At 34.3% G+C, this 144,179-nt stretch overlaps 2 pseudogenes; both read right to left on the bottom strand.

The window, feature by feature from the left end:
* Positions 1–28,164: 28,164 nt before the first annotated feature.
* Positions 28,165–79,931, bottom strand: LOC141561974 (14-3-3 protein epsilon pseudogene; annotated as a pseudogene).
* Positions 79,932–86,111: 6,180 nt separating this feature from the next.
* LOC141559423 (creatine kinase B-type pseudogene) lies at positions 86,112–87,467 on the bottom strand (annotated as a pseudogene).
* Between the last annotated feature and the right edge of the window lie 56,712 nt (positions 87,468–144,179).

Genomic DNA, 144,179 nt, shown 5'->3' with positions numbered 1-144,179 from the left:
TGGGCTCCCTGAAAACCATGATGAGAAAAGAGCTTAGACAGTATTTTTCAGGAAATCATCAAAGAGAACTGTACAGATATCATAGAATCAGAAGGTAAAATAGTCATTGAAAGAATATCAAACACCTCCTGAGACCCCAAATTTAAAACTCCAAGAAATATTGTGGCTAAATTTTAGAACTATCAGACCGAGGAAGAAATATTACAAGCAGCCAGGAAAAACAATTCAAATACTGAAGAGTCACAATAAGATTCCTCAGGATCTAGCAGCTTCTACATTAAAGGATCAAAGGGTCTGGAATCTGGTATTCCAAAAAGCAAAGGAACTTGGAATTCAGCTAAGAACAAACTATCCTGCTAAACTGAGCATTTTCTTCCAGGGAAAAAGATGGACATTCAATGAAATAGGTGAATTCCATTTATTTCTGTTGAAAAAACCAGAGTTAAACAAAAAATTTGACCTCCAAATATGAAACTCTAAAGAAGCATAAAAAAAGGTAAAAACAATTCTTGAGAACTGTATTTCTGTTATAGGTATACATTCAGAGTGCATGTATAATTTGATTTGACTGTTATAATATAAAAAAAGGAACTAGAGGTGGAAAGGGGATTGTACCAGAAAAAGGGAAAAGTGGAGGTAAAGAGGAAAATTACACCTCATGAAGAGGCAAAGGAAACCTATTGTCTTTGTGGCAAAGAAGGGAGGGGAATATACATTGTGTGAATTTTATCCTCAGCAGATTTGGCTCAAAGAGAAAATATTAGAAATATTTAGTTTACAGAGGAACTTCTCTCACCTTATTGAAAAATGGGAAGGGAAAAGCAAAAAGGGAAGAGGTAGTCTAAATAGAAGGGAATACACAAATTGTAGGGAAAAGGTATAAGAAAGAAGGAGGGATTCTATAGGAGAGGACTGCTTGAGGCAAGTGGTGCCCATAAGTTAAATAAGGAGGGGGATTAGGGGACAAGGAAAGAGAAAAGTATAATCTGGGGGATAATAAGATGAGAGGAAATACAAAATTAGTAGTTATAACTATAAATGTGAATAGGGTGAATTCTCCCATAAAGCAGAGGCAGATAGCAGGCTGATTAAAAGCCAGAATCCTACTATAAGCTGTTTACAGGAAGCATATTTAAAGCAGGATGAAACATAGAGAGTAAAGGCAAAAGCCTGGAGCAGATTCTATTATCCTCCAGGTAAAGTTAAAAACAAACAAACACACAAAAAAACCAAACAGTGGTAGCCATCCTGATCTCAGATCAAGCAAAAGCAAAAATTGATCTAATTAAAAGAGATCAGAAAGGTCACTGTATTGTTAGGATTTTTACAAGGAGCTAAGTCACTGGAATGGATAGAGACAATAATTATCTAATTTAGCATGTTCAGTATGATTGATCTGATCCTACAAGGGGATGTTATGGGCCAGAACTTGAAACAAAGTACTGAGTGGAATTGAGGAGACAATGGTTAAATCTAATTTAGCATTGATTTAATCCTACAACAAATAATGGTTTCCAAGTGATGTAATGATTGGTGTGTGCTCAGTGTGCAGCATATAAGCAAGAAGCTTTCAGGGCCAAAGAGGACTTCAGGAGATTCAGAGTCAGGATTCAGCCAAGGAAATTCACAAGTTGGGCAGAACGAAGGAAGACAGAGAAGTGGTGACAGGCTATCCTGTGGAGAACACTGAAACCAAGATTCAGAAGGCCTCCAGAAAACTAGCAGAGCCCTAAGTGAAGGAGATAAGATTTGGAAGAGAGACAGTAAAGGATTTGGACTCCTGGCAGCATTTGGGATTATTGAACTGAACTGAAACTAAGGCTACCTCCAGAAGTTCCCCAAGAAATCTGCTCCTAGAGAATGATTATAATTTAGAGAAGAGAACATTACACTATATCTTGCTAAAGGGTAACATAGATAATGAATCAATATCGATACTAAACATATAAGCACCAATTGGTATAGTATCTAACTTCCTAAAGGAGAAGTTAAGAGAGTTGCAAGAAGAAACAGATAGCAAAACTATAATAGTGGGAGATCTCAACCTTGCACTCTCAGAACTAGATAAGTCAAACCACAAAATAAATAAGAAAGACGTTAAAGAGATAAATGGAATACTAGAAAAGTTAGGTATGATAGATTTTGGAGAAAATTGAATGGAGACAGGAGTACATTTTTTTCTCGGGAGCTCATGGAACTAAAATAAACTAAAATTGACTATATATTTATCAAGGAGGACATAATATTAACAATAATTTTAATTTATTAAGCCATTTAAATCTTGAAGGAGGAATGATTCAATAACTTTTAAGGGAAAATTATTTATTTATCATATATTCTTTTTTCACACCAATCACTACTCAGCAACTCTTCAGCACAAAATTTGTAGGTGGCCTGTAACAGATTTTTATAGTTAAAAAAAAAAAAACAACAGCAAATTATTATCTCAGTAAAGGAATAGGCTAAACAAATTGTAGTATATGAGTATAACAAAATATTGTTTTGTCAGATGAAATGAAAAATATGATAGATTCAGAGAAATATAGCAAGATTTTTAGGAATAGGTATAGTATAGGTGTAAAGAAGTGAAAAATTTAAATAGAGAAAACAATAATAATGAACACTCCAGAATTCTGATATGAGCAATACTGACTTCTATAGGTTGCTAATGAAACATATCTCACATTTCTTGACAGTGGTATGATAGTTAGGAGAAGCAGAATGAGATCTGTAGTATCAGATGTTAACTTGCTTTGACAGTGGCTTATTTAAAATATATTTCCATTTAGCAAAATCTTATAGGAAAATATTTTGGAAAAAAGCCCAACTAAAGTGTTATAATATAAAAAATTATCCTATCTATATAGAAAATAATATCCCCTGACTATTCTGATTTAAAGTTTATAATACTTTGCAAATGAAGTAGAGAGTACAAGAGGCCAGACACAGTGCTAAAATGATTATAATAATAAAGTCATCTTTGTGTTAATTCTTGGCAAGAACTGAGTAAAGTATAGGTTTCAGTTTCATCTAACTACCAATATCTAAAAAGAGATTTCCAGAAAAGCATGGAAAACTTAAGAATCAGCAATCTGTCCAATGCACCTCAGCAAGAGATGTGTTCTTTGCTACTCATGATCATCTTCATTATTAATACGTTTGCTGCATTATGACTATGTACATGTGGGATTGTTTGTGTCTTAAAGATTACTATAGTTAAAACAGATCCAATACTCCAAGAACTGGAAAAAAATAGATGAATCAAGTCAAAAGTTATAGTTTCACAACTGTGTTCCAAGTCAAAAGATACATGCACATAATAATAACCATTTAAATGAATTCTAATTGATCTCCCAGCTTCAAATCTTAGCTATTCCATCAGGACCCCAAAATAATATTTTTTGAAATAATACCTTTTATTTTCAAAATATATTCAAAGATAGTTTTCAGCATTCTAAATTTTTTCTCCCTCCCTTCCATCCATCTCCTAGATGATAAAAAATCTAACTAAATTAAACATGTGCCTTTCTTCTATACATATTTCTAAATATATCATGTTGCATACAAAAAAATCAGATGAAAAAGAAAAAAAAAGAGAAACAAAGTAAAAAATAAGCAAACAACAATGAAAAAGGTGGGGAAAACTACATTGTGATGCACATTCTGTTCCCACAGTTCTCTTTTTGGATGCATATGGTTCTCTCCATCAAGTCTGTTGGAATTTTCCTAAATTACTGTATCATTGAAAAAAAACCATGTTGATCAGAGCTGATTGACACATAATCTTATTGTAGCATACAATGTTCTCTTTGCTCTATTCACTTCACTTAACATCAGTTCATGAAATTCTCTCTAGGCCTTTCTGAAATCACCTTACTGATTGTTTGTTATGGAACAATAATATTCCATGATATTCGTAATTTATTCATCCATTCCCCAACTGATAGGCATCCAGTTAATTGCCACTACCAAAAAGGGCTGCTACAAATAGTTTTTCACATGCAGATCCTTTTTGCTTTATTATGACTCCTTTGGGATACAGACCCAGTAGAAACACTGCTGGATAAAAGGACATGCTGAATAGTCCTTTGGGCATAGTTACAAATTGCTCTCCAGAATGGTTGGATCAGTTTATAACTCCACTAACAATGTATTAGTGTCCCAGTTTCCCCACATTCCTTCCAAAAGAATAACCTTATTAAGATATAAATCCAATAAAATCCACTTCTCAAAGTGATTCCCTAATTCCTTTTTACTTACAAACTTCTTAGCTTGATAATTAAGGCCTTTCACTGTATGGGTATATCTTATTTTTCCCAATTTATATTATATAAATGTTTTTTATAAATTCTAGGACCAGTGAAACTAGGATTTCTGTCTAGTCTCCAAAACTTGATTCACCAGTTTATATTGACATTATTGTATTCATTATACTTACTCACATCTGTAATAGATTTCTCATTCAACCTCCTAGAAATGTTTTTTCCCCTCTATGATTCAATTCAGTAATTATCTTCTTTTTATTTCTTCAAATTTTAACTGTTCTCTTCCTTCTCAAATAATCCTAGAGCATTTTACCTGAATTTCACCTCTTCTTTTGCTGTTCTCAACCTTGTGTATATTCTTTCACTTAACTCTGTCTTGAGGAATAGAGCCCCTTCTATTGGAAAAGGAGAATTATTTTTATCACTGTATCCCAAGTAAGAAACACATGTATAATATATACAGAATTATTGTTTGCTAAGTAAAATTATTTAATAAAATTATCCACAGAAGTCTTCATTCAATGATTTTTTTCAGTCAAAACAATTCTTACATATTATTTAATATAAAGGTATGTTAATGTAAAGCATAACCATATCACTGAAAGCTGATTCCTGAAATTCCTGAAATAGAATGTTCAAGGAGAAGAGTCCAGGTGGTGAACTAAAGCCAGGAAGCTACTCAAGCTCTTCTGGTTTCCCTTGAAAACCAATGAAACCAAGTCTCTGAACAGAATCTGATGGAATGAAGCCAATCTTCAGATCAAGGTGCATTGGAAGAGTTTTAAGAAAAGTCAGCTTCGCTGTAGTGAAAGGGGTGTTTAACCCAGCTCAAACAGAATATGGGAAAGCCACTGAGAGTGTCTTAAACAAAGCAGATTAGCAAATGAACCCCTCAGTCCTTGCTCAATAGCACAGCAGACTAGTGGGACAGACTCCAGTCCCAGATGAGTAAGCAAATTCTGGGAAACCAAGCAGTTTCCTGGAAAGAGCAGGTAAAGTTTCCCCCTTCTTGTAAGCAAAACATCAAACATAAGGGGTCCCTGTGATCAAAGCCAAAGCTCATAGCTGCATAGGAATCTTTTAGCAGCACCAGCTTTACCCCAGGAGCTGATTTAAATGTTACAAAAGAGAAAATACAAAAAGAAAAGGAAACAAAATGAGCAAAAAACAGAAAAGACCATAGAAAGCTATTATGGTGACAAAAAAGATCAAAACATCAACTCACATGAAGACCAAAAGTCCACAGAGGAAATCTCAAGGAATAATTGAATCGAATTCAAGACCAAAGAGGTTTTTTGGGAGTATTCATAAAATATTTTAAGAGGCAAATAAGAGAGGTAGGAAAAAAATGAGAAAAGAAACGAAAGGTATGCAAGGGTATATACATATATATATATATATATATATATATATATGTAAATACACACATTTATATATATATTTAGTGTGTGTATTTTTAAAATGTTGGAAATACAAAATAAATACTTTTTCTCCACTTGAAAGTACTTGGGAAGCATAACTATTCATTGTTGTACTAAGTGGGAAAAAGTAGACAGCAAAAATAAAGAGGAAATGCAAATGTATTCAGTGTTTCAATAATTATAAAGTATATCTTTGGAAGAAAACATCCATTGTTCAATGGCTAATAGCATTAAGCAATAGCACAGTTTCGGAATAAAATTGATATTGTAATTGAATAGATCATATACGAGGGCTAAGTAAACAGACGACAAGTCTTTAGGCTGTTAAACCAATACATTTTATACAATCAAATTCATTTAAATATCACCATGGATATGTGTGCATTCTCTGTCCAAATAATTAAAAGTGCAAGTTCTAAAATAAGCAAATCTCAGTGGGTTTATTTGTGCAGATGGGCGTGACAGAACTGCCAAGATGACTAAATTCCAAATGATATCAGAATTCATGAAGCACTTCTTCCATCCAACACAGAGGTGTTTTTTCTGCAGATGCAAATTAAATTCTGCCATTTTCCCTAGTTGATTTGTTTGTTGAAATTTAAATATGAATAAAATTCTGGTTAAAGCCATTTCTTTCTTTAGAGTAAATGTATTTTTTAAAAAATTAGCTGTCTCCCATAGTAATAATATTAATAAAGTGGACTCCATTCTTTGATTTTTGTCACCTTTTTATGTTATTAATGAATATGAGTTATGTAGATTTCACATAGGGACTTTTACAAATATGATTGGATCAAATTGAGTATGCAATTTTGTGTTATAATTTAATATGCATTGAATTTTAGAATTTTAAGGCAAGTGGTACATCTAAAACTGAATTCTTAGGAAATTCTTAACATTTGCACTAGTTAGAACCAAAAATGTTAAGGTTCTTTACCCCCCAGTGTTCAAAAATATTAGGAAAGATGTTGTATACATAAAGAACACTTCAAAACATAGAATTGCAACTGCAATTCTTAATGCAATTCTATCCAGAAAAACAATTTCCCTTGGGAGCCTTTTCATTGCCTTAACACCAATCTGTGACCAAAAAAGAACTTTTTAGGTTCTTATTCCTTTTAAGAAACTTTTGGTGAGGTTTGTATTGATTTGAATTAATGCTTCTGATCGCATTGCAATAAATTTTTTTCCACTTAGTACTGATCAATATGGGTTTCTTTCTCCCAACCATTTTGCAGAAAAATGACCTGTATTGCTTCTGCTATAGTTATATGGATTATATGTTATATAGTTATATGGATCACTTAATTTATCTGTTTCCAGTTCATGAAGTGGGGAAAATGATTGATAGAATATTTTGAAATTTTGTTGACCTCAAAAAAATACTTGTTTTAAGTATTTGTAAACTGTGTTTCTACCTTAATAATAGTTTGTACCTGTCAAATAACACTCATAAGATGATAAAATTAAGCATTAGAAGTCTTAGAAATCAAGTAATACCCCAATTTCTTCCCTGTCCTGTCTCTCTACACAAGACCATGTTTTAAAAATAACCAAACAAAACTCCAACTTTCCAACAGGGAGTTGCCGAAGTTCATACCATTTAGTGGAAAGACACACACAGATTCTCTGACACTTTATTCAGGAGGCTTTCCTCTGACTTACTCTAGTTTGGCTTCAAATTCAAAATATAACAGTGAATGTTATCATTTTTCTGATTTTAATGTCTAAATAGAGTAAGAATAAATAACTTAATATGTTGATAATATTTTAATTCTATCATGAGATTATCTTTAAAATTAATCATTACATTAACTATATAACTACATATCATAAATATCAATATTTAATATCACCCCAAGTTTGTAATGTTTAATTGAGTTAAATACATATGCTTAATATGCATATTACATATTATTATATACATATCATACATAATTGTTATCAGATGAAATTATCAATTATGCTATCAAGAATATAGCTGGAAGAAACCTTAGAGGTCTAGTAGTCTAACTTTCAAATTGTATAATAAAAGGTAGTGAAATAAAATAAATGTATCCCTCTTCAAATAATTCTTCATTATTAATATTTTAGTATATATTTGGTAATATAAATAAATGATCATAGATTTATATCTAGAAGGAGTCAGAAAAATCTTCTAGTCAAACATTCTTATTTTACAAATGAAAACTGAAGCCCAGAAAATCAAATTACTTGCCAGCAGCCCCACACACAATAACAGAAATAGCATTTGAACCAAACTTCCCTGAATACAAATTTGATACTCTTTCTCCCTTATCATGAAACTGGTAAATTTGTGTTGAACTTTATACACATACACACACATGTATATATATATATATATATATATATATATATATATATATATATATACACACACATCACCTTATTCATCTTTATATCCCTAATGCCTTATGGACAGTAACAGAGGGCTAATGATCCTAGTATTCTAATTCTAAAACAACAAAAATATACATTTTGCTCAAGCATGCATCTTCTTCAATCAATCAACATTTATTGTTTACTGCACATAAGGCATTTCATTAGGCACTAGGAATATAAAGTTAAATAACACACAGTTCTTATCATTAAGTAAATGTCAATGGATTGTGGGGTAAGATACCTATACAAGCAATGTGAGAAAAAGTTGTTATAAAAATGATACAAGTGCCACAAAATAACCATAGAATTATTATCAGCAATAGGAAGAGAACATTACAATAATGGAAATTATATAAGTAGATGGCTGTGTAAAAGGTGGGATAAGTGGGGCACTTAATAAATGTTAATTGATTGATCAATTGCTAAGTTCACTGAAGAGTTTGGCAAGAACATTGGGTATATGATCAATACTATAAAATATCAATAATATGAAATAAAGTCAATATGATACGTTCATCCAGATAATGGAGTCATTTGAGTATAGACTAAGGAATTTAGACATTATGTTTTAGGCATAAAGTCAATGTAAGTTAGTGAACAGAAGAGTAATGATCTGATAAGTAATAGTTTCAGAATTGTGTATTAGATTCATTCTTTGATAAAGCTATATAAATTGACTTGAAGCATGGCAGAATAAGGACAAAAAGATAATCTAATAGCACAGGGAATATCCATAATGTGAATGGGGTGAAAGTTCTTTTCATCTTTGATGGTGTGTAGATTACAGAATCTATGACATATGCAAAGAGAGATGGAACATTAATTAATAATGAATCTTTATCTTTACTGATAAACAAGTTGGTGAGAGAAAATGTTTTTATCATACAGTTTACATGATTGCTGGCTCCAGTGTTTCTCAGCAGATTGTATTTAATATTTAGGGATCATAGGTGAGTGATGAATATTCATGCCTCTCTACCATGTGATATAACAGTGAATAAGGGGACTTCTTCCTTCACAGAGCCATTGTGTTCTCAGAACCTTAAAGTCATGTATCTCATCTCCCATTCTTCCAGGTACTTTACTAAAAATTACTGTGTGAAATAATGCAGCAAATCAGAAATTCTGATTGTACTCTGCTTTTAGTGGTATATTTTTCACTGATAGTACCCAAAACCAAGGGTCAGTTATGTATATTATAGGATTTATTTCTTTACCTCTGATACTCTGATTCAAATATGTCACATAAACAACATATTGTTAGATTCTGGTTTCTAATCCGTTCTGCTCATTCTGTGAGCACAAACAATGGAAGTTTCTTTATCCTTCACCAGAGGATTACAGGAAAGTAAGCAGAAAGAAATGGGCATTATTTTTATTGAAGCAGATTTTTGGGGAAAATTATTGAAAGAGTTAATGTAGTCAGCCCATCCATATTGTAAAGTGAAATCTAAACAAGGCATTTCATTATGCCATAGATTTTTGAATAAATTAACTAACCAATGACAATATCAAACCTAATTAAATGAATTTTATTTGACTGAGGCCTCAAGGGAGAAAAGGATGAGAATAAGAATTTGTATTCATTGCAAATTTTCAATATCTAAGCTATATTTAACACCAAGATGTCTTAGAATCCCCGAGGAGCCAAAGAGAGATTTAGTTTACTAAAACTCATCAAAAGAAATATTTAACCTCCATATTTCAATCACATGCTTATTCTTCCATTTAATATGTGTTAAATAACTTTCAAGTCTGTAAGTTCTTTAGAATGTATCTAAATAAAAGCCCCATTGAAAAAAAATTGATGTCTTTTATATATAAACTTGCCTAAATATTGCCAGGGCCAAATCCAAGTCTCCATAATTCTGAAATAACTGACATAGGCAAATAAATACATGAAACATTTTATGATTTTATTTAATTATTGACACATTATGTTAATATTTAGGGGGAACAGATAAAAGCAAGAAGAGGGAATAGAAATAGTGACCTAATTGAATTCTTCCAATATTCCCCTACAATTTTTCTCCCTCTTTTTTTATTAAAAATTTTTATTTACAAAATATATGTATGAGTAATTTATCAACATTGAATCTTATAAAACTTTCCATTCAAAATTTTTACTTCTTTCCCCTCACCCCCTCCTCTAGATGGCAGATAGCTAAACACATGTTAAATATATTAAAATATATGTTAAATACAATATATGTATACATATTTATACAGTTATCTTTCTGCACAAAAGAAAATGGATCTAGATAGAAAAAAAAACTGAGAATAACAAAATGCAAGCAAACATCAACAGAAAGGAAGACAATGTTATGTTGTGGTCCACACTAAATAGATCACAATTAGAAATGGTTTGAATCATCTGATTGTTGAATAGAACCACGTCCATTAGAATTGATCTTTATATAGTCTTGTTGTTGCCAGGTATAATGATCTCCTGGTTCTCCTTATTTCACAGCATCAGTTCATGTAAGTCTCTCCAGGCTTTTCTGAAATCATCTTGCTGGTCGTTTCTTACAGAACAATATTCCATAATATTCATATACCATAAATTATTCAGCTCTTCTCCAATCGATGGGCATCCATTCACTTTACAGTTTCTTTCCAGGACAAAAAGGGATGCCACAAACATTTTTGCACATATAGGTCCATTTCCTTCTTTTAAAATCTCTTTGAAATATAATTCCAGTAGAGACATAGATGGGTATGCACAATTTGATAAGTTATTGAGCAGAATTCTAAATTCCTCTCCAGAATGGTTGGATCCATTAACAGCTCCAACAACAATGTATCGGTGTCCTACTTTTTCCCACATCCCCTTCAATATTCAACATTATGCTTTCCTGTCACCTTAGCCAATTTGAAGGGGTGTAGTGGTATCTTAATATTGTTTTAATTTGCATTTTTCGGATCAATAGTGATTTGGAGCACCTTTTCATATGACTAAATTACTTTCCATTTCTTCATCTGAAAATTGCCTGTTCATATCCTTGACCATTTATCAATTGTGAAATGGCTTGAATTCTTATAAATTCTACTCATTTCACTCAGTATCAGTTCATGTAACTCTCTCAAGGCCTTTCTGAAATCATCCTGCTGGTCATTTCTTACAGAATAATAATATTCCATAACATTCATATACCCCAATTTATTCAGCAATTCTACAATTGATGGGCACCCACTCAGTTTCCAGTTTCTGGCCACTACAAAGAGGGCTGCCACAAACATTCTTGCACATACAGGTCCCTTTCCCTTCTTTAAGATTTCTTTGGGCTATAGGCCCAGTAAGAACAATGCTGGATCAAAGAGTATGTACAGTTTGATAACTTTTTGAGCATAGTTCCAAATTGTTCTCCACAATGGTTAGATGTATGCACAATACCACCAACAATACATCAGTGTCCCAGTTTTCCTACATCCCCTTCAATATTCAGCATTATCTTTCCCTGTCGTTCTAGCCAACCTGAGAAGTGCATAACAATATCTCAGAGTTGTTTAAATTTTCATTTCTCTCATCAATAATGACTTGGAGCAGTTTTTAATATGGCTAGAAATACTTCATAGTGTTTCTTATAAATTAGAGTCAATTCTCTATATATTTTGGAAATTAGGCCTTTGTCAGGACCTTTGACTATAAAACTTTTTTCCTGCTTAATTACTTCCTTTCTAATCTTATCTGCATTGTTTGTTTTTAAATTGATATAATCCAAATTTTTTTATTTTGTGATCAATAACTCTAGTTATTCTTTGGTCATAAATTCCTTCCTCCTCCAGAGATCTGAGAGACAAACTATCCTATGTTCTTCTAATTTATTTATAATCTCATTCTTTAGGGCTAGTTCATGAACCAATTTTGACCTTATCTTGATGTATGGTATTAAGTGTGGGTCAATGCCTAGTTTCTGCTATACTAATTTCGAATTTTCCCAGAAGTTTTTGTCAAACAGTGAATTCTTATCCCAAAAGCTGGGGTCTTTGGGTTTGTCAAACACTAGGTTATTAAAGTTATTGAGTATTTTGTCCTGTGAACCTAACCTATTCCACTGATCAACTAGTCTATTTCTTAGACATTACCAAATGGTTTTGGTGACCACTGCTTTATAAAATAGTTTTAGATCTTATACAGCTAGGCCACCTTCATTTCCTTTTTTTTTTTTTTTCATTAGTTCTCTTGAAAGTTCTGTTCTTCCAGATAAATTTTGTTATTTTTTCTGGGTCATTAAAAATATTTTTTTCTGGGAGTCTCATTGGTATAGTGCTAAATAAATAGATTAATTTAGGTATCATTGTCATCTTTGCTCTATATTTGTTTGGCCTATCCAAGAGCACTAAATAGTTTACCAATTGTTTAAATCTGACTTTATTTGTGTGGAAAGTGTTTTGTAGTTTTGCTCATATATTTCCTGACTTTCTCTTAGCAGATACATTCCCAAATATTTTATACTATCGGCAGTTACTTTAAATGGAATTTCTCTTTGTAACTTTAACTGTTGGATTTTGTTACTGACATATAAGAATGCTGATGATTTATGTGGTTTTATTTTGTATCCTGCAACTTTACTAAAGGTATAAATTACTTCTAATAGCTTTTTAGTAGAATCTCTGGGGTTCTCTAAGTATACCATCATACCATCAGCAAAGAGTGATAATTTGGTTTCCTCATTATCTACTCTAATTACTTTAATCTCTTTCTCAACTCTTATTGCCAAAGCTAGCATTTCTAATACAATATTGAATAGTAATGGTGATAGTGGGCAACGTTGTTTCACTCCTGATCGTATTGAGAATGGTTCCAGTTTATGCCCATTACATATGATGTTTACTGGTAGTTTTAAAGAGATGCTGCTGATTATTTTAAGGAAAAGTCCATTTATTCCAATACTCTCGAGTGTTTTTAGTAGGAATGCATGTTGGATTTTGTCAAATACTTTTTTCTGCATCTATTGAGATCATATGGTTTTTGTTAATTTGTTTATTAATATGATGAATTATACTAAAATTTTTCCTAATATTAAACAAGCCTTGCATTGCTGGTATAAATCCTACTTGGTCATACTGTATTATCTTGGGGATGATTTTCTGTAGTCTTTTTGCTAATATCTTATTTAAGATTTTATCATCAATATTCATTAAGGAGATTGGTCTATAGTTTTCTTTCTCAGTTTTAAACCTACCTGGTTTAGGTATAAGTACCATATTTGTATCATAAAAGGAATTTGGTAGGACTCCTTCATTCCCTATTTTTTCAAATAGTTTATATAACATGGCGGTTAATTATTCTTTAAATGTTTGGTAGAATTCACCTGTGAATCCATCTGGTCCTGGAGATTTTTTCTTAGGGAGTTAATAGCTTGTTCCATTTCTTTTTCTGAAATGGGACTATCTAAGCAATTTACTTCCTCATCTGTTAATCTAGGAAGCCTTTAATTTTGGAGGTAGTCATCCATTTCACTTAGGTTATCAAATTTATTGGCATAAAGTTGGCAAAGTAACTCCTTATTATTGCTCTAATTTCTTCTTCATTGGTGGAAAGTTCCCCCTTTTCATTTTTATGACTAACAATTTGATTTTCCTCTTTCCTTTTTTCTGATCAGATTTACTGAAGGTTTATCTTTTTTATTGGTTTTTTTTTTCATAAAACCAACTCTTAGTTTCATTCATTAATTCAATAGTTTTTTTTTACTTTCATTATTATTAATTTCTCCTATTAATTTTAGAATTTCAAGTTTAGTATTTTATTGTGAGTTTTTAATTTGGTCTTTTTTCTAGCTTTTTAAGTTGCATGCCCAAGTCATTGATATTCTCTTTCTCTATTTTATTCAAGTAAGCCTCTAAAGATATAAAATTTCCCCTTATGACTGCTTTATTTGCATCCCACAAATTTTGGTATGATGTCTTCTTGTTTTCATTATCTTAAGTGAAATTATTAATTGTATCTATAACTTGCTATTTCACCCAATCATTCTTTAAGATGAGATTATTTAGTTTCCAATTATTTTTTGGTCTATTTACCCCTAACTTTTTGTTGAATGTAGTTTTTATTGCATCATGATCTGAACCCCTTCTCCAGTATTAAACTTATGGGCCACCCTTGTGTCATGCATCCCTCCCTCTTTAGTATCCCTCTCTTCTCTCTTTAAATCCCTTCCCCTTTCTTGTACCCTTCCCTTATTATTCTTTTCCTTTCCCTTTTTCCTCTCCCACTTTTTAATGAGGTGAGAAGGAATTCTGTGCAAAAAATATATGTAAATTATTTTCTCTTTGAGTCAACCCTGATGAGAGTAAGATTCACACAATGTTCCTCCCCATTTGCCTCTTCTTGGGGTATAGTTTCCCTCTTTTTATATCCCATTTTCCCTTTTTCTGACACTGTCCCCTTTCCATTTCTACTTCCCTTTTTATGTTATAGCAGTAAAATCAAATTATATGTGTGATCTTTATGTATATTCACAAATACAGTTCTCAAGAGTTCTTTTTTCTTGAGTCTCATGGTTGGAGATCAATTTTTTTTCTTTAGATCTGGTTTCTTCCTTGAAACAAATGGAATTAATCTCTTTCATTAAATATCTATCTTCTTCCATGGAAGAAAATGCTCAGCTTAGCTGGGTGATTTATTCTTGAGTGCATTCCAAGTTCATTTGCCTTTTGGAATATCAGATTCCAGGCGCTTTGATCCTTTAATGTGGAAGCAACTACAACTTGAGTGATCCTTATAGTGACTCCTCAGTATTTGAATTGTTTTTTCCTGACTGCTTGTAATATTTTTTCTTTAGTCTGATAGTTCTGAAATTTGGCCACAATATTCCGTGGAGTTTTTTTTTTTTTTAAAGGGTGTTTCTCAGAAGGTTTTGGATGAATTCTTTCAATGCCTATTTTACCTGCTGGTTCTATTACCTCTGGACAGTTCTCTTTGATCATTTCCTGTATGTAGGCTCTTTTTTTCATCATAATTTTTGGGAAGTCCAATAATCCTCAGATTATCTCTTCTAGATCTATTTTCCAGGTCTGTTGTTTTTCCAAGTAGATATTTAATGTTTCTTTCTATATTTTCATTTTTTCATTTTTTCTTTTCTTTTTTTTTTTTTTTGCTTGACTGATTTTTGGTGTCTCAATGAATCATTTGTTTCTATTTGTTCAATTTTGATTTTCAATGAGTTATTTTCTTCATTAGCTTTTTTAACTTCTTTTTGTATATGTCCAATTGACTTTTTAAATGAGTTGTTTTGCTCCATGGATTTTTTTTTTTTTTCCATTTCACTAATTTTTTTTTTTTTTTTTTGTGAGTTATTTTCTTTTTCTAATTCACAAATCTTACTTTCCTGGGAAAGTACTTTCCTTACTTTCTTTACCTTTTCCAATTCACAAATTCTGCTTCCCTGCACTTCCTAGGAGATTTTTACCTTTTCCAATTCAAATTTCAGGAATTGTTACTTTTTTGCATAGCTTTTCTTTCTTTCTCCATTTTTCTTCCTGCTCTCTTTTAAGGTTTTTAATAGTCTCTTCTAGGAGTGCCTTTTGTGTTGGGGCCCAACAATTGTCTGGAGACTATCTGCTATTAATCTTCTCAGGGTTGAAAACCTGCTTTCTTTCCACATAGAAACTATGGATCTCCCTTTTGATTTTTTAAATCATTTTTTAAAGCCTGTAGGGTCTACCTTCAGGGCCAGGAGGTTACCAACTTTCTCTGCAGAACAAGGATAAGTGTATGGACAGCCTTCCAACTGGCTACAAAGAGTGACCAGTTATCTGAGTTCTCTAGGAAATAGTTCCTCCATGGAGGTGACTCAGGCCTGCACAGGGGAGTGGCTGAGGTGCCCAGTGAATAACCCCACATTTTGGGGATTAATGACTGCCCTGAGGCAAAAGGCTGAGAAGTGAAAGTGTCACTATCCCAAGCCAAAGACTGCTGTGGGGCTGTGGATATTAGCAGTTGCCTAGTCAATAGTTCCACAAGACACCAGAAGTGGCCCTGCCCAGGGAAGCAGAGTCGTTCTAGGGAAGTTCTATTGCCCCAGACCAAGCCCCACACTGTGCAGATTAGAGGCTGTCCCAGGCTGCACAGCTCTGCCTTGTAGATTTGCAACTGCCTTGGCCATGCTGTAGAATGCACAGTTGTGTTGGTCTATGCTGAGTCACTTCTGGTTTGGGGTGGGTACAGCCAGATCCTGTTAGGTTCTGGTGTTTTTAGAGTACCCTGTACCTCTTGCTCTAATCTCTCTGCTTGTCCACTGCTTTACAATCAAGGCAAAGCAGTCAGCCGATGGTAGAGTCGTTTCCACTACTTTTCTAGTCACAGAGGCTACCCCTGTACCTGGTCCACTCAGGATGCCAGTCTTTCCTATCTCCTTGCCTGTGCCAGTCTGTTCCCGACCCTCAGGACCCTCCCTGCTCTGGCAGTCCTCCAGATTATTTTTGGCTGGTAAGTCTTTGTATCTTTCATCTTCATGAATTTCATCAGTAAAATGCTATTTTTGAGGCAGTGAATTCAAAGATTGGTCGTGAGGGCATGAGAGGAGCTTAGAAAGTTGTGTGTGCCTTCTTTGCCATCTTGGCTTCACCCCCTTTCTATTATAATTTATTTATTAATTCCACAGTCAGTGGATATAAATATATTTTTAATTCTCTGCTAAAAGAAAACAGACAGAAAAAATTATTTAGTCCTTGCTACATGCATCTTTCCAAATTAATTTTCAGGACATTGCTGCCAATATTTTACAACTCCAACAGTAATTAATTGATTTAATTATCTTTTCAGAATCCTTTTAATATTAACCATTCCTATATTTTGTTATATTTGTCAGTTTGTCAGAGGTGTTTTCATATACTTCATCTTTATTGTTTCTGATTAGAATTATTTAATACTATTTGATAATACTGAAAAAATACTTGTCTGTTATAAATTTGGGGAGTTATATATTTATCTTAGTTGCACTGCATAAACATCAAATTTTTATCAGGAATATTTGATACAAGATATTTTCCACCAACGACTAGACTTCTTATCCTAGAAGAGCTGTGCAAAGACTGGAATCAAAACAATTCATTTATCTTTTATAATTTCCTCTTTTTTCTTTTGGCTTAAAAATATTCAGAGCTGGGTAGAGCCAAGATGTTGAAATAGAGACAACAACCCTGTTAAACTCTATTAACATTCATCTCCAAACATTCAAATACATGAAATCAAACTCAGGGGTAGAATAGTTTAAGACAACTTATTAAGTTAGAAGAAATGGAGTAGAATTTTTAAAATGCATCTTATAAGTTTATAAGTGGAAATTTTGTATTTCTGGAGGCTTATTAGCATGAAATAAAGAGAAGATCAATGAATTGGGCTTGCAACTAAAAAAGGTAGAAAAAGTACAAATTAAAAGAACTTGAAAATTTAAAAATAAAAGAACAGATTAATAAAATTAAAAGTAAAAAAACTATTGAATTAATAAATAAAACTAAGAGTTGGTTTTACGAAAAAAAATAGATAAATGTTTAGCTAATTTGATTAGGAATGGAAAGATGAAAATAAACTTGTTAGCCTCAAAAATGAAAAGGGAGAACTTTCTATGAATGAAGAGGAAATTGGAGCAATAATTAGGAGTAATTTTGCCCAACTATACAACAATAAATTTAATAATCTAAGTGACATGGAGGAATAACTAAAAATAGAGATTGCCCAGATTAACAGAAGAGGACATAAATTATGTAAATAGTCCCATATTAGAAAAAATGAAATAGAACAAGCTATTAATCAACTCCCTAAGAAAAATTCTACAGGTCCAGATGGATTTACATGTGAATTCTACCAAACATTGAAAGAACAGTTAATTCCAATACTATATAAACTATTTGAAAAATAGGAAAAGAAGGACTCCTAGCAAATTTCTTTTATGACATAGACATAGTGCTGATACCTAAACCAGATAGGATGAAAAGGGTAAAAGAAAATTTTCCTAGTGAACATTCATATAAAAATCTCAAATAAAATATTAGTAAAGAGATTACAGAAAGTCATTCCCAGGATAATACATTATGACCAAATAAGATTTATACCAAGAATGCAGGACTGGTTCAATATTAGGAAAACTATTACTATAACTGACTATATCAATAACTAAATTAACAAAAATCATATGATTATCTCCATAGATGCAGCAAAAGCATATTATGGAATATTATTGTTCTGTACGAAATGACCAACAGGATGATTTCAAAAAGGCCTGGAGATACTTACATGAACTGATGCTGAATGAAATGAGTAGGACCAAGCAATCATTATATACTTCAACAACAATACTATATTATGATCAATTCTGATGGACAAGGCCCTCTCCAAGAATGAGATGAACCAAATCAGTTCCAACAGAGCAGTAATGAACTGAACCAGCTACACCCAGCGAAAGAATTCTGGGAGTTGACTATGAACCACACCCATTCCTATTAAAAACACTAGAGAGTATAGGAATAAGTGGACTTTTCCTTAAAATAATCAGTAGCATCTATTTTAAAACCATCAGTAACAATCATATGTAATGGTTATAATAAATTGGAACAATTGTTCCAATTGGAACAAATTACAAAACACTTTCCACACAAATAAAGTCAGATTTAAATATTTGGGGAAATATTAAGTGCTCTTGGATACACTGAGTGAATATAATAAAGATGACAATACTCCCTAAACTAATCTATTTATTTAGTGCTGTACCAATCAGACTCCCAAAAAACTATTTTAATGACCTAGAAAAAATAACAACAAAATTCATATGGAAGAACAAAAGGTTGAGAATTTCAAGGGAACTAAAAGGAAAAAAAATCGAATGAAGGTGGCTAGCTGTACCTGATCTAAAACCATATTATAAAGCAACAGTCACCAAAACCATTTCATATTGGCTAATAAATAGATTAGTTGTTCAGTGAAATAGGTTAGGTTCACAAGATAAAATAGTCAACAATACCAACATAATGTTTGACAAACCCAAGAATTCATTACTAGACAAAAACTGTTGGGAAAACTGGAAATTAGTATGGCAGATATTAGGCATAGACCCACACTTAACATCATATACCAAGATAAGATCAAAATGGGTTCACGATTTAGGCATAAAAATGAGATCATAAATAAATTAGAGGAACATAGGACAGATTTGTGGAGGAGAAAGGAATTCATGACCAAAGGAGAACTAGAGATCATTATTGATCACAAAATAGAAAATTTTGATCACATCAAATTAAAAGGCCTTTGTCCAAAAAAAACTAATGGAAACAAGATTAGAAGGAAAGCAACAAATTGGGAAAATATTTTTATAATTAAAGGTTCTGATAAAGGCCTCATTTCCAAAATATATAAAGAACTGACTATAATTTATAAGAAATCAAGCCATTCTCCAATTGATAAATGGTCAAAGGATATGAACAGAAAATTTTCAGATGATGAAATTGAAACTATTTCCACTCATATGAAAGAGTATTCCAAATCACTATTAATAAGAGAAATGCAAATTAAGACAACTCTGAGATACCATTACACACTTGTCAGATTGGCTAAGATGACAGGAAAAAATAATGATGAATGTTAGAGGGGATATAGGAAAACTGGGACACTGATGCATTGTTGGTTAAGTTGTGAACAAATCCAACCATTCTGAAGAGTAATCTGGAATTATGCCCAAAAAGTTATCAAACTGTACATACCCTTTGATCCAGCAGTGCTACTACTGGACTTATAGCCCTTAGAAATACTAAAGAAGAAAAAAGGACCTGTATGTGCTAAAATATTTGTAGCAGCCCTTTTTGTAGTGGCTAGAAACTGGAAAATGAATGGATGCCCATCAATTGGAGAATAGTTGGGTAAATTGCGGTATATGAATGTTATAGAATATTATTGTTCTGTAAGAAATGACCAGCAGGATGAATACAGAGAAGCTTGGAGAGACTTACATGAACTGATGCTCAGTGAAATGAGCAGAACCAGGAGATCATTATGCACTTCAACAGCAATACTGCATGAGGATATATTCTGATGGAAATGGATATCTTCGACAAAGAGAAGATCTAATTCAGCTCCAATTGATCAATGATGGACAGAATCAGCTATACACGGAGAAGGAACACTGGCAAATAAGTGTAAACTGTTTGCATTTTTGTTTTTCTTCCCAGGTTATTTTTACTTTCTGAATCCAATTCTTCCTGTGTAACAAGAAATTCAGTTCTGCACACATGTATTGTATCTAGGATATACTATAACAAGTTTAACATGTATAAGACTGCTTGACAACTAGAGGAAGGGGTGGAGGGAAGGAAGGGAAAATTGGAACAGAAGTGAGTGCAAGAGATAATGTTGTAAAATATTACCCATGCATATATATATATATATATATGTATTGTATCTAGGATATACTATAACATATATTTTTTTTCTCCAGTGGTAGAGTATGAACTAGAGAATTAGGATGAGCCTCCTAAAGCATACAGCACATAAACTAAATTTTCAGTGGCACCAGAGATTCCTAAAGGAGTAAATGAATAGAAACAAATTTTCCAAATATTGAAGTTAGCAGTTTGAATGATACAGCATTGTCAAATTTTAGAAATAAGATACAATCAAGAGCTCATTTTGACTAGAATGAACTGTATTGAAGAGAGTAGTGTTGGAAAGGTTATATACAGCCAAATTGTGAAAACTTTAAAATTCATAAAAATTAATAATTTATCCAAATTACAAAGATTCAATTAAACTTCTTGATAAAAGAAGTAACAGATTTTTGCATTAGAAATATCAGTTTGGATTATGGAGTATAGACTAGTGGTGGGAGAGGTAACATGTTAGTAACAATTGAAATATTTCAAGTAAAAAATGAGAGTAAGAAAAGAAAAAGTTGAGGATGATGAGCATGAGATTGTAGAATAAAGAATTTTACTGCTTGGTTGATGGTACAAATAAGTTGGAGGATAAAGATAATCAGTTGTTAGATATATTGAATTTGAGTTGCCTATAAAGACATTCATTTAGAAATGTCCAATAGTCAGCTGTGATATGCGACTAGAATTTAGGAGAGTGTCTAAGATTGTATATATAGATTTCTAAGTTGCCTGCACCAAGATGACAGCTGAACTAATGAGAGCTGATAAAATTACAGGACAGAAAGCATAGAAATAGGAGAGAAGACTGCCCCCAAAACCTCGGGTTACATCCATGCATAGAGAGTTGAGGCATATAGGTGGTCTAGTGAAAAAGACTAATAGCAGTCAGACATATCAAAGAACCAAAAGTGGAGTCATGTTGCAAAAGTCCACAGAAAAGAGGGTATCCAAGAGGAAAGCAAAATTATTGATACTAAATATACTGAAAGGTAAAGTAGAATAAAACTGGGAGAGAAAAAAACCATCACATTTGCTAATTAAGAAGTTACTGATAACTATGGAAGCAGGAGTTCCAGATGAGTAATAAGGATGGAAATCCTATTATAAAGGCTTGACCAGAGTGAGAGGTAAGTGGAGGCACCAAGCATAGACAGATTTTTTTTTAGTTTAAAAGGAAAGAATTCATAATCTATTAACTACACTTTGCACACTAGGTTTTGTGCAGAGCAGATCACAAATATTAAAGGTTGATTCTCTTTACAAGCCTATGATGTAAATGTTATTATTAGTTCAAGTTTATACATAGGAAATGATTAAGTAGAGTTTAAGTAGCTTACTTCGAGTCACATAGAGATTGTATTACCTTCCTGACTCTAGCAATGCAGTAGACCTTGAAGATATACTAGAGTCAAATAAAGGATACTTTAAAGGGAGTATGCATAATTCAATAAGCATAATCTTTGCCCCCATTCATGTGGTGAAAATATGCACATTTTGCCTTCCCCTTGGTTATTTATTTTTATTTTATTCCTCAGGAGCTGAGGTATCTGAAATCAAACCTTTAAGATCTTCTGCTAATTTTCAAAATTCAGAGAGTAACCTCCAAGTTGCATAATGCTTTTGCGTGAATTGACAGAATTACCTTATACATCCTTGTAAATTTTGGCATGTCTAGATAAGTTTCTGGGTTTCTTTACTGCTTTGGAAGAAAAAGTGAATTATAGCTTACATATGCTAACAAACTATTAATTTCTCTACGAGGTATTGAATATATTTCCTTCATTGCTTAATATAAATGCAATTATATATTTATATATATATATATATATATATACATATATATGCATATATATGTATGTATGTATATGTATGTGTGTGTGTTGCATATTACTTTATGGATTAATATATTGAGGAAAAAAATCCAAGCAAAATAAAAAATCCATGGGATAGGAAAAAAAAAAAAACAGAAAAAATAAGTGAAAATAGCATGTGTTGATCTACATTCAGTTTCCTTCCTTCTTTTTCTGAATTCAGATGGGATTGGCTTGAACCACTCAAAAGAATCAAGTCTTTTATTGTTGATCATTGCATATTCTTGCTGTTATTGTGTACAATGTATTCCTGGTTCTGCTGGTTTCACTCAGCATCAGGTCAGGTCATGTAAATCTTTCCAGGCCTTTCTAAAATGAGCTTGTTCATCATTTTTATAGAACAATATTATTTAATTACCTTCTTGTACCACAACTTGTTCAGCCATTCCTCTATTAATGGGCATCTACTCATTTTCCAGTTTTTTAATACCACAAAGAGTTGTTACAAATGTTTTTGCACACGTGGGTCCTTTTACCTCCATTGTGATTTCCTTGGGATATAGAACCAGTAATAGTTCAAAGGATATATAAAGTTTTACAGTTTGGGGTATAGTTTCAAATTGCTCTCCAGAAAGATTGGATCTTTTCACAAATCTACCAACAATGCATTAGTGGCCAAGTTTTCCCATATCCCATTCAAATTTATCATTATCTTTTCCTCTCATCTTTGCTAATCTGAGAGGTATGACCTTATTTAGTTCGAGGTGTGAGATGTACTCTGACCTATTATTTTCCAGTTTTCCCAGCACTTTATGTCCAGAAACTGGAATTTAGGGGTTTATCAAATAGTAGATTGCCTAGACTATGATCATTATGTCATGTGTATCTAATGTATTCCACTGATCCAAAGTTATTTCTTAGCCAATAGCAAATGGTTTTGATAATTGCTGCTTTATAATATAGTTTTAGATTTGCTACTGCTAAACCATCATCCTTTGTATTTTTAAAATTAATTTCCATCATATTCTTTACCTTTTGTTCTTCCAGATGAATTTTGCTATTATTTTTTTCTAGTTTCATAAATTATTGTTTTGGCAGTTTGATTTGTATGGCACTGAATAAAGTAGACCAATTTAAGCAGAAATGTCATTTTTATTATGTTAGCTCAGCCTATCCATGTCCAATTGATATTTTCCCAATTGTTGAGATCTGACTATATTTGCATGAGAAATATTTTGTTATGCTGTTCATATAGTTCCTGGATTTGTCTTGGCAGATAGACCTCAAGTAATTTATTTTGTCTACAGTAATTTTAAATGGAATATCTTTTTCTATTATTTGCTGCTGGGCCTTTTCAGTATTATATAGAAATGCTGATGATTTGTGTAGTTAATTTTATTTTATCCTTCCAAATTTGCTAAAGTTGTAAATTGTTTCCAGTAGGTTTTGGATGATTTTCTAGGATTCTTTAATTGCATCATCATATTATCTGCAAAGAGTGACTGTTTTATTTCTTCATTGCCTACTCTAATTCCTTTAATTTTCTTATTGCTAAAGCTAGCATTTTTAATACAATGTTGAATAATAGTGGTCATAATAGGCATCCTTGCTTCATCCCTAATATTATTGAGAATGCATTCAGCTTCTCTCCATTACAATACTGCCTCCCATAGGTTTTAGATAGATACTGCTTATTGTTTTAAGAAAAGCTCTCTATATCCCTATACACTCTAGTGTTTTGTTGTTTTTTTTAAATATGAATGGGTGCTTTATTTTGTCAAAAACTTTTCTGCATCTATTGAGATTATCATATGATTTCTGTTGATTTTGTTTTTGATATATGGTCAATTGTGGTAATTTCCTGATAATGAAATAACTCTGTATTCCTGGTATAAATCCGACTTGGTCATAGTGTATTATCCTGTTGATAAGTTGCTGTAATCTCTTTGCTAATATTTTATTTAAATTTTTTCAATAATATTCACTAAAGAGATCGGTCTGTAATTTTAATTCTGTTTTGGCTCTTCCTGGTTTAGGTATAAGTACCATATTTGTGTCATAGAGGGAATTTGATAGTAGTCCTTCTTTACCTATTTTTCCAAATAATTTATATGTTAATAATTGTTCTTTGAATGTTTGTGAATTCATCTGGACCGGGAGATTTTTTCTTATGGAGTTCAAAACTGGCTTGTTCAATTTCTTTTCCTAAAATGGGACTATTAAGTAACTTATTTCCTCTTACCTTATCTTGGACAATTTATATTTTTGTAAATATTCATCCATTTCAATTAGATTGTCAGACTTGTTCCCATACAGTTGGGCAAAATAGCTCCAAATTATTGCTTTAATTTTTTTTTCATTGGTGATAAGTTTACTCTTTTCATTTTTGATGCTGGTGATTTGGTTTCCTTCTTTCCTTTTCTGATCAAATTAACCAAAGGTTTGTCTATTTTGTTGGTTTATCTGGGACCAGCTCAAGGGCCTCATCAAGAAGAAAATATAATATGGGTTAAGTGAGAACTTCATCAATGAAGTCCTTTTATGAATATGAGAAGCAGTGTTTCTATAGTCTTTAATCTGAAGTAGCAACAGCACCAGATGTCTCTATATTAATTAGTTTACATACCATGGTTACATTCTAGCTAGGCATTAACATTAAGCAAAAACTAACAGTACCCATCTATTAATGGCAATACAATTATAAAATTGTTTAGTTTGTGCTGAAAGACGCAAAGCCTTTGTTAACCCCTGCATAGCTTTTTAGGGGATCTGTTTTTTGCTTGCCCTCTACATCTCCCTTTTTTCTTATAACTCAAGGTATCAAAGGTCTGTGGCTATCCCTGAGAAACTTTTAAAGACAATTTTAAATGGAGCAACCACATGCACACATTAGCATCAAGAGAAAGAAAAAAGGCAAAATGTTAAATCATACTTTTCATATTACTAAAATGATTTATCTGTTTCAAAAATTTTGACATAAGCCATTTTCATCAAATATAATTTTTTTCTATTTTCAATATCCAATGTAACATTTTTAACCAATCCAAATCTCTCTCCAAGGTAGAGTTAGTCCATATACCAAGAAACATTCCTTATTTTAATCCACTTCTGTTTTGTGTAATTAAAATTATAGGTGTCATATATATATGTATATGCATTTATGTGTAAAGTGATAGTCATAGTGTAATTGAGATCTTATTTCTAATAAATCTAATTCATCCCCAGTAGCAATTACTGCAGATTGCAAAGCACCTAATTTGTTTTAAAATCAAGATTTACAAGCCATTGTGTCATTAAATCCTTAGACACATTTCTTGGCAAATTTTGCAATTTGTACAAAATTTCTCACAGAATGCACTGATTCTGTAGAATCCATTATAGAAGCTAAAAAAGATACCAGAGATATAATTCCCAGATATAATGCAACTAATATGTCTTTTTCTATGCATCCTCCCTTTTTGTATTCATATGTATATATAAAGTCTTGAAGGACTTTATCTGCTGGGGATGATAGCACCCTCCTATAATCTTAACAGGATACAAGGCATACTTAAATTGCTCAGTAATCAGGACAGCTATGTCTGTCCTGTTTCACTGAAGCTGTTCCATTAAAACACCATAGAATGGTAACATTATAGATATCACCTAATTTGGCAGTATTTACTTGAGCTATATTACGTTTCATAAATACATGGTATTTATCAAGACATGCAGTAATAATGGTTTCATTGTAATGTGTATGATCGCATAGTTCTAACCCATGGTGGGTTAGGGATGAATGCCCATAACTTAGAGTCCATGCCTTTTTCATTTTCTGGTTTTCTACCAGCTCTCCCCTCATTGTCAGGGCTGTCACCGAAGAAGCCAATCTTTGTTGGATGGTGTCTACAATTCTATTGCTGTTTCTTTTGGGGCCTCTTTTCCTGATTCAGGTCCATGTCTCTCACTTGTTTTTGTTTGTTTCTTTGTTTGTTTGCACAGATCCTTGTACCACATGGATGTTCCTCTCTGGGAGCCAATTCAGTTCCTTCTTCTCAGCCCTCCTGGAAGTATACACGCAACCCATGTTAACAACCTATGTGGCCCATTCCATTGTTCAGTTTTGTGATCCTTCCACACAACTCTTACTAAAGAGTCCCTGTTAAAACACATTATCTTGTGTTCATCAAAGAAATGTCCCGCTGGGAAGAGGCCTTGATCATTAAGTATCCAAAAATTAAGAGTATATATAACTTTGGCCAGCCTCATATCCTCTCCATATCCCTCTTCTTTTTGTTTTTACAGGAATGTTTTAATTTCACATTTTTTGTTCAACAATTGCCAGCAGGCCAAGCTTATGTTCAATATTATAATACAGACAAAATTGTTTAAATTTAGATGATGAATAAGTAGGACCATTATCTGTTTTGGGTTTTTTTTTTGTTTTTTGTTTTTGAATTAGGTACACATATATAAGCAAAAACAGAAAGCATTTGTTCAATAGCATGAGTTGCAGAGTCTCCTATCTGGAGAGTAGCCACTGTAAAACTACAAGTATGTGTATAAAGGATAAATATCCACAAGATAGATAATAAGTGACATCCATTTGCCATAATTCCAAGGGATGAAGATGTTTTGTATGGGGGGATTACTGACTTGATGAACTATCAGACATCATTTGAATTTGAAGCAAATATTATCCCAATACTTTAAATGAAACTACAGTTCCTCTTCTACCTCTAGTACCCACTGTGCCTGTTGATTTCTATGCTTTCCTGTTGCCCCTCTTACCTCTTGTTGATCCAGAGTCTCAAATGATTAAAATGATTTCTCCTCACTGCTTCTCTGCATCAATGTTTATGTGTATGTTAATGTCTCCATTCAGGGTCTACTTGAGACTAGATCAAGGGCCTCATCAAGAAGAAAGTATGATATGGGACAAGTGAGAACTTCATCAATGAAATCCATTTATTGATCTGAGAAGAAGGGTTTACATACTCTTTTTTGGGGCATTTTTAATTTAGGTTTGTTTTATTTAAGTTTATTGTTAATTCCATGCTGTGTTTCAGTAAGAACAACACAGATTCTAGATTCTGTATCTGTGGCTCCTGTCAGATATCCAGTAGTACAAATTAGCTTCAAGTTACACATACTGAATGAAAGAGGTTGAGTAAACGAAGGAGGGCAGGGAGTAAACGGGGAGAAGGGAAAGAGGGAAGGGGAAAAAACAAAGAACTGAAATGCATGCAGGCTTTTCAATACCACCTTCAATGCTAACCTGCTGTGAGGGAAAGTCAAAGTCAGCAAGAATGAGCAGCCACGAATTGTTGGGCTATTACCAACACCATTTTAGCACAGTTTGGAAACACTTTTTTTTTTTTTTACAGCAAAACCAGTACAATAAACATTCCAATGCAACCTGCAACTTCAAGCTAAACACCCAATTAATTTTAAACATTGGTATAAAATTCAGTTTAAACAATTATAAAAAGGAAAAATGCTACCACATGTGCCCTACAGTGCAATAAACACCTCTCCTGGACTCTCGCTTCACCTAGAAGTCTAATGGTATTCCAATGTAATATCCATTTCTAATGGTTATCTTGCCACATCTGGCACAGAGATAATACAGCAATGCTGAAAAAGCCTCTATGCACTCCTATTAGTGTCTTAAAGAACCTAAAAGCTGGGACCAGTAAAATCCACAGAAATTCACTCTTGCCTTTAAGAACTTTGAAAACTGTTTAAAAACAAACAAACAAACAAAAACAAAACAAAACAAAACAAACAAACAAAAAAATAGGGTAGGAACCTAAATTCTGAGACCAAATGTAAAAGTCAGATTTGGTGGTTCTCAGTGACAATGGGGAATTTTCGGGTGGAAGGATGGGGAGGAGTAGAGTGGTCAGAGATGGATTCTCATGTTGGCTTTTCATTTTCCACATCCTGCAGCGCTTTTTTATTCTGTTCTTCACCATCACCCTGCATATCTGAAGTCCATAGTGTCAGGTTATCAAGTAACAACTGAATGATAAGTGTCGAGTCCTTATAGCTTTCTTCACTCAGCATATCCAGTTCTGCAATTGCATCATCAAAAGCTGCTTTTGCCAACCTGCAGGCACAGTCAGAGGAATTGAAAATTTCGAGTAGAATACAGAAAAGTTGAGAGCAACACCTAAGCAGATAGGATACCTTGGCGGAAGTTCTGTCATTGCAATATCACTAGCAGCTTTATAAGCCACCAGGTTATTCTCTGCAGCCTCCTTCCTGTCATTTCCTGTGGCAAATTCAGCCAGATACTTGTAGTCCCCTTTCATTTTATAATAGAAAACCTTGGACTGACCAGTGTTTGCTGCTGGAATGAGGTTTTGTCCAGTACGTCCAGGATGTTACAACAGATTAATTTTAGTTTAGTCTCAACCACTTGCCGATATTTCCGAATCATTTTTACCTTTTCTTTCCCTCCCTTGTTTTCTTCTTTCTGTTCAATGCTGCTGATTATCCGCCAGGATGCTCTTCTGGCTCCAATCACATTTTTATATGCAACTGACAGTAGGTTTCTTTCTTCAGCTGTCAACTCCACATCCATTCTTGCTACTTTCTCCATTGATTCCATCATTTCAGAAATCAAGTGGAGGAGAGAAGATGCTGTAAAGGAATTCAATCTAAAAAAACAAAAACAAAAACAAAAAAACAAGTTTTATCGACAGCTTAAAAGTCAAATACAAACTGTAGAAAGAGCTGTAATTTTTTTTCTAGGTTAGAGACTAAGCAAAGTTAAATTTACTTATTAATTGAAATGGTAACATGAAGACATGGTAACAAGACAATGGTAACATGAAGGGATTTACAAAATCTTTTCTAACCACTCAAAATCCAAAATGCAGCCTTTTTTAAATATACAAGATGAATCCATTTCTTATTTCTTTGTTCAAGCTAAAAAAACTTATCAATACTTTATTCAAAGCTCTTCCCTAAATACTATAGGAAAGTTAGAAGTGGCTTTGATATATTAAAAAAGGAGAGCTTCCAGTTAAGTGAAAAAATAATCCCTGGGGCGATAATTTTCTGCAAAAGATACTTAGGCCCAAGAGAACTACTTCAAATCCTACCCCTAGATAAAGAATAATATAATATATATAATTATAAAGAATTAAATATATCTAAGCAAAGGAGGGAAAAAGAAAAACAAGGAAACAATAATTAATCCTTCAGTCCAAATGCCAAAGGACTGGACCTTCGAGGCGCTTACTACATTTTTTCCACTTAAATCGAAAGTCCAACAAATGTTTCCAATGTCCAAGAAAAGTGAAAAGGTAAATGAAAACTTAGAAAGTGGGGTTTGCTTGGGGTTTCTTTAAATCCCTTAAGCAGAAAATCTTATTGGCTTAATAGCCTACTATTAAGGGTTTCAAAAAATATTTTTTTCTTTTAAATGTCTTCTGGCCTGTTTTTGAAGTTAGAGAATACATGAAACCATCAATCTAAAATATATTTCCTTGCAATTTGTCTCCTTAACGAAGAATGGATCCAAAGAATGATCTCTTTTACTACCACAGCTACCTACCATGTAAACCTTTGAATATTGACTTACTCAAGCCAGTGGTAGGATATTTGATTTAACCTTCAGGGAGAACAGGCAGGAAGTGGTGCTAGTCTGCTTCCTATCTGCAGTCAAAAATTGCCCTGTTTCCCAGCAGGAGTTAGTTCTATTTTATCTCTAATCTGAAGAAGAAACAGCCAAAAATAAAGAAAGAAAGAATAAGTAGGCATTTGAATTTCAACAAAGAAATTCAAATACATTGGCAGGGACACTGCAGAGAAGGGAGAGTAAGGAGTAAATGGTGAGGACCACCAGATCTAAGTCTTCAAATGGCCAGATGGAAGAACTAGGTTCATCCCATTCATCCCAAGTATAGAGAAGGAAAATTTTATTTGTTTAGCAATCAAGAGCCTTGGCATCCATCCATTCTGTTAGGAGACATACATATCCTCAATTAAAATTGTCTTTCCCCTCTACTTCTCAGAATAGCTGTTTTATTGAACCTGGAACAAATACAAATGATAAAAACAAAACATATATATTTGGGAGCACACTGATCCACAAAGGTCAAAACCTCCTCACCCTTTTATGGTTGTTCTTCCTCCTTACCCATTTTGGATGTGCTGGGTACAGCACTCCAATAATGTGACTGACAACAAGTAGTCTTACTTTTAAAAAAAAAAAAAAAAAGAAAAAAAAAAAGGCTTACACAGGTAACTGCAAGATCCTATTTGCAAGATCCTATTTTGCCCATTCTGACCTTGAATTGGATTTTTAAAATTCCTATAACTAAAAAGGGGCGTGGAAGCAAGTTTCCCTTTCCCCGAGATGAGCTTATTTAAGCGTATCAATTAGTAATTTCCTTTTCTTCAAAAAAGAAGGAATAGAGTGAGAATTTATGTGAGATATAAAAATGATTAAGTGTGGGAGGATCAGCAGCAATCTAGCACTTAGCACAGCCTGGGCACATAACAGGCACTTAATTAATGTTCAACAACTGACTATGCCTTCCTTTTCGTGGTCTTAATTGATGCCATGTGTTCCAGCGGTACGATCTCCCACCCCTCCCCCCAAAAAAAGTTTTAAAATAGGGAATTGGGGGGCTTTCTGGCACAGACTTTACGAGTTTCTAGAATGGAGCCTGCTGCCCAGGGCAGTCTTTCTCATGTCTCCAAACCCTAACCCAGACACAAAATGTGTCCTCGGGGCCAAACTTTCTTTTGTGGAACCGAGGAATCTGCTGAACCATTTCCAATTCAAAGAGGCAGCAGAGAAATGACCAAGGTGAGAAGAAATCCTTCAGGTTCCAGCCCCTACTCCCCAGAAAAGGCGGTTTATATACTTTTTAAGCTAAGCTAGCAATAATGCTAGATGTCTCTAAATTAATTACTTTACATTCCATGATTACATTCTAGCTAGGCATTAAAATTAAACAAAACTAATAGCATCAGTCCATTAGTGGCATTATAATAATAAAGTTATCTAATTTGTGATGTATGATTCCTGATATAGACATGCCTTGTTGATGCCATCCTATGTTTATATTAGACATGCCTTCTTGATGCTTACATGTTCACTTAGAAAACTCCCAAATTGATTGCACACTTGTACCAGCAGCTCTTCTTGATAAATATCAGGTCAGCTCACTCCATTCTCAATTTTTGTCATGAAGGAATGATGAGTATACTGCAAATAAATCCACAGCTACACCGAGAGTTTGTTAACCCTTATATAACTTTTTTTAAGAGATCTGCTTTTTGCTGGCCCTCTACAGTTTTCATAAAATCAACTCTTAGTTTTATCTATTTACTCCATAATTTTCTTAGGTTTATTCTATTAATCTCTCCTTTGAGTTTCAGCATCTTTAATTTTATATTTAATTAGGGATTTATTTAAATTTGTTCTTTTTTTCTAACATTTTAGTTACATGCCTAATTCATTGGGGTTTTCTGTAACGAGCTGTTGTCTCCAGAAGCTGCTGGATCGCTCTCTGGGAAGAGATCTGCTGTGTCTACTCAAATCTCTCAGACAGATTCTTCTTCCTGTAACGAACCGTTGTCTCCAGGCAGTTGCTGTTAACTCTTGTCCAAAGAAGTGACTTCCCTTCCTGCAGAGAGCCCCGTCAAGCCTGATGCAATTCAGAGTCTTCTTCTTTCTCTGAGAGTCCTCTCTTTTATTCTCCCAGAGAATGGGCGTGGGATAATGCAAGGGCTTCTGGGAAGAACCACCCCAGCCAATGAGCTTGCCCCCTCTATCAAGTCAACCTGAGTTCTCGCCTTGTAATTGTCCAGAAAACCTGAATTCTCACCTTGTCACCATCCAGACAACCCCAGTCCTCACCCAGCAATCCCAACATCTCCCCCTTTCTTTTGATTTAGAACATAGGACAGTCATGACCTTGAAACATAAATCCATCAATATGGGAAGTATTACAGATAATTACATAAATTACATAAGCACATAGTAACATAGTAACATAACACATGCTAGAAGTATATAACATAATCATAATCATAAATTGAAAATTTATAAATGTCCATAAGTCCATTGTCCATTAGTCTCATCTTGTGTGAGGAAGTCCAATGATTCCTGCTGGTTTTTAAAGTTCTTTAACAGTCTTCTTATTATCCATGCTCTTTCAGTGTCAGATGTTTCTTAGATCTTCTCCTTTATTTTGAGGTCTTTCTCTTTTTCTGTCTCTCTCTGATGGACAAGGCGAATATGACTCGTTGGCACCCATCTGATTCCTTCTCTTGCTGAAGAAATACAAGCAAACCCTCTCTCCCAGGCAGTTAACCTATCTAATTACCTTCTATTTACCACTTTCTAAATCTCTTCTCATCATCTGGCAATTGCATTGGAATTGTTTGCACTGGACACAGCCCTGTTGGTTTAAAAGGCCTGTATTCTCCCCAAGTGTAATCCATTTTTGCAATCTGATTGCCTTTTGGCTCACTTATTAGGTAATCCCTTTCTGCCATGTGATTGCTTTTCTGCTGGTTGATCAAATCAGAGTCCTGGCCTTCTAAAGGTTCTTTGGGTGTAACATCAGCTGCCATCATGCCCCAAGTCTTTTTTGCCTGGGGCCCTGAACCTGGGCCCCTCATCCCATTTCCCTGAATTATTCTACACTCTGATGCCCAATGGAGTCCTCTGTTGCATTTTGGACATGGGGTTTTAGGTCTTCTCTCACCCTGTCTTTTCACTGTATCTCCAAATCTACACTGAGCTCTTAGATGTCCAATTTTTCCACATTGAAAACATCGCCAAGTTTCTCTAGAAGTCCCTTGCCAGGAAGGACCCTGTCTTTCCACATTCATCATTGTCCGGGTGTAAAAAGCATTTGTTCCCACTGTAGCACAGCGTCTTATGATCTCCTCTAAAGGAGCATCTTTGTCTAATCCCCATATAATTCTTTTGCAAATCTCATTGGCATTTTCCTTAGCCAGATGTCTGGTCATTATTTCTGTAGCTGAATTTTCTCCAATAGTTCTTTTGACAGCAGTTTGCAAACGTCCCACAAAATCTGCAAAAGGTTCATTGGGACCTTGCTGTATTTTAGTGAAAGCCTCTCCACGATCTTTCTGTCCAGGAAGGACACCCCAAGCTTTTATTGCAGCCTTAGCAATTTGTTCATATATTGTCATGGTATAATCAGTCTGTTCTGAATTCTCTCCATACCGACCTTCACCAGCCAAGTGCTCAAAAGTGAATTGTGTGTTAACTCCTATTTCCAAATTGCATCTGACTTGAATTTTACATAATTCATGAAATTCCGAAAGCCATAATAAATTTTCTCCAGGTTCCAGGCATATCCTTGCTATGGATTTCCAATCATTCGGGGTTAGGACTTCATAAGACAAACCATCTAGTAACATTTTGACATAAGCTGATGTAGTCCCATAAAGGGTACAACCTTTTTTCAAATCCTTAATTTTATTCAAATCTAAAGGTGCATATCTTCTCATTTTATGACCTACAGAATCAATATTTTCAATCACAGGATATGCATGTATAAAATCACTTATATCCTGTCCTTCTCTCTTAGCTTTAACCAATGCTTTTTCTAATCTTGTCATAGGCTTAGGCTGCTTCACAGGCAATTCTGTTTGTGTTTCTGCCTCTTCCTCTCCTCCTTCTTGCTCCACCCATGAAGGGTTAATTGAGGGAGGAGATGGGAGGTGCTCCTGTTGCTCAGAATTGTACTTAACTTCATTGTTATCTGATTCATCCTTTTCACCTAGTTTAGTTGACACTTCCCCATTTTGCTCCTTCATCTCTTCCTTTAGAATAACATTGTTTAAAGCCAATTGGATTACATTGTATATATGAATTGTATCTTTGGAAATTGAGTTTGGCCTGGAATTGTAGTGTTCACCTAATTGCTTTCCTACTAATTCCCATTCATCTGGATCCAATTCTTCTTCCAGAGAAAAAGAAGGACATATAACCTTCACAGTTCTTAAAAGTTCAGTAATCTCCTCTAAAATTATAATCAATCCTTGGCTTTTCATAACCTTGATGATGCTCTCTAAACATTTTCCTTGAACAGAAGGTGTTTGCCCCATTTCACTATAAGAGATTACTGGTATAGCCCTTAACAAGTTCCTTATTTATCTATTAGCACGCTCACTTAATCTTTAACAAAGTTTCCTCGTTACTCACGGTTCTGGGTCAGAGAGACTGAGATCTGGATGGGAGGCTTTTCCACTGGAATCAGGACCGTGTCTGTCCCTGTTCGGGCGCCAAATTGCGAAGGTCTGGTCTAGCTCCTCTTGTCAGGATAAGCAAAAGTCCTTGCCCCACGTGTGGACGCCAAATGTAGCGAGCTGTCGTCTCTAGAAGCTGCCGGATCGCTCTCTGGGAAGAGATATGCTGTGTCTACTCAAATCTCTCAGACAGATTCTTCTTCCTGTAACGAACCGTTGTCTCCAGGCAGTTGCTGTTAACTCTTGTCCAAAGAAGTGACTTCCCTTCCTGCAGAGAGCCCCGTCAGGCCTGATGTAATGCAGAGAGTCTTCTTCTTTCTCTGAGAGTCCTCTCTTTTATTCTCCCAGAGAATGGGCGTGGGATAATGCAAGGGCTTCTGGGAAGAACCACCCCAGCCAATGAGCTTGCCCCCTCTATCAAGTCAACCTGAGTTCTCGCCTTGTAATTGTCCAGAAAACCTGAATTCTCACCTTGTCACCATCCAGACAACCCCAGTCCTCACCCAGCAATCCCAACAGTTTTCTTTCTCTATTTTATTCATATAGCTAGTTAGAGATGTAAAATTTCTCCTGAGGACTGCTTTGGCTGCATCCTATAGTTTTATTATGTTGTCTCATTATTGTTATTCTCTTGAATGAAATTATGGATTTTTCTGTGATTTGTTGTTTGATCTACTCATTAGTTAGAATTGGATTATTTAATTGACAATTGGTTTTAGTCTATCCCTAGCACTTTATTTAATTTAATTTTTATTGCATAGCTGTAAGGGTCTGAAGAAGAAGCTTATACAGTGCAATCAGGGAGTATAAAGACCTTGAAGCTTGAGATCCCCTGATGTGGTTTTCAATGAAAAGTGGGGGGGGGGAGGCAGAGCCAATATGGCAGAGAAGATACACTCAAATTCATAAGCTCACTTCTTCCCTCATTGCCAATTAGTTAAATCAGCCTCACAAATAACACTGGACTGATAGAAACCACAAGGATTAGAAGCACAACATACCAGCTGAAGAGAATCTGCAGTCTCTACAGAAAAGGTCAGTTCCAAGGGGAGGAAGAAGAAAGGCCAGCACAAATGGTTAGGTGCTAGCACACTGTGCGGATCAGGCTGGGGAGAACTCTGGGATCAGAGAAAACACTGAGATAGAGGAATCTGGCACAGGCTATTAGCTCTTCTCTGCTTATAAAACAGCAGTTGAGAAGAGAAATCAAGCCACTTTAAAATATAAAGCTAGATCCTAGAACCACCCCAATCCGGAAGTGATCTAACAGATCTTGGCATGGCTATGAAGCCGCTTTCTGCTATTTGGGGCTTCACCTTGGGGTAGTTAAGAGCTTGAACAGCGGGGACACAGCCCGAGGCAACATCTAATCCATATAGGGCCAGGCTTGGCCTGAGGCCTTGGAACTCTAGCAGCCACAAAATTCCCAGAGAAGCAGAACTCCCAGAGAAGTGGAACCTTTGAAGTAGGGACCGCGGTTTCTGGGCAGACACGTCCAGTTTGAGCATAGGGGCTTTTCATGTCAGCTGCTGATATCTATGCCCCACTGGACTCATTGGCCGGGCTTTGTGTCACTTTTACTGTTCAGTCTTAAAACTCAGGGAAGTTGCTAGAACACACAGCAGGGTCCTTCGCTGGGCAACCCTCACAGTGCAATCATATCACCTCTGAGGCATTTCTAGCGAAGGGGGAGAGGAACTCTCTCCCAGAGCTCTCTCCTAGCTCAGGAGCCGCTGCATCCATCTGGTCTGGGAGGAAGCTGGTAAAGAAATAAATAACTTCTTACCCCAAGGGCAGACCCCAAAAGATTTTTAACAATGAGTAAAAAGCTGAAGAGAACCATTGATTCCTTCTACACAGAGAAAGAGCAGGTATCCCAACCCCAAGGAAGTTAACAGCAGAGAGTCAGCAGATAACACTCTAAAGGGGAACGATACATGTCTCCTATCACATAACTCTCTCCTAGAAGAGACTATTAAAAAGTTAAGAGATTTTGAAGAAAAATGGGAAAAGGTAAGAGAAGCAATGATAGAGATTAACAATGTCCTGAAATTTGAGTTTGAAAAAATAAAGAATTCACAGGAGATGAAGGGAAACAAAATTTGTGAATTTATGAATTAGAAAAGGTTAAAAAATCACAGGAATGTAGGATTTCTGAATTGGAAAAGATAAAAAACTCTCAAGAAAGTAAGAATTCTGAATTGGAAAAAAATAACTCTAAAAAAATTAGGGAAATGGAAAAAAAATTCAATAGAGCAAAATAATTCATTTAAAAACTCAATTGGGCATATACAAAAAGAACTAAAAAATGTGAATGAAGAAAATGACTCATTAAAAATCAGGAAGGAACAAATAGAAATGAATGATTCATTGAGAAACCAAGAATCAGTCAAACAAAACAAAAAAAAAAAATGAAAAGTTGGAGAATAACATCAAATACTTACTGGGAAAATCTATAGACCTGGAAAATAGATCTAGGAGAGATAATCTGAGGATCATTGGACTTCCCAAAACTATGACCAGAAAAAGAGCCTGGATTCTATTTTACAGGAAATCATCAAAGACTACTATCCAGAGATAATAGAAAAAGAAGGGAAAATAAGTGTGAAAGAATTCATCGAACACCTTCTGAAAAAGACCCTAAAAAAAAAAAGAACTCCACTGAACATTGTGGCTAAGCTGCAGAACTACCAAACAAAGGAAAAATTTTGCAAGCACCTAGGAAAAAGCAATTCAAATATCAAGGTGCCACAATAAGGGTCACTCAAGATCTGGCAGCCTCCACATTAAAGGATTGAAGGGCCTGGAAGCTGATATTCCTGAAAGGCAAAAGAACTAGTACTGCAACCAGGAATAAACTACCCAGCTAAGTTTAGCATTTTCTTCCATGGAAGAAGATGGTCATTTAATGAAACAGAGGAATTCCATTTGTTTCTAAGAAACAAACCAGACTTAAATAAAACAATGGATCTACATCCACAAGACTGAAGAGAAACAGAAAAAGGTAAAAAGAACTCTTGAGAAATGTATGTCTGTTGTGGATATATAGAAAGTCTGCATGGATAATTTGATTTTACAGATACAAAAAAGGGGGAGTACTACTAGTAAAGGGAAGGGTGTAGTATCAGAAAAAGGGGAAGGAGTGATAAAAAGGGGGAAACTACATCCCAGGAAGAGGCATAGAAAATATAACACATCTGAGGGAATTTAGAGAGGGGGAGAAACATTGTGTGAATATTACTCTCATCAGAATAGGCCCAAAGAGTAAATAATTGACATATTTGTTTTAGAGAGAATTCTCTCTCACCTCATTAAAAGCAGGAAGAGGAAAAGGGAAAAGGAAAAGGGGAATAAGGGAAGGGACTTGCAAGGAGGGGGGAGGGATACTAAAAAGGGAGGACTGCGCATCACAAGTGGGGTCTATAAATTAATTATTGAGGAAGGGGTTCAGGGGGGTCAAGGGAAAAAAACATAATCTGGGGATAATATGATGGCAGGAAATACAAAATTAGTAATTTTAACTGTAAATGTGAATGGGATGAACTCTCCCAACAAACGGAGATGGACAACAGCCTGGATCAAAAGTCAGAACCCTACAATATGTTGTTTAGAGGAAATACACTTAAAGCAGGGAGATACAAAAAGAGTAAAGGTAAAAGGTTGGAGCAGAATCAATTATGCTTCAGGTAAAGCCAAAAAAGCAGGGGTAGTCATCCTTATCTCAGATCAAGCAAAAGTAGAAATTGATCGAATTAAAAGACATAAGGAAGGAAACTATATCCTGCTAAAAGGTAGCATAAGCCAAGAAGCCATATCAATACTAAACATATATGCACCAAATGGTATAGCATCTAACTTTCTAAAGGAAAAGTTAAGAGAGTTGCAAGAAGAAATAGACAGTAAAACTATAATAGTGGGAGATCTCAAACTTGCACTCTCAGATTTAGACAAATCAAACCACAAAACAAATAAGAAAGAAATTTAAAAAGTAAATAGAACATTAGAAAAACTTGGTATGATAGACCTTTGGAGAAAACTGAATGGTGATAGAAAGAAATATACTTTCTTCTTGGCAGTTCATGAAACCTATACAAAAATAGACCATATATTAGGACATAAAGATCTCAAAATTAAATGCAGGAAGGCAGAAATAATAAATACCTTTTTCTCAGAACACAATGCAATAAAAACTACATTCAGTAAGAAGTTAGGGGTAAATAGACCAAAAAGTAATTGGAAACTAAATAATATCATTTTAAAGAATGACTGGGTGAAACAGCAAATTATAGAAACAATTAATAATTTCATCCAAGATAATGACAATGATGAGACATCATACCAAAATCTGTGGGATGCAGCTAAAGCAGTAATAAGGGGAAATTTTATATCTTTAGAGGCTTATAAGAATAAAATAGAGAAAGAGAAGATTAATGAATTGGGCCTACAACTTAAAAATCTAGAAAAAGACAAATTAAAAACCCTCAACTAAAAATCAAACTTGAAATACTAAAACTAAAAGGAGAAATCAATAATATTGAAAGTAAAAAAAAAAGCTATTGAATTAATAAATAATACCAAGAGTTGTTTTTATGAAAAAGCCAATAAAATAGATAAACCTTTGGTAAATCTGATCAGAAAAAGGAAAGAGGAAAATCAATTTGTTCATCTTACAAATGAAAAGGGTGATCATTCCACCAAAGAAGAGGAAATTAGAGAAATAATAAGGAATAATATTGCCCAACTTTATGCCAATAAATTTGATAACTTAAGAGAAATGGATGACTTCCTCCAAAAATATAGGCTTCCTAGATTAACAGAGGAAGAGATAAATTGCTTAAATAGTCCCATTTCAGAAAAGAAATAGAGCAAGCTATTAATCAACTCCTCAGGAAAAAATCCCCAGGACCAAATGGATTTATATGTGAATTCTGCCAAACATTTAAAGAACAACTAGCCCCAATGTCATATAAACTATTTGAAAAACTAAGGGATGAAGGAGTCCTGCCAAACTCCTTTTATGATACAGACATGGTACTGACACCTAAATGAGGTAGATTGAAAGCTGAGAAAGAAAACTATAAACCAATTTCCTTAATGAATATTGATGCTAAAATCTTAAATAAGGTATTAGCAAAAAGACTTCAGAAAATCATCCCCAGGATAATACACTATGATCAAGTAGGATTTATACCAGCAGTGCAGTGCTGGTTTAATATTAGGAAAACTATTAGTATAATTGACCATATTGATAATCAAATTAATAAAAAACATACGATCATCTCAATAGATGCAGAAAAAGCATTGAATAAAATCCAACATCCATTCCTACTAAAAACTCTTGAGAGTATAGGAATAAATAGACTATTCCTTAGAATAATCAGGAGCATATATTTACAACTGTCAGAAAGCATAATATGCAACAGAAATAAACTGCAACCTTTCCCAGTAAGATCAGGAGTGAAACAAGGTAGCCCACCATTACTATTCAATATTTCATTAGAAATGTTAGTCTTGGCAATAAGAGTCGAGAATGAGATTAAAGGAAATGAGGAAAACAAACTGTCACTCTTTGCAGATGATATGATGGTATACTCAGAGAACCCCAGAGATTCTAATTAAAAAGTTATTAGAAATAATTCACAACTTTAGCAAAGTTGCAGGATACAAAATAAATTCACATAAATCCTCAGCATTTTTATACATCACCCACAAAATGCAACAGCAAGAGATACAAAGAGAAATTCCATTCCATATAAATGTTGAGAGTATAAAATATTTGGGAATCTATCTACTAAAGAAAAGTCAGGAATTATATGAGCAAAATTATGAAACACTTGCCACAAAATGAAGTCAGATTTAAATAATTGGAAAGACATCCAGTGCTCATGGATAGGCCGAACGAATATAATAAAGATGATAATATTCCCCAAACTAATCTATTTATTTAGTGCTATACAAATCAGACTCCCAAAAAACTATTATAGTGACCTAGAAAAAATAACAACAAAGTTCAAATGAAAGAATAAAAGGTCGAGAATTTCAAGGGAATTAATGGAAAAAAAAAAAGAAAGATGAAGGTGGTCTAGGTATACATGATCTAAAACTATATTATATAGCAGCAGTCACTAAAACCATTTAGTATTTGCTAAGAAATAGGCCAGTCGATCAGTGGAGCAGATTAGGTACAAAGGACAAAAAAGGGTACAACTATAGCAATCTAGTGTTTGATAAACCCAAAGATACCAACATTAGGGATAAAAATTCATTAATTGAAAAAAAAAAACTGTTGGGAAAACTGGAAATTAGTATGCCAGAAATTAGATATGGACAAACTTAACACCTTATACCAAGATAAGATCAAAATGAGTCCATGATTTAGGCATAAAAAATGAGATCATAAATAGATTAGAGGAAGAGAGGATAGTCTACCTCTCAGACCTGTGGAGGAGGAAGGAATTTATTACTAGAGAAGACCTAGAGATCATGATTGATCACAAAATAGAACATTTTGATTACACCAAATTAAAAAGTTTCTGTACAAACAATACTAATTCAAACAAGATTAGAAGGGAAGTAACAAATTGGGAAAATATTTTCATAATTAAAGATTCTGATAAAGGTCTCATTTCCAAAATATATAGATAATTGATCCTAATTTATAAGAAATCAAACCATTCTCTGATTGATAAATGGTCAAAGAATATGAACAGACAATTCTCAGATAATGAAATTGAAACTATTTCCACTCATATGAAAGAGTGTTCCAAATCACTACTGATCAGAGAAATGCAAATTAAGACAACTCTGAGATATCACTACACACCTGTCAGATTGTCTAAGATGACAGGAACAAATAATGATGAATATTGGAGGGGATGTGGGACAACTGGGACACTAATACATCGTTGGTGGAGTTGTGATAGAATCAAGCCATTTTGGAGAGCAATCTGGAACTATGCCCAAAAAGTTATGCCCTTTGATGCAGCAGTGCTACTACTGGGCAGTGCTACTACTGGGCTTACATTCCAAAGAAATACTAAAGAGGGGAAAGGGACCTGTATGTGCCAAAATGTTTGTAGCAGCTCTTTTTGTAGTGTCTAGAAACTGGAAAATGAATGGATGTCCATCAATTGGAGAATGGTTGGGTAAATTATGGTATATGAAGGCTTTGGAATATTATTGCTCTGTAAGAAATGATCAGCAGGATGAATTCAGAAAAGCTTGGAGAGACTTGCATGAACTTATGCTGAGTGAAATGAGCAGAACCAGAAGATCACTATACACTTCAACAACAATACTGTATGAAGATGTATTCTGATGGAAGTGGATATCTTCAACATAAAGAAGATCCAACTCACTTCCAGCTGATCAATGATGGACAGAAACAACTACACCCCAAGAAGGAACACTGGGAAGTGAATGTAAAATATTAGCACTACTGTCTATCTACCCAGGTTACTTATATCTTCGGAATCCAATACTTAATGTCCAACAAGAAAATTGGATTTACACACATATATTATATCTAGGTTATACTGTAACACATGTAAAATGTATGAGATTGCCTATCATCTAGGGGAGGGAGTAGAGGGAAGGAGGGGAAAATCTGGAAAAATGAATACAAAAATTACTTATGCATATATACTGTCAAAAATGTATAATTATAAAATTAATTTACAAAAAACAAAACCAGTGTGGACCACTTTGTGAATGGAAGTTCTGCTTTCATTGAGATTGCATCATCAATGGGAGATGCCCCCTTCTCTAACTGGCTGTACATATGACCTCATAGACCTTATATAAGCAGTGCTGACCAGGAAGTAGGTAGCGTTCATTAATAGTTCTGTCCATTAGATTTTGTCCTCATATGATCTTGGTACTATGTCATTTAATATCACTTCATGTGATTATCTCCAGGCCTCTCTGAAATCATCTGCTGATAATGTCATAAAAAATAATAATATTTTGGGGCAGAGCCAATATGGAAGAGAAGATACACCTGAATTTCTAAGCTCTTTTCTTCCCTCAATACCAACTAGGTAAATCAACCTCAAAAATAATGCTGGGCTGATAAAAAACACAAGGATTAGAAGCACAACTTTCCAGCTGAAAAGATTCTGGAATTTCGACAGAAAATGTCAGTTCTGAGGGGAGGAAAAAAACGATCAGAACAGACAGTGTTGGATTGGGGCTAGCACACTGTGCCAAATGGGCTGGGGAGAACTCTGGGATCAGAGAAGCCACTGAGATAGAAGAATCTGGCATACACTGATAGCTCTACTCTGCTTATAAAATAGCAGATCAGAAGAGAAATCAAAGCCACCTTAAAGCAATAGCCAGATAATATAATCACCCCAAACCGGAAGCGACCTAGCAGATCTTGGCATGGCTGTGCAGGCACTTACTGCTGTCCAGGGCTTTTCCTTGGGGCAGTTAAGAACCTGAACAGAGGGGGACAGCTGGGGCAGCCTCTAATCCCCATAGTGTGGGGCTCATCCTGAGGCAGTGGAATTCTCCCTGTAGCAAAACTCTCTCAGCATCAGAACTCCCAGAACAGTGGAAACTTCACAGCAGTGACTGTGCTTTCTGGGCAGACACTTCCAGTTTGAGCGCAGGGGCTTTTTGCATCAGCTGCTAATATCCGCGGCCACACAGGAGGCTTTGGCTGGGGTTTATGAGGCTTTTACTGTTCAGCCTCTAGTCTCAGGGCAGTCACTAGGCCACACAGCAGGGTTCCTCACTGGGCACTCCTTGCAACGCAGCCGTGCTAACCATCTCTAAGTCACTTCCCAAGGAGGAGGAGAACTCTCTCCCAGAGCTCTCTCTTAGTCCAGACACAGGATAGCAGCAACCTATCCCTGTCTGGGAGGAAGCTGATAAATTTCCTACCCAAAGGGCAGACCCCACACAGAGAGTTAATTAACAATGAGTAAGAAGCTGAAGAGAAAGATTGACACATTCTATACAGAGAAAGAGCGGGTATCCAACCCCAAGGAGGCTAACAGAAGAGAGTCTCCAGATAACACCCTAAAGGGAAAATATACCTGCCCCCCAACACATAATTCTTTCCTAGAAGAGATTATTAAAAATTTAAGAGAGTTTGAAGAAAAATTGGGAAGGAAAGAGAAGCTATGATACAGAATAACAACATCCTGAAATTTGAGTTGGAAAAAACAACGAATTCACAGGAGGTGCATGGAAACAAAATTTGTGAATTAGAAAAGATTAAAAAATCACAGGAAAGTAGGATTTCTGAATTGAAAAAGATAAAAAAATTCTCAAGAAAGTAGGATTTCTGAACTGGAGAAAGAAAATAACTCACTAAAAAACAAAAATTAGTGAAATGGAAAAAATTCAACAGAGCAAAATAATTCATTTAAAAACTCAATTGGGCATATACAAAAAGAAATAAAAAATGTGAATGAAGAAAATAACTCCTTAGAAAATCAGGAAGGAATAAATAGAAATGAATGATTCATTGAGAAACCAAGAATCAGTCAAACAAAACAAAAAATATGAAAAGCTGGAGAATAATGTCAAATACTTACTGGGAAAATCTATAGACCTAGAAAATAGATCTAGGAGAGATAATCTGAGGATCATTGGACTTCCCAAAAATTATTATGAAAAAAAGAACCTAGATTATATTTTACAGGAAATCTTCAAAGAGAACTGTCCAGAGATAATAGAAACAGAAGGGAAAATAGGTGTTAAAAGAATTCATCAAATACCTTCTGAAAAAGACCCTAAAAAAAGAACTCCACAGAATCTTGTGGCTAAGCTGCGGAACTGTCAAACAAAGTAAAAATATTGCAAGCAGCTAGGAAAAAGCAATTCAAATATCAAGGTGCCACAATAAGGGTCACTCAAGATCTGGCTGCCTCTACATTAAGGATCAAAAGGCCTGGAACCTGATATTCCTGAAAGGCAAAAGAACTAGGACTGCAACCAGGAATAAACTACCCAGCCAAGTTTAGCATTTTCTTCCATGGAAGAAGATGGACATTTAATGAAACAGAGGAATTCCATTTGTTTCTAAGAAAAAAAACAGACTTAAACAAAAGATTTGATCTACATCCACAAAACACAAGAGAAGCAGAAAAAGGTAAAAAGAAGTCTTGAGAATTGTATCTCTGTTGTGGATATACAGAAAGTCCACATGGATAATTTGATTTTTCTGATATAACTTAAAAAAGGGGGGAAGTAGTAAAGGGAAGGGGATAGTATCAGAAAAAGGGAAAGGAGAGATAAAAAGGGGAAACTATATCCCAGGAAGAGGCATAGAAAATTTACCAGATCAGAGGGAATTTAGAGAGGGGGAGAAACATTGTGTGAATCTTACTCTCTTCAGAGTAGGTTCAAAGAGGAAATAATTGACATATTTCTTTTTCAGAGAATTCTCTCTCACCTCAGTAAAAGTGGAGAGAGGAAAAAGGAAAAGGAAAAGAGGAATAAGGGAAGGGTACAAGAAAGGTGAATGGTTTTCTTCACAAAAAAAAACTGAATGGAGTATACTTTTTTTAAAAACTAGGTATGATAGATCTTTGAATAAAACTGAATGGTTTTCTTCAAAAAAAAAAAAACTGAACAGATTATACTTTTTTCTCAGCAGTCCATGGAACCTATACAAAAATTGATCATATATTTTGGAACATAAAGATCTCAAAATTAAATGCAGGAAGGCAGAAATAGGAAATGCCTTCTTCTCATATCACAATGCAATAAAAACTACATTTAACAAGAAGCTATGGATAAATAAAGCAAAAAGTAATTGGAAATTAAATCATTTCATCTTAAAGAATGACTGGGTGAAACAGCAAATTATAGAAACAATTAAGAGTTTCGCCCAAGATAATGACAACAATGAGACATCATACCAAATTTTGTGGGATGCAGCTAAAGCAGTAATTGGGAGAAATTTTATATCTTTAGAGGCTTAATTGAATAAAATAGAGAAAGAGAAAAATCAATGAATTGGGCCTGCAACTTAAAAAGCTAGAAAAAGACCAAATTAAACCCCCCCAACCAAAAACTAAACTTGAAATTCTAAACTTAAAAGGAGAAATCAATAATATTAAAAGTGAAAAAAAAACTATTGAATTAATAAATAATACCAAGAGTTGGTTTTATGAAAAAGCCAATAAAATAGATAAACCTTTGGTAAATCTGATCAGAAAAAGGAAAAAGGAAAATCAAATTGTTAATCTTAAAAATGAAAAGAGGTATCTTTCCATCAATGAAGAGGAAATTAGAGAAATAATGAGTTACTTTGCCCAAATTTATGCCAAGAAATTTGATAACTTAAGTGAAATGGATAACTACCTTCAAAAATATAGGCTTCCTAAATTAACACAGGAGGAGGTAAACTGCTTAAATAGTCCCATTTCAGAAAAAGAAATAGAACAAACTATTAATCAACTCCCCAGGAAAAAATCCCCAGTACCAAATGGATTTACATGTGAATTCTATGAAACATTTAAAGAACAATTTGCCCCAATGTTATATAAACTATTTGAAAAAATAGGGGATGAAGGAGTCCTACCAAACTCCTTTTATGACAGGACATGGGACTGATACCTAAACCAGGTAAGTTGAAAACTGAGAAAGAAAACTATAGACCAATCTCCTTAATGAATATTGATGCTAAAATCTTAAATAAGATATTAGCAAAAAGACTTCAGAAAATCATCCCCAGGATAATACACTATGATCAAGTAGGATTTATATCAGGAATGGAAGGCTGGTTTAATGTTAGAAAAACTATTAGTATAATTGACCATATTAATAATCAAATTAAAAAAAACATATGATCATCTAAATAGATGCAGTAAAAAGCATTTGATAAAATAAAACATCCATTCCTACCAAAAACAATTGAGAGTATAGGAATAAGTGGACTATTCCTTAAAATAATGAGGAGAATATATTTAAGACCGTCAGTAAGTATAATATGTTATGGCCATAAACTGTAATCTTTTCCAGTAAGATCAGGAGTGAAACAAGGTTGCCCACTATCACCATTACTATTCAATACTGTATTAGAAATGTTAGCCTTGGCAATAAGAGTCAAGAAAGAGATTAAAGGAATAAGAGTAGGTAATGAGGAAATCAAACTGTCACTCTTTGCAGATGATATGATGGTATACTTGGAGAACCCCAGAGATTCTAATAAAAAGTTGTTAGAAATAATTCACAACTTTAGCAAAGTTGCTGGATACAAAATAAACCCATATAAATGCTCAATATTTTTATACATCACCAACAAAATGCAACAGCAAGAGATACAAAGAGAAATCCCATTCAAAACAAATGTCGAGAGTATAAAATATTTGGGAATATATCTACCAAAGAAAAGTCAGGAATTATATAAACAAAATTCCAAAACACTTGCCACAAAAATAACTCAGATTGAAATAATTGGAAAGACATTAATTGCTCTTGGATAGGCTGAGTGAATATCATAAAGATGACAATACTCCCCAAACTAATCTATTTATTTAGTGCTATACCAATCAGACTCCCAAGAAACTATTTTAATGACCTAGAAACAATAACAACAAAATTCATATGGAAGAATAAGAGGTCGAGAATTTCAAGGGAATCAATGAAAAAAGTCAGATGAAGGTGGTCTACCCGTACCTGATCTAAAGCTATATTATAAAACAGCAATCACTAAAACCATTTGGTATTGGTCAAGAAATAGACTAGTTGATCAGTAAAACAAATAAGATACACAGGACAAAATAGAGTACAACTATAGCAATCTAGTGTTTGACAAACCCAAAGATACCAACATTTGGGATAAGAATTCATTATTTGAAAAAAAACTGTTGGGAAAACTGGAAATTAGTATGCCAAAAATTAGATATGGAGCCACACTTAACACCATATACCAAGATAAGATCAAAATGGGCCCATGATTTAGCCATGAAGAATGAGATCATAAATAGACTAGAGGAACAGAGGATAGTCTACCTCTCATACCTGTGGGGGAGAAAGGAATTTATGACCAGAGGAGAACTAGAGATCATTAATGATCACAAAATAGAAGATTTCAATTACTTCAAATAAAAAAAAAAACTTTTGTGCAAACAAAACTAATGCAAACAAGATTTGAAGGTAAGTAACAAATTGGGAAAATATTTTTACAATTAAAGGTTATGATAAAGGCCTCATTTCCAAAATATATAGAAAAGTGACCCTAATTTATAAGAAATCAAACCATTCTTCAATTGATAAATGGTCAATGGATATGAACAGAAAATTTTCAGATGATGAAATTAAAACTATTTCCACTCATATGAAAGAGTGTTCCAAATCACTACTGATCAGAGAAATGCAAATTAAGACAACTCTGAGATACCACTACACACTTGTCAGATTGGCTAAGATGACAGGAAAAGATAATGATGAATGTTGGAGGGGATGTGGGAAAACTGGGACTCTGATGCATTGTTGGTGGAGTTGCAAAAGAATCAAGCCATTCTGGAGAGCAATTTGGAATCATGTCCAAAAAGTTATCAAACTTTGCGTACCCTTTGATTCCAATGGTGCTACTACTGGGCCTATATTCCAAAGAAATACTAAAGAAGGGAAAGGGACCTGTATGTGCCAAAATGTTTGTGGCAGCTCTTTTTGTAGTGGCTAAAAACTGGAAAATGAATGAATGTCCATCAATTGGAGAATGGTTGGATAAATTATGTTATATGAATGTTATGCAGTATTATTGCTCTGTAAGAAATGACCAGCAGGATGAATACAGAGAGGTTTGGAGAGACTTGCATGAACTGATGCTGAGTGAAATGAGCAGAACCAGGAGATCACTATACACTTCAACACCAATACTGTATGAAGACATATTCTGAGTGAAGTGGATATCTTCAACATAAAGGACATCCAACTCACTTCCAGTTGATCAATGATGGACAGAGGTAGCTACACCCAGAGAAGAAACACTGGGAAATGAATGTAAACTGTTTGCACTACTGTCTTTTACCCAGGTTACTTATACCTTTGGAATCCAATTCTTACCGTGCAACAAGAAAATTGATTTACACACATGTATTGTATCTAAGTTATACTGTAACACAGTTAATATGTATGGGATTGCCTGTCATCTAGAGGAGAGAGTAGAAGGGTGGGGAAATTTGGAAAAATGAATACAAGGTATAATGTTGTAAAAAATTACTCTTGCATATGTACTGTCAAAAATTATAATTATAAAATTAATTTTAAAATTAAATTGATTAATTAATTAATTAAATTTAAAAAAATTATTCTACAACATTCATATACCTTAACTTATTCAGCTATTCTCCAGCTGATGAGCATATACTCAGGTTCCAGTTTCTTACCATTACAAAAAAGGCTGCCACAAACATTTTTGTACTTAGGGTTCCCTTTTTAATTTCTTTAGAATACAGGCCCACAAGAGACATTATTGGATAAAATGGTATACATAGTTTGATACCCTTTTTGGCATAGTTCCAAATAGATCTCCACAATGTTTGAATCAGTTTACAATTCCATCAACAATGTATTAGTGTCCCAGTTTTCTCACATTCTCTCCCAACATTTATCATTATCTTTTCCTGTCAGTTCAGTTGATCAGAGAGGTATGCAGTGGAATCTCAGAGTTACTCTAATTTGTCTTTCTCTGATCAATAGTTATTTAGAACAACTTTTCATATGGCTAGAAATAGTTTCAATTTTTTCTTCTGAAAATTGCCTGTTCATATCCTTTAACCATTTATCAATTGGACAATGACTTGAGTTCTTGTAAATTTAAGTCAATTCTCTCTATATTTGAAATAGGAGGACTTTATCAGAATCTTTGAATGTAAAAATTTTCCCAATTTTTTATTTCCCTTATAATCTTGTTTGCGTTGATTTTGTTTGTTCAAAAACTTTTTTACTTTATATAAGCAAAAATTATCCATTTTTCATTCTATAATGTACTCTAGTTATTGTTTAGCCACAAATTCCTTCCTTCTCCACAAATGTTAGAGCCAGATTATGATTTAATTTTCTAATTTCCTTATAATGTCTCTCTTTTTAGGCCTAAATCATGAACCAATTTTGACATTTTGACCTTTTTTTGGTATATGGTGTTTGCTGTGGTTGACTGTCTAGTTTCTGCCATATTCATTTCCAAATTTCACAGCAAGTTTTGTCAGGTTCTTATCCCAAAAGCTGGGGTCTTTACCTCTCAGACCTATGGGAAAGGAATTTATGACCAAAGAAGGACTAGAGATCATTACTGATCACAAAATAAAAATTTTTGAATTGAAAAGTTTTTATACAAACAAAACGAATGCAGACAAGATCAGAAGGGAAGCAATAAACTGGGAAAACATTTTTACAATGAAAAGTTCTGATAAAGGCCTCATTTCCAAAATATATAGAGAATTGTCTCTAACTTATAAGAAATCAAGCCATTCTCCAGTTAATAAATGGTGAAAGGATATGAACAGACAATTCTCAGATGAAAAAATTGAAATTATTTCCAGTCACATGATAAGATGCTCCAAGTCATTATCAATCAGAGAAATACAAATTAAGAGAACTCTGAGATACCACTACACACCTGTCAGATTGGCTAGGATGACAAAGAAAGATAATACGGAATACTGGAGAGGATGTGGGAAAAACTGGGATACTGATACATTGTGAATACATCCGGCCATTCTGGAGAGCAATTTGGAACTATGCTCAAAAAGTTATCAAACTGTGCATATCCTTTGATCCAGCGGTGTTACTATTGGTATTACTACTGAAGCAGTGAAAGCGACCTGTATGTGCAAGAATGTTTGTGGCAGCCCTCTTTGTAATGGCCAGAAACTGGAAACTGAGTGGATGAATTGGTGAATAAATTGTGGTATATGAATATTGTGGAATATTATTGTTCTGTAAGAAATGACCAGCAGGATGATTTCAGAAAGGCCTGCAGAGACTTACATGAACTGATGCTAAGTGAAATGAGTAGGACCAGGAGATCATTGTATACTTCAACAAAAATACAATATGATGATCAATTCTGATGGGCATGGCCCATTTCAACAATGAGATGAACCTAATCAATTCCAATTGAGCAGTAATGAATTGAACCAGCTACACCCAGCAAAAGAACTCTAGGAGATGACTATGAACCACTACATATTTTTGTCCCCCTTCATTTTTGATTTCCTTCACAAGTTAATTGTACACTATTTCAAAGTCTGATTCTTTTTGTACAGCAAAATAATGATATGGGCATGTATACATATACTGTATTTAACTTATACATTTAACATGTATTGGACAACCTGAAATATGGGGAAGAGGGTGGGAGAAAGGAGGGGGAAAATTGGAACAAAAGGTTTTGCAATTGTCAATGCTGAAAAATTACCCATGAATATATCTCATAAATAAAAAGCTATGATAAAAACTATACATTTATAAAATGCTGGAATCTTTGGGATGATCATATATTTGATTACTATGTTCCAAACAATTAGATCTGACTATATTTATGAGGCAAGGATTGTGTTCATATATTTCTTGACTTTGCCTTGACAGGTAGACTCCCAAATATATATTACCTACAGTTATTTTAGATGAAATTTCTCTTTGTACAATGTCCAGGCTAACTCTTTAATGTCTGAGCTAACTCTCTGGAGGACCTCAGGATCAGTCAGAATCAGGATCAATCAAATCCCTTGTTCTTTAGGGGGAGAAGTAAAGGAGGCAGGCAAGTTCCCTTGCGGCTTGCCAAAGATGAATCCTGGACTCTGGAGTCCAGAGCCTGAAATGTCTCTCCTGCTCCTTTTTTGGCAAAGCAGCTCTGACTCTCTCCCTCAGCCCTTCAATCTTTGCCTATAATTACCTCACCACCATACATTCAGCAAGCACCAATGGTGAGGATAGCCATCACATCACCATCTCATCTAAATATATGTATATAGAACCATTATCTCACATGACACAGGTAATAAGCTTTAAATGCTCTGTTGTCTGTTTCAAGTATACCTTTTCAGAGTTTTGGCCCTTTACACTTAAGTCATCAGCATTGTCATGTATCAACTAACAAAATCCAACTGTTAAGTATTAGAAAGAGAAATTCCATTTACCATAACTGCCGATAGTATAAAATATTTAGGAATCTGCCAAGGGAAAATTAGGAACTATATGAGAAAAACTACAAAACACTTTCCACACAGATAAAGTCAGATTTAAAACAATTGGAAAAATATTAAGTGCTCTTGGATAGGCTAAGCAAATATAGCAAAGATGACAATGATACCTAAGTTAATCTATTTATTTAGTGCTATGCCAATCAGACTCCCACAAAACTATTTTAATGACCTGGAAAAAATGACAACAAAGTTCATATGAAAAAAAAAAAAGATCAAGAATTTCAAGGGAAGTAATGAAAAAAAAATCAAATGAAGGTGTCCTAGCTGTACCAGATCTAAAATTATATTATAAAGCAGGGGTTATCAAAATCATTTGATATTGGCTAAGGACAAAATAGTCAATAACTTTAATAATCTAGTGTTTGACAAACCCAAAGATCCCCACTTTTGGGATAAGAATTCATTATTTGACAAAAACTGTGGGAAAACTGGAAATTAGTATGGTAGAAATTAGATATGAATCCACACCTAACATCATATACAAGGATAAGATCAAAATGGGTCCATGATTTAAGCACAAAGAATGAGATCATAAATATATTAGAGGAACATAGGATAGTTTACCTCTCAGATTTGTGGAGGAGGAAGGAGTTTGTGTCCAAGGGAGAACTAGTGACCATTATTGATCCCAAAATAGAAAATTTTGATTACACCCAATAAAAAGCTTTTGTACAAACAAAACTATTGCAAATAAAATTAGAAGGGAAGCAACAAATTGGGAAAATATTTTTACAATTAAAGGTTCTGATAAAGGCCTCATTTCCAAAATATATAGAGAACTGACTCTAATTTATAAGAAATCAAATTGATAAATGGTCAAAGGATATGAACAGACAATTTTCAGATGATGAAATTGAAACTATTTCCACTCATGTGAAAGAGTGTTCCAAATCACTATTGATAAGAGAAATGCAAATTAAGACAACTCTGAGATATCACTACACACCTGTCAGATTGGCTAAGATAACAGGAAATAATAATGATGAATGTTGGAGGAAATGTGGGAAAACTAGGACACTGATGCATTGTTGGTGGAGTTGTGAAAGAATACAACCATTCTGGAGAGCTGTTAGGATTACTAAGTGAGAACTCGGGTTGTCTGGATAGTGACAAGGTGAGAATTCAGGTTGGACAATTACAAGGTGAGAACTCAGGTTGACTTGATAGAAGGAGCAAGCCCATTGGCTGAAGTGGTTCTTCCCAGAAGCCCTTGCATTATCCCACGCCCATTCTCTGGGAGGATAAAGAGGACAGCACTCCAGGAAGAGAAGAAGACTCTGAATTGCATCAGGCTTGACGGGGCTCTCTGCAGGAAGGGAAGTCACTTCTTTGGACAAGAGTTAACAGCAACTGCCTGGAGACAACGGTTCGTTACAGGAAGAAGAATCTGTCTGAGATTTGAGTAGACACAGCAGATCTCTTCCCAGAGAGCGATCCAGCAGCTTCTGGAGACGACAGCTCGCTACAATTGGCGTCCACACGTGGGGCAAACACCTTCTGTTCAAGGAAAATGTTTAGAGAGCATCATCAAGGTTATGAAAAGCCAAGGCTTGATTATAATTTTAGAGGAGATTACTGAACTTTTAAGAACTGTGAAGGTCATATGTCCTTCTTTTTCTCTGGAAGAAGAATTGGATCCAGATGAGTGGAAATTAGTAGGAGAGCAATTAGGTGAACAGTACAATTACCTTTGTGACATTTTATCCTTTGGTTCCAGACCAAACTCAGTTTCCAAAGATACAATTCATACCTACAATTTAATCCAAATGGCTTTAAAAAATGTTATTCTAAAGGAAGAGATGAAGGAGCAAAATGGGGAGGTGTCAACTAAACTAGGTGAAAAGAATGAATCAGATAACAATGAAGTTAAGTACAATTCTGAGCAACAGCAACAGGAGCACCTCCCATCTCCTCCCTCAATTAACCCTTCATGGGTGGAGCAAGAAGGAGGAGAGGAAGAGGCAGAAACACAAACAGAATTGCCTGTGAAGCAGCCTAAGCCTATGACAAGATTAGAAAAAGCATTGGTTAAAGCTAAGAGAGAAGGACAGGATATAAGTGATTTTATACATGCATATCCTGTGATTGAAGAGATTGACTCTGTAGGACATAAAAGGAGAAAATATGCACCTTTAGATTTGAATAAAATTAAAGATTTGAAAAAAGGTTGTACCCTTTATGGGGCTACATCAGCTTATGTCAAAATGTTACTAGATGGTTTGTCTTATGAAGTCCTAACCCCGAATGATTGGAAATCCATAGCAAGGACATGTCTGGAACCTGGAGAAAATTTATTATGGCTTGCAGAATTTCATGAATTATGTAAAATTCAAGTCAGATGCAATTTGGAAATAGGAGTTAACACACAATTCACTTTTGAGCACTTAGCTGGTGAAGGTCAGTATGGAGAGAATTCGGAACAGATTCATTATACCATGACAATATATGAACAAATTGCTAAGGCTGCTATAAAAGCTTGGGGTGTCCTTCCTGGACAGAAAGATCGTGGAGAGGCTTTCACTAAAATACAGCAAGGTCCCAATGAACCTTTTGCAGATTTTGTGGGACGTTTGCAAACTGCTGTCAAAAGAACTATTGGAGAAAATTCAGCTACAGAAATAATGACCAGACATCTGGCTAAGGAAAATGCCAATGAGATTTGCAAAAGAATTATATGGGGATTAGACAAAGATGCTCCTTTAGAGGAGATCATAAGACGCTGTGCTACAGTGGGAACAAATGCTTTTTACACCTGGACAATGATGAATGTGGAAAGGCAGGGTCCCTCCTGGCAAGGGACTTCTAGAGAAACTCGGCGATGTTTTCAATGTGGAAAAATTGGACATCTAAGAGCTCAGTGTAGGTATGGAGATATAGTGAGAAGACAGGGTGAAAGAAGACCTAAAACCCCATGTCCAAAATGCAACAGAGGACTCCATTGGGCATCAGAGTGTAGAATAATTCAGGGAAATGGGATGAGGGGCCCAGGTCCAGGGCCCCAGGCAAAAAAGACTTGGGGCATGATGGCAGCTGATGTTACACCCAAAGAACCTTTAGAAGGCCAGGACTCTGATTTAATCAATCAGCAGAGAAGCAATCACATGGCAGAAAGAGATTACCTGATAAGTCAGTCAAAAGGCAATTAGATTGCAAAAATGGATTACACTTGGGGAGAATACAGGCCTTTTAAACCAACAGGGCTGTGCCCAGTGCAGACAACTCCAATGTAATTGTCAGATGATGAGAAGAGATTTAGAAAGTGGTAAATAGAAGAAAATTAGATAGGTTAACTGCCTGGGAGAGAGGGTTTGCTTGTATTTTAACAGACAGAAGAAAACAGATGAAGAAGGAAATAGATGGGTGGCAACAAGCACCTGGAGAGAGATAGAAAAAGAGAAAGACCTCAAAATAAAGGAGAAGATCTAAGAAACATCTTACACCGAAAGAGCATGGCTAATAAAAAGACTGTTAAAGAACTTTAAAACCAGCAGGAATCATTGGACTTCCTCACACAAGATGAGACTAATGGACAATGGACTTATGGACATTTATAAATTTTCAATTTATGATTATTTGATTATGTTATTTGTCATATACTTCTAGCATGTATTATGTTACTATGTTACTATGTGCTTATGTAATTTATGTAATTATCTGTAATACTTCCCATATTGATGGATTTATGTTTCAAGGTCATTTATGTAATTATCTGTAATACTTCCCATATTGATGGATTTATGTTTCAAGGTCATTTATGTAATTATCTGTAATACTTCCCATATTGATGGATTTATGTTTCAAGGTCATGACTGTCCTATGTTCTAAATCAAAAGAAAGGGGGAGATGTTAGGATTACTAAGTGAGAACTCGGGTTGTCTGGATAGTGACAAGGTGAGAATTCAGGTTGGACAATTACAAGGTGAGAACTCAGGTTGACTTGATAGAAGGAGCAAGCCCATTGGCTGAAGTGGTTCTTCCCAGAAGCCCTTGCATTATCCCACGCCCATTCTCTGGGAGGATAAAGAGGACAGCACTCCAGGAAGAGAAGAAGACTCTGAATTGCATCAGGCTTGACGGGGCTCTCTGCAGGAAGGGAAGTCACTTCTTTGGACAAGAGTTAACAGCAACTGCCTGGAGACAACGGTTCGTTACAGGAAGAAGAATCTGTCTGAGATTTGAGTAGACACAGCAGATCTCTTCCCAGAGAGCGATCCAGCAGCTTCTGGAGACGACAGCTCGCTACAGAGAGCAATCTGGAAGTATGCCCAAAAAGTTACCAAACTGTGCATACTCTTTGATCCAGCAGTGCTACTACTGGGCTTATATCCCAAAGAAATATAAAGAAGGGAAAGGGACCTGCATGTGCCAAAATGTTTGTGGCAGCCCTTTTTGTAGTGGCTAGAAACTAGAAAATGAATGGATGCCCATAAATTGGAGAATGATTGAGTAAATACTGGTATATGAATGTTATGCTCCAGTGGAATTAGATCAATGGAATCCATAGAGAGAGGTCAGCTTTTTTAAAATATCATATCCCTTTTTAATTTTTTTCCTCATCTCTACAAGTTATAAACAGCCCTTCCCAGAGAGAGCAGAAAAAGAGACTCTATTCATTTTGCCCAGGGAAGTCTACACATGCTTTTGGAATACATCCATTGAACTCACTGACCAGTTGGAGACCTGTCAGTTACCTTAAACCTTATTTAGCCTATATACCCCCCCCCAAAAAAAAAGGTTTTACACAGGTATGACTGCTGAGCATGTCTTGGAGTCACAAGTGAGAATTGAGTGATTGGTTAGACACAAAAGGTGGAATGTAGCCCTTAAAAAGGTTTGCCAAATTCTGGAGAGCAATTTGGAACTATGCTCAAAAAGTCATTAAACTGTGCATACCCTTTGACCCAGCAGTGTTATTACTGGGCTTATATCCCAAAGAGATATTAAAGAAGGGAAAGGGACCTGTATGTGCAGGTATGTTTGTGGCAGCCCTCTTTGTAGTGGCCAGAAACTGGAAACTGAGTGGATGCCCATCAATGGAGAATTGCTGAATAAATTGTGGTATATGAATATTATGGAATATTATTGTTCTGTAAGAAATGACCAGCAGATTGATTTCAGAAAGGCCTGGAGGGACTTACATGAACTGATGCTGAGTGAAATGATCAGGATCAAGGGATCATTATACACTTCAACAACAATACTATATGATGATCAATTCTGATGGATGTGGCCATCTTCAACAATGAGATGAACCCAATCAATTCCAATAGAGCAGTAATGAACTGAATCAGCTACACCCAGTGAAAGAACTGGGAAATGATTTTGAACCACTACATAGAATTCCCAATCCCTCTATTTTTGTCAGCCTGCATTTTTTTTATTTCCTTCACAGGCTAATTGTACACAATTTCAAAGTCTGATTTTTTTTGGTACAGCAAAACAACTGTTTGGATATGTATACATATATTGTATTTAATTTATACTTTAACATATTTAACATGTATTGGTCAACCTGCCATCTGGTGGGGGGGGAGGAGCAGAAAAATTGGAACAAAAGGTTTGTCAATTGTCAGTGCTGTAAAATTACCCATGCATATAACTGGTAAATAAAAACTATAATAAAAAAAAATGAAAAGGTTTGGCAAACCCTCCCATCTTAGGTCCTAGTCCTCCCATAATAATTCATATACTTTCCCATTCATGTTATTATATAAATTCATTTCTGCATGTTTTTCTTGGCCAATATATTTAATATGTTGGTCAATATGTTATGTCCCCCTTTCCAATTGACGTTTTATTATCCTGGGAGAGAGGACACACACACACACACATATGAATATTAAAACTTATATTGTGAAGATAATGTGTATTATCACTAATAAGTTGATGATTTTAAATATCTTTTGCCTTGAACTTATGTGTATTCTTGTTTCTTAAAAGAAACATATTGGTAAGGTTTGTGAGCTATAATTTTTAAATAAAACTTTTTTTATTCACAAAGCATATACATGGGTAATTTTTCTAACACTGACCCCTTCATAACCCCCTCCTGCAAATTTCCCCTTTCCTCCTCATCCCCTCCCCCACCCAGCAGGCAATCTAATACATGATAAATATGCCAAAATACATGTCAGAGCTAATATGTGTATTCATATTCACAGAGCCATCCAGTTACACAAGAAAAATCAAATCAATAAGGAAGAATAAATGAGAAAAAAGAAACAAAATGCAAGCAAATAATAACAGAGAGAGTGAGAATTCTATGCTGTGTTTCTCTTTCTGTTCCCATAGTTCTCTCTCTGGGTGTAGATGGTTCTCTTCATCATTGCACAAGTGGAACTGGTCCGAATCATCTCAATGTTGAAGAGAGCCAAATCCGTCAGAATTGATCATCATATAGTCTTGTTGTTGCTGTGTATAATGATCTCCTGGTTCTGTTCATTTCACTTTGCATCAGTTCATGTAGGTCTCTCCAAGCCTCTCTGAAATCATCCTGCTGGTCATTTCTTACAGAACTTTAGTATTCTATAGCATAGTATTTATTCAGCCATTCTCCAAATGATGGGCATCCATTCAGTTTCCATTTTCTTGCCCCTATGAAAAAGATTGCCACCTTACATATGTGGCTCCCTTTCCCTCTTTTAAAATCTATTTGGGATATAATTCCAATAGAAACCTTGCTGTATCAAAGGCTATGCACAGTTTGATAACTTTTTGAGCATGGTTCCAAATGTAGAGCCAAGCCACAAATTTTGTAAACATTTCCAGGATTATTAATTGCTTTTTAAAAAAAAATCTCAGAATAAGATGGCACTTGTTATCAGTGTTTTATTTATTGAAATGAAGATCAAGGATATGATTATATGAACAACAAAAAAGTAAAGTACACATTCACAATAAAAATGTTGGTACATATTCTCACCAAATATAGAATAGATTAAAGTTACCTGAATACGTTGTTCTCCTATATTGTAAAGGTGCTGTGTGCTTCTGAATCACATCAAATAAAAATAGAATATCACTTACTAAAGATAATATCATGCCATCTTATTTGGAGAATTAAAAATTAAAGTTGGTAATAACCAGATAAGATTTACTTTAATAAGAAAAAGATTTTCATAAAAGTGTAGATTCCATAAAAATGTACAAATTTTCATATTTGTAAGAACTGAGATGTTAGAACAAAACTATAGGTTAAAAAAATTAATGCAGTGTGGGTAAGCTTCTATTATCCTCATGTGACTTATTTAAAGAGTATTTCAATTACTTCTAACTGTGAAAGGCTAAAATGTAAATTCTTTCACACCATGAAGAGATTTGGCTAAGTAATCTTTTTTTTTTCATGCACCATAACATTTTCATGTGACCTTAATTTTATACAAGTATTTTCTATTATATTTAATAAAATGAAGGGAAAGTCTTTCTTGGATGGAAAATCTGGCAGAAACCACTGCCAGAAATCTTTAAGGCCTGCAAATAAGCAAAAATAAAAATTTCACCTCCACTTGTATAATAACAGGAAGGAACTTAAAAGTGTTCATGCAAAATACATCAAATACATCAGAACATAAAAAACAACTATCCCTTTAATTTTTTCTATATTTCTACTTTTCTTTTCCCTTCCTCTCCCCCTTCTCTTCTCTACACTTTTTTATAATTTTTACAATTTTTCCTTTTTTCTACTTTCCTCCTTTTTCTTTATATTTATATATTCAATTAAGCTTGTTCCTCCTTCTACTACCTTCCTCCTTCCTCTCTTTTAAAATTATCCACATAGGTTTAAAAAAAAATCTAATAACAAATGAATTTGCAATAAATGTGTGATAATTAAAATTTAACAAAAGAAAACATAGTGATATAAAATGTGAGAAATGAAGACACAGGAAATATTTTAGCTTAATTTTTAACAGATATAATATAGATACTTTTTATACTATCTGGAAAAAGAATTTCTGATTCATTACAAAATTTGTAAGAATAAATATACATATATGTTTTGGATTACAGAAACTAATGAAATAATAAAAGGAAGTCATTGGGCAAAACATATGTGTACAATATACAGAGATTCCCAGAAAGAGAATTAGATTATCATATACATAAAATAGTATATGTGTATATGTTGTTCATCTATGTATTTTACACACACACACACACGCACACACACACATATATAGATAAATGCATATTACATATATATATATATGTTTTGCTAGAAAAGTTGAATCTATAAGTTTTTATTTAGTTTTAATGAAAATGAGAAAACAGGACATCTTTATAGTAATTTCAAGACAATTGTGAGTGGAAGAATAAAAATAAGACTATATTGGTCCAAAAGCTCATAGCAGTACTTTGAGCACCATTTTAATTCCTTGGGAGTAAAATGAAACAAAGTTAATTGGTGTGACCATCATAATACAAAAAGTTCCAATGAAGTCACAAATTAACTTTGTCGATTTAACAGGTCTAGGAAATCTTGTAATTATATTAGCCGTCCTATCAAATATAAAAAGTCATAGAAAATGAATGGTGTAAGTATTTACTGTATATAAAGCAGCTTCATTACTAATATCTAAACAGAAATTAATCTTAAAGCAACAACAGCTACAATAGTAACAGAAACAACAACTAAGGAGAAATGCCTACATTTTTATAGGAAAAAAAATTTACTTGGATAAAATTGATCCGTTAGGCACAAAAATATTTGCATTTATTTAAAAGAAAAAAAGCATAATCTTCCACAAAATGTTTTATATACTACTCTCATGTTTAGTTTAGGTAACACCTATTCAAATTTCTTATAGTCCTCCCTCCTTTTATTTTCTTAATTGGAAATTTATCTGTACCTTTGCAGTCTACCTTTTCTTATATCTGTGTATGTATATTATTTGTGTACCCTTTTCCCCAATTTCATTGCATGTTCTTTGTGAAAGAAAAAAAAACAAAACTATTTCACATTTTTAACTTTCCTCCCTCCAGAACTAGCCCTTTTTATATGACATAGTATGTTTTTTATACTTCAATGAATGCAAAATTTCATGAAGGGGGTGATCAATCCAATTAAGTCAGTTAAGCAACACATTCTTATTAAGTGATATGTGCAGATACCACATAAGCACAACAAGGGTACAAATTGAAGCTTGTTCATTCCTTATTATGATGTATAATTCTTACTCTTGTTTTCCCATAAATCTTGTATGATTGGATCTGTGCAATGAACTGCAGAGCTTCTTTGGGTTTTTTGGCTTTTACTATATGACCATTTCTCCTCCCTTTCTATTTACACATGTTAACTGGAATTCAGAGAATGCTTTACATTTTACATACATAGCATTTTATATAGTTTATCTTTTGAACCTTACAACAATACTATCATATCCACACTATATTATCTTTACCTCAATTTTATAGATGAAGAAAATTAGATTCTAAGAAACTAAGTTACATACCCTTAGTCACATGGACAATAAGATTCAGAAATTGCATAGTCATTTAGAGGGCCTAAATTTTTTCATGGAGATTTTGTATTTTGGAGATTTTGATGTGTAGCCATATAGCTTCACTAAAAGTAAAATTATATTTAAAACAATGGGGCTTTTTGAAGAATCTTAAGCATCATTAGAGAGATACAAATTTTTAAATTAAATACAAACTGATCTCTCTGTTGCACCTCATTCTGACTTCAAATCATTGTCCATCAGTAGATCAAAGCACATCTATCTATGCCTTTGTGGCTTGTCTATCCAATTGCATATGATAACCTAGCAAATAGTCATTCTTCATTTACTTGGTTGGTCCTTTGTGAACAGTTATTCTAAACTCTTTGAGTCATTGTGGCTTTTATTAATTTAACTCAATAATGTTCTAAGACTTGATCTGATTAGCACAATGTCAAATCTCCTCATAGGGGATTTCTATTTCATTTTCATACTATGCTAGATATTTTATATAATAGTTGCAAATACTTTTGATGAGAATGTGCCTCACTGATACATGCCACTTTTCATATTAATAATTAATGAGATAGTTGATAAACAAAGTTTCTTTGTATATGTAATAAATGCCATTTTAAATTGATTTGTAATTTACACAATCTTGTGTCTAATTCTTTGTGACCCCATTTTGGATTTATTTTAGCAAAGCCACTGGAGTGGCTTAGCACTTCCTTTTCTAGCTCATTTTATAGATGAGGAACTAAGGTAAACAGGTTTCAGTAGCTTCACTAGGGTCACACATCTAGTATGCATCTTGAGTCATATTTGAACTCAAAAAGATGAATCTATTTTAGTTCAGGCTTGGAACTCTATTGCATTGTGTCATCTTGCTGCCCACATATATGTATATGTATACAACTAAAGGAATTCAAAATGAAAATGATTGTGTCTTAGGAAAAGGTTTCTCATCTTCTTATTTTTCATCAGTTTTGTATATTTCCAAGATTATTACTTTTGATTCAAATATATAGGACATAATATATAATAGAGGGGTAATACAGGAATAATTATAATGCACACCCATGTATTTCAATACTAATTAGATGTATTATGAATAAATAAGTGGAAGATCAATTAATTCAAAGTTAAAATGACTCTTGAAGTTAATTGCGTCTAATTTCCTCAGTTTATAGATTAGAAAAATCAGTACTTTGAGGATATTTACCTAATTTTTTCCTACTGTAATTTTCATAACATCATTTTATGCTGCCATTTGAAAAAATTCTAATGTGAAATGAAGTCACACTTCTTGTAAAATTGTTTGCAAGATTTTTCAGTACTGCTTTACCTACTATTCAATGGCACTGTATCATGACATGCATATCCCCGTTCTTTCCTGTTGAGAAACCCCACTGTGGTCAATATATGTTAGGGCTACCTACAAAGAGACTCACCCTGCTGGGTTGCTATGGAAAGTAATGAAAGCTGCAGGTTCACTTTATTCAAATTGGATTTATTGAATAGTACTCCTTCACAAAGGACTACTACTGAAGAATCCATTATCACTTAATCCACCATTGTAAATATGTAAGAAACTAATAATTTCAAAATAATTAGTAACTATATGCTTATTACTATTACATATTGTTTTACAAAAAAAGGAAATTTGAACCCAAAACATTTAATTATTTTAGAAAAAATGCATACAGTAGAAGGTCAATTTGAGTATTTTATAATTTCCTAATGAATTTGATCATTATACAAAAGACAAGCAAAATAATTCAACCAAATTAGCCCCATGAATCTTGATCATAGATCCCTATATAATTTGACTAAATTAATAATATAATTTGCCAACTAAACTTTCATTTATGAAGGAAATAATAAATTTATGAGTTACTCCCAATGAACCACTTAATAAAAGCTTGAAATTATACATCTTAAGTACATAGGAAACAATGAAAAAAATATTTACCTTCATAAAAGAAAATATATTTAAATTTCTGATGTTATAACATCTTGTACACAATTTTTTTAAATCAGAAAGATATTTTACAACTAAATTTTCAGTTCTTAAAATAATGTCTTTTCCTAGTAAATATTCTCATAGAGAACATGTAAAATATAAGACATTCTTACCAACTACATGAATAATGATTATATGAAATATATATAGATTTATATGTATAAATGTACATTTGCATTGTGCATGTAGATTAATTGTTTTCTTTCTTAATAGCATCATCTCCAACTCATCAGGTCTTATAGTTCATTTATAACACCTGCTATCAGGAAATTTTCTTGTATCTTAATTAAAACTGCAAAGATCATACATTTTAATCATCAGTACTAAATAGGCATGTGAGATGCATTGGAATCACCACTTTTTTCTTTACTGTCATTTTAATTTGAAAGAAATGTTGTTCTTACTTTTCAAATCAGATTGTTTAATTAATGCTAAATAGAAACATCAATGATAAAAATAATTTATTTTAAAGAAAATCACTCGCACTACCAAATATTTTGTAGTTCAGGAGAAGAAAAAGGCTAATGAAATTAGCAAAATATATGAAAACAAATGAAAACCTTTGTTAATGTATTAATCTTATTGAACTTTTTCAGTGTTATTTAGCAAACTGATACTATCAAACTTTTGGCTTTATATGAAGTAATAATACTCTTCAAAAGGGCAAAGATTTGGTCCTACTTATCTAAAGTTAGCACTATAGGTGGGGTTCAAATACGGATTTCTGTATATTGAGAATAAAATTAATTGAATCTATTTTTGTGAAATACAAGGCATGAATCATGTTACAAATGGAACTGATTTCTCAAGGATAAAAAAGAATTATCTTCCTGAGACTAAAACAGGCCTTTGATACTATCTATGTGTCCTGAACCACAGGCAGCAACAAAAGAATGATAACATTGTTCGTGCTTTTGACGGGAACAAAGAAAAATTGTGAATGAAATGCTCAGTGCTGCAAATATTAGGTTTAAAAATCAATCCACTGCTTCACAGGAAACCAATGTACTTTATCCAAAATTAGAACCACATGAAAAAAATTATATCAATGAGTTGGTTAACCCTTTCATTGTTCATATTTCTCATTTAAGAGTCAAATGAATATGGAAGGAAGGCAAGCCCTGATTATTTGCAGTAACCTAAGAGGTTAATTTGTTGGTAGCAGCATCTGTATTGAAAGAAGACACTTTAGAATCAATAATGAATGATTTATCAGTTAGATTAGTCTGCAAGTCTACCTTGCAAGGTAGAACAAAGCATGAACTGAAGTTTAATCAAACAACAACAAAAGAATACTTATTAGTAATGTAGCTTCAGTTTAGAATTATTCAAAGAATATAAGATTTTACTGACATTTGAGAGAAAAGTCAAATAGAAAAAATTCAGTAGCTTTTGAAAAGGTATTTTCTAAATAAGACAAACATAAAAAATACAATTTATTAAATTTACATTTGCCTAAAATTTTACACAATTTACACAGTAACACAAGTAAATTGCATTCTGATTCATTGGCATTTATAAGTGTTGTTAGAACATACCAGATAAAGATATGAAGAAATAAAAGGAGAGACTGATAAAGAAGAAATGAAGTTTGGTGTGGATAGAATTAGTAAGAACAGTCTTTAAATATTTGATGGGCTGCCAAGGAAAAAAAGAATTAGACTTGTGCTTGAACCTAAAAGGCAGATCTAAGAATATTATGTTGAAATTGAAAAAGAGTAAATTTAAACTTGATTTGTGTGTGTGTGTGTGTGTATTAATGGTTCAAGCTCTCCAAAATACAACTAGTATAAGCTATGTTTGTAAGTGATTTATTATCTTCTCAATAGAAATCTTCCAGTAAGAGCATTCACATCAAGGGCATTCTTTTTATATTGCACTATATTTATATTTTTATTAAAGCTTTCTAATTGTCAAAAGATAAGCATGATAATTTTTCAACATTAATTTTTGCAAAAACTTGTATTTAAATTTCCCCTCTTTCCCCTATCTTCTTCCCTAAATAGCAAGTAATCCAATATATGTTAAACATGGTAAAAAATATGTCAAATTCAATATATGCATATGCATATATATATAATTATCTTGCTGCACAAGAAAAATTAAATCAAAAAGGAAAAATGTGAGAAAGAAAATAAGATGCAAGTAATCAACAAAAAAAAAGAGTGAAAATGCTATAGTATTATTTTATTATAGCTTTTTATTTACAAGATATATATATGCATGGGTAATTTTTCAGCATTGACAATGGCAAAACCTTTTGTTCCAATTTTTCCCCTCCTTCTTCCCACCCCCTCTCCCAGATGGCAGGTAATGCATGTTAAATAGGTTAAAGTATATGTTAAATATATGTCTACATATCCATATAGTTATTTTGCTGCACAAGAAGAAATGGACTTTGAAATAATGTAGCCTGTGAAGGAAATAAAAAATGTAAGCATACAAAAGCAAGAGGGATTGGAAATGCTATGTAGTGGTTCACACTCATTTCCCAGAATTCTTTTGCTGAGAGTGATTAATTCTATTCATTATTGAACAAATGGAACTGATTTGGTTCATCTCATTGTTGAAGAGAGCCACGTCAATCAGAATTGATCTTCATATTGTATTATTATTTAATTGTATAATGATTTTCTGGTCCTGCTCATTTCACTCAGCATCAGTCCATGTAAGTCCCTTCAGGTCTTTCTGAAATCATCCTGTTGGTCATTTCTTACAGAACAATAATATTCCATACTATTCATATACCACAATTTATTCAGCCAATCTCCAATTGATGGGAATCCAAGTAATTTCCAGTTTCTGGCCACCACAAAGAGGGCTGCCATAAACATTTTTGCACATACAGGTCCCTTTCCCTTCTTTTATATCTCTTTAGGATATAAGCCCAGTAGTAACACTGCTGGGTCAAAGGGTATGCACAGTTTGATAACTTTTTGAGTATAGTTCCAAATTGCTTTCCAGAATGATTGGATCCATTCACAATGCCACCAACAATGCATCAGTGTCCCAGTTTTCCCACATCCCCTCCAACATTCATCATTATCTTTTCCTGTCATCTCAGCCAATTTGACAGGTGTGTAGTGGCATCTCAGAATTGTCTTAATTTGCCTTTCTCTGATCAACAAAAATTTGGAGTATCTTTTCATATGGCTAGAAATAATTTTAGTTTCTTCATTTGAAAATTGTCTGTTCATATCCCTTAACCATTTATCAATTGGAGATAAATTTTTAATTATATGAATTTTGACATCACACATGTCTTTTTATAAGCATTTAAGTAAAACAATAGACAGAGTACTAGTCCTAGAATTAGTTATACTTGAGTTCAAATCCTACCTCAGACACAAGTTGTATGACCTTGGGCAAGTCACTTCACCTATATGTATCTCACAACACCTTTCTCCCAGTGTTAAGGTAAGAATAAAATGAGCTATGTATAAAGTTTGCAAAACTGTACAAAGTGCTTTATTATTATCATTAACAAAAGTCCCTCCAAGTGACTTAAAGCTTATAACAAAAAGAATAATAGTAAACATATATATATATATATGTGTGTGTGTGTGTGTGTGTGTGTATAAAATGCATATATGAAAATTATATAAAAGAAAAAATATTAAAGTTCAGCAAAACTAACTAATGTGCCTAATAAAGTTTAAAATTTTTATTCATCATTCAAAACCCACTCCTTTGGTATACAAAGAAGAAAAGTTGGTTGATTCTCATATTTTTACTTAATGGAGCAAGTTTGGACATTAATTTTTTGAAGCATTCCTTTTCAATTGTTTTATTGTTCTTTGATACGGTGTTGTAGTCATTCTGTAGATCATTTTTATAATTCTATTTATTTCACTTTATGTCATATAAATCTTGGCATGATTGTATTTATCATATACATAATTTTTCAGTGTATAGCAATATTCAATTAAATTCATGTATCATAATTAATAAAGTAATCTACTTTGTTTCCAATTCTTTGCAATTACAAAATGTACTACTATAAGTATTTTGGTGTGTATAAGGATCTTTATTTTTTAACCTAATGATCTTTTAAGGGGTACATTCCTAACAGTGATATCTCTTAATTCTAAACATATGAAGTTTTTGTTCAATTCCTCCGCATAACTTCAAGTTGCTTTCCAGAATTGTTGAATAAATCCCTATCTCCACTAATACTCAATAAGTCTATATTTACATTATCCCCACATCATTGATTTTTAAATACACATACTCATATATATGCATACACATACATAAACATATATATACACACATACATATATACACACACATACATATATACACATATATTGTCTTTGATAATATGCTGATTATAAGCTGTAATTTTGCATTTCTTTAATTATTAATGATTTGAAGATGATTAATGATTTGCCATATGGCTCCTAATTGTTTTGAATATTATGAAAACTGTTTGTTCATATCCTTTGGTCATATATTCATACACCAATTCCTATGGAGGCAGCTAGATGGCTCAGTGAGATAAAGCCCTGGACTTGGAATCAGTTTAAATCTAACTTCAGACACTTAACTAGCTGTGTTAAAACTGGAAAAGTCACTTAATCTGCCTTAATCTACTGGAAAAGACAGGAGCAAACCACTCCAGTATCTTTTCTAAGAAAATACCTTGGTCAGTATAGTCCATGACCTCATGAAGATTTAGATATGACTAAATGACTTTTTTTTATTAAAAACAAAGTTACTTTATTATAAAAAAATTTTTGACAGTATATATGCATGATTAATTTTTTATAACATTGTCCCTTGTAAACATTTTTCCAAATTATCCCCTCCCTCTCTCTACTTCCTCCCCTAGATGACAGGCAATCCCATACATTTTACATGTGTTACAGTATAACCTAGATAAAATATATGTGTGTAAATCCAATTTTCTTGTTGCACGTTAAGTATTAGATTCCAAAGGTATAAGTAACCTGGGTAGATAGACAGTAGTGCTGACAATTTACATTCACTTCCCAGTGTTCCTTCTCTGGGTGTAGTTGTTTCTGTCCATCATTGATCAACTGGAAGTGAGTTGGTAGATATGACTAAATGACTTAATTGAAAGGGGAAGAAGAGGGAGAAAGAAAGTTCTGTTAGTTGACTATGTTGAATAGTTGACCCTTATTAGAAATGTTTGATCTGAGAATTTTTGCCTAATTTACTATTTCCCTTCTTACTTTGATTGCTTTAATACTGCCTCTATAAATTATTATAGTTTAACCACCTATATTTTAATTCATTAACAATTCACAGACAGCTGTGAAATGTATTTGATTTAGTTCTCTTCTAATTTTTATGTTGTATGACTTAATACTTAGGTTGTATTCATTTTGAGTATATTGTGACAAATAATGTAAAATATTAGTTTCAATCTAAATTCTTATTTATCATTTTCTAATTTTTTCCTGAAAATCTTACCAAAATAGTGTTTCATTCATTAGGAACTTATGTTTTAGAATGTATTTTTTTAGATTATAGTTTGGTCTCAGTTGTTTCTTATGATTTCTTGTCTCATCTGTTATATTTACCTACTTACTTTTTTAAGCAAGTAGATGATTTGACAATTACTACTATAATACATATAATTTTAAAATAATAAATGACATGTTCATATCATACTAGAATGAAAAAGTTTTATATTATTTTCTGCTTTTGCTGAAACATAGAATAGGTAATCTTTAGTGGAAAGAAAATTAGAAATTCTATACTCCTCTTTCTTGATTGCTTGCAAACTCAAAACTGTTGTAGTTCCTCAATATTTTCCTGGAATCTAACTTAAAATGAGATCAATGTCATAATCTTAGATGGCTGAATTTATAACTTTTGAAAGATGCCTAGCCAAGTGAGCTATATCAGCTCTGGTAGTTATTTAATCACATTGTTCATGTCATATGTATTCAGGACTAGGTAAAAGAAAGAACAAGAGAATATAAAGTTTCATTGATTCTGTTTTATTTTATAGATTCCTCAACAGTTCTGTGGAATTTTTCTAAGCTTTATCAAAATTAGAACAAAAGATTTTCTCAGGAATAGCACTAGTTACATAAACCTACTCTGAAGACATGAACCCATGTATTTTGGTGGCAGAGATATCATCTCTGTTGTAAATCCCATTAAGAATATGTCTAGAACTCTGCTGATAATTTCAGTGGTCTTCATAAACATAGTGATTCAATATTTGACTCTCTTCAGGGTGTTAAAATTCATGGCTGCTTTTATATGTGTGGTGACCCAGAGATAAAAGGCCTTGTCAGCAGAAAACTCAGAATTCTCATTCTGTACCATAACAATGGTAGTGAAACACGTTGCTTCATCAGTAAAAGGAAGAAACAACTTCTCTCTAGTTTACTTTCTCTTCCTTCCACCCTCAATGATCTGAAATATTCCCTTTAGAATGTTTGTGCCAGAGATCCTGACTTTGTTTTCTGCTTCAAAGTCCCATATCACCTTGAAGGTGAAGGTATCCAAGCATGCAGGTAACCATTTAAGTCTGGAGAGGTCCAAGGGATTAAGTTGCCTTGGTGCAAGGGAGTTTTCTCTTCATAGAAGCCAAACACTGAGGCAGCTACATAATGCACTAGTCTTAGAGTCGGAAAGGCATGAGTTCTTATCTTGTATCAAAAACTTACAAGCTATATCAAGCTGGGCAAGTCACTTAAGCTCTGTTTTCCTCAATTAAAGTAAAGGCGATAATAACAGTATTCAGGGTTATTATGAAAATCAAATAAGATAATATTTATAAAGTACTTAGCAGTGTCTGGCACATAGTAAGCACTGTAACATTTTTATCTAAACTTGATTCCAGACTCCCTGGAAAAACTTGGATAGATAAATGGGTTGTGTATTTAAAAACAAAACAAAATTTGAAAAAAAATTCTCTCATTAGGTGAATAAAATAAAGAGCAAGTTCATCTTATTACCCCTTGAAGAGATTAGATTAGAGTTTACAAGCCACACAAAGTTAGAGGTATTCTCAGAACTGCTTATCTATTTTGATTCTTGAAATTTTTCTCTGGGAGGAAATCAATTGATTTCTCAAAGGGAATATTACAGAAATAATTAGATGTCAACTTGGTTACTCACAAAATTGGATTTGAAGATATATTTTCTTTGTTCAGATTTCCTACATAGAGGCAGCTAGGTCAATTTTGTTGCTATTCAATTAGCATTGTCTTGTCTTTGTGACAACATTTGAAGTTTTCTTGACAGAGAAACTCATTTGCCATTTCTTTCTCCATCTCATTGTACTGATGAAGAACTGAGGAAAACCACATTAAGATATTTGATCACACAGTGAATAAGTGTCCAAGGCTGTACTTGAACTCATAAAGATAAATTTTACTTGCTGCAGGTTCAGCACTCTATACATTATACCATCTACCTGCCCATATAATCAGTTCAGAAATAACTGAGTTCAAATCTTTCCTCAATTATTAGCTGTATGACACTAGGCAATAATCTACAAATTAGAATAATTATAGTGCCTTCCTCTCATAGTTATGGGGATCAAATGAGATAATTTTTTAAACACTTTGAAAAACTGAAAGAACTATGTAAATATTGGAACATATTGAGGCTAGCACAGTTTGGAAACCATTCTCTCCTAGTTAGAAATGACTTGGATTTAGATTATAAAATTTAAAATTTTCTAGAAGACCCAAGGTTAAACAAAGAGTAGAGTATTAGTAATAATAGTTTCCCTTGACAATACTAAAAACAAGTCACTCTCATTTTCAGGAAAGAACTTAAAAGGTTATATGGCTTTTGTGAGTCTAAATATATATATATATATTATGAAATTGGAGCTAATTTTCTGCATGCCTATTACCAGGATAAAGCAATTTTTAATTTTTATTTTATTCAAGTAATGTATGTGTACATATCTTTATATTCTTTAGGATATGGAAGAAACAGAATGTATATAGCAGGGGTTCTCAAACTACGGCCCATGGGCCAGATGCTACCCACTGAGGACATTTATGAGGCCCTGCTGGGTTATGGCAAATGAGCTGAGGGGCAGAAACAGAGTGTGAGTTTTTGTTTTTACTATTGTCCTTCCCTCCAACAGTCTGAGGGACTGTGAACTGGCCCCCTATTTAAAAAGTTTGAGGACCACTGGTATATAGGAAGCAACTGAATTGATAACAAATCATTCTAACCAATAAACATAAAGATAAATTTTAAAAAATTAGTTATTTCAAACTACATATTTAAACCCTTTCAAAATAAAGTTTTCTGATTTGTTTTAAGACAAGTGACAGTGATAAATTTGATTAATCTTCCCCTCAGCCAAACCACGTCTTTCTGAGATGCCTACAACACATCAAATTTTATAATACCTTGAGAATCAGAAATTTTGCATTTTGAAGTGCTAAGATCACCCCAGGTTCATATCTTAGGGCAATGGATTCTTGTTTGCCTGTATGGGATTTGATCTATTATTCAAGATAGCAAAACTCTTTTACTTAAAAGAAAAGATGGAATGTGAATAAAGGGGAGAGGCAAAATAGAGAAAAGAAAGAGGAGTAGCCCAGGCACATTTTAAAAAAATAACCACATAAAATAATATACATTAAAACTAAGAAGGATATTAGAGGATATTATTGATACATGAAGAAAATAAAGCCTTGTGTAACAGAAATAATATTTATCACCATTACTCTTACCTGATTTCTTTACCTCTATCTTCAAGGTAATATAGGCTCAGTCCCCACATTCTTTTCTCTTATAATAGGAATTAGTTTAAATATTTAAATATTCATATATTCAGTGATTTTTTTTAATTTAAAAATTTCTATTTCTGGTTAGCTTTGATGACCTTCACAACACAACCTATCTATCCAGCAATACAATACATTACTTCCTTTCCTGCAACTTATGATGCAGCTACACTAGTCTTTGTTTTTTACACAGTATACTCTAACTTTCTGCCTTTGTACAAGCTATCTTCATGATTGGACTATATCCCTCTGTCAACTATGCATCATAGAACCCTTCTATTTCTTCAACATAAAACCTAAATATCTTCTATATAAAGCTTTTACTACCAGCACCTCTCAACTACCTTTCAAATTATGTTGTATATAAATTATATCTAATTTGAATTTATTCTCTGCATGTTAATATATGTACAAGTTGTCCCTTTCTAAATGAATATCACTTCTTTAGTAATAACTATTGATGTTGCTTTTGTCTTTGCATCCCCCGGGACTAGTATAGTATCTAGCATATAGTAAATGACTAATAAATGCTTGTTGATTAAACACTTAATGTTAGTCACTGTGGTAAATAAGCCATGAAAAAAATAATAAAAGCCTCTGTATGGAATTAGCAATCTATCAATAGAAACTATAAGCTAGCAAAAATCTACATACAGGATAAATCCAATAAAAAATTCAAATATATAGAATGGTTAAAATAAAAAGGAATTTTATTTGACCATATCAGTGGCTATTTAAAAATAGGAAAAGGAGGAAACAGTGAAAATTGATGTATTTTATAATTTTACTTTAAAGAGTTGTATTCCTTGTCTTTAGGTAAAACTTGAAATTTCAAAACAAGTGATAGAAACTACTAAAATAATAACATATTTATAAAAAGAGAGACTATAAAATTTGGAGTTAAATGATCTGAGTTTGAAACCTTGGTTTCCTACTTACTACCAATATGATCTAGTCAAAGCATTTACCTCTCTGGCTTCAGTTTCATTATCTATAAAATACAGAATTGATACTAGATAACCTCTCATATAAATTCTAATGCCATGACACACCATTCTTAGTCCTTTTTAATAAAATGGTATGAACATTTTTCAATGAAGTAGTTTAACATGAGAAAAAATTACAAAAGAGTTTTAAAAATATAAAAAAGTATTCCTAAAATCCTGATGCTTTAATGTAAGACATTACATATATATTATTACACAATAATTTCTTCAATATTTCCCTTCCGATTCTTAGTTAAGAATTTGTAATATAACTTTTTAATATGTCTTAAAGGATTTTTTCCTTTCATGCTTCCTTTCCTGTGTGAAGTTTGGCCTGTAGATAGCAGTATATGTAGATAACTATAGTTTGATCACCTACCTAAATTATTATGCATTTTTGTGCATCATTTAATGTCATCACTGCCTTACAATTTTCTTATTGCAATTTACATCATTCAATTTTTAGTAGGATGACTATAACTATTGATCACAGTTAACAGATTTCTGATAAGAATACTTAAATGGTTTATCCATTGTATATCAGCTCAAGTAGATTATCTTACAGAAATATAATCAACGAACTCTTACATGCAAGTTTCTTATAGATGTATCAAAAATTAGGATTATTTTTCCAACATGGGGACAAGCCTCTAGATCTCAAGACTGTGAAAACATACTAATTAATAGCTCAGCTAATTTTTTCTTAAAATATTTATTCAATTAAGAAAATTTAAAAGAGTGATTGACATTATTGTGCAGTGAAATTTCACTTATATGTTTCATAACACTATTATGGTGTATTAAATTTAATTGTATAAACACAATACTTATAATATAGTAGGTATGGTTAGATAAATATTTAAGCCACAAAGTAGGGAAATAAGCAAATGTAATTTTTTTTCAAACAGACAGAATTTGGCAAATTTCTAGGCAAATCCTTTACTTTGTATTCCTTAAAATATCTGCCAGTGACATGGGCCTAGGGGTATGTGAAAGTCCTTTGTAAGTAAACAAGGATTTTGTTCATTTGTCTAAAACTCAGATAATGTATTTTAAAATGCAATGGAAAGTGTTTAATTAATTCTTCATAAATTTGTGATGTGACAAAATATTGCTTCTTTTCACATGAGACTTGCAAAAGCCATCTGAGGTTCAGTCACATTTTAGAGGCACCAGATATTGTATTACTAAATGAAAACCACCATATCATACCGCACACAAGAACTAATATATCACATATTAATAACTTCAGCTCCACATATGAAATGTAACAAAAATATTAAAAGAGGGGGAAAATCTCACTACAGGTGTGCTGTAGATTAGTATTGACATACCACACTTGCTATCTAGAGCAAAATGGGGCTGTATAGGCCTAAAATGCTATTAACTTTCAAACTATTAACAAGATAAACAATAGACTCAGCTACAAAGGGATACACAAATGCAAAGGAGTTGGGGGAATCCTTCTAAAGGCAAAGTATCCTGATTATTTCACAATACTGATCATGCAAAATTATGCAAAAAAGTCACTTTCTAAACTAGTTCAAACTAATTTTAGTTACTCTAATAATTTTAGTGATGTCCACATGAAAAAAGCCATTCCCACCTTCATTCATTCTACTTACAGTTGTCTGTATGGCTACTATATATAGTTGAATTGATTTGTGTATAAATATGTAGGTATGTACATTCAAGCATACATGCTTAGATATGTATAGCCATTATTTCGAAGATAATAGATAGATAGAGAAAATAAATATAAATAGTAAAATATAGACATAAATAATATAGATGTGAGTAGATTTATAGATACAGGACATAAACATCAGATATGTGAAGTTGTTTATATAATCCCATATCTATACCATCTACAATATGATATATAAACTCATATATCATATCTTTAATAATATTATATAGAAACAGTATACATGCATATCTAATTTTACATTTAATACATATACATGTATTACAAATGTACAGATAATTGAAAAGCATATGAATAAAAAGACAACTATTGAAACAAACATAATTCATATAAATTTATTAAAATAGATATATAAGTAGAGTTTACCTTTCCTTCCAAAATTAAATTTTAAAATGAGCATCATTGTTATTCTCTATATTTCATTTCTAGAGCCTAGTACAGTACATAGAGTACATATTTAAGCAATCTTTATTGATTAATTGACTGCAATGTTAATACTGATTTTCTTTTAACAAAGAAGTTACTGCTAAGAAAACAATCAAATAAAAAACCCTTAACTAAAGCACATCCCCCTCAAAATACATTGTATTACTTATTAAAAGAACAAGAAAAGTACATCCTGTAATTTTAAAAGACTAATTGACTAACATTGACTTTGCAATATATATATATATATATATACATATATATATGTATATATGTATATATGTATTTAGATAGGTAAATTAGTAGAGAGAGAGAAAAAGAAGCAAAGGAATAATGAAACAGCTTAAAAATCACATTTCTTTATAATTGGAATAGAGTCTAAACATTTATTTTTCATCTACTTACCTGTCTATTAAGTTATCTCATTTAATGAATAAAGAATATATGAATATGTATATAGAGAGAGACAGAAAGACAGAAAGATATGTATATTTATAAATCACTTTATACGTAGCTCAGATTAACCATCTTTGGAGTAAAAGCAACTAAATGCAAAGAAATTGATGGTGTTGAGAAGATTTTTTTTAAATGGGAGTGTTTCTAGAGTTATTAGAATAACTGAAATTGAATGGGGTTAGTTTAGAAAGACTTAATGGAATAAGAGAGCAAAATTGGTTGAGGTCACAAAGCTATCAAACATAAAGCTCTTATACTATAATTTAAGTCTATTTTCTCCTGAGAACATATTACTTTGAAAATAGCTAGTTGAGCTATCCAGACTAAAAATGTCTTCTTTTTCTGTCTGTCACACATGAATGGTTTTTCCAGAGAATTATTTTTTAAAGTAAATTTAACTTAGGAAGTGAAAAGGCAATATAGGGTGTCCAAAAAGTCTTGTTTCAGTCTTAAAACTTAACACCTTAAAACTTCACCAAGATTTCAAGGATACCCTGGATGCTAATTTATATGAGCATATATAAAGTGCATATACATGTATGTATAAATAAATGAAATAGATATAAAATATTTAATTACTCTTACAAGTATTATATATCTAAGAAATGTTTAAAACCATAATATACATATGGAAATACCAAAAAAAAAATCATGACAGAATATTCCTCAGGTTTTTTAGAAAGTAATATATGAGAAGCAATGTTCCAGTTTTTAAGAAATAATACAACATATTAAATATGTATAAATAAAGTACTTCTTGTGAAATGTAATCTCTTTTAATATTTATGCTATAATTTGGTGTTCATCATACCTAATATCTACTTATTATTTTCTAAAAGTGTTTTAATATAGAGAATTGAGGCTTCAGTATATATCTTTTTCATTTTTGAAATAAAATATATACATATACATAGTAATATAATATATATAAAACCTATGTGTATACACATATTGTGTTTTTATGAATGTGTATACATATGTATATATGTACAGAGAGAGAGAGAGAAAGAGAGATTTGTTTTTATTTCCATCCTTAGCTTTTCTTATTTTTACATATAAGTCATCAAGAATTCAGATGCATGTTGATTTAACATGAATAGTTCTGTCAATAGCACAACAGTTCTACCTTTTCATCATTGTAATTTTTATTTTCATGATTTTTTCCAAATTCTTTTTACAAGTATTTAATTTCCCTGAACATAAGTATTCTCACCTTAAAATGAAGAAGTTGGAGAAACTGGCCTGTGAGGTCCTTTCCAGCCTTAGAGATACAATTTTACTTAGTACTAATCAAATATTTTGTTACTATAGAATGAGAAAGCATATATTTCTTCTTGTTTAAGGAGCCCATGATTATGCCACTTTTTCAAAGGAATGCTTGTGAGTCATTCTTCTACTAGCTAAAACTTCCTTCTTTCTTTTGCTTCCTCCATAACAAAAATTATCAAGAATGATATATTCTTCCCACAATATGTCCTTAATATGGTCACTGAACAAGTCTCTCATATGTAGAGAAACAATAACCAAATTGAAATGTATTGATAGTCTGAAAGGTATGTGGTTTTTAAAACCTTCTTTTCCTTATCTGATATCCTGGCATCATTATTACAGATAAAAAAATTACTGTAGCTTGTTATTTATTTGTATTCCTTGATTTCTATGGTTTATATATATATGTATGTATGTATATATATATGTATATATTAACACATACATATATATATACATACATACATATATATATATATATATATATATATATATATATATATATATATATATATATATATATATATGTGTGTGTGTGTGTGTGTGTGTGTGTGTGTGTGTTACAAATCTGCCATTGATATTTTTCTAAGACTGATCCTTGGGAAATGTTACTGGTGCCATATTCAAAACTTATTTTAACTCAAAAGAACTTGTTCACTTATTCCTCAATCATAAATACTGGACAAAGCCATTTAGGCATGAAGGTGGCTAGAATGTTGGACTTGAAGTCAAAAAAACTAAACTTTAAATTCTCTTGTAAGGTTCTGGTTATCTTTCTGGAGGTCTTGCAACCAGCCTCCATTTCAGCAGAATAATCACCATGAGAATACATGAGATAATGTCCAAAGTCTTTATTATCTCCTTCAACTGATGCCAGGCTAGATTTCTAGAGGCCTTCTGGAATGGCTTTTGGTTTCAGTGGAGCAATGCAAGAGAACCACCAGAGGCTGGTCAAGTCTTCTCTGTCAATGTGCAGAAGGCAGGAGAGCTAGCAGGATGGTCTCTGTCTTGAAGTCTGTCTGAGTCCAAGAGCTTGAGCCCCAGCCTCCAGTCCTCTGTCTTCTCTTCTCTGGCTGAATTTATCTTCAGTTTATATATTACAATTACATCATTACAGTATACTAAGTATAAACCAATCATTATATCAGTAGGGAGCCATTATTTGTTGTAAGATTAAATCAATCATATTGAACTAGAGAACTCACATGCTAACTAGATAACCATTGTCTTATCAATTACACTGAGTTAAAACCTTGTTATGGTATTAAACCAATCATATTGAGCCTTAAGTATATTTCTATAGAGTTCTGCCCTTTTACAGAAACTTAATAGCTACATGACCCAGGGCAAGTCTAACGTGTCTCAGTCTCAAATATCCTATTTGTAAAATTAATATTAAAAATAGCACCTACTCCCAGGATCATTGTAAGGATTAACATGTAATAAAGCATATTAATATCATATAAACAAAAGTTAATATAATAAATATTATAACAAATAGAATATTAATATAATATAAATAAAAATGCACTTAGAATATGAAACACTTAGAATAATTTTAGAACATAGTAAATAATAAATACTTTATGACCTGACCGTAAGCAGATTGATGTATGCTGTATAGCATGCAAGTTATTCAAATATTCTGGTTTTCTCCAAGTCTTTCTGTTGACAAGTTAACGCTATTAAATTCTAGAATAGCATATGATCTTTTCAGAATTTTTTAAATAAACAAAACAAAATACATAAAATTACAAAGGAAACCAATTATACTGAAAATAAGATGGACTTTTTTATTTTTGTAAACAAATCCACAAAACATTACTTAAGAATGGCAAATTGAGAGTGTAAACTGTTTGCATTTTTTTTTCTTCTCAGGTTATTTTTACCTTCTGAATCCAATTCTTCCTGTGCAACAAGAAATTCGGTTCTGCACACATATATTGTATGTAGGATAAACTATAACACATTTAACATGTATGAGACTGTCTGACATCTAGGGGAGGGGGTTGAGGGAAGGAGGAGAAAATTTGAAATAGAAGTGAGTGCAAGAGTTGTAAAAAATTGCCCATGTATATGTACTGTCAAAAAAAGTTATAATTATAAAATTAATAAAAAATAAAGTATATAAAAATGGCAAATTTAAACAATGTGATGGATATATATACATATATTTATTTATTTATTCTGAGGTATAACAGATTACTTAAATTGATCTAAACAAAGGGGTTAAGATATATTCTGGTCAAAAGACAGTAGTACAGTAAGTTGGTGTGAATTACCCAAGTGAGAGAAAAACAGGGCAGCCAAAATAATGAAAATTTAAGAGCGTTTATTGCTAGCTAGCGACTGCATCCCACCAGAATGGAGGGGTGGTGTCAGCAAATGAGTGGTCTCAGGGCCACATATTTATAGGAAGAAGAGACATCAAACTGTTTCTTGATACATTTGTCATAATAAAGAAATTTCTATTCTAAATAGGTGGCAAAAAAAGTTATCACTCTAAGGAGGTAATTCTCAGGCAGTATCAAGCAGTATTTCTTTAAGCTTATCAGGTTTCAAGGATTCAGGTCTCTCAGGACAGCAAATCTCGGGGTGTAGGAATATCATCTGCAGTAGGGAGTGAAGAACTAATAATAAACTTCTAACAACTACAAAGATTCAAGATTATGTTTCTCATGGTCCCTTTTGGAGTGCTTTTCCACTTCACTCCCCCCTTTTCTTGAGACCATCAGAGACTGGACTCATCAGAGGCCAGGGGAGAGTAAGTGACCCTAGCAACAAACAACTTAACTGTCTGGATCCTCTTCCTGATATATGTGGTTAAACAATTAATTAGGCAAGGGGCAATCAGTAGATCCAGCAGAAATAGGGTAAGGGGGTCTATCAGGGAGGTCACAAGAGATATTACCCAGGGGGAGCAATTGAAAAGTGACTGGGATCAAGACATTGATTGGGATTGAGACATCTTCTGGTCCTTGATCCGCTGTCTAACTGCAGAAAGGGACTCCCTTATCACCCCAGAGTTGTTAGCATAGAAACAGCAAGCTGCCCCAAGGACCATACATACCCCTCCTTGCCCTATCTAATAGACCAAAATGTTCTTCAGCCCCTTCCTCAGACTACAGAGAGACCTGAGGGACACAAGCAGGCAAATCTCCAGGGATTCTTCCAAGACCAAAGCGAATTCACTAATACAAGAGGTTAATCCCATAGTGCATACAAAGGTAGGAACCTGTCGGGGTCTGTATTAGGGAGTTTACAGTATTTTTGTGTGGGGGGAACATCAGTAACCACCACTTTATGTATGGGGAACACTCCAGATTATATATAATCTTCTGATTTGATGTACCTGCCTCAACCTCCCCTCCCAAAATTAACCTGGGAACGTGGGCAGTGCACTCTTGGGGCAGATTCTTAGCCGAGAAAGATTCAGGATGGAGGGGGTCTCTGTTCCGCAGGTGACGCCTATGCCCACAAAGTGAAGGGGGGGATCTGGGTCCAGGCAGAGCCAGCAGCTTGTGGCAAGAATGGAGCTGTTCAGGTTTATCAGCAGGTGTATCCCATTAAGAGCTGACATAAAGGTCTCATAGGGAGACAGCAGGTCCTCCAGGGAATGAGGTTGAGGGGGTGTTGCTGTGGTTTCCCCCTCCAGATGAGAAGTGTTCATGGCTGGTCTCAGGGGTAAATAAGGGGGATTAATAACTTCATTAGAGTCTACGGGGATGTTTTCCCTCGGGAGGATCCTTCTTTGAGAAGGGCTCCCAAATCTCTTCCTGCCACATAAAACCTGATACCCCAGGTCCTTCCCAAGAGCTGGCATAGGTCGAGATAGAACCATGGCTGTAATAAGAATCATTTCAGGCCTCCACTTCCCCCATAGTTCTTTGTTTTTACTAAGCATTTTTAATTAATTTTTATAATTATAACATTTTCTTTAGCAGTACATATGCATAGGTAATTTTTTTAACAACATTATCCCTTGTACTCCCTTCTGTTCCGAGTTTTTCCCCTCCTTCCTTCCACCCCCTCCCCTGGATGGCGGGCATTCCCATACATATTAAATATCTTATAGTATATCTTAAATACAATGTAAATGTGCAGAACCAAATTTTGTTGATGTTGCAAAGGAAGGATTATATTCACAAGGTAAAAATAATCTGGAAGAGAAACAAAACAAAAACAAAAACAAACAAACAAAAACAAAAAACAATGCTCAGAGTTTACACTCATTTCCCAGTGTTACTTTTCTGGATGTAGCTGATTCTGTCCATCATTGATCAATTGGAATTGGATTAGCTCTTCTCTATGTTGAAGATATTCACTTCCATGAGAATACATCCTCATACAGTATCATTGTGGAAGTGTATAATGATCCCTTAGTTCTGCTCGTTTCACTCAGCATCAGTTGATGTAAGTTTCTCCAAGCCTCTCTGTATTCCTCCTGTTGGTCATTTCTTACAGAACAATAATATTCCATAACATTAATATACCATAATTTACCCAACCATTCTCCAATTGATGGACATCAATTCATTTTCCAGCTTCCAGCCACTATGGAAAGGGCTGCCACAAACATTTTGGCACATACAGGTCCCTTTCTCTTCTTTAGTATTTCCTTGGGATATAAGCCCAGTAGTAGTATGGCTGGGTCAAAGGGTATGCACATTTTGATAACTTTTTGGGCATAATTCCAGATTGCTCTTGAGAATGGTTGGATTCTTTCACAACTCCACCAACAATGCATCAGTGTCCCAGTTTTCCCACAGCCCCTCCAACATTCATCGTTACCTGTTCCTGTCATCTTAGCCAATCTGACAGGTGTGTAATGATATCTCAGGGTTGTCTTAATTTGCATTTCTCTGATCAATAGTGATTTGGAACACTCTTTCATATGAGTGGAAATAGTTTTAATTTCATCATCTGAAAATTGTTTGTTCATATCCTTTGACCATTTATCAATTGGAGAATGGCTTGATTTCTTATAAATTAAAGTCTATTCTCTGTATATTTTGGAGATAAGGCCTTTATCAAAACCGTTAACTGTAAAAATGTTTTCCCAATTTGTTACTTCCCTTCTAATCTTGTTTGCATTAGTTTTGTTTGTGCAGAAACTTTTTAATTTGGTGTAATCAAAATTTTCTATTTTGTGATCAATAATGGTCTCTAGTTCTCCCTTGGACACAAACTCCTTCCTCCTCCACAAGTCCGAGAGGTAAACCATCCCATGTTCCTCCAATTTATTTATGATTTTGTTCTTTATGCCTAAATCTTGGACCCATTTTGATCTTATCTTAGTATGTGGTGTTAAATGTGGGTCATGCCTAGTTTCTGCCAAACTAATTTCCAGTTTTCCCAGCAGTTTTTGTCAAATAATGAATTCTTATTGCAAAAGTTGGGATCTTTGGGTTTGTCAAACACTAGATTGCTATTTTTATTCACTATCTTGCCCTGCAAACCTAACCTATGCCACTGATCAACTAGTTTATTTCTTAGCCAATACCAAATGGTTTTGGTGACTGTTGCTTTATAATACAGTTCTAGATCAGGTACAGCTAGACCACCTTCATTTAATTTTTTTTTTCATTACTTCCCTTGAAATTCTCACCTTTTGTTGTTGCATATGAATTGTGTTATTATTTTTTCTAGGTCATTAAAATAGTTTCTTGGGAGTCTGATTGGTATAGCACTAAATAAATAGAGCAGTTTAGGGAGTATTGTCATCTTAATTATATTTGCTCGGCCTATCCAAGAGCACTGAATGCCTTTCCAATTATTTAAATCTGACTTTATTTTTGTGGCAAGTGTTTTGTAATTTTGCTCTTATAATTCCTGACTTTCCTTTGGTAGATATATTACCAAATATTTTATACTATCGACTGTTATTTTGAATGGAATTTCTCTTTGCATCTCTTGCTCTTGGATTGTGTGGGTAATGTATAAAAATGGTGATGATTTATGTGGATTTATTTTGTATCCTGCAACTTTGCTAAAATTCGGAATTATTTCTAATAGCTTTTTAGCAGAGCCTTTGGTGTTCTCTAAGTATACCATCATGTCATCTGCAAAGAGTGATAATTTGATTTCCTCATTTCTTATTCTAATTCCTTGAATCTCTTTCTCGGCTCTTATTGCCGAGGCGAGCATTTCTAGTACTACATTGAATAGTAATGGTGATAGTGGACAACCTTGTTTCACTCCTGATCTTACAGGTAAAGGTCCAGTTTATCGCCATTACATAGGATGTTTACTGAAGGTTTTAAATATATGCTCCTTATTATTTTAAGGAATAGTCCATTTATTCCTATACTCTCAAGCGTTTTTAGTAGGAATGGATGTTGGATTTTATCAAATGCTTTTTCTACATCTATTGAGATGATCATAAGGTTTTTATTAATTTGATTATTAATATGGTCAATTATACTAATAGTTTTCCTAATATTGAACCAGCTCTGCATTCCTGGTCTAAATCCTACTTGATCATAGTGTATTGTCCTGGGGATGATATTCTGAAGTCTTTTTGCTAATATCTTATTTAAGATTTTAGCATCAATATTCATTAAAGAGATTGGTCTATAGTTTTCTTTCTCAGTTTTCAATCTACCTGGTTTAGGTATCAGTACCATGTCTGTGTCATAAAAGGAATTTGGTAGGACTCTTTCAAATCCTATTTTTTCAAATAGTTTATATAGCATTGGAGTTATTTGTTCTTTAAATGTTTGGTAGAATTCACATGTAAATCCATCTGGTCCTGGGGATTTTTTCTTAGGAAGTTGGTTAATAGCTTGGTCTATTTCTTTTTCTGAGATGTGACTATTTAGACTACTTACCTCTTCCTCTGTTAATCTGAGCAAGCTATATTTTTGAAGGTATTCTTCCATTTCATTTAAGTTATTGAATTTATTGGCATAAAGTTGAGCAAAGTAGCTCCTAACTTTGTTCTAATTTCCTCTTCATTAGTGGTGAGTTCTCCCTTTTCATTTTCAAGACTAACAATTTGCTTTTGCTCTTTCCTTTTTTTAATCAGGTTTACTAAGGGTTTGTCTATTTTTTTGGTTTTTTCATAGAACAAACTCTTAGTTTTATTAATTAATTCAATAGTTTTTTTTACTTTCAATTTTATTAATCTCACCTTTTATTTTTTTTTAATTTAAACTTTTGTGTTTGTCTGGGGGGTTTTAATTTATTCCTTTTATAGCAATTTTAGTTGTAAGCCCAATTCATTGGCCCTCTCTTTCTCTATTTTATGCAAGTAGGCTTGTAGAGATATAAAACTTCCCCTTATTACTGCTTTGGCTGTATCCCACACATTTTGGTATGATGTCTCATTATTGTCATTTTCTTGGGTGAAGTTATTAATTATGTCTATGATTTGCTGTTTTACCCAATCATTCTTTAGTATAAGATCATTTAGTTTCCAATTATTTTTTGGTCTCTTTTCCCCTGGTTTTTTATTAAATGTAATTTTGATTGCATTGTGGTCTGAAAAGGATGCATTTACTATTTCTGCTTTACTGCATTTGATTTTGAGGTTTTTATGCCCTGGTATATGATCAATTTTTGTATAGGTTCCATGAACTGCTGAGAAGAAAGTATACTCCTTTCTGTCTCCATTCAGCTTTCGCCACAGATCTATCATATCAAACTTTTCTAGTATTCTATTTACCTCTTTGACTTCTTTCTTATTTATTTTGTGGTTTGATTTATCTAATTCTGAGAGCGCAAGGTTGAGATCTCCCACTATTATAGTTTTCCTTTCTATTTCTTCTTGCAGATCTCTTAATTTCTCTTTTAAGAATTTAGATGCTGCACCACTTTGTGCATATATGTTTAATATTGATACTGCTTCATTATCTATGCTACCCTTTAGCAAGACATAATGCCCTTCCTTATCTCTTTTAATTAGATCAGTTTTTGTTTTTGCTTGATCTGAGATGAAGATGGCTACCCCTGCTTTTTTGGCTTCACTTGAATCATAGTAGATTCTGCTCTATCCTTTTACTTTTATTCTAATTGTATCACCCTGTTTCAGGTGTGTTTCCTGTAAACAATATATAGTAGCATTCTGGCTTTTAATCCAGCTTGCTAACTGCTTCCTCTTTATGGGGGAGTTTAACCCATTCACATTTATGGTTAGAATTACTAATTCTATATTGCTTGCCATCCTGTTAAAGCTTGTGCTTTTCTCCTTTCCTTCCCTCTTATCCCCCTCCCCTGTATTAAACTTGTGAGTACCACGTGCTTTTCACAGCCCTCTCTTTTTAGTATCCCTCCCCCCACCTTAAAGTTCCTCCCCCTATTTTACTCCTTTTCCTCATAATTTCTGTATTGCCTTCCCCTTTGCTTACTTCTTCCCTCCTAATTTTCAATGAAATGGAAGAAGTTTCACCATAAATCAAATATGTCTATTGATACACACTATGTTCATCTCCCTCCTTTCTTTCTCTCAGATATAATAGGTTACCTTTGCCTCTTCATGAGATGTAGTACCACCATTTTACACTTTTTTGGATATAATTTCCTTTCCACCTCTAGTGTCTAGGACAAATTAGACATATGGTCTTTACATATTTTTATGGCAGAAGTTTAGTTCTCAAGATTTCTTTATTTTTTTAGAAATCTCTTGAGTTCTGTATTTGAAGGTCAAACATTTTATGTAGGTCTGTTTTTTTCATCAAGAATAGATGGAATTCATTTATTTCGTTAAATGTCCATCTTCTTCCCTGGAAAATGATGCTCATTTTTGCTGGGTAAGTTTTTCTTGGCTGCATACCAAATTCCTTAGCCTTTTGGAGTATCATGTTCCAGGCCCTTTGTTCTTTTAATGTGGGTGCTGCTAGATCCTGGGTTATCCTTATTGTGGCCCCTCCATATCTGAATTGCTTTTTTCTAGCAGCTTCTAGTATATTTTCCTTTGTCTGATGGTTCTTGAACTTGGCCACTATATTTCTTGGCATTTTGATTTTAGGGTCCCTTTCATTAGGTGATCGATGAATTTTTTCAATGTCTATTTTACCCTCTGTTTCCAAAATATCTGGGCAGTTAATTCTCTTTGATAATTTCCTCGAAAATGGTGTCCAAGCTCTTTTTTTCCTCCCATTTTTCAGGGAGTCCGATTATTCTCAGATTGTCTCTCCTGGATCTGTTTTCCAGGTCTGTTGTCTTTCTGGTAAGGTACTTGACATTCTTTTCAATTGTTTCATTTTTCTGGTTTTGCTTGACTACTTCTTGGTTTCTACATGATTCATTCATTTCTACTTGTTCGAGTCTAATTTTCAATGATATATTTTCTTCAATCACTTTTAAATATCTTTTTGTGACTGGCCAATTGTGTTTTTAAGTGAGTTTTTTTCTTCTATGGAATTTTTTTCCATTCTATCCATTTTATTTTTTTTTTCAGGCCAAAACAATAGTTTTATTTCAGCATTCAGCAATCTCAGCCATCAAAAAATAAAACTCTAACACCAAAGGATGGAAGGAAGACTTCTCTACAGCATGATTTAGGTGGGCTGCATCTGGAACCCCCGGGGGCACCACAGGCAGGAAGGATGGTGGTTATTCATTCATCCAATAAATTAGGAAGCAAAGAATTCAGGGGGCCAACTGCTCATTTCTGGGCTGGCATAAGGTCATCGATGGACTGGCCCTGCTCCAAACGCTTCTCATCTCAATGAGCAACTTCACACCATCCACCACCAGCTGCACCAGCTCTACCTCTGAGAAGCCTAGTCGATCAGCATTGGAGATGTCAAAGACACCACCCACAGCTGCTGTGTCCACTCCACCTGTGCCCCTTTTTTCTGCAGTCTCAGCTTCTTCAGCACCTCGCCAAACTTTTCATACTTGCCCAGGTGGGGAAGTTTGATGTGGACACCTGTACGCAGGCCTGTGCCCAGGTTGGAGGGGCAGATCAAGATGTAGCCCAAGTGGGGGTTCCACATGAACTCGTAGTTCTTGGTCTTAAAAAGGGTTTCAATCTGGGTGAGCCCTGTGCAGAACCTTGTGAACACCTCTTTCATTTTACCTCCCTTCTGCATGGAGATAACCCTCAGGTGAGCTTCCTCATTAATCCACACCAGAAAGGTCTTGTTGTCATTGTGCCAAATACCCCTGCCATCAGGCCAGTCTCGGGCCATGCCAGATGCCAAGAGGAGGGGGAGACGGGCTTGTGGAAGAGGAAGTGGTCATCAATCAGCTGCTGCTGTTCCTGCTCAGTCATGTTCTTCAAGGCGTAGTACTTCCCTTTCAGGTCACCTTCCAGGCTGGCCAGAGCTTCCACAGAGATTTTCTCTACCGCACGGCGCTCGCCCCGGCTACAATGTGGAGGCAGGCAGAACCCCCGGATGCTACGACCAGTTCGAACATGAGAACTCAGCACATAGTTAGGATCCAGGTCATCACCACCCTGCAGATTGTCAGGGTTAAGATCAGTCTTATGCTCATCTGAAGGCTTGTAGCCACCATGGCGGTCCTCAATGATGGGATCAAAGAGTTCCTTGAACACCTCATAGCTCTCTTCATCTCCAGCCACACAGCCGACAGACATGATGAATGGGTGCCCTGGGTTGTCCACGCCGGTCTGAATGACATCATCCAGGGTGAAGCCGCTGGATGTGGCCTTATACCGGAGTTTCAAGTAGAGCTCCAGTGTCAGCACCTTCGCCATGTGGTTGTTGTTGGAGAGGTCGGGGTACTCCTCCTGGACGGAGCAGCGGGACTTCATAGTGTTGTGTCTGTTGGAGAATGGCATGGTGGCAGGAGGTGCGGTCGTTCCCGAAGGTTGCAGAGGGAAGGAGCTTCGGAAGATGCTGCGGCTGCTTCACCAAGATCTCAGGCCACCTAAGCGGAGCCCAGTCACCGAGTCCTCCATTTTATTTTTTAGAGAGCTGTTTTCTTTTCACTGATCCTGTTTTCCTTGGAGTTGTTTACGTTTTCCAATTCACTAATTTTGTTTCTCAATGATTTGTTTTCCTTATCCACTCTTTAAATATCTTTATATTTTTTATATAATATATCTTTAAATGCTCGGAATGACTTCTCCAGACTCTCTTGCCAAGCTTCCCTTTCCTTTTCCCATTTCTCTTCTAGCTCTCTTGTTGGAGCCTTTTTGATTTCCTCTATGAGATTCTTTTGTATTGAGGAGCAGCTCATAACCCCCTTAGGGGATTCCTCTGGAGATAGTCTGCTTTTAGTCTCCTCAGTATTTGAAGTGCTCTTTCTCCATACAGAAGCTGTCAATGGTTAGAGCCCTTTTGAAATTTTTGTTCATTTTGTCAGAGTGGGAATCGAAGAAAACAAATTGACAAGAGAAACAATAGGTCTATTTTTGGGGGGATGGGGCTGGATGGTGTTAATGGGCTTCCTCTACAGCCTGGGGGGGTAGGGCAGCAGTAAGCCACTAATAGCACAGTGATGGCTGTCTTGAGTCTGCTCTCTGAGGCTCTCTGAGGGGGTTGGGAGTGGTCGGGTTCTGAGAGAGCTAGCTTTCCGGGGTTTTATTCTTCACCTCCGGTGTTTACAGCCTCTCTGCTGCTCCTGGCTTGCTGCCAAGATGGAGTATCCACCCTGGGATAAAAGTCTTTTCACAGAAACGGCAGAGATTGTACCCCTCCCTCCTCTGGTCTGAGCTGTGTGAGCTGTCTGTCTTGCTCTGGCTTGCCTGCCCTCAATCTGTGCCCAGTCTGTTTGACCCTCTTCAAGCAAACACAGACCTTCTCTGGCGAATTTCAAGGATGTCTTCTGTTGGTTATTATTTGTGGGTTTCTTTTCCGGTCAAGCATTAACTCCGAGGCTTGTCATGAAGTAAGTCCTGAGAGAAAACACTGAGCTCAAGCAACTGTCTGCCTCCACACCACCATCTTGTCCAGTCCACCTCTATTTTCTAGAACAAATTATACATGTGTTCTTTATATGTCTTTATGGCAGAAATATAATTTTCAAGATTTCTTTTTACCTTTTTAGAAATCTCTTGAGCTCTATATTTGGAGATCAAACTTTTTGTTTAGATCTGATTTTTTTCATCAAGAATAGATGGAATTCATTTATTTTGTTGAATGTCCATCTCCTTCCCTGGAAAAAGATGCTCATTTTTGCTGGGTAAATTATTCTTGACTGCATACCAAGTTTCTTTTCTTTCTTTCTTTCTTTCTTTTTTTTTTTTTAACAATTGTATTTATTTATTTATTTATTTATTTTATAATTATAAGATTTTTTTTGACAGTACATATGCATGAGTAATTTTTTTTACTTTATAATTTTTTATTTTATATATATATATATATTTTTATATTATCCCTTGTATTCATTTTTCCAAATTATCCCCCCTCCCTCTATTCCCTTCCCCCGATGACAGGCAATCCCATACATTTTACATGTGTTACAATATAGCCTAGATACAATACATGTGTGTGAATATCATTTTCTTTTTTTTTTCTTTTTTTTTTTTTTTTGTGTGTGTGAATATCATTTTCTTGTTGCACAATAAACATTAGATTCCGAAGGTACATGCAACCTGGGCAGACAAATATTAGTGCTAACAATTTACATTCACTTCCCAGTGTTTCTTCTCTGGGTGTAGCTACCTCTGTCCATCATTGATCAACTGGAAGTGAGTTAGTTTTTCTTTATGTTGAAGATTTCCACTTCCATCAGAATACATCCTCATACAGTATTGTTGTTAAAGTGTACAGTGATCTTCTAGTTCTGCTCATTTCACTCAGCATCAGTTGATTTAAGTCTCTCCAGGCCTCTCTGTATTCCTCCTGCTGGTCATTTCTTACAGAGCAATAATATTCCATAACCTTCATATACCATAATTTACCCAACCATTCTCCAACTGATGGACATCCATTCATCTTCCAGTTTCTAGCTACTACAAAGAGAGCTGCCACAAACATTTTGGCACATATATGTCTCTTTCTGCTCTTTAGTATTTCTTTGGGATATAAGCCCAGTAGTAGCGCTGCTGGGTCAAAGGGTATGCACAGTTTGATAACTTTTTGGGCATAATTCCAGATTGCTCTCCAGAATGGCTGGATTCTTTCACAACTCCACCAGCAATGTATTAGTGTCCCAGTTTCCCCACATCCCTTCCAACATTCATCATTATTTGTTCCTGTCATCTTAGCCAATCTTACAGGTGTGTAGTGGTATCTCAGAGTTGTCTTAATTTGCATTTCTCTGATCAATAGTGATTTGGAACACTCTTTCATGTGAGTGGATATAGTTTCAATTTCTTCCTCTGAGAATTGTCTGTTCATATCCTTTGACCATTTATCAATTGGAGAATGGTTCGGTTTCTTATAAATTAGGGTCAGTTCTCTATATATTTTGGAAATGAGACCTTTGTCAGAACCTTTGTTTTTAAAAATATTTTCCCAATTTGTTACTTCCCTTCTAATCTTGTTTGCATTAGTATTATTTGTACAGAAACTTTTTAGTTTCATGTAATCAAAATCTTCTTTATTGTGATCAATAATGATCTCTAGTTCTCCTCTGGTCATAAATTCCTTCCTCCTCCACAAGTCTGAGAGGTAGATTATCTTCTGTTCCTCTAATCTATTTATTATCTCCCTCTTTATGCCTAAATCATGGACCCATTTTGATCTTATCTTGGTATTTGGTGTTAAGTGTGGATCCATATCTAATTTCTGCCATACTAATTTCCAGTTTTCCCAACAGTTTTTTCCGAATAATGAATTTTGATCCCTAATGTTGGTATCTTTGGGTTTGACAAAGACTAGGTTGCTATATATGTACCCTTTTTTGTCCTTTGTATCTAATCTGTTCCACTGATCTACCGGTCTATTTCTTAGCCAATACCAAATGGTTTTGGTGACTGCTGCTATATAATATAGCTTTAGATCAGGTACACTTAGACCACCTGAGTTTTTTTTTTTCATTAGTTCCCTTGCAATTCTCGACCTTTTATTCTTCCATATGAATTTTGTTGTTATTTTTTCTAGGTCATTGAAATAGTTTCTTGGGAGTCTGATTGGTATAGCAGTAAATAAATAGATTAGTTTGGGGAGTATTGTCATCTTTATTATATTCGCTCGGCCTATCCAAGAGCACTGAATGTCTTTCCAATTATTTAAATCTGATTTTATTTTTGTGGCAAGTGTTTTGTAATTTTTCTCATATAATTCCTGACTTTTCTTTGGTAGATGGATTCCCAAATACTTTATACTCTCAACATTTGTTTGGAATGGAATTTCTCTTTGTATCTCTTGCTGTTGCATTTTGTTAGTGATATATAAAAATGCCGAGGATTTATGTGGATTTATTTTGTATCCTGCCACTTTGCTGAAATTTTGAATTATTTCTAGTAGCTTTTTAGCAGAGTCTTTGGGGTTCTCTAAGTATACCATCATATCATCTGCAAAAAGTGATAGTTTAATTTCCTCATTTCCTACTCTAATTCCTTGAATCTCTTTCTCGGCTCTTATTGCCGAGGCTGGCGTTTCTAGTACTATATTGAATAGTAATGGTGATAGTGGGCAACCTTGTTTCACTCCTGATCTTACTGGGAAAGGTTGCAGTTTATTTCTATTGCATATTATGCTTACTGAAGGTCTTAAATATATGCTCCTGATTATTCTAAGGAATAGTCCATTTATTCCTATACTCTCAAGAGTTTTTAGTAGGAATGGATGTTGGATTTTGTCAAATGCTTTTTCTGCATCTATTGAGATGATCATATGGTTCTTATTAATTTGATTATTAATATGGTCAATTATATTAATAGTTTTCCTAATATTAAACCAGCCCTGCATTCCTGGAATAAATCCTACTTGATCATAGTGTATTATCCTGGAGATGATTTTCTGAAGTCTTTTTGCTAATATCTTATTTAAGATTTTAGCATCAATATTCATTAAGGAGATTGGTCTATAATTTTCTTTCTCAGTTTTCGATCTACCAGGTTTAGGTATCAGTACCATGTCTGTGTCATAAAAGGAGTTTGGTAGGACTCCTTCATCCCCTATTTTTTCAAATAATTTATATAACATTGGGGCTAATTGTTCTTTAAATGTTTGGTAGAATTCACATGTGAATCCATCTGGCCCTGGGGATTTTTTTCCTGGGGAGTTGATTAATAGCTTGTTCTATTTCTTTTTCTGAAATGGGACTATTTAAGCAATTTATCTCCTCCTCTGTTAATCTAGGGAGCCTATATTTTTGGAGGAAGTCATCCATTTCACTTAAGTTATCAAATTTATTGGCATAAAGTTGGCCAAAGTAACTCCTTATTATTTCTCTAATTTCCTCTTCATTGGTGGAAAGATCCCCCTTTTCATTTGTAAGACTATCAATTTGATTTTCCTCTTTCTTTTTTTTGATCAAATTTACCAAAGGTTTATCTATTTTATTGGCTTTTTCATAAAACCAACTCTTGGTTTTATTTATTAATTCAATCGTTTTTTTACTTTCAATTTTATTGATTTCTCCTTTTAATTTTTGTATTTCAAGTTTAATTTTTGGTTGGGGGTTTATAATTTCGTCTTTTTCTAGCCTTTTAAGTTGTAAGCCCAATTCGTTAATCTTCTCTTTCTCTATTTTCTTCAAATAAGCCTCTAAAGATATAAAATTTCCCCTTATTACTGCTTTAGCTGCATCCCAAAGATTTTGGTATGATGTCTCATCATTGTCATTATCTTGGATGAAATTGTTAATTGTTTCTATAATTTGCTCTTTCACCAGTCATTCTTTAAGATGAGATTATTCAGTTTCCAATTACTTTTTGGTCTATTTACCCCTAACTTTTTACTGAATGTAGCTTTTATTGCATTGTGATCTGAGAAGAAGGCATTTATTATTTCTGCCTTCCTACATTTAATTTTGAGATCTTTATGTCATAATATATGGTCTATTTTTGTATAGGATCCATGAACTGCTGAGAAGAAAGTATATTCCTTTCTATTGCCATTCAGTTTTCTCCAAAGGTCTATCATACCTAGTTTTTCTAATGTTCTATTTAATTTTTTAATTTCTTTCTTGTTTGTTTTGTGGTTTGATTTGTCTAAATCTGAGAGTGCAAGGTTGAGATCTCCCACTATTATAGTTTTACTGTCTATTTCTTCTTGCAGTTCTCTTAACTTTTCCTTTAGAAAGTTAGATGCTATACCACTTGGTGCATATATGTTTAGTATTGATATGGCTTCATTATTTATGCTACCTTTCAGCAGGATATAGTTTCCTTCCTTATCTTTTTTAACAAGATCTACTTCTGCTTTTGCTTGATCTGAGATAAGGATAGCTACCCTTGCTTTTTTGGCTTTACCTGAAGCATAATAGGCTCTGTTCCAACCTTTTACCTTTACTCTGTATGTATCTCCCTGCTTTAAGTGTGTTTCCTGTAGACAACATATTGTAGGGTTCTGCTTTTTGATCCAATCTGCTATCCGTCTCCATTTGATGGGATCGTTCATCCCATTTACATTTACAGTTAAAATTACTAATTCTGTATTTCCTGCCATCATATCATCCCCAGATTATGCTTTTTTCCTTGACCCCCCTGATCCCCCTCCCCGATATTTAATTTACAGACCCCCCTTGTGACGCGCAACCCTCCCTCTTTTTTTTTTTTAGTATCTCTCCCCCCTCCCTCCAAGTCCCTTCACTTATTCTCCTTTTCCTTTTCCCTTTTCCTCTCCCCCCTTTTAATGAGGTGAGAGAAAATTCTCTGAAAAACAAATATGTTAATTATTTACTCTTTGAGCCTCTCCTAATGAGAGTAAGATTCACACAATGATTCTCCCCCTCACTAAGTTCCCTCAGATATGGTGTATTTTCTATGCCTCTTCCTGGGATGTAGTTTCCCTCTTTTTATCATTCCTTCCCCTTTTTCTGAACCGACCTCCTTCCCTTTACTACACCCCCCTTTTTTTCTTTTATATCAGTAAAATCAAATTATCCTTGAGAACTTTTTATATACCCACAACAGAGTTACAGTTCTCAAGGGTTCTGTGTACCTTTTTCTGTTTCTCTTCAGTCTTGTGGATGTAGATCAAATTTTTTGTTTAAGTCTGGTTTTTTTCTTAGAAACATATAGAATTTTTCTATTTCATTGAATGACCATCTTCTTCCATGGAAAAAGATGCTAAACTTAGCTTGGTAGTTCATTCTTGGTTGCAGTCCTTAATGTTTTGCCTTACGGAATATCAGGTTCCAGGCCCTTCTATCTTTTAATGTGGAGGCAGCCAGATCTTGGGTGACCCTTATTGTGGCACCTTGGTATTTAAATTGTTTTTTTCTAGCTGCTTGCAGGATTTTCTCCTTTGTGTGGTAATTCTGCAGCTTAGCCACTATATTCCGTGGTGTTCTTTTTTTAGGGTCTATTTCAGAAGGAGTTCGATGAATTCTTTCCACATCTACTTTCTCTTCTGTTCCTATTATCTCTGGACAGTTCTCTTTGATAATTTCCTGTAAAATAGAATCTAGGCTCTTTTTTTGGTCATAGTTTTCTGGAAGTCCAATGATCCGCAGATTATCTCTCCTAGATCTATTTTCTAGGTCTATAGATTTTCCCAGTAAGTATTTGACGTTGTTCTCCAGCTTCTCATTTTTTTTTGTTTTGTTTGACTGATTCTTGGGTTCTCTGTGAATCATTCATTTCTATTTGTTCCATCCTGACTTTTAAGGAGTTATTTTCTTCTTTCACCATTTTTAGTTCTTTTTGTAAATGCCCAATTTCGTTTTTAAATGAATTATTTTCCTCTATTGAATTTTTTTCCATTTCCCTAATTTTTTTTTTGAGAATTATTTTCTTTTTCCAATTCAGAAATTCTATTTTCTTGAGACTTTTTTATCTTTTCCAATTCAGAAATCCTACTTTCCTGTGTTTTTTTTTTACCTTTTCTAATTCACTAATTTTGTTTCCCTGCATCTCCTGTGAATTCTTTATTTTTTCCAACTCCAATTTCAGGACGTTGTTATTCTCTATCTTAGCTTCCCTTTCCTTTCCCCATTTTTCTTCAAACTCCCTTAATTTTTTAAGAGTCTCTTCTAGGAGAGAGTTATGTGATGGGGCGCAGGAATCGTTCCCCTTTAGGTTGTTATCTGCTGTCTCTCTGCTGTTAACTTCCTCGGGATTGGATACCCGCTCTTTCTCTGTGTAGTAGGAATCTATGGTTTTTTTGGCTTTTTTCCTCATATTTAAAAAATCTTTTGGGGTCTGTCCCTGGGGTAGGAAATTATTTATTTACTTCTTTACCAGCTTCCTCCCAGACCGGATGGATGCAGCGGCCCCTGAGCCTGAGCTAATATAGAGCTCTGGGAGAGAGTTCCCCACCCCCTCCCTGGAAGTGCCTCAGAGGTGATTAGCGCTGCTGTGCCCCGAGGGCGCTGTGTTTTAGTGGCTTCCCTGAGGTTGAGACTGACCAGTAAAGGCAGCACAAAGCCCAGCCTATGAGTCCCGGTGGGGCGTGGATGTCTGCAGCAGGTGACGTGAAAAGCCCCTGTGCTCAAACTGGAAGTGTCTGCCAGAAACTGCAGTCCCTAGTTCAAAGGTTCCGCTTCTCTGGGACTTCCTGGAGCTGAGTTCCACTCCCTCCAGCTAAACTAGGCAGTGTGTGTTGCCTTGGGCCGTATCCACTCACTTGTCAATCTCTTAACTATTCTCAGGTGGTAGCTGAGGCCACACCCCCTGGTGACGAGATCTGCTGAGTCACCCCCAGGATCCGGGGAAAATCTAATCTGAGTTTTTAAAGTATTTTAGCTTTCTCTTCTGAACTGCTAAATAATTAGCAGAGAAGAGCTAATAGCCTGTGCCAGATTCCTTTATCTCAGTGGCTTCTCTGATCCCAGAGCCCTTCCCAGCGCGATCGGCAGAGTATGCTAGCACCCAGCCGTCTGTGCTGGCCTCTCTTCTTCCTCCCCTGCAGACTGACCTTTTCTGTTGAAACTCCAGATTCTCTTCAGCTGGTAAGTCGTGCTTCCAGTCCTTGTGGTATCTATCAGTCCAGGGCTTATTTTGAGGCTTAATTTATCTAATTGGTTGTGAGGGAGTGAGGACGTTCACAGAGTCATGTGTTTCTTCTCTGCCATCTTGGCTCCGCCCCTATAAGTAATTTTTTTAATAACATTATCTCTTACATTCATTTTTCCAAATTTTCCCCTCCCTCCCTCCCTCTACTCCCTCCCCTAGATGACAGGCAATCCCATACATTTATGGTTTTGAAAATAAAAAGCTATTATTTAAAAAAATGTGACTCATGTCCATTCCTCTTTAATGCAATTGTTTTCCCCCTTGACCCTCTTCTACAACCTATTAAAGTTTTGCCTAATATGACTTTCATGAAACAACAACCCTTTGCAGTCCTTCAATAATGGAACAATTTATCATATCCATCAGGAGAAAGAGTGATGAATTTAGAGGCAGAGAGTGTGAATATTTTTTCCCATTCAATCCTCAAGACTTTTCTGTGAAGTACTACTACAATTATTTCTAATTTTGCAGATTGGAAAACTGAGGCTGAACTGTGTTATTTGTTTAAGATCACACAGCTACTATGTGAAGGAATATTTGAGTTCAGATGTTCCTGACTTCCCTGGTTCAGACTCCCTTCCTCTCTTGGGTCTGACAAAGGATCGACTTTTGTTTCTAATTTTGTGCAGCCCTCAGGTTCAAGGGCACCTGCACTGTGCCTATGGATCACAGGGTTTGTGTCAGGTAGAAGACATGAACAGGATACTTAAAGAGCATATTTCTAAGCCCCAGTTGGGAACTGGCAAGACCTGGGTAGGGGCCTATTCAGTGCTCCACCCCTATACTTCCCAGCATGGAGCAGAATAGTTCTTATGATGTTGCTAATGATTCCCTTTTCAAGTCCCTACAGGCTCTCCAGGACACCCAGGCAGCAGTCAGGGCTCTCTATCACGCCTCTGTCTGGCCGCCTGTCCCACGGCTTGCTGGACCAGATCTCTACATGGGGGATTGGATCCTGACCAGAAAATTTACTCATAGTTCTACATTGAAACCCCACCAGGCACGCCCTCACCAGGTCATTCTCTCCAATCCCTCAGCAATGAAGATGGCCCATCATAAGGCTTGAATCCATTGTTCACATGTAAGGCCTTGCCTTGTCCCTGACACACCTGCAGGACCCGACTCAGGAAGATGGTGTTTTTGTATCTTATTCCCTTTTATGGCCTGAGCCTCCCTCTTGCTTTCTCCACCCTATTGGGGAAACACAGCCGCTATTCTCTCCATAGATATGTGTGGACCTTAATAAGAACTATGGGGAAGACTTCCGCCCAAGATGGCGGCTTGGAGGCAGACAGCTGCTTGAGCTCCGTGTTTTCTCTCAGGACTTACTTCATGACAAGTCTCAGAGTTAATGCTTGACCAGAAAAGAAACCCACAAATAATCACCAAGAGAAGACATCATTGAAATTCACCAGAGAAGGTCTGTATTTGCGTGGGGGAGGGTCAAACAGACTGGGCGCAGACTGAGGGCAGGCAGTGAGAGGGAGACAGACAGCTCACACAGCTCACACTGGAGTGGGGAGAGGTACGATCTCTGCCGTTTCTGCGAAAAAGCTTTTACCCCAGTGTGGATGTTCCATCTTGGCAGCAAGCCAGGAGCAGCAGAGAAGGTGTAAACACCAGAAGTGAAGATTAAAACCCCAGAAAGCTAGCGTCTCTCAGAACCGGCCACCCCCACCCCCAACTGGAGTGACTCCAAGTTCTCAGAGCCTCAGAGCGCAGACGCAGCCATCACTGTCCTGTTAGTGGCTTTCTGCTGCCCTACCCCCAGTCTGTAGAGGAAGCCCATTAACACCATCTAGCCCCATCCTCCCAAAAAACAGACCAATTGTTTCTCTTGTCTATTTGTTTTCTTCTATTCTGCTCTTGACAAAATGAACAAAAAATTCAAAAGGGCTCTAACCATTGACAGCTTCTGTATGGAGAGAGAGCAGACTTCAACTATTGAGGAGACTAAAAACAGACTGTCCCCAGAGGAATCCCCTAAGGGGGATATGAGCTGCTCCTCAATACAAAAGAACCTCATAGAGGAAATCACAAAGGCTCTCACAAGAGAGCTAGAAGAGAAATTGGAAAAGGAAAGGGAAGCTTGAAAAGAGAGCCTGGAGAAGTTATCCAGAGTGGATAAAGAGATCAAATCATTGAGAAATAAAATTAGTTACCTGGCCCCCATCACATAATTCTCTTCTAGAAGAGACTATTAAAGACCTTAAAAGAGAGTTAGAAGATAAATGGGCAAAGGAAAGAGAAGCTCTGCTAGAGAGTAACAATGTCCCAAAATTTGAATTGGAAAAGATAAGAATTCACAGGAAATGCAGGGAAACAAAATTTGTGAATTGGAAAAGGTTAATAAATCACAGGAAAGTAGGATTTCTGAATTGGAAAAGATAAAGAATTCTCAAGAAAGTAGGATTAGTGAATTGGAAAAAGAAAATAACTCACTAAAAAAAAATTACCCATGCATATGTACTGTCAAAAATTATAATTATAAAATTAATAAAAAAATAGAATTGTACATGTTTAACATATTGGATTACTTGCCATGTAGGGAAGGAAGCAGGAACAAGGGAGAGAAAAAAGTTTGGAACACAAGGGTTTGCAAGGGTGAATGCTGAAAATTATCTATGCATATGTTTTTAAAATAAAGTTTTAATAAAAAATAAAAAAGAAAGTTAAAAAAGATCCTTTTTGAATTTTTTCTAAGGGAGCCTTTTGTGTTAGAGGCCAGTTAATATCTCTCTCATCAAGAGGCATTTTGTCTTTAGTGTCCTCAGAATTAGCTATTTATGGTAACAGCTCTTTTTGTTTTGTTTTGTTTTGTTTTTTCTTGCTTTTTTTTTAAATATTGAAGTTTGCAACTAGGACAAAGTCTCCTTTGTCCAGAGCTTTCTCTATAGGGTAAAAGAGGTTTTACACTACCCTGGCACTCTAGTGCTGTTGGCTTCCTACTTGAGCTGGCTGAGTATGGCTAAGTTCCATTTGTTACACTGGGTTTCAGAGACTCACTATATGCTTTCTGTAGTTACGTTGAAGGTCTCACAACTAGTGTGCTGATCCACTGCTTCTGAACCAGGACAGAGTACCCAATGTTGTTGTGTTTTGGTTAGCAGAATTCTCGCATGGGGCTCCTCCACCCTGGGTCAACCTGCATTATGCCTTTGTTGGGCTCATTTCCACCCAGTTGAGACAGACATTTCCTGAATTCGTTCCAATATATTTGTTACTGAAAATTTGTTACAGTCCCAAGTATTTGTGAGTTTTGTCACTTCAAAATCCATTCAGAGGTTCGATCTGGTTTTGACTCTGAGGGAAGCCAGGAAGTGCTCAGGAAACATGCTTTCTACTTTCCAATTATCTTGGCTCTTGCCCCCATGAGTCACTTTTCATGAGTAATTTTTAGTTATACATAAAGTCAGAGTTCAAAGTAGCTTTGAGTAAGCAAGTCTTTTTTCAGAGTAGAAATACAGTAGCATCATAGTTCCTGGTCTATGTAGAACACTGGTCACTAGACTAACTTCATATGGCCTAAAGACTAGAGATTTTAGGGATCTATTAAAAATCAGGATGAGGGAGATTAATCATCAAGGTGTGATTCCATTCTGGGAAAAGGTAGAAATGATACACAATATGTGGAGTACTCTAAAATAAATATCTACTTTCATAAATGACAAGTAATGTCCTTAAAGTTTATCATCCTTAGAGGTCATCTAATTTAACCTATTCATCTGAACGATGAGGAATCTCTGCTGAGTTAACTTGTGCAATATTGCACAGCTAATTGTGAAACTGAACACAGACTGAAGAAAGCACTGGTTCTGACTAGCTTAAGCATTCTAGTTAGCAACCAATGTCCTTGTGAGGCCCCTATCCTTGTATATCTTACCTTCTGTTTTAATGTTCCTTATCTTCTTAATGAATTATGTTCAAGAGTAAGACCTTGTATACTATAGGAAATAATTATTTGATTGATGGAAATATATAAATGATAAAATATTGTATAGAGAAAATAACAAGTTCTTTCATTGTTTATAGAGTCTGAAATATACAGTGACATAACTGTTAGCAGGAGAAAAATGGAACTTGACAAAGAAATGACTTGTCCTAATTGTGTATTGTAATAGAACTAAAATGTAATTGGTGACTCTTTACAATGTCACTTTAGCAAATCATCAAAAAACACTCTTATTAAGTGGGGTGGTTTATTGTATCCAACAGAGTTTATCAGACTTCTCTGCTCTGTTTCCTTCTTTTTCAATATTTCAAAATTCTTAATCTTGCTCTCATCTCTTCAGCATTGTCATGAATTGGGGAAAATTGCCATTGGTCCATTAATAGGGATATTTCCTTCAGTGCTTCAAAATATTGATTTCATTTATGAGAGTTTTTCCTCCAATAATTCTAATTGCATTCTCTCTGCTGCTTACTGGAGGGGCTATCAGAGTTACAGTGGCCAAAGTCAAACCAACATGGTGATGAGTTTATTTGAATTTGGTCAGTTCTAGCTAGTGTCTGAACCAAAAAATGTACAGGCCATCACTATATTGATACAATAAAGTCCTACTTGGATACTTCATCATATTATTGAAGTGTACCTACACAATTAAATCAAATAAATCTATCTGCAGGAACAAATTGGGGTTCTCCTCCTCATTTAGGGTGAGAAACCCAATTGGGTGAGTGAAAATTCCTTTAGGTTTTATAATATATAGGATAACTCTATAGCTGGTGGTTCATGGAATGGATATCGTTCAAGCATAAAGTTAAAAAGACAAGTTCAACTTCAGCCTCATATACTTGCTAGCTGTGTAACTCTCCATTAACCTCTGTTTGGCTCAGTTTCTTCATATATAAAATGAGGATAAGAAGCTACATCCCAGGGTTGTGTTGATAATTAAATGAAATATTGTAAACTGCTTCAAAGTGAGCTCTATTTAAATATCAGTTATTAATATTATTAGTCCAAACAGAAATTTTAACTTATCTATATTATCTATATTAGACTATCTTAAAAAAAAAAAACCCTAAAAAGCCCTAAAAAGGTTCTTCCAAAAAAAAAAGTAGATTATGTACTACTTAAATAAATTACTCAAATTTCCTAGGCCAGTAGTAAAATGACATTCTTTGGACATTCAAACTATAAAGAATTCAAATAAATTATTTTGAATCATTCCACAGTAAAATAAGTAGGCTAGGATTGCTTAAAAATAATTAAATAAAAAAATAAATAAAATGTGGAGGGTCTAAAAATGAAGCTGAGAATACCATATGTTAACTTAGGCCAGAGTTTTTAATTTTCATTATGTGAATTTATTTTGTCAATATTTTTATGATAATATCTCAGTATAATTGGTTTCTCTTAATGCCCTATGCATTTTATTTTATGCTACTAACAACATTATGAGAAAGTGGCCATACACTTCATCAAACTTCTAAAGGGATTCACCACAGAAAAAAAAGTTTAAGAATTCCTGCTTAAGATAGAATGAATGTTTGTACACCATTCTATCCACTAAAGACTTCATATATTTATATATATATATATATATATATATATATATATATATATATATATATCACAAAAATTATTTTTTTCAGTAACCTTAGTACTCTACAGAGGAACTTTCAGAATTTTATACCCTTTGATGGCTCCTTTCCCATTCCCCATTATCTCTGGGTAATTCTGTGCTACTTTCCCCCATTAGACTGTTAGCTCCTTGAGGGTGGGGATTGTCTTTCTTTCTCTAGTTATCCTCAGAGTTTACCAAAGTCTGGAACATAGTAAGAATTTAATTAAATGTTCATTATAAACATTAGTTGAACTGAATAGAATTGACTTTTCGGCTAGATAGATTCTATCAAAGTTTTCTCTTTATAGGCATAGCCTTGGAGAATATATTATCATCTCTATGACCCAGTGAGTCATCAGGGTAGATGTCAAAGCAATTAATTCATACCAGCAAACTTAGGAAAGAAAGAAAGGAAGGAAGGAAGGAAGGAAGGAAGGAAGGAAGGAAGGAAGGAAGGAAGGAAGGAAGGAAGGAAGAAAGAAAGAAAGAAAGAAAGAAAGAAAGAAAGAAAGAAAGAAACAAAGAAAGAAACAAAGAAAGAAACAAAGAAAGAAACAAAGAAAGAAACAAAGAAAGAAACAAAGAAAGAAACAAAGAAAGAAACAAAGAAAGAAACAAAGAAACAAAGAAAGAAACAAAGAAACAAAGAAAGAAACAAAGAAAGAAAGAAAGAAAGAAAGAAAGAAAGAAAGAAAGAAAGAAAGAAAGAAAGAAAGAAAGGAAACAATATATGTCAGTATGTTTCATTTCATTTTGTTTTTGTTATTTTGGCAAGACAATCAAGGGTAAGTGACTTGTCCAAGATCATGCAGCTAGTATTAATTGTCTGAGGCTGTATTTGAACTCAAATTCCTCCTTATTTCAGGATTAGTGCTCTAAACTGCCCTCATGTTTTAATAAAGATAAAACTTACTAAATAAATTTTTAAATTATACATATATATGTATATTTAGATCACAACCTTGTTTCAAAAAACTCTATTATGCTTTATGCCCCAATTAATTCCTTTAGTCAACAAGTAGGTCCAAATCAATAATTAGTTTCCATTTTAGTAATGCCATGCAATTTTCTGTGATAGATATTTATCTTTTAGATTAGTTCCATATTTTATCCAATTAAAAAATTTCCTTAATGGATATTTTAAAAATATGAATACTACCTCCACTGTCATGGATTGAGATTTTTCTAAAATTAATATAGAATCTTCAGTATTTTGAACAACAAAAAAATTAATAAAAACACAAAATCAGCACTCAAATTTAATAAAGTTTTAGAAAAAGATGTTAACAAAATACATTTTTCCTAATGTTCCTTCAGGTACTGATATTTTATGTTAAGTATTACTTTAAGGTTTTTTTTGGCCCTTCATTTCCCCTAAATCTTCTCACTTAGAAGTAACACTCCCTCTGTAAAAGTCAGTTATTATTTCCAGACATATTTTCCTTTTTGACTGTCACCCCCTTCCTCTTTCCCTTGACATCTATTGTCAATGTTCAAAGTTGTCCTACTCACTTTTAAAATTATAATGACAAAAAAACCATAAAAGGAGAAACATTAGACCTAAACAAAGCAATACTGAGAAGAAATATATTGTCATTAAATTTTTTTCAGACAAACTAGGAACAACAAAGCTCTTTACTAAGCTTGTGATTTACCTTGGGCAAAAATTTAATATGACTTGTAATATGAATTATTGATAAATATTTTGTAATAGTTTATGAAACAGAAAAAAAAGAATGATGAAGCCAATGAAGTGTGCAGCATTAGACCAAATCATATGAAATCTGTGTACCACAGGGAGTACCACATATTTTAAAATATTCAATCATGATTGAATACTATATGAGTGAAGATTTGTAAAAATTGGCAATTTTTAGAGTTTACAAAAATCAGTCTTTTTCATCTACTTTGATTATACCAACCTTGATTATGGTCTTCCTTATCTACATTTCATATAAAATTAGAAATAAAATCTCATTTTATTGAGTTATATATAGATATAGATAGATATAGATGGATAGATAGATAGACATAATTTATAGATACAGTTTATCCATTCTGTTGGGGCAAATGAGTAGGATTTAAACAGTGTGAGGGAAAAGTGAGGAAAAGTTCCTTTTAATTGATGGAGTTTAATTTGATTACAATTGCAAAGCATTCTCCATTAGCAGATGCCAAGGAAAGGGGAAAGAATTGACATCCAAAAGGGAAAATATATCTTGAAGTAATAATTGGCTTTTACAAAGAGAATGTTGCTTCTAAGGGAGAGGTTTTAGGGGAAATGAAGGACAAAGAAAAAAAGAAAATGAATATCATTAAAATTAATTTTATTATGAAATACAGTTTCTTGCCAGTGACAACAAAAGCACATTTGATGGTAAGTGCATAAGAATAGAATATTGATATATTTAACATTAATCATAGGAAAATCATTTGACAAGATATAAATTATTCTTCCGACATCTATCAATTCCTAGAATAAACCACTTTACTTCTTCTCAGTGATTATGATAAGAAAACTAATTAGCAAAAGAAGATGAAATTTATTTAAATCTTAGGAATGCAGAATTCTTCAGTTTCACCACCCCTTCTTCATAGATAGATTAAAAGATACATATATACAAACATGCACCTGTGTAGATGTAGATATGAATAAAAACATAAATATAAATAGACTCAGTCAATTTAAAGATACATATATGCACATATATTTTACTATTGTAAAAATAAGTTTATATACAAAATAAATATACAATTACTATGACATTATTTTAGAAATCCATTCATATTTTATTTCTCACTTCCATAAGATAACAAAATGTGGAAAACTCCAAACATTAATCAGAATTAATTACTCTTTGAGACAGGATCTGATTTGCTTATTAGGTTTCTCTGACTACTGTTGTTGTTACTATTCATATTGATCTCTCATTTTTCTCACTTCACATTGCCTCAGTTTATATAAGTCTTTCCATATATTTTTTTTCAAATACTCCATCCCCATCATTTCTGGGGCACAATAGTACTCTATTACTATCAATAATATGCCATAATTTGTTCAATCACACATACACACCAGCAGCCAAGAGATAGTCCAAAACCAATCTATTCTCCATTATTTCATGTGTAAGGGAATCCAATGATTCCTGCAGATTTTGAAGTGCTGCAACAATCTCATTGACAATTTTGGATGTTCATGAGTCAATTGCCATACTCATAGGATTAACAGCCATGATTTTTCAGTGGCACGTATACTTGGATCTTTTCCTTTTTCAATGGTCTTCTCTTATGCTGTCTCTCTCTGATGGACAAGGTAATTCTTTGTACCACACCTACTGAATAGGTCAAATCAGATATTATATTTACATCTCCTGAATAATAAGTAAGAGCTAGCATGATTGCATACAATTCATTCTGCTGATGGACTGAAAGGAAGTTCTGACTACTCTATTTATAGTTAAGTCATGAGAGTATACAGCATAAATGTTATGTTTACATGCATCTGTAAAGATAATTGGTCCTTTAAGAGGAACCTTAGGAAACTTTTCTTCAAAAATTCATTGCCAATCATATAATAGCCAGGTTATCTTTAATGGAAACCTGTGTGTAAAATTTGGAACTGTGGCCAATAAAATTTACCACTCTGGGATGGTTTCAAGCATGCATTAATTTGTGCATTGGTATAAAAGATATATATTTTGTCAGGTCTTATCCCAGATAATTGTACTACTCACTTAATGGCCTTTAATAAGATTCTAGACACAAGCAGTGGGTAAAGAGTTAGGCTTTGGTCTGATTGCACTTGGAAGGTCACCCACTGGATCACACTGTCTCCTTGATGAAGGATCACTGAAGGTGCCTCTTTGTATTAAAAACTAATATTGCCAAGCCTTTCTGAGTAACTCTTTCAACCACATTGGATAAAGCCATTTCAACTTCTCTCAAAGCCTCTTGAGCTTCTTTAGTAAGCTGGTGTGGTGAGTTTAAAGCACTGCCTCCCCTTAAATTGTCATATAATGATTGTAATTGATTAATAGTTAAGCCTAACACTGGACACATCCATTGGATAGCTCCAATCAATGTGCCTTTGAATTTTTCTGGAGCTATATGCAATTTATAGTTCCTTAGTGTTTCTATACTCTTTTGTAATGTGCTTCTAACATTTGCTCCTCAGGTCCACAGCCCAAGATATCATCCGTGTAATGTAACGACATAACTTTTGGAAATGCTTTTCTTACTGAAGTAAGAGCAGCAGCCACATACATTTGACACATAGTAGGGCTATTTTTCATCCCCTGTGGCAAAATTGTTCATTCAAATTTTAATAAGGCTCAGCTAAATTAATGCTGGGCACTGAAAGGGCAAATTTTTTCATATCCTCCTTAACCAGAGGGATAGAATAGAAACAATCTCTTTCCCACAGATTGGTAGGGATTTTTTAACTACAAAAGGAGTAAAAACTCCTGTTTTATCTTCAAATTTCCATCTCAAAAACATAGCAGTAATTTCACTTGCTATTAATTCTCCTTTACCAGACATATGGGTGTTTGCTGTAATCTTTGGCCAATTACTGGGCCAACTGGCACCTCGAATGACTGTACAACCTGCATCCATGTCTACCAATCCTTTCAATGGTATGCTATTCATATAGATAGTGAGCATAGGATAGTCAGCTGTAACAGCTGCAATCCAGAATATTCCTGGATTCTCTTGTTGGGAATCAAAATCTGGGTAAATATCACCAAATTGTATTTCAGGAGTATCAGGAGGCCTGATGCTACAACTCCTCTTGGGTGATAAATCACACATTGTCTACCTGTATTAGTGACTGGGATATTATCTACTCATTCCCCAGTTTCCCAAATCAGTATATGAATAGTCACTGTTTTGAAAGCACTCTCAGAAGGTGAAAAGGTCAAGCCTATTGTGTGTGGAGGCAAGGGATTTATAGGCTGGACAGGGACAGATTTCACCTCTCCAGGTGATATCTCAGTAGTCCTAGCTGCATACAACTCTATTCTCCCCAAATGCAATCCCTTTCTGCCATCATGTTGCTTCTCAGCTGATTGATCATGTTGGAGTACTGACCTTTTAAAGACTCTCTGGGCGTAACATCAATTGCTATCATGTTCCAAGTGTTTTTTGTTTTGTTTTGTTTTGTTTTTTTCTGGGGCCCTGGAACCAACCCCCACTTCCCATTTCCTTGAGTCAATCTACATTCTGATGCCCAATGGAAGCCTCTGTTGCATTTTGGACATGGGCTTTTCGGTCTTATTCTCCTACCCTGTTTTTTTTTCCACTTTATCTTTATGCCAACCCTGAGATTTCAAATGCCCTACTTTATCACATTGAAAGAACTGATGAGTCTCTTTGGAGGTCCTTTGCCAAAAGGGACCCTGTCTTCTCATGTTCAGATCTTGAAAAGTCTTCACCATACCCTGGGCATAAAATGTATTTGTTCTCACTGTGGCACAGCATCTTATGATCTCTTCAAAAGGAGCATCCTTTTGTAATCCTAGTATAATTCTTCTACAATCCTCATTAGCATTTTCTCTAGCAAGTTGTCCTATAATAATTTATGTTGCTATATTTTCATCAATAGTTTGTATGACAGATGTCTGCAGACACCCCACAAAATCAGCAAAGGGTTCATTTGGACCTTGTGCTATTTTTCTGAAGCCTTCCCCTCTTTCTTGTCTTCCTGGGAGGGTGCCCCATGCTTTGATAGCAACAAAAGCAATTTGTTCATATGCTGTTATAGGTTAATTAATCTACACTAAAGTGTCTGCATAAGGACCTGTACCTACTAGTTGAACAAAGGTGACTATTATATTAACTTCAGGTTGCCTGTTTTGTTGGGCTTGTATTGTACAGAGTTAACTATACTCAGAAAACCACAACAAATATTGTCCAGGTTCTAAACAGGTCTTTTTTATAGATTTCCAGTCATTAGGGGTTAACATTTCATAAGCCAAATTCTCTAATACGATCTTAATATAAAATGATGTAGACCTATAAATAATTCAGGGATTTTTCAGATCTTTGATAATTTCCAAATTAAAATGAGTGTATCTTCTCCTGGCTTGACCTGAAAAGTCAAACTCTTCAATCACAGAGTATGCTTCTATTATCAAATTAGATATATCCTGTCCTTCCTCTTTAGCTTTAACTAATGTATCTTGTAATCATGTCATAGGGGGTAGACAAAACTGCTGCATGGGTGGTGCTGATGGTGTCACTACACCTCCCACTCCTCTTCCTCCCTCTGCCTCGAAGGCAAAATTGAGGGAGGAGGGTCAGGAGATTAGGAATGCCCTCAAAGTACCTGCTTGGGTGTAGGTGGAAGTGAAACTGAGTTGTTAAATTGAGAAGCACCACATTCTTGAAGCTGATCAGTACTGTCCTTAAAGTAGTTAACTCCTTTCCTACACAACTCTCCATGCCTTTCAGCTGCTTTGTCAATACAACACCCCCTCCTGCTCTTTCCACTCACACTTCCTTGTCTGGCTGTTCACAATAAAATTTTTACTTTTTTTAGAATGTGTGGGCTTCTTTAAAGCCAATTGTATTATATTGTACATAAGGAATGTTTCTGCAGGAATTGAATCAGGACTCATAGCTTTGGAATATTCAATTAGTTGCTCTCCCACTATTTTTCACATGTCTGGCTTTAAATTTTCTTCATTAAAGAGCCAAGGAGACATGCACTCAAATATATTTAAGAGTCCAGCAATCTGTTTCCAAATTAACAACAAACCTTGCTTCATTATTAACCTAACTATGTATGTTACACACCTTCCTTGAGGTATGGGACCTCTTTTCTTAGAATTTGCCCCATTTCAGCTGAAAAACTAAAGTGACTAGTTTACCAAATTTTGCCACTAGACTATTTTTGTACTCACCCTATTTCTGAGTCACAGGGACTATTCCACTGAGCTTCAGATTGCATTAGTTGAACTTTTGTGTGTAGGTCCTTATGTCTAGAGCCTCACATCTAGGGACCCACCTTCAGTGCTCCACATTTGGACGCCAAAACATAGTGTCTTCTGGAAACCCCACGTTCAACAAATTCAACAAAACAAATTATTTTGAGGGCATTCATAAATGAAACCTGAAACAGAAAACCAAATAATTTCAAAGATATTTATAATTCCTTTGACTTTCAAGAATACTAGAAATAACATGTTTGGACTTTAAAATTACAGTTGTGCATCTACTACAGAGAAGACAAATAGTTCTGAATAATAGTTCTGAATATGTGGAAAATACAGGTAGAAAAAGGTTAAATGTCCATAGAATAAATCAAAGTTGTAGATTTCATAATTGTGATGACATTGAGGAATGTATTTTCAAGGAATCTTGGTTAAGGAAAATTACCAAAAACATGAAGAAATTGCATTTTAAGATGATTGAAAAAACATCAAACAATATTAATCTACATTACTACTTTACCATCTGTATAATTTATTTTTTGAAAATAAATTGTGCAAGAATCAAGGATATCTTTTCTGGTTATATTAGATGAAACTAGGCAAAATTTCAAAAGTAGACCACATCTTTATCATCATAAAATTTATTTTAAAAAAGTAAAAATACATGATGCCATTGTGTTTATTATATGTATATATATATATGTATATATGTATGTAGAATAATATATTAGGTTCATATGCTTTTTATCTATTTTTGCAACTTATAACTTCTGCAAGCTTTGCAACTTGACATATGTTAATATCCATCTACAAATAGGGAAGATCTCTTCTATTATTGCTGTTTTAAATAAATTAATACCTAGGCAAAATTATAAGGCCTATCTCTAAGTAGAAGTCATATCATATGGTGGGTAGAGTACCAGGCTTGGTGCTAAGGTTGGTTGTATTCTATTAAGCTTTGTTACAGTGGGCAAATCACTTAGTCTTCCAGTGCCTCCAAGCAGTTTTCTAAGACTACTGGAGGAATAATAATAATTAATAAATATAGTTTGTATTTATATGAAACTTTAAAAATTGCCAAGTGCTTTACAAATATCTAATTTCATCCTCACAAAACCCCAGGAAGGAGAAGCAATTGTTATTCTTATTTCAGAAACAAAGAAACTCAGCATTTCGTTAGGGACATAGAAGCAAAAAATATTTGAAAATGGATTTGAACTCAAGTCTCCCTGACTACCACTCTATTCACTGATCCACCCATCTGCTTAATTTGGCTCAGTGTAGAAAGTACTCATACCATTGAATCATAGGTGTGAAATGTTGATATTAAATCATTGAAAAAGGAAAATAGAAAATAACCCACACTTCCATGAAAAAAACTTTTGAGGCAATTAGGCTGAACTGCATTTGTGCTATTAGGCAGTGATTTTAGTGACATTAAGTTTCTCTTTGTTAAACAAGTTGCATTTCTGTAAAACAATATTCTTACATTGACATTTTATGACTGCAATGTTATGAAACATTACAGTCTCTAAAGATTTATACAGAGCTGAAGGGAGAGGTATGCAGCGTAGGTGAATAAGCTAAAACACACTACACATGGTGAATAATGCAAAATGGCAGTCTAGGATATCAGAGAAATTTAGGACTATATATAAAAATATGATAGTAACACATTTGATTGTAAGAATAAGTTCATTATAGAGAGTAACAATATAATATATTGCTCTCCTCAAAATGAGAACTTTAGTAGGTTGAGTAAAAATCTGTGGCAAATTTATGAGAAGATATGGATAATAGTTACATGGAATTAGCAGGCAAAAATGGGACATAGAAGAAATACCATCAATCACAAAATTACAAATATAATGGAGTTTTAGGATATGAAAATTCTGAATTTAAGCACTACATTAACATTCCTCAAATTGAATAGTCTTTTATACTAACCCCAACTTCATTAAGAGAATTAAACTGGATTAAACTATTAGAAAAGATTTGCAAAGATGTCTTATTGCATGAGAGAAAGCAACTTAATTTTAATTATTACTTTCCATTTTTTAATTATATATACGAGAAGTTAGGTACCATAAGTTAAAATAATATTCAAAAGCCTATCATTTATTTTCTGATTAAAGGTTGAAAATTAAAACAACTTTCAGATTTATTTTTGTGATATTTTATAATCAATTAGTTTATTGATAAATAACAGTTCTTTGTAGTCTTTACAAATGGATACAGGACGATGTTTACCATATGTTATTTCACTTTGAAAAACTAAAGTAACTTCCAAAGAGACATGATCTTTGCTTTCTTAGGGAAAGATATATAGAAATACTCTAAAAATAAATCTTTCTGAATAATCATGCATCTTGAATCTCATATACAAAATATTTCTATTCTGTATTTTAAATTATTTATTTTTTTTTTGTCTAATCATTTATATTTTCTCATTTAGGGGCCAAAGTATTTAGATTGGTTTAAGTCTTTTACCTTATAGTGAATAGCCTGAATTTATTTAAGTATTGACTGATTGGATCTCTTTCCTATACAATGGACTCTCAAAAGTTTTCTCCAGCAGCATAATTAAAAAATAATTTTAACACTGTTGTTATTTTTCATTGTAAGATTCAAAGTAGCTTTTACCTTCCTTTTTCACACCCATCAAAAGGCTCTTAATTTCTCTTCACTTTTTGTCATCACAGTGATAAAATCTGCATATCTAAGATTGTTTGTACATTTCTCAGGAACTAATTTAATTTCAGCTTTTGATTCATTGATCCTGCATTTTGAATGATGTACTTAACTTGAAAGTATCAGTAGTTGTCATACAATTACATAGATTACATAAGGAAAATAAAAAGTTTATTTTAGTACTACCATTATAGACAAAGAAAGTGTCATTAGTATAGATTTTATTCTAAAACACAAATATTAAAAAACAGGATTATCAGTTCTTAGTACAGTGTCTTTCATATAGTAAGTATTTTACCATTCATTCATTCAATCTTAATTCTTTAGAGAAGGTGATCAGCAAAATAAAAGGATTGGTTTCTGCAAAGCTTTCTATACCAAAAAACTCAGGGGGAAAATAGCTATTCGAAATAGAATATCTTAAATGGAATCTAAAAGATAGGAAGATATGACAAGCATCATGCAATTAAAATTTCCATGAAATAATACTGTGGAATTTTTAAAATTAAAAATAACATTAACCATTCTAACTTTAAAACCCTTCCAGTGTTTGACATTAGGAAGCACATGTCATTATGATACATCCTTCTTTACCGACATATTTATTCCATAGGAGATAATAGGTTATGAGTCTGCCCAATGGTGTGGGACAGTATTGTCCACAAAAACAATCAGAAACTCTCAGAGTGAGAAAAAGCAAAAAGGAGTTTATTAAGATCTCTTGAGAAAGGGAGAAAGAGTATCTTCCATCTGACAAAATCAGTGGAGGGAGTGCCAAATATAAATTGCAAAACACCAATTTAAATAACCTAAATACAGAAACTCAACCCCTAAACCTGGCCTTTTCTCCAGATTTATGTTCTAATCTAGGAAATCTAACCCAGAAACTTAAGAATACAAGTAAACCATCATCAGGTGTAAAATAAGTACTTACATGCTAATTAAGAGGTGGTAGGAAAGCAGGAGGGGAATGTTCATCTAAGACTATCAAATACCTGTAGCCTGTATAGCTAAAAGCTATAGCTCCATTTGTTATTATAAAATCTCAAGTCACAATTGTAGTTTAAGGCTATATTCCCATGAAAGCATCTTCACTTAGTTAATTCCTCATACAACCACTGGAAGGAGAAAGAAAGCAATTTTTTTTTTCCGTTTGGTTGGTTGGTGGGGAAAGAACTGAAAGGAAGAAAGGCTGAACATGTAATTCAGTAAGGGAGAATAAACTTCTGTGTCCATGAAAATAAGAAAATAAGGACTGAAAATTCAACCAATCATTTTTTTTTAGACTTCACAGATATCTGAAAAAGAAATTTAAAGGAATCCAATTCAAAAAAATATATAAATAAAACTAGATTAGCATTAATTGAACTACTTTAAAAAAAAGTACCTTAATCCAGGCAAGTCAAAACATCAGGAACTTGTAATAAATACAGACTGATGGAATTATACTATTGTTTAATCTTGACTAAGTACTGCATTTCTCTCTTTTTGAAAAGCTTTTAAAATAAATCTCACTGGACAATAGAATGTACATGAAAATCAATATAATACTGCAATACCAGGGAAATTCAGGCAAGTAGAGAATAGTTTAATTTTAAAATAGAGAATTTAATAAGTAGCTGACCAAATGTCTAAAGCACTCAGTCCAAAGGAATTGAAGCATAGAGTTACAACTAGCAAAGCAAGAAGTGATAACAAAAGCAAAAAGAATGTAGTTAGATAATTTCCTTATTTATCATCAGGCAGCTGTTGCATACAATGGTGGAAAATGGGCTTAAGGGGACCTTCCAAGGTCAGTATTTTTGTAGAAGAATAACTGATGTTATCTGTAGATAAGATCACCTTACAGGTATGATGCCAAGTAAGCAGAACAGAAATAGACAAGGTCACTCTAGGGTCATGCTTATCATTTTGATCTAGAGTTTGAGGCTACTAAGTTCAAGATCTTGTGAGAAACTTACTGGTTTTTTTTTTTTTTTTTTTGGTTCAGCAATAAAAAATGAACAGTTATCAATAAAATATAAAAATAAAATCCTAGGAGACATAGTTAACTTGAAAACCATGGAAACATATTTTTAAAAAAATTTCTATTCATGAGTCATAATTAATGTATGCCTTTGTTCTTTCAGGAACTACTTATACTAGAAAATTACATATTTTTGATCATATGCATTAATATAAGCTGTTCTTTTAGTCAAGATACCTATAGGATAGCATATGTTCAAGAAATAGAAAATAAACTATTTGAATATCATAATCAAATACATCCTTAAAAGTCATGTTTGATCTAAAAGAATTATTTAATTTTTCTTCTATTTTGCTTCATTTTTCATCAATAAATATTCTATATAATTTTACCAGATAATAATGGGAAAAGGCAACACACAAAAGGAAGCTGTAAAACAGGGATTTGGGGGGGAGAGATCAACTGTGATCTTCCTAAAGCAAAGATCTAGTCAGATCACCCTGCCTATTAAATAAACTCCACTGACTCCCTAACACTGCTAGAATCAAATACAAAATACTGCACTGAGCATTCAAAGACCTTTATAATCTTCTTTCTAGTTTTCTTATCCCTTACTCTATTTCCTTGTTGTTTCTAGAACAAGACACTATTTTCCTGACTTGAGAAAATTTAATTGCCCATCCACATCCACACCCACACCCATCATCACCCACTGCCTGAAATATTTTACCATCTTCATCTCTGTCTTCTGGCCTCCCTGATAGTCTTCAAGTCCCAGCTAAAGTTTTTCCTTCAAAAGAAAATCTTTCCTGATGACTCTTAATTTTAGTACTTTCTTCCATATAGCTAGTACAGTTATTTCAATGTTGCTTCCCCCATAGACTATGAGCACCTTGAGATCTCACTTTTTACCTTTTTTTCTTTCTTTCCTTCTTTTCTTTATTTCTTGTTTTCCTTCCTTCCTTCCTTCCTTCCTTCCTTCCTTCCTTCCTTCCTTCCTTCCTTCCTTCTTTCCTTCCTCTCTCCCTCCCTCCCTTCCCCCTTCCTTCTTTCCTCCATTTCTTTCTTTGTTTTTTGTTTCTTTGTTTGTTTGTTTGTTTTTGTATTTATGGGGCTTAGAATAGTAGGTATTTAACTAATACTTACTGATCAACACTGTCACCTCTGTATCTGTGACTCCAAGATCTATTTTTCTTTCCCAATTTCTTTCCTTTTTCTGTGAATTATGGAGCTGGAAATGCCATAGAGAGTTCAGTCACCAACAATGTTAAAATAAATTTTCATGCTGATATGAACAAATATATAACATTCATTGCATGAGTCATGACTTGAATAGAGAACTCCAAATACCTGAAAATTTGTTTCTTTTAATTTTTTGATTTAATATTATTTGGTATCCATTTCATTCATTCATTTTTTTTAAAAATCAGCTCTATCACAAACAAAGATATACATATTTCTCTTGCCTACTCTATGCTCTAGCCCAGTTAGATTGTGCTTTTTCTTTATTTAGCAGTTTTTACCAAACTATTTTTAATATTTTGCTATTGTTTGTTATCATCCCTTGAACAGATTCTATACTTTCTTGTTTCCATGTCTTTTTTACTCATGTTCTCTTTTGTTCAGAATGTCCCTTCCTTTCTTTGCCTGATGAATATTTGCCTATCCTGAAAGGTTCACCTCTATTATAGCCATCTTCCCTGATTCCAACTTTAATTAATTATGAGTTTACTGTTATTTTTGTAATTTTTCCTTTGTACTCTATTTTTAAAAACCATAATCTCCATTAAGGCAAGCTTGTATTATATCCAAATATCAAATCTATCTTAGTGCATGATGCAGTTGTCTCAGCATAGTGTATGCTTAATAAAAGCTTAAAGAACAAAATTGCCAAAATAAGACAAACTTCTAAACACTCTATTACTTTGCACAAAATACAAAATACCTCTTCTCAAAACGTATTTCTTGTTCTTTGTCCATTTGCAGGACCTGTCCACATGTATGAACTGATTGGTAAATTCAATACAACTTCTCTGTAATTTATTCTTTTACAATTTCATAGAACACTGAGAATCTGTTTTTATTTCTTTTCTTTTTTTTATTAATAGAGCTGTGACTCATATGTGTCATAGATAATATCTGATTTTGTTGTCTCCAAAATCAACTCTTTACTCTCTATCCATCATGTGACAATACCTATCTGATCTATTATGATGTGCTATAATGGTAAATTGAAGAAAAAGTGAAATGCCTCAGTCTGTTTACCCAGTACAATTTGTAAATATAAAGCCAAGATTTTTTCCCTCACCTAAGACTAAGAGAATAATTTCCAGTTGATTCCAAGTATTAAATTCCTATGGAGAAAGCTGTACTTGCAAGAGGAAGCTTATTAAGGACTAATTTCCTACATAGAGAGGAAGGTGGTTTTCTGGTATTATTTTTTTTCTTTTCCCCTTTTGCTTTTGGGTTTAAAAGAAAATTTCAGTACCAATTTAGCATTTATTGCTTATTAATGAAGAAGTACTCTTTGGTAAATTTTATAAAGTATTGAATTTGCCCAATTTTGTATTTCAGCAAAATGTTATTTTCATCTGTATATGTCAGACTATTTTAGTCTGATTATCCATAATAGCTTTAAGATTAGTTCATAATAGCTGTTTTAGACTTTTTCAATTATGGCAGTGGGCAAACAAGTGAAAGCTGCTAATGTTTCTCCAGACATTTCCAAGGGACTGTGGTTAATTTAAGATATAGGTAATGAATTAAAAATATATTACTATCTTTTTCCAAGAATAGCATTTATTTTTCAAACTGTGAGAAAATATGAGCTTATTCAATCCCTTCTTATAAAGATTGTTAAAAGCTACTGCTTTTTGGAGAATTGTGATATGTTAGAGAAATGTCTTGGAGAGTGGTTGGAATATATTATGCCTTATGTAATTGATTTCACTTGGATAACTGGTGGGGGAAAAATTTTTTTGATTGCTTACTTTGATGAAATTCTCACTATCTACAAAGAGTCTTATTAGCATCACCTATTGGATCTTTATTTTGCATTTAGGAAGCTCAATGAGTCTTTCATATAAGGCATTTAATGAGCAGTAAGAAAGATTTTAGGCCTTAGGACCATCTTCTCCTCTGAGACCAAATGTCCATGAGAAATGGTCACTGATCCTTGGCCTTTTTCTCTCTCTCTCTCTCTCTCTCTCTCTCTCTCTCTCTCTCTCTCTCTCTCTCTCTCTCTCTCTCTCTCTCTGTGTGTGTGTGTGTGTGTGTGTGTGTGTGTGTGTGTGTTTATTCTAGTGAAGTGTTTATTCTAAGTGAAGAAATTACAACCTCATGACTCAGCAGAATTTGAAAAATCATTATAAAAACACTATAGCATTCCCAATATTCCAAAATCTGGGTATTAGACATGTGTTGCGTTCCAGCCTATCATTGATGATCTGATGAGTAGGAATCAATCTTTCAGAACGGTCTTACAGACCCATGCTTGGAAAAGAAAAATAAAGACTCATATGGCACAATTCTGACTTTAAACACAAACTGATGTCTATTTAGAAGCTGAGCTAAACTTTGAGCCCCCCTTCCCAAAGACTAAAATTGTATTAAGGAAAGTGTACCTAAGAGGTATTAGGAAAATTATTTCTAAATTTGTACTTCCTATAAATTTTAAATAAATATAACTTTTTATAAATTAACCATTGTTAATTGATTATCCAAAATGAGGAGGAAAGCTCCTGTCTGTGCAAGAGAGAGCAAAATAACACCTTGCTTGTGACAAATGGTGACCCATTGCGTTTCTACTGACATTAGCCTGAATCAGAATATTTGACTTTGGGCCAATGAAAATTGATCACGTTGGCTTCTGCACCTTTACTTAATTGTGTCAACTAAATGTGAGATTTTCTCACACACACACACACACACACACACACACACACACACACACACAAACGTACATATTTCATTGATTTCTTTACTTGTTTTGTGTATAATTTCAGTAGTATTTCCCAAGTTAATATACAAAATATGTATATATGTTAAAGAGCACATTTCAGTGATTATTGGAAATATATTGAAGAGGTATGAAGGTGATATGGTTAATGGCAGTGCAGAGAGTGGAAGTGTGAGAATCCTCTTCTGATCTGTACAGGTTCAACATGAAAGAATTCACAAATCCAAAATATTAGTGGCAAAAAAGAAAGTTTTATTGTTGGCATTGCAAAAGTCAGTTTTGCTAGGAAAGCTGACTTTCTCAGTGGCAAGGTTCTGACAGAGAAATAACAAAAGGGGTTATTTTCACTGAGAAGAGGGTCTCTTCACAGTAGGCAGGAGTCCTAGCAGGCATCTATGCCTAGGAGAGAGGTTCCTTGACAAGACCTAATCCTGCTTTGGACATTCTATAAATTATGAGTTTAAAATTGTGTTTTTATAGGAAATCTGAGACTGAAGTTTCAATTGAATGAGATTCCTTCAATGTTGTCACTGTCCCCAGGCTTTGATTTCCAACTGAATGAGACTACTTAAGTTCCAGCTACTAGGAGTGATCCTGGACTAATTTTCAGCTCAATAGAGGGTGCAGCTAGTCAAAACCAAAATAACAAAATAAAGCCACTTTATCTTGATTCCCTGAGGTGGACCTCTCCCAGAGGAGAGTTTCTCAAGATTTCACCCCATGGCTTCACCCCCTTAGTCAGGGAGGACAGTTTCAGGGTTCTCCCATCAAATGTATACGGAAATTAAGTATTTTATGGGTCAGGTCCACAATGCACATAATTAATCATATTGAAGAAAAAAAGGAAGTTGTTAAAATAAAAAATAAAAAAGAACCAACAAACTCTTGTTGAAAAAAAACTCATTAATCTATAGAAAAGCAGTAAAGTCTGCAGAGAGGTCTGATAAATTAGAAGGGATATTCCATTGTAGAGTATAGATTTTTGAAATGGGAAGAAATATAAAAATACCAGTTAAAGGCGGGGGGCAGGGGAAGAAAAGAAAGAAAAGAAACAACTGCTAATTGTTGCTATAAAGAGTGAAAATATTTGCCACTGCAACACCATATAAAGCCTGGAATACTAAAGGTTCAAAAGTTAATTTTATTGATGAAGCTCATTTTCCCCCATTCAAGTTAATATCAAAACTATTGTCAGAAATCCAGGTCAGTCTGTAAAATCTTCATTAGGATATAAAACAACAGCACCAAAAATGTTTTAGAAATTTTAATTTCAATGGGACTGAAACTCTTGTACCCTGTGAGAGAATGAGGAGTTTTTGGTAAGTGTATTAATAATATATTGAGAAGGAGAATCCTGCTGTAATTGCCACAATTCCCAAATAGAGATGAAAAAAAAAAAAAAAAAAAACTTGCAATATGCCACACATTGCAAAAGATGAATAAATGTATCCAAACTATGTAGAGGAATAGGTTTTAGTAACATTTTGGAAAATAATTATGATTTTCATAATTATTGAACTAAAATGTATAATTAATATACCAATAATTTAGATTTCTCATAATTGCTTTAACTGGCTTGGTAGTCAGGGTCTTCCAATGGAAACTGAAATGATCAATCAGCTTCTGACAATGCCCTCCTGTGTGTGTATGGGCATGTACACTCACATGTGCATGTGTGAGATCAAAAGCTGCAGAACTTGTTCCTATCTTAGAATTCCAGTCCTGTTACCACACTAAATAACAACCCCAGAAATTTGAAAAAGTAATTTTAAAACTATTTACCAAGTATTGTAGAATAACCATATTGACCTACACTCATATGCTTATTGTGGGAAAACACTGTCCCTGAAAATGATTGTATTATAGTCCATCTTCCACTTTACTTTCTACTTATGATTTGTGTAAAAAATCTCTATTTTTCTTGCAACAGATGGAGGTCTTCTGCCTAAGAGAACTTCTACTTTGCAAACTATATTCCTTACTCTGAAAGTGATTGATTAAATTACGACTTGATCTCTAAAATATATCTCTAGGTCTGCTTTGTGTGGCTCCAGCTATTCACAAATTAGAGTAGTGGTCCTCAAACTTTTTAAATAGGGGGCCAGTTCACTGTCCCTTAGACTATTGGAGGGCCAAACTATAGTAAAAACAAAAACTATGAACAAATTCCTATGCACACTGCATAGATCTTATTTTGAAGTGAAGAAACAAAATGGGAACAAATACAATATTTCAAATGAAGTAAAGTTAAATCAACAGACTTACCAGTATTTCAATGGGAACTATGGGCCTGCTTTTGGCTAATGAGATGGTCAATGTCTGGTTCCATATTTGTCACTGCTAGTCATAACAAGTGATGCAACTCTACATTGTAAGTCTTCATCTAGTTGGAGATTTCAAATGTTTCATTCTAAAAAAAGTCTGCTCACAGACATAAGTGCTGCCAAAGATGGTTGCCGTTTTGAGTGCATGGTTCCTGAGATGAGGATATATCTCAGAGGGGAAAGATGCATAGAAATTATGAAGGCTGCTTGACTTGAATGTGTCTTTCAGAGAGTCACAATTCTGCAGTTCAGCCAGTTCCATTTGCTAAATTGTATCCACATTTTCAGTGGTAATAGCTGAATGTCCTGTTCATGGAAATGAAGCTCTTTAAATCTAAATTGGAACTCCTTTTGCAATTTTTCCAATGAATCCACACATGTTTTGTTTGGGAATGCAATCAGCAGTTTTTCTGCTAACAGATTTTGAGTTGTGGGTAGGTGGCAGAAGTTTTCCTCTTTCACTTGTTTGATGAAGAGGCTTAATTTTACTTCAAATGCTTTGACATGTGATTGAATATCACAGATGAGCTTCCCCTTTCCTTGAAGTTGCATATTGAAATTATAGAGTAGCTCTGTTACATCTGTCAGAAAGGCCAGGTGCCATTTCCATTCTGCATCATTGAGCTCTTGTACTTCTTTATTTTTTGAAAGCAGAAAAGTTGTAATCTTTGGAAGTAAGTCATAGAAACGTTTCAAAACTCTCCCTTGACTCAGTCAATGGACTTCTGTGTGATATAGAACATCTTCATACTCAACATTTAGCTCAGACAGAAATAACTGAAATTGTCTGTGATTTATTGCATTTGCTCTAATGAAGTTAACACAAGATTTCACAATTTTCATAACAGAGTTCCACTTCAGTGATCTACTACACAGTGCTTGTTGGTGGATGAGGCAGTGTATGGCTATTGGATGAGAATGGTTATACATGTCCATCTCTTGGTTAATGCAAGCAATTACTCCTTTCTTGGACCCCACCATGTTAGGGGCACCATCAGTTGTCACGCTTTCTAGTTTAGCCCAGTCCAGCTGCAAACCATTCATAGTTTGGCAAACCTTTTTAGAGATAACCTCTCCTGTAATTATTCCTTTGATGCTTTGCAGTGCAGCAAACTCTTCTATGACTTCAAAATAATCATTCGTCCCACAAATAAAAATTAGAAATTGTGCAGAATCACAAACATCATTGCTTTCATCGAATGCCAAGGAAAAATATGATTTTTTTTGGTGGAGTTTTGCAAATGCTGATGCAGATTGTCTCCCATTTCTTCAATCCTCCATGTAATTGTAGGTCCTGAAAGACTCACTGTACTAAATAAATTGGCCTTCTCTGGACACATCTCTTTGGCAACAGAAAGAAGGCATTCTTTAACAAATTCTTCCTCCACAAATGATCTGCCAGTGAGTGTTATTAGCTTGGCAACTTGAAAACTTGCTTGCAGTGATGAAATATTTAGTTGCTTCTGCTTCACAAAAATATTTTGCTGAGTTGTCAATGTATTTTTCAATTTTAATATTTTATCTTTTCTCACTTCTCCAACCAAACAATCATATGTATCTTTATGTTGAGTTTCATAGTGTCAATGCAAATTATATTCTTTGAACACAGACACTACATTCTGGCATATCAGACATACAGCTCTTTCCTTGTACTGCATGAAAAAGTAATCATAACTCCACTGTTCTTTGAATATCCTACACTCCAAGTCAAGTTTTCTTTTTCTTGACATTATTTTTTTAAAGGATTCCAAATTCTATTAGTAAAATACCTATATATATATATATATATATATATATATATATATAGAGAGAGAGAGAGAGAGAGAGAGAGAGAGAGAGAGAGAGAGAGAGAGACATATAGATTGCAATGCCCAACTTCCTCCAAGCTGCCTCTGTGCTGTGATGCCTCTGTTTCAAACACTCTCTCTCCTTCTTCAGACCTTCACTGCACACAAGTCACCATTCAGGCATCCCTCCCTGGCTTCCTCTGAATTCTGGGATCGATTCTCATGATCCAGTGCTGCATGATCATACATGCTGCACTCATAATTTATCATAATCGCAGGCAAGACTGTGCATATATGTATATATATATATATATATATATATATATAACTGGGCGATATATTGTATGTGCAGAATGAGCTTCAGTGACAAATCGTACATTGTGGCTTCCGGGGGGGTCATCATGTGACTTGAAGCTGCACAAGTGTATGGTGATCTTAAGAATCTGGAGGGGGATGAAGCAGTACACCAGCTCTGCACCCCCTCATACTCAGCATAAGTGGGGGGGACACTAAGGTCAGACCCCCAAGGATTATAAGGTGATGACATATGTTAGCAATATTCCATTTCTTTATGAAACTACAGAACATATACACAATGATAAAACTGATGACCACAACAGCCAGACATGTGGTCACTATGGATACAGGGCCAAGGCCTGGTACCAAGAGCCTCACTTTGGGCAACAATAGCAATCAGTACCACAACATGCAGTAGAGAGGAAGCCATTACATCGTCATTACAGCATAATGACAATGATAGAGTCAAACTGGGACTTGTAGTACTAACTGTTACTATACCCACGCACCAGACACAGCGCATATATATTCCCCCTGCAGCTGCCGTGACATGCACAGCATGCACTGTACATCCCTCACACCTGTCTGTTGTAGTGGCTTCCATTATTTTACAATGCCACGGGCCATCAGTTCTCCATCCTCTGCATCTCTCTCCCTTCCCCACATCATACACCCCAGCCTGGGAACTCACCTCACCTCGGTATCGCCTCACACTTATCTCCGCAGCCTTAGCCCAGTTCTAGAAGCATGCTTTGCTAACGCGAGTCTAGGTCAAATGTCACTCCTGGTCTGATTTTGTCATAACCCCACAGGCCACATAAACATCCTCCACAGGCCGCATCTGGCCTGCAGGCAGTAGTTTGAGGACCTCTGATTTAGAGACCAATACAGTAAAATTATATTAATAGAACTTGCCTGATTTAATCTTTTTGGAAATTCTTGTGCTAGAGTCAACACTAAATTTAGAAAAATGAATTATCAAGATATCTAATGTGATGCACCGTTTCATGATGAAAAGTGAGTGAATATCTGTCCAAAATCCTATGAATTTAATGCCACCAAATCATGTAAAAGCTATTAATTGCAGCAAAAGAATACAATGTTTATTAAAAGTTGTTTTTTTGTTTGTTTTTAGTGAAAAAAGTTGTATGGTTCATTGCATATAAATACTTTTAAATATTTTACTGTGTCCCAAATAATTCATATCCCACTTAATATATTTTTGTTTAAAAATGTGTGAGTATTATCCTGAAGAGGAAGTTTCTAAACCTCAAATAAAACATAACAGATATATTTTATTTTAAGATGAGTGAAGTTTCCACTTGATTTACTACTCGATATTCTGAAATCCAATCAAATATGGAATGTCACAAACCATAAAGTGCATATACTATGCAATGTACTATACCTGGTAATTGACATCTAAAGAAAAGTTATTTTTACTGCAAAGAGGAATATTAATGGAAAATAAATGCATTCTATCCCTAGAAAATAGGTATATGAGAGTTTTATGTAAAAGAAGCTGGGTCACTAATAAACCAGAATATTTGGAAGGGAAAGAAGTTGTAGAGAAACCTATAAAACTATTACCAACTTTGTTGGGAGAAAGGAGAGTGGACCACAAATTGATAGAGGACATTAACAAAAATCTGGACATCATAGCAAAAACTCTAAGGGGCATAGGTGCTTGCAGAGTGGCAGAAAGTGAGTGTGAAAACATTAGGAAGGAGCTGTATGCATCTTCTCTTCCTGGAACTGTGTATCTTGAGAACAGAATCCCTCCACGTTGGACAAGGTGCTAAGAAATATTTTCAGGCAAAAACTGAGTTTCAGTGAGTACAAGAAGATGGAAGAAATGTAAATCTAAATCACAGATTTAGAATGAGAAGGGATACTTGAAGTTACTTAGTTGAATTCTCTCATTTGACAGATGAAGAAACAGATACAGAAAGTAATTTATTCAATGTCATACCAACAATAAAGAATAAAATCAGAAATGGAACTCAGGTTATCTTATGCTAAATTTAGTGATCTTTCAAGCTACACAATCCATTGTGATAACAATCCATTGTGAAAGGGAGAGCAGAAGAATGTTGGGAGCCGCAATTTCTAAGCTGATTGGCAAAGCCCAACATTTATATCAAATGTGCACAGCATTCATGCAGGAACAACATTTCCTTCTATGGTTCTCATTAGTGGGCTACTATTTCCTATATTATTTCTAATTGGCTTGATTGCAGTACTAAAACATTATCTAAAAAAATCTGGTGAGAAGGGGAATTTGGGCAAGTTAACTAGAAATGATTCCACCTGCATATTCTGTCCTCATAAAAGTAATCGCTCACTCAGACAAATGATAAAGGAGAAAACACTATGGAAAGCATTGTCATTATTGGAGAGAATCCAAAGGTCCAAGAAATAATGGTGTTTACCATCTTAGACTCAGAAAAGATCAGTATACCTAGGAACCAAAAGGTGGTTAAAGTATAACTAAGAATTGCCCTAAAGGCCTATGTACATGGTTTCAAGTCAGGAAAATAGAAGAATCAAATAATCCATATAATTGACCAAGAAGACATAAGTAAACTAATAAAATCCACTGACATTTAACCTTATATAACATTTACCTTTCATTATTGTAATGTAATCAATAATTTACACAACCATAAAAAACTTACTCAAATATTAAATGTCAAATGTAGTAACATATAAAAAGTCAATAAGTTAGACAGACACATGTCTGAAGACTATGTTGACCTAAAGAAAAGTATATGATTATGATATAGTATAAAATAAAGCCTGAAGAAGCCTAAGAGAAGTGGGAGCATCATTTCCATCAGTTCCTCACTCAAACTACTCCACGACTACTGTCTTCCTTTGACACTGACCCTATTCCTCCTGCTCGTCCCCTGGACCTCCTGAAGAGGCTGGACCCCTGCATTCTGGTGCCCCAACAGGGACTTGAGTTAGGTAAGTTTCTTTTCTTTTTCTCAGAATAGGTAGGACTCTGTCCAAGAACCTGCTGACCCCTCAATGAGAAAGATTGAGTAAGAAAGGCAGGAATCAAGATTTAACATGGGAGGAACAGAGAGTACACACACACACACACACACACACACACACACACACACACACACACACACACAAACTTTTTGCAGAAATACTAACACATTTACTTAGAAAAAGAGGGGTAAAAATCTCTAAAAACAGAGTTACTAGATATATGTCATTTATACATGACTACCATGGTTCCCTGAGGTAGGGACTGTTGAGTTAGCAGATTGGGAGAAAGCAGGAAAAGAGTTATAGACATTCTATAAAGAAAATGCCCTGAGAAGGTACCTATTGATATTTTCACTCTTTGGGGCATTATCAAAGATACTATTGATCCTGATCAGGAAGTTATTAAAATTTCTAACAAATTGCCCACAGTTTCTATAGCTATTGAGGAGACTCCATTATTAGACTAATCTAGGGAAAAGTCCAGCACAATTCTGAGCTCTTCTCCTGCACTGGGCTCCAAATTGTCTCTCAGAGAAGAACCTGAAGAGAAACGCCCTCCTAATCATTTAAGCCCTGAAGATGAAGCTGACCCAGAGGAGGAGGCAGCTCATCATAATGACTGGGACTCCCTTCCTCCAAAGAAAATTCCGTAAATAGGGTACCTCTAAAAACACCCAAAAAGAAGAGGCAAATTACAACTCCTCCTTTAGAAAATGTAGGGTTTAAAGGGGCAGTCAGACAAGCTAAAGACTCCAATGACTTTGAATGGGATTGCTTTCTGTCATCTTTAGTGAAAAAGAGTGGAATGACGATACCCAGCCAGTGTGGGAACCACTCCCCTATGAGCTCCTCAAGTGTAAAGGGCTAGAACTGAGCAATGCACTTGGATAATGAAGCACGTGAGACTAATTGCCAATTGGATGGTTCCCTATTAACTTGTTTGAAGGTTGACCCTCCCCAGCTGTTCTGTGCTGACTTGATTAGTGGGACAAAGAGGGGGAAATGACTTGTGTGGGAGGAGTAGGAGAAACTTGGGTGGTGGAACTCATGCTTACTCGCACTTGTGACCTGGCATTGGAGGCGACGGTAAAGATCTAGAATAAAGACTGTTAGTGATCCTGACTCCTGCTGATTTCTGGGAAGATAGAGTTCCAGCACTCAAGGAAATTAAACAAGCCTGTACTTCCTATGGAGCAGCCTCTCTCTATACCTTGACTTTAGTCAAAACCTTGGGAGGGAAATGATGACACCCTATGATTGGCAGCAGATAGTTAAGCCATGTTTGGAGGGAGGACAACATTTAGGCTGGAAGGCAGAATATGAGGAATCGGTCAAAAACTATATAGCCACTCAATCATCCAAAAAATTAGGAGCCACTAAGAATATGTATGTGGGAGAAGGCCATTGGGGGAGAGCAAAGGACCAGATGCTACTACCTAAGGATGTCCTCCATAAGGTTAGCTCTCTGGCATTAAAGACATGGAGAAAAATTCCCTCTAAAAAAGAGCTAATGACAGTGTCGTCAGAAGTTAAACCAAAATCAGATAAAGTTATGAAGATTTTTTAGATAGACTTACAGAAACAGGCAAAAGAGCCATTAAGGACAAACAGGTAGCAGAGTTGATTGTGAGGCAAATGGCTTTTGATAATGCTAACTCCTCCTGTCAGAGCATGATGAAGCATTTAAATAAAACAGGTACCCTTAGTGACTTCGTTTTGTTAAAACATGTGAGATTTTGAATCCTTCATTTATACAAGCGATCATTATTGCAGCAGCACTTAAAGGCCAATCTTACACATCATTTCTTAAACAGCAGAATAGGAAACCTCAGAATTGCCAATATTTTTCCTGCAGCCAATCAGGACATTGAAGCCGAAGCTCCCCAAACAAAAATACTATAGGCAGGAAAGCACATGATCTAGCCCCTCCAACTAACATGCGGCTGCCTAATACACCTTGCTCTAGGTGTATGAAAGGGTTTCATTGGGTAAGGGATTGTAAATCTAAATTTCACAAGAATGGCAAACTTTAGAACAGAAGTTTCAGGGGAAATAAAGGTTTTGGTTCATCAGATTTAGCTTTTTGGGTACAGGGAAGACTATAGGGAAAACTAGACTAATGAAAACAATTAGGGTGCAAGGAAAATATATTTAGGGGATCCTTGATACAGGTGCCGATGTCTCTTGCATAGCAGGAAAGGATTGGTACAGCTCATGGCCATTAATCCCAACCCATAACAAATTGACAGGAATAGGATAGGCTGAAAGGGTTGGTCAGAGCACTCAGTTTTTACAATGGAATTTAGATAAAAATAGTTCAGGCATTTTCAGGCCTTATGTTGTAAATTCACTCCCTATATCATTATGGGGAAAGGACATTTTATCTCAAATGAAAGTAGTATTCTCTACCATAAATTCAGAATCAGATAATCATTCAGATGTCAAACCTTCTACTACTTATCCTTTGTAATAGGGGGCATTGTTAAGAGATTTACCACAGCTCCTATATCATGGAAACCACAGGAACCTGTACGGATAGTATAATGGCCCCTCCCCTCAGGAAAGTTACAGGCAGCTGAATTATTAATTAAGGAACAACTACAATTGTAACATATTGAACCCTCCTCTAGTCCTTATAATACACCCATTTTTGTTATTAAGGAAAAAAAGTGGAAAATGGAGACTTCTCCAAGATTTGAGAGTAGTTAATAAAATTATGGAGCCTATGGGAGCTTTGCAACCAGGCTTGCCATCACCAGTTGCTATACCAAAAAATTTTCAATTATAGTCATAGATTTACAGGATTGCTTCTATACTATTCCTTTAGCTAAAGAAGACAGGAGATACTTTGCCTTTAGACTACCAGCAACTAATTTTCAAAGACCTTATAGAATATTTCAATGGAAAGTTTTACCACAGGGCATAAAAAACAGCTCTACATTGTGCCAAAAATTTGTAGACATTGCATTAAAGGATATTAGAACTATGTATAAAGACTTATATATGATACATTACATGGATGATATACTTATAGCATAACAGGATAGAATGCAGCTTAATAAAATCTTGCAAGATGTCACTATAGCTTTAAATAAATATGGCCTCATCATAGCTTTTGATAAAATCCAAATAAACCCACCATTTTCCTTCCTAGGGAGAATTTTATCAAAATCCTTTTCATTGAGGGACTGACAAGTTGAAAACACTTAACAACTTCCAAAAGTTCTTAGGAGATATTAACTGGATCAGACCTTACTTACCACTATCCACTTCTGATCTATAACTTCTTTTTGACCTGCTTAAGAGTGACTCAAACCCCACATCTCCAAGAACCTTAGCATTAGAAGCTAAACAGTGTTTATCATTAATAGAAAAATCAATTGCTAATCAAATTCTACAATGAATAGATTATACATTTCTTTTTTCTCTTATTGTTTCCTACTATCTACATGCCCACGGCCATTCTATGGCATGACAGGCCCCTAGAATAGCTTCACTTATAAGAAAGTTGTCTTTTCATACCCTAGTTTCCACTATGATCAGTAAAGGCAGACGCAGAAGCAGGGAACTTCTGGGGAAAGACCCAGATACTATTATTGTTCCTTTCACTTCAAGCAAGTTGATTCATTGTTCCTTTATAACACTAATTGCCAAATTTTTCTCTCAGGCTTCTCAGGAGAATTAATTTTTCACTTACCCTCGCACCTACTACTCCAATTTTTAAAAACACAAGATCTTGTTTTCCCCAGACTCTTACTCACCTCTACCACCTCCGGCTATCTTCATTTTTACTGATGGCTCTTTTTCAGGTAGGGCCTCCATAGTCACATAAAATGATCAGTTTATCCTAGCTACTCCACATAACTCCACTCAAAAAACTGAGATCTGTGCAGTTATAGAAGCATTTAACAAATTTCCTAATGCTCCTTTCAATTTATATACCAATTCCTTGTATATAGTTAAATTGTTTCCAGATATGGAAACAGCTTTACTTCCAGAAGCCATGACCACTTTTTTCCTACTTACAGCTTTACAAATAGCTATTAAGAAAAGGACTATCTATATCCTACTTCATGACATGTCCATGCACACACACACACACACACACACACACACACACACACACACACACACACAGCCCTTCCTGGCCCTATACATAGAGGCAACTTTATTGCAGACAGTTTAACTAACCCTTTGATTTTAAGCAACACTGAGGCTGCTATCTCTATCATGCTTTCCACCATCAATCAACAGCTGCATTTGGGTTAACTAGAGAAACAGCCCAAGCCATTGTTTAAAAATGTTCTACATGTCCTATGTCTTTCCCCACACTCCCATTTGGAGTAAATCCCAGCGGTCTAAGAGCCTCTCTGGCAAATGGATGTTACACATGTCTCGTACTTTGGAAAGCTTTCTTACTTACATATTACTGTGGACACATTCTCCCATTATATTGTCACCTCCCCAAGGATGGGTGAAGCCTTTAAAGATGTGTTGAAACATCTATTTCTTTGCTTTTCTATTATGGACATGCCAAAAGGTATCAAAACAGATAATGGACCTACATATACTTCTAAAGCCTTTTCTGATTTTTGCTCTAAATTCCATATATTACATAATACTGGCATTCCCAAAAACCTCAAAGGCAAGCCATAGTAGAAAAAAACTAATCAAAACCTTAAGGCTCAAATAAGTAAATTACAAGTTAATGATTATAAATATTCTTCTCCCCACCAAATTGTCTCTCATTTGCTTTTAGTTTTAAGTCATTTATCTGTTAATGACTCTGGGTTTTCCCCAGCCTATAGGCACTAGAATGATTCAAGTTCTCTTCCCAAACCAATGGTAAAATGGAAAGATTTACTCTCTGGTACATGGAGAGGGCCAGATATTTGGCTAACTTCAGGCAGAGGATATGCTTGTATCTTTCCACAGGATAGCATTACACCTGTGTGGATTCCTGATTGCCTTATCAGACACCATGAGCAAAAGGCCCTTCTCCCACCTCTTCTGACTAATCCTATATGTCTGCTTGAAATAGAATCAACAATCAGAAACTTTTTACTTGAAGACTCATTCTCTCCCTCTTGCCAATGCAGATGTTTATCTACAGCTATGAGACAAGCTGCTCCACAAGCAGCTGAAAAGGTGGTCATTTCACAAGGGCAACCTTTAAATCCTCTTTCACTCTTTATTGTTATGATTGCTATTGTGACTCATCAGGTAACCCCTGTTACTGCTAATGTATATTGGACTTATGTCCTATGTTTTATGTGACCCCCTGGTCATTACCTGTATCTGTCTTCATTAATCACACCCCCCCCTACTGGTAGCTCTTCCAATTTATTTATTACTGTTAAAAAATTCTGCTATATAACTTCACTGGCGTTTCTCATGCCCCTCCCCCCCCATTTGTCTCTGCTTAAAAAAAGAATTCTGTGTAACCTCATTCATTCCTTTTGATACCAGACATTTTATTATTGATTCTCCCACTTCTAAAACTTTCCCTAATTCCTACCCAAGAGCACTCTGGGTAATGACAGCAAAAGTGCCTGTTTCCTCTTTTATTAGCTTTTATAATTATGTTTATTCTTTAAAAATGCTACCTTCTATCACAAATTGTAAGGATCTCACTTTAAGAAATGATGAATGGAGTCTCATGCACCCCCAAACTGGATTTCCTCATTGAAAATCGTGTGGTTTTCCTTTAAAAGGTATATCCTACCCCGTATTATATACCAATTTTACCATTTCTGATTTCTCCATTTCTAGTCCATTCTTTGATTATTGAAGTTTTAATGATTCTAAAATGTTTAACTGGATTGCATTAGACCAATTGGTCCCCAAATCAGAACCTATTAGTAGATGGAATATTGGCCCTGGATGGGTCATGCCTGAACTACTTATCTCCATAAAAAAACATTATTTTCCCAACCACATCTTGCCTGGCTAGCTATGACCTCTACACCATTTAAACTTCAAAGGCCAAACTATCCTACTTCTAACTCCTATGTCCATTCTTGTGTTTCAGCTCCTTATGCCCTCCTTATATCTGCTGACTTTTCCTCCATTGTGATTTATGAGGTCTTTTGAAACCTCATAAATCACAATGGAGGAAAATGTCACTTGTACAGATTGTTATATTACCAATTGTATCTCACTTGATTTACAAGAAAAAATCATTGTTGTACTTCACCAACCTACCTATATTCTCATACCAACAGTTTTAAATGATAATTGGTCTGATGATTCTGGCCTTTACGCTCTTAACAATATTGCAAACTTACTATGTAGGCATAAATGCTTTATAGCCTCCCTAATTTGGGGGATCTCAGCATTCATAGCAATTATTAATTCTGTTGTAGTTTCCACCACTGTCTTAATTCAGGAAGTGCATACATCTTACACTATAGACTAATTGACAAAAAATGTTTCACTTGCACTTATGTCTCAGGATTTAGGATGGAATTATTCAGATCTCTCTCTACATATTACCAAACTTCTTGATGAAATACAAGCCCCTAAGGACTCACCTTCTGCACTGCTTTCCCCTTCAGCAATTACTGAAAATGTTTTTACCAATTTATCCTTCTTTATCTTCAGTAGTAGCTTCATACATTAAAAAAATAATAATAAAATAAAATAAAAAAGGGGGAAATGTTGGGAGCCACAATCTCTCTAAGCTGATTGGCAAAGCTCAGCACTGAGATCAAATGTGTACAGTACTCATGCAGGAACAACATTTCCTTCTATGATTCTCATTAGTGGACTACTATTTCCTATATTATTTCTAATTGGCTTGTTTATGGCACTAAAACGTTATCTTAAAAAATCTGGTGACAAGGAGAATTTGGGCAAGTTAACTAGAAATGATTCCAACATGCATATTCTGTCCTCATAAAAGTAATCGCTCACTCAGACAAATGATAAAGGAGAGAAGAGAACACTATGGAAAGCATTGTCATTATTGGAGAGAATCCAAAGGTCCGAGAAATAACTAAGATTCAGAAAAGATCAGTATACCTAGCAACCAAAAGATGGTTAAAATATAATTAAGAATTGACCTAAATGCCTTTGTATATGGTTTCAAGTCAGATAAGTAGAAGAATCAAACAATCCTTAGAATTGACAAAGACATAAGTAAACGAACAAAATTCACAGACATTTAACCTTATATAACTGTTACCTTTCATTATTGGCTTCACATAATTTAATCAATAATTAACAGTTAACCATAAAAAAACTTACTCAAATATTAAATGTCAAATGTAGTAACACATAAAAGTCAATAAGTCAGACACATGTCTGAAGACTATGTTGACCTAAAGAAAAGTATATGATCATGATATAGTATAAAATAGAGCCTGAAGGAGCCTAAAAGAAATGTGAGCATCACTTCCATCAGTTCCTCATTCAAACTACTCCATGACTCCTGTTTTCCTTTGATACTGATCCTATTCCTCCTGTTCAGCCCTCCTGGACCACCTGCAGAGATTGGACCCTTGTAGAAGAAAAGAATGTGAGGAGGACAATTAGGGGCAATCTGGTTTACCTTGTTAAGATTCTGAGTCACACCTGTTTTGCAGATCAAAAATCTTGCCTAGAACTATTTTGTTCATTATTATGTGGTATATTTATTCATTGAAGGAAGAGTATAAAGTAGAGAAATTATTTAATTCTATTGAAAACACTTTTTTTTCTCATGAAGGAACATGCTCAGTTTTCTCAGGTTAGCAATTTAAAAGTGAAGTCCAATTTCCTTTACTTTTTGATGTATTCCATTTCATCCTTCCATTTCTCATATTTGATAATGGTTCCATTCACCCAAATCAATCTTTTTCTGAATCTTTTAAATCATAATTCAAGCACCACCTCCTCTTCCTTACAGCCTTCTGTGGGCTATAATTAGTTTTCTGCTTGAATAATGTTAAAATTATAAATTTTCTAATGCACTCAGTATGTAATATTGGAAATTATTATCATTATAATGGTCTTTGTCCCCAGCTAATCTGAAAACTTCAAGAAGACATTAGAGGGCAAGAATTTTACATCTTTTCTAAAACACTAACACCTAACATAGTTCTATAAGCATAATGAAAACATTATAAATACTTATAAATACTTGTTATTAATGTTCTTAAAATATAAAAATCCAGCATGTTTTTTTTTTCATTCTGTGTTTTTTTTTTTTATTTATTATGTTTTTCACCATATTTGGGTGAAATTTCACCCTATTTCAGACATATGTTAGAGACCACGTAGTAATTTAATCAATCACTTAAAAGGCCTCATTTCCAAAATATATAGAGAATTGACTGTAATTTATAAGAAATCAAGCAATTTTCTGAATATGAACAGACAATTCTCAGATGAAGAAATTGAAAGTATTTCTAGCCATATGAAAAGATGCTCAAGTCATTATTAATCAGAGAAATGCAAATTAAGACAAGATACCACTACACACCTATCAGATTGGCTAGAATGACAGGGAAAGATTATACTGAATATTGGAGGGGATGTGGTAAAACAGGGACACTGATACATTGTTGGTGGAATTGTGAATACATCCAACCATTCTGGAGAGAAATTTGGAACTATGCTCAAAAAGTTATCAAACTGTGCGTGCCCTTTGACCCAGCAATGTTATTACTTGGCTTATATCCCAAAGAGATCTTAAAGTAGGGAAAGGGACCTGTATATGCAAGAATGTTTGTGGCAGCCCTCTTTGTAGTGGCCAGAAACTGGAAACTAAGTGGATGCCCATCCATTGGAGAATGATTGAAAAAATTATGGTACATGAATATTATGGAATATTATTGTTCTGTAAGAAATGACCAACAAGATGATTTCAGAAAGGCCTGGAGTGACTTACATGAACTGATGCTAAGTGAAATAAGCAGGACCAGGAGGTCTTTAAATATTTCAACAGCAATACTACATGATGATCAATTTCTATGGACATGGCTCTCTTCAACAATGAGATGAACCAAATCAGTTTCATTTGTTCAGTAATGAATAGAGCCAGTCACGGCCAATGAAAAAACTCTGGGAAATGAGTGTGAACACAGCATTTCCACTCCCTCTATTTTTGTCCGCCTGCAATTTTGATTTCTTTCTCAGACTAATTGTACATTATTTCAAAATCCAATTCTTTTTGTATAGCAAAATAACCGTTTGGACATGTATACTTATATTGTATTTAACTTATATTTTAACATATTTAACATGTATTGGTCAACCTGCCATCTGGGGGGAAAGGAGGGGAAAAATTAGCACAAAAGATTTGGAAATTGTCAATGCTGTAAAATTATCCATGCATGTAACTGGTAAATAAAAACTATTTTAAAAATAATCATAATAATAAAGAATGGGAGCTACTCATGGGAAAAGAAGGTCAAATTTTTGTATCCCCAGCATTTTGTGTAGCATCTGCTTGTAGTAAACAATAAATGCTTTTTCACTCAAAAAAAAATGGGGTTTCTTATGGCTTTGTAAAAAAAATAAAAGAAGAAAAGAAAACTTGGAAGAAATTTAATGATATTTCATGAGGACCACTTTTAATGTCATGTCTTTCACATCTATATTAAAATTTTAGATATGTAAGACTTATAAATGCATTTCTCATAATAACTAGACTAAGAAGCTCCTGTCACTCTTGCTAATATTTCAGAATGCTGAGACTCTCCATCATTCATGAATTATGATACACTGGAAGTTTTCTAAATAATCTGATTTTTGATAAAAATGTGAAAGTAAAATTTTAGAAATCAGCTTTTAAAATGCCACGAGCTTGTAAATGAAGTGTGAAAGTTCCTAAAGGTAGCCATAAAGATAAATGCATGTGTCTATGTAGAGACATTACATGCCTATAGGTGCTGAAATCAGTATGATGGCAAAGAAACAATCACATCATCTCATGGTTACATAGGATAATAAAGATTATGTATTTCAACATATTCTTTGACAGGAATCTATCGAAAAATAGTTCAACATTCCCTGTTAAAGATATTTAGTTGCTTTTGTTTGTTCTTCATTTTCAAAAAGGACCATGTCATCAGAGAGGTGATGCCATGACATGCAAGTTAATTGGATTTAAATAAGGAAGGGCTGTGCAAGGTCATGAACCACTCACTTTCCCTTCCAGACATTTCTGGGTGTAGTGGCAAGATATAGGTAAATACAACTGGATATAGCTGTGCATGAAATGGGATATCCTGGCCTTTTTAATTTAGAGAGAAATCTCCTAAATCCTAAGGAAATTTCTTCCACTTTTGAATAACTCTAATTATTTGGATGTTTTGTCTTAATATTCCTAGTGATTAATGCAGGGTCTTATATGTGACAGGTATTTCATAAAAGCTTGTTAATTAGTTGAGTTAGCAGGAATGCTAAATCTATTTTTTTGAAACTTATACTAGGAACTCCTAGTTCTTGGCTATAGGACCAAGGAGAGTAAGTCTTATTCTTCTTCTATATGACAACCTTTAAAGAATGCTATCAAAGGAGCCAAGATGGTGGAGAAGGAACACACAACTTTCTGAGTTTCTCTCATACCATCACTACTAATTATTAAAATCAGCCTCAAAAATAGCTCTTGACTGATAAAATTCATGAAAATTGGAAGTGCAACAACTTGCCAGACAAAGATAATCTGGAAGGTCGCCAGAACAGGTTTGTCCTGAGCATGGGAGCACACCAACACAAACAGGGATAGAACCCTCTCGTTCTAACATATTGAGGAAACCAGGCAAGGTTGGAAAATTTACAGACAGGATTCTACCATAGGTTGGCTGCTCTGCTTTGGTTGCAAAGCAGTAGACCAGCAGAGAAATTAAAGCTAAAGGTAGAAGATACTCTAAAAAATGCCAGTACTTAATAGGATCTGGCTGTACTCACCCAAAACTGGAAGTGAGTGAATCATCACAGACCACAGCATAGCTGTTTATCTTCATTCCACATTAGGGGACTTGCTCAAGGCAATCACAGATATGCATGGCAGGAGGTGCAGCACAGGGCAGCCTCTAATCTGCACAGTGAGAAGCTCAGCCTTGGGCAATAGAACTTCCACAGCATGACTATGCTCCCCTGGGCAAAGACACTTCCTGTGCTGTGCAGGGCTAGGCAACTGCTAATACCCACAATGGCTTCTGCCTGGGATAGTGACACTTTCCCTACTCAGCCTCAAGTCCCAGGGCAGTCACTAATCTGCATAACACTTAGCAGGGCACCTCCACAGCTTGGCCAGTGCTACCCAGTCCTGTCACTTCTGGTGTGTAGTGTTTCTCACAACTCTTCCGAAGCTCAGCAATTCTTTACAACCTATTGGCAGTGTAGCTACTGTCCATATACCTATCCCTATTCTGCAGAGGAAGCTGGTAACCTCCTTGCCCTGAAGGCAGATGCTAAAGGCTTTAAAATGAGTAAAAAAATCAAAAGGGCCATTGATAACTTCTATACAGAAAGAGAAGAGGTTTTCAACCTGGAGGAAAATAATATTAGTCTCTGGACAAAACTGCAAAGGGGGATGTAACCTGGACCCCATCACACAAGGTTCTCCTAGAAAAAAAACTATAAAAAATCTTAAAGGTGAGCTAGAAGAAAAATGAGGAAAGGGAAAAGAAGCTATGCAAGAGAGTAACAACTTCATGAAATGTGAAATGTAAAAGGTAAAGAACTCTCAGGAAGTGCAGGGAAACAGAATTTGTGAATTGCAAAAAATAAAGAACTCCAAGGAAAGTAGGATTTGTGCATTAGAAAAATTAAAGAATTCCCAAGAAAGTAGGATTTGTGAATTGAAGAAAGAAAATAACTCAATTAAAAAAAATAATGAAATGGAAAAAAATTCCATAGAGCAAAACAACTCATTTAAAAATTAAATGGACATACACAAAAAGAAGTAAAAAAAAAAAAAAAGCTAATGAAGACAATTGAGACATCAAGAATCAATAAAGGAAAACCAAAAAAATTAAAGATTAGAAAAAATTTTAAATGTCTACTTGGAAAAACAACAAACTGGGAAAATAAATCTAGCAGTGATAATCTGAGGATTATTAAAGTTCCTGAAAATTATGATGAAAAAAAAAAGAGCCTAGATACTATTTTACAGGAAATCATCAAAGAGAACTGTCCAGATGTAATAGAATCACAAGGTAAAACAGGCATTAAAATAATTCATCCACCACCTTCTGAAAAAGGCCCTAAAATAAAAACTACAAGGAATATTGTGGCTAAATTTCAGAACTATCAGACTAAGGAAAAACTATTACAAGTTACCAGAAAAAAACAATTCAAATACAGAGGAGTCATAATAAAGATCATTAAAGTTCTAGTTGATTCCACATAAAAAGATCGAAGGGTCTAGAATCTGATATTCCGAAAGGTAAAAGAACTTGGAATGCAACTGAGAATAAATTAACTATCCAGTTAATCTGAGCATTTTCTTCCAAGGAATAAGATAGACATATAATGAAACAGATGAATTCCATTTATTTCTTAAGGAAAAAAGCAGAATAAACAAAAAAAAAAATGATCTCCATCCATAGGACTCAAGAGAATGAGAAAAAGGTAAAACGAATTCGTGGAAACTGTATTTCTGCTGTGCATATACATAAAGAGTACATATATAATTTGATTTTACAGATTTAACATAAAAAAGGGAAGTAGAAATAGAAAAGAAATAGTGACAGAAAAAGTGAAAAGGGGAGATAAAATGAGGGAAACTATATCCTAGGAAGAGACAAAGGAAATCTATCATATCTGAGGGAATTTAGAAAGGGGAAGGAACATTGTGTAAATCTTACTTTCATCAGAGTTGGCTCAAAAAGAAAATAATTGACATATTTGGTTTACAGAAAAACTTTTTTACCTCATTAAAAAGTGGGAGAGGAAAGGAAAAGAGTAATAAGGGAAGGTTACAAGAAAGGGAAAGGGATCCAAGGGAGTGGCAGGGATGCTAAAGAGGGAGAGCTGTGTGAGGCAAGTGGTGCCCATAAGTTTAATAATGGGAAAAGGAGTAAGCGGGGCAAGAAAAAGAAAAACATAATCTTGGGATAATAAAATGGGAGGAAATACAGAATTAGTTATTTTAACCATAATTGTGAATGGGATGAACTCTCCAATAAGGTGGAGGCAGATAACAGACTGGATCAAAAGTCAGAATCCTAAAATATGTTGTTTACAGGGAACACATTTAAAGCAGGGAGATACATACAGAGTAAAGATAAAAGGCTGGAGCAGAATCTATTAGGCTTCAGGTGAAGTCAAAAAAGGGGTAACCATCCTTATCTCAGATCAAACAAAAGCAAAAATTGATCTAATTAAAAGCAATAAGGAAGGAAACTATATCTTGCTAAAGGGCAGCATAGACAATGAAGCAATATCAATACTAAACATATATACACCAAGTGGCATAGCATCTAACTTCCTAAAGGAGAAGTTAAGAAGTTACAAGAAGAAATGGACAGCAAAACTATAATACTGGGAGATCTCAATCTTGCACTCTCAGAATTAGATAAATCAAAACACAAAACAAATAAGAAAGAAATTAAAGAGGTAAATAGAATATTAGAAAAATTAGGTATGATAGATCTTTGGAGAAAAATGAATGGAGACAGAAAGCAGTATACTTTCTTTTCAACAGTTCATGGAACCTATACAAAATTAGATCATCTATTAGGACACAAAGACCTCAAAATTAATATAGAAAGGCAGAAATAGTAAATGATTTCTTTTCAGATTGTGATGCAATAAAAACTACATTCAATAAAAAGTTAGGAGTAAATAGCCAAAAAGTAACTGATAACTAAATTATCTCATCTTAAAGAATAATTGGGTGAATCAGCAAATTATAGACATAATTAATAATTTCACCCAAGAAAATGACAAACATGAGACATCAAAACAAAATTTGCAGGATGCAGCAAAAGTGGTGATAAGTGGAAATTTTATGTCTTTACAGGCTTACTTGAATAAAATAGAGAAAGAGAAGATCAATTAATGGGGCTTGCAACTTAAAAAGCTAGAAAAAGACCAATTTAAAACCCCCAAACAAATACTAAACTTGAAACTCTAAAATTAAAAAGAGAAATAAATAATATTGAAAGAAAATGAACTATTGAATTAATAAATACAACTAAGAGTTGGTTTTATAAAAAAAACAATAAAAGAGATAAAACCTTGGTAAAGCTGATTAGAAAAAGGAAAGGGGAAAATCAAGTTGTTGGTCTTCTAAATGAAAAGCTATAACTTTCCATCATTGAAGAGGAAATAATTAGGAGTTACTTTGCTCAACTTTATGCCAATAAATTTGATAACCAAAGTGAAATGGATGACTACCTCAAAAAATATAGACTTCCCAGATTAATAGAGGAGGAAGTAAATTGCCCAAATAGTACCAATTTAGAAAAAAGAAAGAGAGCAAGCTATTAATCAATTCCCTAAGAAAAAATCCCCAGGAGCAGATGGATTTACATGTGAATTCTACCAAACATTTAAATAACAATTAACTCTAATGTTATAGAAACTATTTCAAAAAATAGGGAATGAAGGAGTCCTACCAAATTTCTTTTATGACACAGACATGGTACTTACACCTAAACCAGGTAGGTTGAATACAGAGAAAGAAAATAATAGACCAATCTCCCTAATGAATTTTGATGCTAAAATCTTAAATAACGTATTAGCAACAAGAATACAGAAAATCATCCCCAGGATAATACACCATGATCAAGTAGGATTAATACCAGGAATGCAGGGGTGGTTCAATATTAAGAAAACTATTAGTATAATTGACCATATTAATAACCAAATTAACAAAAACCATATGATCATCTCTATAGATGCAGAAAAAGCATTTGATAAAATCCAACATCCATTCCTACTAAAAACACTTGAGAGTATCTAAAATAATCAGTAGCATCTATTTAAAACCATCAGTAAGCATCATATGTAATGAGGATAAACTGGGACCATTCCCAATAAGATCAGGAGTGAAACAAGGTTGCCCACTATCACCATTATTGTTCAATATTGCATTAGAAATGCTAGCTTTGGCAATAAGAGTTGAGAAATAATAAAGGGATTAGAATAGGTAATGATTATCATCCTTTGCTGATGATATGATGGTATACTTAAAGAATCCCAGAGATTCTACTAAAAAGCTACTAAAAATAATCCACACCTTTAGCACAGTTGCAGGATACAAAATAAACCTACATAAGTCATCAGTATTCTTATATATCACTAACAAAATCCAACAGTTAGAGTTACAAAGAGAAATTCCATTTAAAGTAACTACTGATAGTATAGAATATTTAGGAATCTATCTGCCAAGGGAAAATCAGGAACTATATGAGCAAAACTACAAAACACTTTACACACAAATAAAGTCAACTCCATCCAGTTGGAAAAATATTAAATTCTCCTGGATAGGTCAAGGAAATATAATAAAGATGACAATACTACCTAAACTAATCTATTTATTTAGAACTATACCAATCAGACTCCCAAGCAACTATTTTAATGACCTAGAAAAAACAACAACAAAATTCATATGGAAAAACAAAAAAAAAAGGTCAAGAATTTCAAGGGAATTAATGGAAAAAAAAATCAAATGAAGGTGACCTAGCTATACCAGATCTAAAATTACATTATAAACAGTGGTTACCAAAACTACTTGGTATTGATTAAGAAATAAACTAGTTGATCAGTGGAATATATTAGGTTCTAAGGACAAAATATTCAAAAACTTTAATAATCTAGTGTTTGACAAACCCAAAGACCCCAGCTTTTAGGATAAGAACTCACTGTTTGACACAAACTGCTGGGAAAATTGGAGATTAGTATGGTAGAAACTGGGCATTGACCCATAATTAACACCAAATGGGTCCATGACCTAGGCACAAATAATGAGATTATAAATAAATTAAAAGAAAATAGGATAGTTTACCTCTCAGACCTGTGGAAAAGGAAGAAATTTATGACCAAAGAAGAACTAGAGATCACTATTGAACACAAAATAGAAAAATTTGATTATATCAAATTGAAAAGGCTTTTACAAACAAAACTAATACAGAAGAGAACCAATAACCTGGGAAAATATGTTTACAGTAAAAGATTTATGATAATGGCCTCATTTCCAAAATACATAGAGAATCAACTCTAATTTCTAAGAAATCAAGCCAATTGATAAATGGTCAAGGATATGAACAGACAATTCTCAGATGAAGAAATTGAAACTATTTCTAGCCATATGAAAAGATGGTCCAAGTCATTATTAATCAGAGAAAGGCAAATTAAGTCAACACTCTGATACCATTACACACCTGTCAGATTGGCTAGAATGACAGGGAGAGATAATGAGCAATGTTGGAGGGGATGTGAGAAAACTGGGACATTGATACATTGTTGGTGGAATTGTGAATGCATCCAACCATTCTGGAAAGCAATTTGGAACTATGCTCAAAAAGTTATCAAACTGTGCACACCCTTTGATCCAGCAGTGTTACTACTGAGCTTATATTCCAAAGAAATCTTAAAGAAGGGAAAGGGACTTATATGTGCAAGGATGTTTGTGGAAGCTCTCTTTTTAGTGGCCAGAAAATGGAAAGTGAGTGGATGCCCATCAATTGGAGAATAGCTGAATAAATTGTGGTATATGAATGTTATGGAATATTATTGTTCTGTAAAAAATGACCAAAAGGATGATTTCAGAAAGGCCTGGAGAGATTTACATGAACTGATGCTGGGTGAAATGAGCAGGACCAGTTGATCATTATATACTTCAACAACAATACTATATGACGATCAATTCTGATGGACATGGCCATCTTCAACAATGAGATGAACCAAATCAGTTCCATAGAGCAGTATTGAATTGAACCCACAACACCCAGCAAAAGAACTCTGGGAGATGACTGTGAACCACTACATGGAATTCCCAGTTCCTCTATTTTTGTCTGCCTGCATTTTTGATTTCCTTCACAGGTTAATTGTACACTATTTTAAAGTCTGATTCTTTTTCTACAGCAAAATAACTCTATGGACATGTATACCTATATTGTATTTAACTTATACTTCAACATATCTAACATGTATTGGTCAACCTGCCATCTGGGGGAGGGGGTTAAGGAGAAGGAGGGGGAAAAATTGGTTTTGAAATTGTCAATAAAAAGCTATAATAATAAAAAAAATAGAGAATGCTATCATGCCCCCTCACCTCAGAAAAGGAGGAGTAACTATATTGAAGATATTTCTCTTTTTAAGTTAATAGGACTTCATTGATTTAATGTACATTCATTTTATTAAAAAAAGACTATCAATTACACTTATTTGCAGGGCTTGATGCAGAGAAGATACTTATTAAAAAGAAAACATCACTTCCAATTTTTTGCAGGGCTTTAGTTAGAGAAGGAACTATAAGGCACTGTCCATAATTCCTTGAGTAATTGAGAAACAGAATATAATTAGTATTGCATTCCTCCCAAAATTTGATTTAATGCTCATTCCCCCCCATTAAGAAGAGGACATCACTTTAATTTTTATTTTATTTATTTATTTAAGGGCTTACATTACTATTATGTACTATTAAGGTGTTGTCTAATATTTTCTCTTATGAAGATTACTAGACAATATGTTTTATGTGTCTAGAGTATTGATTAATATAATGTTCTTTATTAAAATACCATCAAGAAGATTTCTTATCTATAAGGAATTATTATTTATTTTGGACTCTTCACAGTATTTTCCCTAGGAGAGTAGTAAATATCTTTGATTAAAAAAAATCTCCCTCTGTAAATATTTCATTGATATTGACAGTTTCATTTTGTACAAAAAGAATATAATTTCTACCAAGGAACTTTTTCCAATTGATGTATATTATATATATATATATGGAAGATCCTTTATTGAATGTGTTCCTTGTTGCAGATTTTGTTTTGGTCTACTGAGTAAAGTGTTTTGTATGTTTTGGGGTAGAAGGTATGTGTGTGAGAGAGAGAGAAATCAACAGCTCCCAATCTTCTTCTGTATTTATTCTGCAAAATTTTATAAAGAAGCTTGTAGAAAAAGATGATGCTGTTCAGGGACAGAATGATTTTTTTAAGCAAGGTAATATAATCAGAGAATGTTATAATTGAATGAGACTTCAGAGGACATTTAGTCAAACACACATCTTCATAAGAATTCTTTGTACAATGGGTTTTTCATGCTATGTTCAAAGGACTATAGGGATCAGCAATTCATTACCTCTTGATAATATTCCATTTCTATTTTGTCTGAATGTCTCTTTTTTGTAACTTTTAACTACTGTTTTTCAGGCTTCTCTTCTGATTGAAGAAGTAATCTCTGATAACAAATGGGAGGGTGGAGCCAAGATAGCAGAGAGGATGCATGTCTTTTTCTGAGCTTTCCCTATGACCTTCAAACTAACAGCAAATCAAGCCTCTGTACAGGTTTTGGAATGACAGGACTCAGGGGTGTTGGGATTGTAACAAATTTCCAGCAGCAGATAATTTTGAGTATCTCCAGAGAAGATGTTTCAATCATGTATCGAGGGATGTGAGCTAAGTTCAGAAAGTCTGAGCACAAGTGGGCTGAGCACAGGTGCCAAGTGCAGGTTGCACACAAACCCAGGGCAGTGTCCTTCTTATGCCAGAGAATCTATCAAGAAGAATCTATAACAGTAGACTAATCTTTCCTGGTTGCAAGCCAGTAGAACAGCAGACTAGTTATAAAACATCCAATGCAAACACAAAAGGCAAATACTGTGCCCCTAAACAGTAGAATTTCATGGGACCTGGTCACACTCACTCAGCACCAGAAATTGCTCAGCACTGATCCAGTGCAACCACTGTCACCTCTAGAACAAGTTTGACAATCTTTCCTTTACTCTAAAAGCAGACCTCAACTTATTAAAAAATGATCAAAAAAGCAAAAAGAACTCTGACCAGAAATGTTTTTATGAAGAAAAAGAACACATTTCAAACCCTGAGGACACTAAAAGCATATGAATCCCAAAAGGGTGATATTAATTGGTCCCTATCTCACAAGGGTTTCTTGGAAGAATTCAAAAATGATATTAAAAGAGAGTTAGAAGAAAAATTGTAAAAAGGAAAAGAGAACATTGTGAGAACATTTGGAAAATACCTGAAAAAAACTACTTATAAAATAGATTTAATGAAATGGAAAAATCATCTACCTTCTTATAAAATAGATTTCACAAAAGGAAAAAGAAAACAATTACCTGAAAAACAATTTGTGAAATAGAAAAGAAAACTCCTTAAAAGACAGAATTTGTGAATTGGGAAAAAAAACAATTCATTTGAAAACTCAATTGGCCAAATACATAAGGAACTAAAAAAAGGTAAGTGAAGAAAATAATTCACTAAAATTATAATTGAACAAATGGAACTGAATTACTCAATGGGCCATCAAGAATCAATTAGGCAAAACAAAAAGAATTAAAAAACAGAAGAAAATGTAAAATATCTCTGGAAAAAACTGACTTGGAAAATAGATCTAGGAGAAAAAATCTGGGATTATTGCACTTTCTGAAAACCCTGATGAAAAAAATAGACATTATCTTTTAGGAAATCATCAAGGAAAACTGCCTTATGTCCTAAAATCAAAAGGCAAAATAATTATTGAAAGAATTCACCATTCACCTCCTAAAAGAGACTTCAAAATAAAAATTCAAAGGAATCTAATAGCTAAATTTCATAACTATGGGACCAAGAAAAAAAATATTGCGAGTAGCCAAAGAGAAACAATTCAAATACCAAGGATCTATAATCAGAATTACCCAGGATAAGGCAGCTTCCACCTTAAAGGCTTGAAGGGCCTAGAATCTGATATTCTGAGAGGCAAAGTAACTTGGAATGCAACTAACATAAACTATCCACATAATTGAGCATTATCTTTCAGGGAAGAAGACAGACCTTCAATGATACTGG

Source organism: Sminthopsis crassicaudata, chromosome 3, assembly GCF_048593235.1.
Source record: "Sminthopsis crassicaudata isolate SCR6 chromosome 3, ASM4859323v1, whole genome shotgun sequence".
In the NCBI taxonomy this organism is placed as follows: Eukaryota; Metazoa; Chordata; class Mammalia; order Dasyuromorphia; family Dasyuridae; genus Sminthopsis; species Sminthopsis crassicaudata.
This window is presented reverse-complemented; position numbering and strand designations above follow the sequence as displayed.